We start from the raw sequence: 144,179 nt of genomic DNA on the forward strand, positions 1-144,179 counted from the left end.
TACTTGATACTAGCTATGTGACCCTGAGCAAGTCATTTAACCCCAATTGCCTCGTTCCCCCCCACAAAAAAAAATTTGGTCTCTCTGTAACTTTGAATTTGACATTCCTACTTTTAGAATATAATAACTGCAGTTGAAAATAATCCTTTTTTAATTTCAATTTTTTTCAATTATCAAGAATTTACCATTTTCTCCTTCCCACCTTCCCCCCATTGCTGTAAAATAAAATTTAAAAAAAAAAACCTTTGTGATTGTGGTAAGGTCCCTTGTGTTGTAAGACCTGTCCCCTTGGAGGCGAGGGTATCTCTGTATGGCTTGAAGGGAGGCAGAATAGATATCTCTAGCCTCTTCTCCCACCCTCCTCCAAGGGAGATTTGAGTTCCTGCCAGGAGGGGAAGCAGGATGTTGGGATAGGAACCCACTTTGCTAGAATTTATATTGTGTTATGTTATGCTACATCATATTATATTATATTATTATATAGAATCATATTATATTATATTTCTCAGCTCCCTTAAATATTTTTAGCCTAGGGAATATGATTGGGTTCAAGCTAATTTCTGATGGTTGTTTCATTATTGGGAGGAAGTAGAACCCCCAAGTTCTGTATCCAAGACTTGACTCCTTTCCCACCAAATAGCAGTTCCACGATGAACACAGATGACAATTATCAAAGAAAGCCCATTCATCCAAGTCAGTAGCAAAACAGAAATCAGAGAGGATATACATGGGGAAATACATACCAGAAAATACAGAATGAAGGAACTCTCCCATGGAGAGTAAGGTAACTCAGCTCAACCAAGAGAGAATCCTGGATCTCACCCAAGGAGAAGTTCCCCAAAGTCTCTAGCACAGCAAGCTGGGGATAGAGGCATGATGAAGACTGCCAGCTCCTCTTACATCTTCCCAGTCTTTCCCTCATCAACCTGAAAGTGGAGTTGGCCCCACCTTCTCTCTCAAAGCTGGAAGACAGAAGCGCCTGAAGTCTGAAGAGACTCAGCAACTCAAAGAAAGTTCAAAGAAGATTCAGCACAATGCCAGGATTCATCCTGCTGTCCTGATTCCAACGAGGGGAATCTTACTTTCTGGTTTATTACTCCCTTACCACACTCCTCTCCCTAGTTAAACTCTTGGGGAAAAAATCTCTACAATAAAGCTTAGTGAAACCCAGAAAGTCTTAAACTCAAAAGGTATTACCAAAGGCCAGAAACATTCATTCCTTCAGATCATCCCTGAGTGACCTATGCTTAGGGAAAGAGACACAAAGCAGAAAAGGAAGCCTTGAGATCCAGTTTCAGGCTTGACTAATTAAGTACGTGTTTTTACACCCAGGTGGCTGTAATTGCGTTGTCACTGGGTCTGGGGAGGGAGAGAAATCCCCTCCCCTGCTCCCCTTGCTGGGAAGCTTGACCCTACCCCTCACACAGGGCAAAGCATTCATCCCCACCAAAGAGGAAAGAGTTCCATGCTAATGAGCTTTGGGACTGGGGTTACATGATAAATATTAAGAATCAAGCAAAACAAATTTGCACACTGGTTGTGTCTTAAAACGTATATTTCATTCTGCATGATGTCTCTGTCAAGATGTAGGTAACATGCTTAATCATTAATCCTCTGGAATCATGGTCGGTAATTCCATTAAACAGGGTTCTTAGGTTTCTCAAAGTTTTAGTTTTATTTTTACAGTGTTCTTATTAGTCTATAAATTGTTCTTCTGGTCTGTTCACTTCATTCTGCATCAGTTCATACAAGCCTTCCCACGTTTCCCTGGAACCACCACTTTCATTTCTTATGGCACTATAGTATATGATTAATTCATTTACCATAAATTGTTTAGCCATTCTCCAAATCATGAGTATTCCCCTTAAGTTTCCATTCTTTGCTACTATGGAAAGTGTTTCTTTGAATATTTTTGCGCACGTAGGTCTCAAAAATCCATTTAAAATCTTGATCTACACCACATACTTCCTACCTTAAAGGAAAGGTAGAAGAAACCCCTGGAGGGTAGTCCAAGCAGCATCCAGAAGTGCTTTAACCAAAAAACTGTTACCCTAAGCTTACCAGGCCTGGAGTCAGGAAGACCTCATCCATCTGCCTAGTAGAAAGAGAGGCTCACTGGAACTCCTTGCAACACTTCACTCAGATGAGATCAGCTAACTCCTTCACAGGACCTCCAGCAAAGAAGAAAAAGACCATTGATATAGCACCTACTATGTGCCAGGTACCATGCTAAGTGCTTTATAAATATTATCTCATTAGTCTTCACAGCAACCCTGTAATGTGCTAACAAGTCACACAACTTTTAAGTATACTGTGCTGCCAACTGTCTCTGTACAGAGAAAAGGTGTACAACTGAAATATACACACTGGATGTAGGCAGCAAGGTGGCACAGTGCATAGAGCTCTGGGCCTGGAGTAAGAAAGACCTAAATTCAAATTTGGCCTCAGACACTTACTAGCTGTGTGACCCTGAGCAAATAAATCATTTGACTTGTGTCTGCCTCAGTTTGTTCATCTGTAAAATGGGGATAATAATAGCACCTGCATCCTAGGGATGCTGTGAGGATCAAATGAATTAATTGCAAAGTGCTTAGCACCAGTACTGGACACATAGTAAGCACTATATAAATGTTTGCTATTATTATTATTATCATTATGTAAACAGGGTATATTTTGGTTAGCTGAGTTAAAAACATTGGCAATAAACCAATAACAAAAAAACAAAACAAACAAACAAAAATTGGCAAAAGTGTTTTGTTGGGCTTTTTTTAGTGCTAGTAGAGAATATGGATTAAGAATCATTGAGAAATTTCTTTAGAGTGAGAAATTCATCTATAACACTTGACATTCAGTAAGACATTGTAATAAGTAACTAGCAAATTACTTTTGTAAGTTATTTAAAAATATAAAATCAGAGTGCATTAGCAAGTACTTTGCTTTCACAGAGAATTGCAAACAGCAGCCGTTATGTGTCCAAGGCTGGTAGAAGTAACAATTTTTTCACTGTTGTCAGAATTACTGGAAATTAAAAGCAATTTAGTGTTCATGAAAGGAGGCAGGTTGCTAGGATCACTGTAGACACAGGATTTGTAGCACAGGAGGTAGTATTATAGATTTCTGTCCCAGCATTGCCAGTGAAATTTAAACATTATTTAAACCTAATGTTTAAAATCCAATTTATTTTTCATTGATTAATGACCATTCATATTTCCTTTATTTGGGTTTGCTCTTTGGTTCCTGATCAAGAAATATGTCAACTAGGGGCAGCTAGGTGGATAGAGCACCAGGCCTGAAGTCAGGAGGACCTGAGTTCAAATCCGGCCTCAGATCAAACACTTGACACTTACTAGCTATGTGACTCTGGGCAAGTCACTTAACCCCAATTGCCTAAAAAAAAGAAATAGGTCAACTAATACAGTCCTGACTTCAGTGGAAAGAAACCATTTGAGTACTTATCTATTTTGAAAATGTCATTTTAAGAAATAGAAGATAAGTATTTGTTGTTATATAATCTACTATGTATGAAATGGTCAAGAGTATCCCCCGATCTTCTAGACTAGGGTACCTCCAATGAAGGTGGATATGTGCTCTGTCCCCTTTCTGACAGACATATTCTCTGGACCCTTGTTGAAGGATATGAATATGAACTTTGGTGTGACGTAGCATTTCCTACCCCAAGCTCAGACAAGGGTCTCGCCTCGGTGTCTTCTCCCCTGACCCCTCCCCCTCCTCCAGCATCAGGTAATCTTTCCCCTTGCTAGCCAGCTTTGCCAGTTCAGCTGGTACTCCCCAGTTCCTCGCTTACAAGAAGTGGGACTTCCTTTCTCTCTCTCTCTCTCTCTCCCTCCCTCTCTCTCTCTCTCTCTCTCTCTCTCTCTCTCTCGCAAGCCCCTGCTCCCGCAGCACCTTCAGGGCTTTTTCCTTTAAGGGAAGTACCTGCCTCTCCTAATGGGACACTTAGGATGCATGTTCCATTCTCCATTTCAGAGCTCCACCAGATTAAGGAAAGGCTGGGTCAATACTCTGAAGATCCCACTAAATTGTGTTCTCTACAATTCGAACTTTCTTGGGGTGATTTGCATGTCCTCTTCTCCACCTGTTGTAGCACTGAGGAGAGGAAGAGAATCTGGGAACAAGTCCAAAAATTTGGGGATCATTTTACTAGCAATAACCCCACAAAATACCCCCCAGCAACAGCTGCTGTTCCTGCTAGTGATCTGGGTTGGGATTATCAGAAGAGTAAGGATAGGGGAAAGAGAGACTACATGATAATTTGCCTGTTAGAAGACCTGAAAACAGCATTTTAAAAGAATAAACTTTCAGGTTAAGGGAATTACTCAGGGAGAAAAGAAAAACCCTGCCCTTTTCCAAGATAGGATAGTAGAAGCCATTAAAAAGTATACGAATTTAGATCCTGACTCTGCAGAAGGGGCCACGTTCCTTACCATGTATTTCATTAACCAATCTGCCCCAGATATTAAGAGAAAACTACAGAAATTGGCAATGGGATCCCAAACACCTCAGGCCCAGTTATTGGAGACAACCTTTGGAGTCTTTAACAACAGAGATCTAGTTGCAGCAGAGGAGAAAGAACGCAGGCAGAGGGCTAGAGACAAAGAACATGCTTGATTCCTGGCTGCTGAAATGGTCAGGAAAAGACTCGAGGTTGTTCTTGGCAACTTGGGCAGTGGGAAAACCTACTTTCAATGCCACCAGGAGGGTCACTGGTCCAAAGAGTGCCCTTCCAGGGCGCTCCCTTGGAGGAAGCCCCCAGGATGGACATCTTCAGGACCTTGCCCAAGATGTGACCAGGAGGGATATTGGAAGAAGGATTGTCCCTGAGGTAGGAGAAGTGGTAGAGCAGCCACCCAGTACCCTGTCCTCCAGTCTTCTCCAGACTGGGGAGGGCAGGGGAGCCTGGGTCCTGGCAAACACTCCCACTTTCTCCATCTCTCTCGCCAAGCCCTGGGCAGAAATTGAGGCAGAAGGTAAGGTTACCCACTTTATCATGGCTATGTTCTTTGCTTTAACCAATTACTCTGGCCCTATTTGCCGCTTGACCCATCCAGTCATGGGCATCGAAGGGAAAACTAAGGGATGTCTCCAGACATACCCCTTCCCCTGCCTATTTGAGAATCTGTTGTTTAAACTCTCCTCCCTTATGCTCTCCTCTTGCCCTGCCCCCCCTGTTGGGCAGGGACCCGATGGTGAAGTTGGGAGCCAATTTTCTCTGGTTAAGCCTCCCATCTCCCTTTTCTCTCTGTGTGCCAGACCTCCCCATGTTCCCCCAGAAGTGTGGGAGGCAGTTTGGGATCAGAGCTACTCTTGCCACCACAGCTGTTCACCTCGGACACTCTTTCCTCATCACAGTATTTGTAACCCCACCCAGAAGGCTTCTATGGCCACTGCCTCAGGAGTGCTTAATTTCTTGGAAACTCAAGGCTATAGGGTCTCTTTGAACAAAGTCCAGATAGCATGCCAGTCTGTAAAGTATCTGGGCCACGAACTCCCTGTCCCAGTCACTAAGAAACAACTTCGAACTTTTCTAGGCATGGCTAGATTTTGTAGATTCTGGATCTCTAATAGTTTTATTGTTAAGCCCTTTTATGATGATCCTCTGGACCCTAGAGGGACTCACTCGCTCTAGAGTGGGGCCCCCACCAGGCTAAAGCTTTTGTGATTTTAAAATCTAAATTGACCACCAGGCCCCTAACCCAGTCCTTAGGACCTGACCCTAGGCAGGTTGCATATTTTCCAAAATAATTAAACTTTGTAGCTGCTAGATGGCCTGCATGCCTCCAAGCAGTGACTGCTATAGTCATTCTAATTGACGAGGCCTCTAAATTTAAACTTGACCTCTGAAAGTGGGAAGATAACTCCCTAGTTAAACTGGGAAATTCATTAGACCACTCACACCCACAGGGCAACTCTCATTTCCTACCCCATGCTATCTTTGCAAAAGTCCTTTTCCCCAATACGACTTTCTCAGAAGTTTATGCCACCCCATTTATGCTTGCCACTTCTCTATGGGTCTTTCTCTCTATAGCAACACCTTGCTTCTCTGCAGGGGAATATTCCCTTACTTGGGAGACAAGCTCCAAGGCCACTAGACAAGGTAACACTCCTGTGGAGGAAGGGCTTGTAAGAGTTTCTACTGATCTTTTGACCTGTAGTACCTGTGCGGATACCACTAGTGACAAGAATTTTTGGGAAGAGGTGAAACTAAGTGCCAACACATGGCGAGACCCCAGAACTGCTATCCTGGCCCCCCAGTGTTTGACACCCTACATGGACTTTGGGGTGTGCACCCTGGAATTTTTAGCAACCCCCTTCTCCACTTTCAATGCCACACAGCCCACAGTCTCTAACTTAAAGAAGGCAAAGCATGGATTTTGGGTAAATGTCCTCTGGTCTCTTAAAAAGGGAGCAGAGTATCTCATGCCCTTGTACGGTCACCTACAACATGAACATATTCTCTCTAACCTTACAGAGACTATTCACCATTTGGAAAACGAGACAGTTTATGGTCTCTGAGAAATCCAGCAATCTTTGGATTCCTTAGCAAAACTGGTTCTAGATAATAGAATAGCCCTAGACTACTTGCTTGCTTCCAGTGGGGGTGTATGTGCTCTAGCAAACACGTCCTGTTGCATGTCCATCAACAATTCTGGGCAGGTAGAGCTCTACACTGAATGTATTCTGGAAAAGGCTAGTTGGATGCAAGATATCCAAAATATCCTCAGTGCCCCCAAATTGTCTTTTTCATGGGAATCCTGGCTTCTTTCTATACTGGCCCCTATTCTTATTCCCCTACTGATTATATTTCTCTTGTGTTTGTTTGGTCCATGTTTACTAAATATTCTTGTCAGGTTCCTTTCTTCTAGGATCAGAGCCTTCAACTTCCAGATGACTGCTCAGGCTGTATACCAGCCTCCCACAGAGTCTGAGGTCTCTAGCCCACTGAACCTGGCATCAGCCAGGTTCTGAAGTCTGATGCCTTGAAGGGGACCCAGTTAGGCAGGGACAGCTCTACGCCCCTAGCCAGCAGGAAGCAGTTTTAGAAGCTGAGAAGTTTTAGAAGTTCACGTCCCTGGCATTCTATTACCTCATAGACTACTTGGCCACTCCTAGATCCCTCCCATAGTCTTTCTGTATATAAGGTCCATCTTGTCTCCATTAAGATGCTCAGATTCTTATAATCTAGCCAATAGCTCACAGGTGCTCAGATTCCTTAAGAGTCTGGCTAATATGGTGGATCTTTAATAAATCTTGTCTTTGGCTGAAAGAAGGCTTGGGTTGAATTCTTTCAGGCAAGACCTGCGTGTGTGATTTTGGGGCCCCACCCTTTGCCCCTTGTCCCAAAAAGAATTTGGCTCCCATTTGTCTAAGGGCCCCAGAAAACCCTTATACTTCATTCAGCTGACCTTTCCTTACCTCTTATTCTTGTTCTGATCTTTCCCTATCTCTCTAAGAAGCCTGTCCTTGAAATCCTAAGGAAGGAGCCTAGTCTTTGATCCCACCTTCGATCTTATCAACCTCTTCCTTCCAGTTCTTTGTCACCCTAATAAAAGCCTAGTCCTTCAATTGTCTATTCTCAGATGACCCCATGTAGACATTCCCATTCTCCCTAAACTTCTCCCCCAGTCACCCAGATCCTCTTCCCAGCCCCTCCTCTGGTCACCCAAAATTACTTGAGTATATATAAGATCCACCCTAACCCCCATTTAAATCCTGAGACTTTCTCATGCCTGCTTGTCCTTACTGGTGTCACTAATGTTCAGATTCCTTAAGAGTCTGGTCTGTGTGGTTTATCTCTAATAAACTTTTTCTCTGGCTGAAAGAAGATCTGGGTTGAATTCATTCAGGCAGGGCCTGCGTGTCATGATCTCAGGGTCCCAGCACCCCTAAACCTCTAGACCTCATTAGTACCTCACAAGTTTAAGACTTCCTGTGTTCATGAGTTACGGCCAAGCTTTTTTGTAGAGACTTTTCCCTAAGAGTTTAACTAAGGAGAGGAAAGTTTAACTGGTAAGTATGAAACCAGAGAGTATGAAAAAGCGTGATTCCATGCTTTGGGATCAGGACACCAGGATGAATCCTGGCCCGATGGGTCTGCAGTCAGAGCACCTTGCTGGAGAGGGTACTCCCTGGCCACAAGTACTATTTTGAAGAGTACTCTAGGACTTGTAGAAATGCCTTAAAAGAACAATTAGCTTTACTCAAGCTTTAGAAAAAAAAACATAAATTTTAGTTTCAAAGCAGTACAAATTAGTAATTTCTGCTACTGACGATAGTTGGAGTCACAACAATGACTTTACATAGTCTAACCTACTACCCAAGAACATCTTTGATACAAATTAAATTTCTTGGGAAAAAATTGGTAATTTGCTCTAAATATATTTTCAGTAACACATCTGTACTATTAGAATTTTTAGATTTCAAAATACAGCTTTCTGCATATACATAACTTAAATGCATGTACTATATATGTTTAATACTTTGCCAACATTTCTTTACTTATCTATTCCCATTAATGACAGAAATTTTCTTTCTGTTTTAGACCCTTTGGGTCTATACCCCCAATTGTGGGGTTGATGAGGATGGGATCTAGACCCAAAAAAGGAAAAACCCTGGACTTTCCCACATGGCCAAATCTCTAGTGTTTGCCTGAGGCTATAATCCCATCAATTGGCCTTTCATTGTGGCTAAACCCAATCTCCCAATTCTGTTACCCTTAACATAGCCTGACCCTCCTTTGTTTTACCTCCCTATGGCCCCCAGCCATTTCCCACCCTTGATCCTAGCTAGGCTCCATTCTCCCTTGGCCAAGTGGTTCAGGTCCCTGGCATTCTATTACCTCATAGACTACTTGGCCACTCCTAGATCCCTCCCATAGTCTTTCTGTATATAAGACCCATCTTGTCTCCATTAAAATGCTCAGATTCTTATAATCTAGCCACTGCTGAGTTTTTTACAATCTAGCCAATAGCTCACAGGTGTTCAGATTCCTTAAGAGTCTGGCTAATATGGTGGATCTTTAATAAATCTTGTCTTTGGCTGAAAGAAGGCTTGGGTTGAATTCTTTCAGGCAAGACCTGCGTGTGTGATTTTGGGGTCCCAGCACCTAACCTCTAGACCTCATCAGGATCAATGGGTTAAAGAATATGAGCAATTGAGTGTCTTTTTCTCACATAAATCCAGCTTTTTTTTTCCAGAATAATTAGACTAATACATAGCTCCACCATTAATGTCTTTGTCTTTCTTCAGCTCCTTCCATCTTTGATCACCTTTGTCAAGACTGTGATAAAGCCTTGGATGACTCATTTTGAGTTTCACATATATACATACATGCATATAGTTATATATGCAGGTATACATACACATATATAATACGCACATATCACATGCACACAAACATGTATTGAGGTTTAGCGGTGCTGGGACCCCAAAATCATGACAGGCAGGTCCTGCCCAAATAAATTCAGCCCAAGCCTTCTTTCAGCCAAAGCCAAGGTTTATTAAAGATCCACCATGTTGGCCAGACTCTTAAGGAATCTAAACATTTGTGACACTCGTATTGACAAGTGGGTTTGACTTGTGGGACAAGTCTCAGCCCCTTAATGGCTAGATTTTAAGAATCTGAACATTGGCTAAACTTTAAGAATCTCAGCCCCTTAGTGGAGACAAGATGGACCTTATATACAGAAAAACTGTGGGAGAGATCCAGGAGTGGTCAAGTAGTTTGGGGTGACTGGAGGAGGGGTATAGGGAGGATCTTGATGGGCATGACTGGGAGGTAGAGAATGGGGTCTAGATAGGATCATGGGTGGGAAGTAGCTGGGGTCCATAGAGAGGTAATAGACCAGGAGGGCTGGGCTAGGTTAAGGGTAACATAATTGGGAGATTGGGCATTGGTGATAATGAAAGGACAGTTGAATGAATTATAGCCTCAGGTGAAAGCTAGAGACTTCCTTGTTCAAGTGGGAAAATTCAAGGAGAGTTCAGAGAGGGTTCATAAACAAATGGGACCCAAATTCTTTTGGGGTAAGGGGCAAAGGTCTTGGTTTGGGCCCATACCCCATCACATGCATATATATATGGCATATGTGTATATGGGGTAGCTAGGTGGCACAATGGATAGAGTGCCAGGCCTGGAGTCAGGAAGACTCATCTTCATAAGTTAAAAACTGGCCTCAAATACTTGCTAGTTGTGTGACCCCACTTAACCCTGTTTGCCTCAGTGTCCTCATGGGTATCCACAATGAATAGTCACTAAACTATAAATACCTTTGACCTAATGATACTGATGGGGTTGGAATCTAAACCCCAAAAAGGAAAAACCCTGGACTTTCCCACATGGCCAAATCTCTGGCATTTGCCTGAGGCTATAAACCCCTTTCATTGTGGCTGCACCCAATCTCCCAATTCTCTTGTTACCCTTAACCTAGTCTACCCGTAACCTAACCTGGTTCAGGTCCCCGGCTTTCTATTACCTCATAGTTCCCTCGTACTACTTGGCCACTCCTAGATCAGTCCCATAGTCTTTCTGTATGTAAGGGCCATCTTGTCTCCATTAAGGAGCTCAGATTCTTAAAATCTAGCCACTGCTCACATTCTTATTCTTATAAGCCAATAACTTACTATTGTTCAGACTCCTTAAGAATCTGCCCCAATAGAACAGATGTTCTAATAAACCTTGTCTTTGGCTGAAAGAAGGCTTGGGGGGGCAGCTAGGTGGTGCAGTGGATAGAGTACCAGCCCTGAAGTCAGGAGGACCTGAGTTCAAATCTGACCTCAGATCACACACTTGACACTTACTAACTGTGTGACCATGGGCAAGTCACTTTACCCCAATTGCCTAAAAAAAAAAGGAGGAAAGAATGCTTGGGTCAAATTCTTTTGGGCAAAACCCATGTGTTGTGATTTTTGGGGTCCCAGCCCCCTAAACCTCAACAATACCACTATTAAGCTTATGCCCCAAAGAGATCAAAGATAGAGGGAAATGACTCATTTGTACAAAAATATTTAAAGCAGCACTTTCTGTTTAGCAAAGAACTGAAAACATAGTAGTGATGAGGTTTAGGGGTTCAGGCTTGCTGGAATCCCAAAATCACAACACGCGGGCCCTGCCTGAAAGAATTCAACCCATGCCTTCTTTCAGCCAAAAACAAGGTTTATTGAAGATTCGCAATATTAGCCAGACTCTTAAGGAATCTGAGCATCTGTGGGCTATTGGCTAGATTGTGGAAATTTGAGCATCTTAATGAAGACAAGAAGGACTTTATGTACAGAAAGATTGTGGGAGGGATCTAGAAGTGGCCAAGTAGTCTATGAGGTAATAGAATTCCAGGGAAATGGAGACTAGATAAGACCAAGGGTGGGAAGTGGCCTGGGGCCATAGGGAGGCAAGACAAACGGAGGGCCAGGTTAGGTCAAGGATAATAGAATTTGGGGATTGGGTGTAGCCAAAATGGAATCGTGTTCTCAGGGGAACACCAGAGATCTCCTTGATCAAGTGGGAGAATTCAAGGACAGTCCAAAGGTTTTCTAGGGCCCATAGACAAATGGAGCCCAAATTGGGACAAAGGTCTCACTTTGGGTCCATACCCCATCATTGCTACTGGGGGAAGCTATGGCTGGTGGATAGCTTGAATTTGGGAGTTCTGAGCTTCAGTAGAGTTAAAGCTGGTTTGGTGTCTGCACTTAAGTTCAGCACCAATATGGTGAGCCCCCGAGAGTTGAGAACTATCTAAGGAGGGGTGAATCAGCCCAGGTTAGAAAGCTTCTGTGCAGATCAGTATTCAGATTGAGTCAGTGGCTAATGAATGTCCAACATGGATGAAATAGGAGACCTAGTTTCAATAAACAAACAAACATAAAATGAATAAATAAGTAAATGAATGAAAGGTATTGAAACTGTCTTTGAGATTTGATTGGACTAAAGCTCAGTTATTGATTCTTGGTCATCTGGGTTTTGTAAAACCACCAGGACATTAGGGACTGTAACCCCAACCTGAGGTTTCATACCATAGACTAGCAGCATGAATAAGACTGGGAAGCTATACTCAACTTAATCAATGTTTTGGTGGAGGAATGAATACAGCAATATACCTGGAGTCAGGAAGACCTAAGTTCAAATCTAGCCTCAGACACTTACTAGCTATGTGACTCTGGGCAACTCTCTTAACTTTTGTCTGTCTCAATTTGCTCATCTGTAAAATGGGATTAAAAATAGCACCTGCATCCTAGGGATGTTGTGAGGATCAAATGAGATAATAATTGTAAAGCTACCTGACACATTGCAAGTGCTATATAAATGTTACTTATTATTATTATCTTGAGTGATCATCCTTTCTGTACTGTAGAAAATGTGGTTGGGAATGTTGCTTCTGCATATCACTAATCAGGGTGTGGATGCCTATGTGACAGCACATTGTCAGAGCATTAAAATCAGTTTAAACTGGGTTTGAGGTCCAACATATCGCTTACAGCTAGGGGGAATTATGACCAAATAAGGTATAAAGAAATGTGGGGAATGGGAGATGTAATTAGGGGTGGAGACTCAGGTCTCTGGGAAATTAGGCACTTTGGATAGGCTGTAACCTTTATAGTACCCAGCCAATGGGGAAACAGGGGAGGGAAATTCAAATGGGGAATAGAGAATAAAAAGCTGTGTATCTGTCTAGGCAGGTTAATAAAAGTTCTTCCTGGTTCAAACAATGACTTCATGGAATTCTTGGTAAGACTTTTTGCTACTTACATGTCTTCTAAACATTTTTCCCTGCTATTGCTAAGTGAACTTCTTTTTGTTAACTATTTTGAGAATCTCATTCTTTCTAAATTCAGACTCAGACTACTAGGAAACATACCTGAGTCAGGCACAGAATACTATAATGTCATAGAATATAATTTTACCATAAGAAATAGTGTAAAGGATGAATTCAGAGAAACCTGGAAAAATTTGTATGAACTGATGGAAAGGGAAAACAATTTAAACAATGACCACCACATTATAAAGAAAAATGGGAAAGACTTGAGAACGTAATCAATGCACTGAATAATTATGACTTCAGAAGACTGATGATGAACAATGTTTTTCATCCCTTGGCAGAAAGATACTGGACTAGAGATGCATAATAAGACATCCATTTTTACACATAACCAACATGTAATTTTTTTTTTTTTTTGCTTCACTATACTTATTTGTTACAAGAGAGGGCTTTTTTTTTTTAAGGGAGGAAAGTGATTGTGACACAAAGGAAAAGAAAAAATGTCAATGAAAAAATTTAAATAACAGAAAGTAGCAGAAAGACGTTCAAAAGGGTACAACAAGCAGGGCAATGGTGAAATTATCACTTTAAATCTAATATATTATTTTAAAAACAAGCCATACACGACAGAGATTCAAGGTTTTATATGCTATCCCTTTTATTTTCTTTTCTATTTGTGTATGTAGAAATATCCGTATTGTTGATGAGCAAGCTAGGTAATACAGTGGATAGAGCTCTAGGCTTGAAGTCAAAAAGACCTGAGTTTGAATCTTACCTTAGATATTTAGTAGCTGTGTAACCCTGGGCAAGTGATCTCTCTCCTTTTAGCCTCAGTTTTCACTTCTGTAAAATGACAATGATAATAATAGCATCTAAATCACAGGGTTATTGGGAGAAGCAAAATGAAATAATATATGTGAAGCTCTTTGTAAATGTTGGCTATCATCAATTATTGATCTTAAGTTCATAATAAAAAAAGAAAATAGAAGAGTAAATTTTTGGTGTCATAAATCTAATAAAAAGGGCTCAAAACTGAAAAGGAAGAGGGAGTTAGAAAAATGCATACATATTCACCATCATTACAAGTAAATTCAGCCTTGGTGGTGAATTTTTTAACCATGGCAATCCATGAAGCAAAGAACATGAAATAGCCATCAATTATGTGTCCTTCTACAGAGACAGCAGCAGAGTGTCCTGAGAATCACACAATATTTAGACCATCTTTCAATACTAACTTAGCTGTTGTTACTCTCACAATGAGATCCTTGGCCACTAACTAATGAATAGACGTACTATGGGGAGAACTGAATGGTATAAATTTTGATATTTTTGCTCTAAATGAAAGTAAAATAAAGAAATTGCCTCTCAATGGAAGGGATGATTCATCAGTTCTCCTTAGAGAGGCAAATAATGGAGTAGGGAGAATGGGTTTTGTCATGTGGTCAAAGGTAAAGATTAACTTCTTTTCATGGGACATTTGCCATCATGCATTTCCGTGTTCATGATAAGTAGTTGCAAAAAGACCACTGTTAACAAATTGCCACTTATTATTCTCTGTTCCAGAAGATGAAGAGGTAAAGAAATTCTACAAAGAGCTTGATCAGACTTTCTAAATTAAATAGACATATTCTTTGAGACTCAGTGACTTCAATGCAAAGGTTGAAATAGGTGAGGACAGTGAAAAACAGGTTTCTCAGAAGAAAAAGGTAAAAAATCTGCAAAGATTTTTATAGCAAATTTTTTTCACCATCAAAGACAGTGGAGTTACCATATTGGGACTCTAACATCATATAATAATATTAGCTAATATTTATGTAGTGCTTACTGTGTGCCAGGGATTGTTAAGCAATTTTCTTATTCGATCCTCACAACAACCCTGGGCAATAAGTACTATTATTATCCCCATGTTACACATGAGGAAACTGAGGCAAACAGAGGTTATATGATTTGCCCAGCCGGTAAATATCTGAGGCTTGATTTGAACTCAAGGTCTTTTTGACTCTGGATCCAGCTTTCTATTCATTATGCTTCTTAGCTGCCCCAGATGCGCTTATAGAGGAAGAAGAAATGACAGAATAAAAAAGACAGGGAAAAAGATGGATTGGAACAAGAGTACAAAGAGAAGATTCATGCTTGAAGCAATACAACTGAGAAGGCTTTGATGAATGAGTTAACAAGGTACCTGAGGGAGGGGAAAATAATGAAGGCATGGAAAAGACCTTGGGTCCTATTGATACCAAAAGAAGAAAAACTCACAAACCAATGGCAGAAAGAACATGACTTCTATGCCTATTTTCACATGATATATGATTTTATACAAAGAATCTATATACACATTGAGGGTGTCTTTGATAAGGAAATTAGTAGGGAGCAGGAAGGTTTTCACAGAAGACCGCATTTTCACCATTATACAACTGATTGAAAGATGCAGAGAATATAGGATCTAATTGTACTTGTCATTTACAAATTATAATAAAGTCTTTGACCCTGTAGAACAAAATGCTACCTTAAGGATTCTCTTCCAACATTCTGTGCACCAAAATTGTTCGATATTCCCCAACTGCATATAACAATAAAGATAATCTTGTTCCATGATTCTGATTCTAAGACATAAAACGGGGCACATATGTTTGCTGAGGTTGTTTGCCAGTGTCGTGAAGGAAATGCAGCATAGAGTCCAAGTTAAAGAGTGTTGGCTGCAGAGAGCATGAAACCAGCCAAACTAAAAGCCAAAACTAAAAAGAAATTGCAAGGCTCCAAACTAAAACTAAAGGAATATTTTGAATGACTTCTATAGTTCAGAGGAGCAAGACATTACTTGCATATTGGGATATCAATACAGGCTTTGTGGAGGAGTGGTATTTGCAGTTTGACATTGACGGATATTCAGCGGAAGTTGATTTGATGAAGACAAGGAGTACATTTAATATACAGCCATTTCTCACATAAACTAAGTGGACTGTTTTTTCAGACTTTCTCTTCCCCTCATAGAACTCTGCATGGCCTCTTTGGAGGTACTTCTGTGCAACTGGGGCTCCCTTGGTTTCAGTGCCTGGAGCACATGGGGTGCTCTTAGTTTTAACTTAGTTTCTCTACCCCCACCCCCAGATTCTGGGACTTTAACCCAGACACTACCTTGATGATGGTAAAGGAAACACAGATATCCTGGATCTGACATTTGCCTATCTTATTTAAATTTCCTTTTTCATGCTTTGGTTAAACATATGGAGACCATAAAACTGCATAACATAGACATCCTGAGTCAGGGTTTAAATGTCCTCCAAAAATTGCTTGATGCAGTCAGAGTTAAAGCTTTGCCTCCATGTAGCATGTTACATGCTGCTAACGTAAGGGAATAAAACAATATGAATCACCTAGCTTGTTGTCTTTTTAACCAACTTTCACGTCGACACCCCTAAGGCTGATGGTCCATCTTAGGGTCTTTGTTCAGTTACCTCTGGATAGAGAAAGAAACCTAAAGCAGAAGAGGCAGTTGCCAAGGAGGAGAGCAGACCCTCTCCTCACCTCACAGGAAATCTAAGGGTCTCTAATATCAGAAGACATAACAGATAAATAATGACTTCAACTCAAGACAAAAAAAGAGGAGGAAAAGGGGCTGGATTACTTTCAGGAAATTGCAAGGCTCCTTTCATTAACCCCAAACTTCTTTCAGAAGCAAAGATTCTTTTTTTGATCCTACCTTTCTTTGATAATATCACTATAGTTACCATATTACTATAATTCTTTGTAGTTCTTTATTTTTAATATGCTGCAACCTGCTCACACCCACCCACCACACCCCTCTCTGTCTCCTTTTTGGATGTTTTTTCAGTTTCAATTTGTCAGAAGTTGGGTTGCTCATGTGGTGAAAGTGAGAAATACCCAGTAAACAGCTCTGTTCACTTGTTCCTAGGCTTTTCATTTCAAGGGAAATCAAGGAAGCATTGTGTGGATTCTCTGTGGCAAACTTAGGAGAGAATATGGATAAGAATTGCATAGGATGGACAGATATAAATGAGTTGCAATCTGAGTAGTTGGAGGCAATATCCAAATTGATGAGATCATAGACCCATTTGAGTATTTAAGTATATCCAACAAGCTAGAAACCATAGATAGTAGCCATTATGTTTAAAGAAGAATAGTAGGCAATACACTCAGTATGTGCACTGGAGACAAAATCCAAGAAAGGAGCTAGTAATAAGACTCACAGTCTCAGATTTCTATACACAATTGTACTAAATGTGGTTAAAAATAAATCACTGGAGATCTTATTGAAAGGAGGAAAATTTGATCTATGAGACAATGAGAGGCAGCAAGGTCCTGTAGAGAGCTGGCCTTGGAGTAAGGATAGACATGGTTTAAAGTCCTTCCTCTGACACTTTCTGATTGTTTTGAACTTTTCTGTGTCCTAGACCAGTGTTGACAAACTCATATAGAAACTGGGTCACTAATCCATACATAAGAATCCCTGACATTATTGACAGTTTTAAAATGTGATATTGAATTTTCATTTATTTTGTTAAATATTTCCAAATTATATTTTAATCTGGTTGGGTCCACTTGGGAATGTTGTAGGTTGCATGCTGCCCAAGGGCTAGGTGCTTGACACTTCTGCCCTAGGCAGCTCTCTGACTACAAATTACAAATAAAGTATGATCTGCATTGGATGGAGGAAATGTCTCTGAGCGGCCGCTAGGTGGCGCAGTAGATAGAGCACTGGCCCTGGAGTCAGGACAACCTGAGTTCAAATCTGACCCCAGACACATAACACTCACTAGCTGTGTGACTCTGGGCAAGTCACTTAACTCCAATTGCCTCACAAAAAAAAAAAAGTATCTCTGGGACTTGGGGATGTGATCCAGGATTGGATTACATCTCCATATTGAAGGTTGTGATTTATTCAAAAGGAATAGGATAGGCAAAAGGTGGGGTATAATGTCATGGTATATTAAAATGTATTACTCATATGAGGAAATGCAGGAAGCATAGTGTTGAGAATTTGGATAATAGTTAATGGAGGCATGGAAAGAAGCCATATTGTTATCAGAATATATTATCAACCATGTGGACAGAAAGAGGAAATAAATGAGCTTGAGAAACAGATCACGAGCTTGGCATAGAATCATGATATAGTAGCAATGGGAAACTTCAATTATTTTAACAGCTGCTAGAGCGCTTTCTGCTGCCAAAAGCATGGCAGCTACTAATTTCTCGACTTTCCTCAATGATAATTTCATTTTTCAAACTGTGAAGGAATCAACAAGAGAAAATTCTATTCTGAATCTGATCCTCACCCACAGGAAGGAGCTGGTTGCTAGGGTGGAAATGACAGAAACAGTGAGGGGAACTTTTTACTCCATCTTAAATTTGTGATAGAGGAGATCTGACATACATCCCAGATCTGGGGAGCTGTTAATTTCAAAGGATTCAGAAGCAGGAGAGGAAGGATTCCATGGAGTAAAGTTTTACACAGAAGTTAGCTCATGATGGTTGGGAAGTTCCCAAGAACCAAGAAGAACAGCAATTCTGATATCCTAAAAAGAGGAAAATTATTTCAAGATCACAGTGTGGATGTCACAAGGAACTCACCAACAAACTCAGATTTTAAAAAGCCATGTGTAGAAGGTAAAAACAAAGACAGATAACAGAGGTTGAATACAAAAATGCATTAGGGTCCTGCAAGAATAGTATCAGGAGTGCTTAAGCTCAGAAGGAGCTAAGAACAAAGGCAAGGAAAGCTAAGGACAACCTAAAAAGTCCTGTTTTGTTTTGTTTTGTTTTTTAGTACAGCTAGGATAATCGAGTCTCATTTTCAGAAGCTACGTAAGCCCCCCCAAAGGATTTGAGGGGGTACCATGAAGGGCTGATAGCTAAAGCTATTGATTCAAGCCCCTACCAGTTGTGCTCTACCCTACTACACTGTTAGCCAACCGTGAATGACCTCTAGTCCCAGGGCCATTACTCTTCATCTTGGCTTTTGTCTTGCCACTGGACTCCAATGATTCTGGAGGAAAGAGTGAGGCTGATGACTTTGGCAGCTCTACCTCACTTAAACACAAACCACAAGCATGTCAAGACATCACCCTCATGATGTCATTGGTTCTCTTTGAGAATAGAAAACAACAACTCTAGTCTCATTTAGCCATTTACCATCAATTAGCTTTTAGATAAGGATAAGTACTTCAAATATACAGCAGGAACAAAAGTACAAACATTCTTTTGCTTCCAGCTCCTAAGGGATATAACTTTCTCCTATGCTACTTTGGTCTCTGGGGTGAGTAGGCTGAGACTTAGCATAGTTTCTACATAATATTGGTCTCACTATCTATTCCTAGCTACCAGTGTGCTGGGCCTCAAATATCACTCTTGTCCAAATCCTTATCAATCCTTGTCCAAAGGGGCATCAGTGCTGCTTCGGCTGCAAAACGGGGATACCAGAATCCAGACATCAGGATGCAAGACATCAGGACATCTAGAGGATTGCTTTTTTGACCACTTAAAACTAAATTTAAATTAAATTAGAATTTTAATTTTAAAACTTTAAAACTGTTAGGGTCAGAATATCTAATTCCTTCATCTAAACCAGTAAAGAATAAAAGCAGAGGCCTAGGACTGAGACCTGTTCTATGGGGTCACACAGTCAGTCTCAGAAGGGAAAATACCCAAAGCCTCTTCACTTAACAGTATTTACTTTCACTGGATGCTTGTTAACCCAAACCAATAGATAGCAGCTTTTGGAAAAGGGCCAAAGCTCCCTAAGGCCTTTTTTTTTAATTTTAAATTTTTTTAATTTTTAACATATGTTTTTAAAACTTTGGGTTACAAATTTTCTCCCTTCCTCCCTCCCCACCCACCCTCATTGAAAAGGCAAGCATCTGATACAGGTTATAGATGGGTAGTCATGCAAAACACTTCCATAGTAGTCCTGCTGTGAAAAACTAAGTATATTTCCCTTCATCCTATCCCACCTCCCATTTATTCTATTCTCTCTTTTGACCCTGTCCCTCCTCAGAAGTGTTTGCTTTTGATTATCCCCTCCCCCAATCTGCCCTTCCCTCTATCAACCCCCTGCTCTCTTGCCCCCTTCCCCCTTTATTTTCCTGTAGGGTAAGATAGATTTCCATACCCCATTGTGTATGTTATTCCCTCCTTAAGCCAAATTCTATGAGAATGAGATTCACTCATTCTCTCTCACCTTCCCCCATTTCCCCTCCACTGTCAAAGTCTTTTCTTGTCTGTTTCATGTGAGATATTTTACCTCATTCTACTTCTCCCTTTCTCCTTCTCCCAGTGTAATCATCTCTCATCCCTTAATTTTATTTTCCAAATATCACCCCTTCGTCTTCAACTCACCCTGTGCCCTCTATCTATCTATCTATACACACATATAATTTTTTTCCCTCCCACTATCCTAATACTGACAAAGGACTCATGAGTTACAAATATCATCTTTCCCTGCAGGAATGTAAACAGTTCAACCTTAATAAATCTCTTATGATTTCTCTTTCCTGTTTACCTCTTCCATGTTTCACTTGAGTCTTGTATTTGAAGGTCAAATTTTCTATTCAGCTCTGGTCTTTTCCACAGGAATGCTTGAAAGTCCCCTATTTCATTGAATGACCATTTTTTACCCTGAAGGATTATACTCAGTTTTGCTGGGTAGGTGATTCTAGGTCCTAAGGCCTTTTGAAGGCATTTTGAGTTCTGGTTTTGCAACCAATCTAAAAGGCTTTTCCTCACCTAGTGTTCAGGAGACTGGAACCAGTTACCAAAGGTCTACACATACTCCAGTCTCTCCAAGGCACTTTCATTACACCATGCTCTTCCACATGGGGAAATTCAGTCAGAAGCACTCTGTACAGTTGTTCTGCACAGTCCCAGTTATATTAGCTATATTTGGGGTGTTAACAGGATTTTTACTGAGCAAGTCTCCAACTTGAGAATGCTTGGAGCTGCACAAAACAGGCCTAGAGACAGGAGTGCCAGTAATCAAGTAGCTTAATTAATCAATTTCAAAGTGAGGAATGTTCTCTTAGCTGAAGTAAAAGCACAGGTTATATACTTAAATCACAACTGAGGAAGGAAGTGGGGAAAGTGGATTGCAAATAATCATTTAGAGTTTTCCCATGAGAAACCTACAAGTCCCACAATACAACAATTCTGGAGTCAAGTCTTTGTGGGTTGTGACCACCTCCCCTAAAGTACAGAACCAGAGTTCTGTGACCGGAACAGTTTCTTTAATCTTTGATTCAATTCACTTAAGGTCTAGTAATTGTGAGCCTTGTCAGAGTTTTGATTAATCAGTTTAAGCTGCATTGTAAAGTCTGACTTCTGAGCCAGAGGGGCAGCTCTTAAGAAAACTAAATTATTAGTATATTCATTACACATATCACATTGATTAATGTGAAAATTATAAATTCCTTTCTCAGGGGGAAAGAAAAGGATCAAAGAAGGGACAGAAATACTGCTCTGGATGGATAGGATAATGATAACAAACAACAGAGAGAAAGCAGAGCTACTCAGTTTTTCTGTTTGTTTTCTTTGCCAAGGAGAATTACCTTTGGACTAGAAAGGAGGTGGTATATAACAAACAATAACAAACAAGTAGGTGATAAGTGAATTAAGAACATTGTAAAAGAACACTTAGCTTCCCTTAATGAGTTCAAATCACCTGGCTGAGGTAAATTATATTTTCAGGTACTTAAAAACTGGAAGTTGTGATTTTTGAGCCATTTCTAATGATCGTTACAATATTTTTAAAAAATGGGACAGTCGTGTCAGATTGGGGATGGGAAAATTTCATCCCAATTTTTGAAAAAGGAAAGAGAATATAACTGCAAACAGGCAGTAAGCTAATTTCAATTCCTAGTAAAATTGTAGACTGAAGATTTGGTATGTGATCATTTGGAAAAGGAAATCGATCACAAAGAACCAGAATGGCTTTATATGCCAGACTGACTTTATTTCCCATTTTGACAGTTACTAAGATGGTTGATAAGGGAAATGCTATAGTTTCTCTAAATTTAAGCAATGCATTTGATAAAGTCAGTTATTCTATTTTTGTAGAAAAGATGTATATATGTGGATTAGATGAAGGTACAACAAAATAGGCATGGGATAGTTTGGATGGTTAGGCCCAAAAAGTTCAATGTCAAGATGGAGGGAATAACCCAGGGATTTGGGCTTGACCTTATGTGGTTTAACATTAAAAAAAAAAAAATCAATGACTTAAAGACATTAATGTCATGCTTATAAATTTTCAGATAACATAAACCTGGGAAGGAAAGTCAACACACTTGGAAAACTGAGTCAGGATTCAAAAAGTTCTTGACAGGCTAGAACATTAGACCAAAGTGAGTATATGAAATTTAATAGAGATAAATGTAAAATCTAACACTGGGGTTCAAACAATCAACTTTATATCCAGTAGATATAAGAGTGGAGAAAGCTCAATGAGTCAACACTGAGTTACAGCACTCAAAATCCTAAATGCAATCTTAAGCTACATTAAAAAAGGCATTGTTGGGGGCAGGTAGGTGGCAAAATGGATAGAGCAATGGTCTGGAGGCAGGAGGACCTGAGTTCAAATCAGACCTCAGACACATAACACTCACTAGCTGTGTGACTCTGGGTAAGTCACTTAACTCCAATTGCCTCACCAAAAAACATACAAAAGAGGCATTGCTTCTGAGCACAAGGAAGTGACAGTCCTTTTGTATTCTAGTTAGGTCTTTTTTGGAGTACTGAATTAGATTCTTGGGCCTACATTTTAGAAAGAACATTGGAAAACTGGAGAATATTCAGAGGATGACAACCAGGATTTGGAAATGCCCCAAGTTCATGATATGTAAACATCAGCTAATGGAACTGAGAATGGTTAGCTAAGACAAAACTGGAGGAGGGCAGGGATAGAATATCAATTAATCAAAAAGTGTGAGGGACTGTCTGATGTTGGCAGCTGCCAGGTTGGGTGCTGTGGCATGGGTAAGGTAAGATCTGGGTATTTTGGAAGTCGAGGCAGGGACTGTGGTAGGCAGAGTCGTGTGTACTGGGATGGGCTGGATACGGAGAAGCCATGAGGCAATTGGGCAGTGCTATGAGATAAGCTGGGTGCAAGGAAGTAGCCGAGCCTGAGCTCCTGAGGCAAGGGGCGGTGCCACGTGGGAGTGGGATGGCAGAGGACTGAGTTCCCTCTGCTTAGTCCCCTCCCTATATGCAACATCATCCCCAGATGCCTCTTGTGACCTTCCTGACCTCCGGGTCCCTTTGTGCAGCACTGACCCAGTCCCCTCCTGAGTCTGACTTCCTAGGTCACATACTCTTGTCTATGCGTCAATCCCAGATGCCTCCTTCCTGTATCCAATCCTAGCCTCCTACGTCACTCCCTCCCCCTTGGTGTGCTAAACTCAGACAGCCCTTTCCGGTATCTGACCCTACAATCATTGGCTAGTAGCGGGCTGGGGAGGAGGGGCTAAGTAGGTACTTAGGAACAAGCGTGGTCACATCACACACGTGCACGCTCCCCTGGCTCCTGCCCTGTTGCTCTGCCCTTGCTGTTTGGGCTTGCTATGATGGTTTGCTGTGTTGGCCTCTGAATAAAGCTCTGGTGTTGGTGCCTCCCGATGGCTTGTCTCTGTGTGGTGATCCGGCTGAGGACCGAAGACCCAGGAGTGGGTAAGACTCTGGCAGTGCACTTCTTTTAAGAGAAGTGGGTACTGGCGCACGACTGGCAGAGGGCCAGCGTGCGGCCCGTATAAAAAAGTATGATGTCTTTCAGTATCTGAAGTACTGTACCATAGATGATTAAACATGTTCTCTTTGGCCACCACAAGATGTGTATGTGTGTTCCCCACTGGCATAGAAGTTGCAAAGAGGCAAATTTAGGCTTAATATAAGAATAAATTCCCTTATGATTAGAGCTATCCAAAGTAGAGTGGGCTGCCTCTAATGAGTTCCTTCTCTTTAGAGGTTGGAAATATTATTGAAGGAATATTTTTGGGGTTGGATTAGGTGGTCACTGATGTCCTTTCCAACTCTGAAGTTCTCTGAGTTTCTAACTTTGTCCTTCCTATATGTATGTCCTGGATAGATGCTGGAAGATGGATTATGAGTTAGTCCTCAAATCTAAGAACAGAGTGGACAATATTGTATCTGTGAAGAACAGTGCTTTCAATTTTTTTTTTAGGCAGTTGGGGTTAAGTGACTTGCCCAGGGTCACACGGCTAGTAAGTGTCAAGTGTTTGGTCTGAGGCCAGATTTGAACTCAGGTCCTCCTGACTTCAGGGCTGGTGTCCTATCTACCTAACTGCCCCTCAGTGCTTTCAATTTTTCACAAGTTGGTCCCTGATATAAAAGCCCAATATTTTCATAAAAATATTTTTTCAGTGATGGTATATTGCTGTGTCTAATGGAATACCTTGATTTCAGAACATTCAAGATATCAATAATAATAACTCATATTTACATAGTGCTTTAAGGTCTACAAAACGCTCTATATGTATTATAGCATTTGAATTTCATAACAAAAGTATGAAGGAGGTATTAATATCTTTATTTTACAAATAAAAATACCGAGGCTGAAAGACATTAAGTCCAGTGTTACATAGCTACCAAGTGTCTGAGGCAGAATCTGAAACAGGTCTTCCTGAGGGCAAATAGATCACTCTATTTACTATACCTTGCTTTCCATTGCTAGAGATTTAGAGGGAAAAAGAGAGATGAATAATATATAATAAATACTTGTTGACTGATTGAATAGTGGACATAAATCAGTCATTAAATTGTTGTTGTTTGTCTTTCCTTCTAGAAGAGGACCATGACATCAGGAAGGTGATGCCATGACTTGCAAGTGAATTGGATTTAAGTGAGGGAGGGCTGTCCAAAGTCACCAGCCTCACTTTCTCCTCCAGAGCCATCTGGGTCCAGTGGCAAGATACAGATCAAGATGACTGGAGATGGCCCTGGAAGCCATGGGAGACCTTGGCCTTTTAAAGTTAAGGTCTTTCCCCCAGGTCTCAGTTTGTCTGAGGTAACACCCATTCAGTGATTAAGGCTAGGTAAGAAATGAGGCAAAGAATGGCATCTTTTACCTAGTTTTAAAAAAATCTTTTTGGGAGGGGAAGACCCTCAGGGTTTCTGGCCAAAACAGAAACAATTGTTGGGTTGAGACCTATTATTGGCCAGTCAATGAGAGCCAGAGTGATTTGGGTTTAAGGCATAGTCCTTAAGAAAGAAATCTAGCCTACAAACTCCAAGATATCTTGCTAGGTTTCAGTAATCAAAATTTACATTCCTTTGGGCATTCAATTAATAACCCCAAGGTCTCCCTACGACCTTCAGGATGCTGTGTGCATATTATTATGAACCCACTAAACAATTTGGCATACCAGTCCTGTAGCAACATAAATACTGTTGCTGTGTTGTACTAGTATCTACAAAATAGAAGACCCAGAGCAGGGGTAGGTTGGAATCAACTTGAACAAGTTCCCAAAGCCAATAATTAAATTTTCAGTTTGAGCATTAACACCTTGGAAATCTACAAATCAGGGCTTGATTTATTATTCTCTCAATTGTCTAGACTTAAGAAAGTGATGATGAAAGTGTTAATAATGCAGATTAGTTTTTTAAACTTTTGTTAACTTAAAAACTCTAGTTATTAAACACCAGAATACCACTGAAGAGGAAAGACTTATATTGATCAGCTCCTTCATGGAGCACTTAAGGACACTTACGAAGCATAGACAAGAATGACAAAAGACAAGAAGGTACTGTTGGTCTATGATCTTCACAACTGAAAGGAATGTTCACATGGATGAAATCAAAGAACTTTTCAACTACCGAAGATGTTTAAACATCATAATAAAGGAAGAGACTACCTAGGATCAGAGGAAAAAATAGCTGCAAGGGTCTTTAAAAGTCATCTAGTCCAATTCCCTTATTTTCCAGGTATGGTAACTGAGGAGTTAAATGACTTGCCCCAGGTCACATAGATAGTAAATGGCCAAGCTGGGATTTGAATCCAGGTCTTCTCACTTTATACTCGATGCTCTTACAACTACACCACGCAATCTAGCTAGGATATAGAATATCAGCTTTATTTAGGTTCAAGGGCTCCAACAATCAGTAGCTGTGTTATCCCGGGCTAAGTCACTTAATTTCTCTGCTCCTCAGTTGTCTCTTCTGTAAAATGAGTAAAATTCTTATGCTACTTTATCTCCAAAAATAGTTGTGAAGAAAATGCTTTGCAAACTTCCAAATGTCACATAAATGTAAACTATAGTTATTAATGTATAAAAATAAGATAAGTGAATAGTAACAGCTAATTGGGATCCAGATCTCCCAGAGGCCCCACTCAGCAATTAGTCATCTTGACAATTGATACATTCCAGCGGATCTCTTCAGGATCAACAAGTCAACTAGCATTTATCATGCTTCTACTATGTGTCAGTCACAGTGCTAGGACTGGGAATACAAAGAAAACCTTGCCCCCCCCCCAAAAAAAATATCTCTGCTCTCAGTCTAATTAATGGAGGAGACCTCAAACAAATACATGCAGAATACAAATTGGAGATAATCTTAGAGGGAAGGCACTAGCATTAAGGGAGCGGGGATCAGGAAAGGCTTCTTGTAGAAGGTGGGGTTTGAGCTAGGACAAGAAGGAAGGCTCAACATGACATGAAAGGGTTGAATTTCTTTTCGTTTTTAACCTAACACGGTTTTTGAGGGGTCCTGACTCGAAGCAAAGATTGAAGGGCCTACGGGGTGAGTGCTGCTTGAAAAGCTGGACAGCTCTCGGCCTAATTTCAAATCTGCACATCTTCCCAGCTCCACTCGCTTCCCAATCACCGGCCGTGCCAGACGATGTTATTCCCACGCATGTGCAGGTGTACGACTGATGCTCCACCACCCCCTTCGAGGAGAGTGACCTGGTCCATTCTTGAGGGAAAGGAAAACAGAGGCTTTGGGAACGGAGACGGAAAGAATCGGCATCCAATTATGGCGATTTGCCACTTAATTTTTATGAAAAAAAATATTTTTTAAAAAATGGATGATGGTGACGGGCTCTAGAGTAGACCCTTGGAGATTATGCTCTGAAACATGCCGTCTTTCCTCCTGCCTCCCCCTCGTGCCGTGAATAGTGGAGGCGGTCGCGCTGACGTCACCGACATGGAAAGCCGGCTGGCTCCACCCACTTCCGCGTCTCTCAGGCCTGCCCCGCCCCCTTCTGGACATTCCTTCGTCTCCTCCCTCTCCCCTTCTTCTCCTCCTTCTCCCCTCCTTCCTCTTCCCTCCCACCCCCCTCACCCCCCCATGGCGGATTGGCTGGGACGTCAGCGCTGCCAGCGTGGAAACGGCAGCGGAGGCGCAAGAGGCGGAAGTGGGACGCGGGACCGTCCGGCTGCTCTCGGAGCCCGCGGCTCGTCCCGAGTCATGGACATCTCCCTGGAGAAGGTTCGTGGGGAGCCAGAGCCGAGGGGAGGCGGGCCCCCGGCCCCGCCGAGCGGCGACCTCGCTTCAAGCCTCCCGGGCGGCGCTCGTTGATTATCTGGGCGCTGGGACGATCTTCCCCCGGGGGCGGCGGCTGCCGGCCGGGGCTGGCGTCGGGGCCGGGGCCCGGGCCGGGCCGGGCCGGGCGGGGGGCGGGGCTGCTCCGAGGAGGGGGCTGCGGGCCGAATGGGCAGCGGGAGCTGTGTGGCCGGGGCTGGCTGGGGCTGCGCGGTTTGTTGGGATTGTGAGCCCGCGGCGTGCGTCACGGGCGGCGGCGGCGGCGGCGGGTACGAGCCCCGCCGGGCTGCCCTCCGTCTGCGGGGCTAGGGAGCGGGGGGCGGCACTTGGACGCTCGTTTGGGGCTGGCCCCCGTGTCTGCACTTAACGGGCTGTCGCGGCAGAACTGCGGGGGGGAAGCCGAGGTTTCTGTCAGTCAGGAGACATTGATAAAGCGCCTACTCTGTGTGGGCCGGGCACCTAGTCGGCTAAGCTCTGGGGAGAGAGCAAGAAAGGTCAAACACAACCCCTACCCTCAAGGAGCGCTCAGTCTGCTGGGGGAGCCAACGTGCAAAGAAGCTGTGTGGTCCAGGATAAATTGGAAATAATGACTAGAAGCAAGGGAGGAGCGGGGTGGAGGAATGCAGGGATGCGAGTTCCCCACCTCCCCCTCCTTCCTAGTTAAGGAGGAAGGGGTTTGTGAAAGGCCTGTCTGTTCCTGGGAACATGAGACACACTCTCAGGGTCACTGCTGACGTCCCAGAACTTCCCAGATTTCTCCCTCCTAAGCCCCCCCCAAAGGAAAGAGCAGCTCAGAAACCCACGTGTCAAAAAAAGAAATGATGACAAAATCCCTCCTCTTTTCCTCTTCAAATTTAAATCTCATCAAATGAAGTGGAGGCTAGGATTTGTGTCTTGGAAATGAGAACCAATTTTGGATTTTTTAAAATTTGTACCTATAGTTCTCTGTACCTACAGTAGTAAGTACCCAAGTATCGTGTACCTACAATAAATTGTACACTTGTACTACAGCAGTTACTAACGATCTTATTTCTCTCAAAGTATCCACACACCACTTTGCTGAGAGATTCTTGCCACTCCAGCCCAATACCAACCAGATTTTTATACTTGTGCGGTCTGAAGCCATCACCAATGTTCTAGTGACCTTTTCCCACTTCATTTAAATTTCAAAATTGGTTTACTTCCTTGTAAGTTCAGATACTGAAATAGTGCTTGTAGACTTGTTCTACAAGTCATAAGAGAATTGAAAGGAGTAGTTGTACAAGTAGTGCCAGTCACTAAGTGCCTACTACATACGAGGTATGCCCACACAATCATGTCTTGTCAGTTTTGAATAATCGTTGCAGAAGGAAAACAAAATTAAAATAACATCTTATTTTTAAGCTGTTTCATTTGTGAATATTGTAACATCGTGGTTCTGGCTGCACTGAAAATGTTCAGGCCATTGTTTAAAATGTATAGTACTTTCTTCAACTTTTACTGCTTATAGTTTGTTTTTTTTTAATAACCTGAGCATCACCAATAATGGAATAAAAGGATGGTGGGAAACTATTCAATGTGAAAGAATTTTCTCTTCATTATTATATTTTGCACAGGTCTTAGAGGAGAGAGAACAAACTGTGCGAGGGCTTGTATATAATTTCAGTGAGACATAAGGGAATAGGTTGATTTCAGTCTAGTATTTTTTTAGGCCAGATCTTTAAAGGAAGTAAACTCTAACCTTCCATCTCCAGCATAGGACTCAACTTCAAATATTGCTTTCTCATCATTTGATTAGTACTTAGATTAGTGTGGGTGTTTGATAAAAGTTAATTGGTCTTAATGATAGATCTTGTACTATCCATTGAGAGTTTGAAGAGGTACTAAAACTAGTATTTTACTAGACCATGTTGCCTGCAAAAAGTTTCAGATTTTTTTTTTTGTTAGGCAATGGCGTTAAGTGACTTGCCCAGAGTCACACAGCTAGTAAGTGTTATGTGTCTAAGGCCGGATTTGAACTCAGGTCCTTCTGACTCCAAGATCCACTGGGCCACCTAGCTGCCCCTCAGTATTTTTTAGAAATTCAAAATGTATGGGGAAGCCAGTTTGCGTGGGAATTACAAATATAACATCCTTGAACAGAGTACTTAATTCTCAGTATTCTGCCAACTAAAAAATAATCTTACCTGAAGTCAGCAATTCCTCATAACATAATTTTGTCGAGGGAGAAGAATGGTGTAGTGGAAAGACAGTTAGGACATCTGGGTTTGAGTCCTGGCCTTGTTAATTATAGTATATTGGACAAGTCATTTACCTTTGTGAGCCTCATTTTCTTTATCTACAAACTTTGAATCAGTTATTCAATAGTGCCTATATAGGGGGTGGAGAACTGGCTGTCAAATCAGGAATATCTGGATACAATTCCTGCCTCTGACATATACTTACATGATTATGGGCAAGTAAGTCACTTAAGCAGTCAGTGCTCCAGACAACTTTCTCAGACTTTAACTTTCTGGGGAGGTACCACCAGTGTTGATAAGGAAGTTTCCTCATTGAGGAGTTGCTATATACCAGTGAAGTTCCACAGTCCATTCTCTATCCTAGTTTACCATATTCTATTTATTAAACACCTGCTAATTTCCGGACGCTTTGTTAGGTGCTGGAGACTCAAAGACAAAACCAATTATTCTCTGCCTTCTAGGAGTTTAAGTTCTACTGAAGAGATATGACTTGTTCACAAATAAGTACAGGATGTAGACAAAACAAATATGAAGTGATGTGGCCAGTTATCATTTGGGGGAATCAGGAAAGGCCTCTTGAATAAAGTCTTGAAGAGAATGAGGGGAGGTGATGGGTATTAGAGCATTCCAGACCAGGGAAACAGCCTGTACTAAAGCACAGAAGTGAGAGATAGAGCGTGGCTTGTACCTGAAGACAGTTTGATCGGAATGTAGACTATGTAAAAGAGGCATCTTTAAGATGTAAGTCACCTGGAGGATCAAGCCAGATCATGAACGGCTTTTTTTATCCCACAGGCAATGGTGAGCCACTGTGCTTCTTGAACTGGGGAGGCATTTGATTAGGAATAGCAATTGGCCTTTTGTGTGAAGATGTTCTCTGTAAATGTGCACAATTATTAAGTGTTCAGAAAGGAGATGGAACTCCTATTCTTGACTGTTTCTGGAAGTGCAGATGTCAGCAGTGGTAGTGTGAAGATTTGAATAGCACTTTGCTTCCAACCTCCATGTTTGCTTGAGTAAACTGCTGTAAAGTGTAAATTGAGTAAATTGCTATAGGATCATAGATTTACATCATTCTTTTTTTTTTAATTAAATTTAGATAATTCTTAATGATCCTATTTTATCTGATACTTTAACAGAAAGCCTAGGGTTATTTACCTCATTCATCAATTGGCTTTTTAAAAACTTACATGAAGTCAGTTAATGTAATTTTGGAGAAAAAGAAAAGCAAATATATCAGCTCCTACAGGAAACCTTTTCTGATAACCAATTGTTAGTACTCTCTCCCTTCTCAACTTATCTTGTATTTATTTATTTGTTTACAAGTAAATTATGTGCTCCTTGAAGCCAGGAACTGTTTCCTGGGTATTTTTGGTGGTTGTTCTTAGTACCCAGTACCTAATACAGAACCTTGTTCATAGTTGTCAAATTTAATGCTTGTTGAATTGAGTTCTTAGTTTAGAAGATGCGTTGTTTTAAAGTTGTAAAACTGTACATATATATTTAATGCTACATGTAAATTTTCTTCAAGGACTGTCTATTGTGAGAGGGTGCCCTACTACTCGTTTTGTTATTCAGTTTAATTCCATTCTTGAACAACTCGTGGATATTGTTTTACTTTGCTGATTTAAAGAGGCTCGTTTTTAGTTGCTAATGTATTAAGTACCCATCTCCAAAAGAGTAATTTTAATTCTCCTGTTTAGCTGAATAATTGTTAGCAAGCTAATTTCCATTGTCTTTGGGGGAGGATATAGGGTTTGAACTCATCCTTGTTTATAGTACAATATTTCTCCTTTGGGCCTTCATTTAATATACTCTTTTCGTTGTTTGTGCTACCACCATATAAAGAGTTGTAAGCACCTGCCTGAGTGGAATGTTCCTGACAATTACCTACCAGTAGAAACTGCCTTTAAAATATCTTCCCGATATTCACTTAGAACCAAAAGCAAATTGTGAAACATTCTTGAAATCAATTAAGATGGCTTGCTTGGCTTTGTAAATCTTATCTGTTGATATAGAGTGGGAAAACTTCCTGTCCAGGATTGTGGATTGTGTAATTTTCCTGCTTCTTTAAAGACTCTCCCAGATTCCCTTTCATAATACACACCTTTCTCATGAAGGTCATGAAAAGGATATATAATGCTAAATTGAATGCTGGGCAGTGTAGAAAACTGGTGGACTGCAAATAACATGTAAAATTCTTAATGCCAAGAGTTTATTGCCTTATCTTTATGTTAAGGGACGGAAGTTGAATTTTTGTATTGCCTACTAATCATGACTCCACTGTAACTTTAAATTATAGGGTTTTAATTTGGTTTTTGTTTTTTCCTTAGCTGAAAGAGGCCTCAAAGATCATCTAGACAACAATCTTTACTTTATTGATGAGGCCCAGAGAGGTAGACCCTAAGGTCTGCTAGTTCATAGTAGAAAAAGGATTAGAACTCAGGTCTCCTGGTTTTCAGATCACTTTTCTTTCTACAGGAGAAAAAAAATTTATTTGCTTCAGCTAATTAAAAATCATCCCCAAAGTACAACAGTTTTAGCAGATCATTATTTTAGGGGGAATGGGGATAGAGCCTGCTACTTAGAAGGTGGTGTTTGATACTTGCAGAGGATAAAGTGACTCTTGCCCTCTTGGGCAGTAGTGATAGGGGAGATTAGATTAGGAATTTTGATACTAGGTGATCTGTTGTAGGTAGGTAATCTTTTCAGTACAAAACTTGGGTCCATTGCACAAAAAAAGGTTTAAGAACCCTTAGACTACAGACAGGTTGGTATAGTTGAAAGAGTACTAACATGACAATTGGAAAGACCTGACTGAAGATCAGATAATAAATATAAAATGATATATAAGCCTTTAAAGTAATTACAACTGTTAGCAAAGGAGGCAGGGCTGTGTGTGGTTTAACAGTGCAGTAGTCTTTAAAGTTTTTTGATTATATACCCTATTGGTAAAAAAAAAAAAAAATGAACATAGACTCATATACAAAAATAGAAATAAGATAAAGGAAATTTAAAAAGTATATCAATGATGTAAAACCCTTTTTTGCTTTCACTAAAATATTAATGAAATTTTTAGTAAGAGCAATATGATATGCTTCATTATTTTTTAAAATCTTGGTTTAACTCTTTTGCTACTGTAATTTGAAGGTCTAGTTCTAAGTTCAGGTTTTTTTGATAGTTGGTTTAAAAGCTGTCACAACTGAAAAAGATACCTCACAAAGATATGTAGATCCAAGTGCATTGTCAGCTGTAGTTATCAAATCACGATACAAATTTTTCAGTCCCAGATGATAATTATTCAAAAGATTTTATTGAAATTCATCCAGTAATTTTCCTTCTCTCATTCATTTTTATAAACTATTCAAAATATACTGCAGTTTTATTTTTTAACAAATGGGTTCAGAATCCAAAGAAATTAATTGGAGGATTTTTAAACAAGAAAATTCTATTTTTTATTTTTAATGTATGCAAATATGAGTATTTATAGGTGGCACACAATCCTTTTCAGTAAACTTGAGAAGAGCAAGAACATAGCAAGAGGAGAGAATGGTCGATAATGTCAGATGATCCAAAGAGGTCAAGAAGGGTGAGGATTGAGAAAAGGCCATAAGGTTTGCCAGTTGAATGATTTAACACTTTCATTTGAGTGAGGAGTTAAAGATTACTTGGAAGACTGGAAGGATGATGGTACTTTTGATGGAAATAAAGAAATTTGGAAGATGTGTGGTGGACTTGGGAGAGCAGTGAAGGTGGGGAAGGTAATATGAGATCTGTAATCCCATCCTGACCCATCCTATGCTATTTACTCGGGGGAGAACTGGAGACATTTTGCTGGCCACTATGTGAAATCACAGAGCCTGCCCAGGTCGATAATTGCAAGGCAGAGTAAGGGGAGGCAGCAGAGGGAAACTTCCAAGAAAGGTATAGTTTGAGGAATATTGACCCATAATGTGTAGGTATGCTTGTGTTGAAAACAAATCCTTGGATTAACTATGGCGGATGGGTGGAATATAACACCTCTTCTTACTCTCCATTTAATTGATCAGTTATTGAACCTAAGGCCCTCACTTTGGAGATACTGCTGGCTTTGTGGACAGCTGGAATACCTGTATTCAAGTCCCATTGTTTGTAGAACTGTGAGTTCAGTTATTCTGGAAAGTAATTTGGAACTACACCCAAAAAGCAATTAAACTGCATACTCTTTGACCCAACAATACTGCTAGTAGGTCTGTAATCCAAAGAGATAAAGGGAGGAGTTGAAAAGGACTGATATGTACAAAAATATTTATAACAACTTTTTTTGTGTGTCAAAGAATTGAAAACTGAAGGGAAGCTCATCAATTGGGAAATGACTGAACAAGTTGTGGTGTATAATTGGAATGGAATACTTTTTGTGCTTTAAGAATGGTGATGGGAGTAATTTCAGAACAGTTTCAGAAATATCTGGGAAGACTTACATGAACTGCAAAGTGAAGTGAGCAGAACCAGGAGAAAATTTATACAATAATAACAATATTGTAAAGATAATAAACTTTGAAAGACTTAGTAACTGACCAACATAATGACTAACCATATTCCAAACTCCCCATGATAAAACATGGTTTCTGCCTCCAGGTGGAGAGCTAATTGATTTAGAACATATTGAATCATTTTCTTTCTTCCTCTTCTTTCCTTCCTTCCTTCCTCTTTTCTCTCATTCTCTCTCTCTTTCTTACTGTGGGAATTTGTTTTGCATTATGTATTTGTAAATGGATTTTGTTTTTCTTGTCTTAATGGGTGAAGGGAAGAGAGGAGGGAGAGAATTTGGAACTGAAAGTAAAATAAAATTAAAAATTAAGTAAAAAAATTTTAAAAAGAAGAAAAGACATAGAGTCAGGATATTGTGTCTTGTTTGAGGAACAGCACGGAGGCCACTGTCACCAGATGATAGAGTACATGGAAGGGAGTAAAGTGCAGAAATATTGGAAAGATAGGAAGGGATCAGATTATGAAGGGCTTTAAAAGCTAACCAGAAAAGTTTGTATTTCAACCTGGAGGTAATAAGGAGTCACTGGAGTTTGAATATGGGTAGATATGACATGGGCAGACCAGCATTTTAGGAAAATCAATTTGAATGAATGAAAGATGGGTTAGAGTAGGGGAGAGATGAAGCATAGAGACCAACCCAAAGAATTTCATTAGGCCAGCATAGTTCTGTTAGTGGAGAGAAGGGGACATAAATGAGATGATAAGTTAGTTCCATTAGGGAGGCAGTTTGGTGGCACAGTGGCTAGAACACTGGGCCTGTAGTTGGAAAAATGTGAGTTCAAATCCAGCCTCTTGTCACTTATAAGCTGTGTGACTCTGGGCAAGTCACTTAACCTTTGTCTGCCTCAGTTTCCTCATCTGTAAAATAGGAATAATAATAATACATACCTTACAGGGTTGTTGTATGGGTAAAATGAAATAAAATTTGTAAAATGCTTTGTAAACCTTATTTCGTTCATTAATTCATACTGATAAGTCAAATTGCAGGCTTGAAGTACATATATAAGTCAAAGCTGATATAATAAAAGTGTTAAGGAACATGCCTTTTGGTAACATTTTCTGACATGATTTCTGTTCTTTGTGATTGCATTAATTGAGGATTGATACTTGATCACAGACTTAATTATGATTTTTAAAGATGATGTGTCATTTGCTATTTGTAGTATAGTTTTGTTGAGAATCTGGTGTGAAATATTATTAATCCTTTCCACATTTTTTTAAATTAAAAAAAAATTTTAAAAAATCTCTTGTTTTTACATTGCCTTCATTTCCCAATATATCTCAATAAAATTACAAACAAATTAAAAGACAAAATTGCAAATAAAATCCTAAACTCAGGGCTATTTTAAAATATTTTAATAAAAGAAAAATAAAATGTAACAAAATAATAACAATGACATGTTCTTGTAAAGCTTTGTTGCCTTTTTTTAAAATGGTAATTGTCAAATGTGTAGGCAGGAGTAGAGTCGGCTAGTAGGATGGATTGCCCTTGGCAAATTACACATTTCTTTTAATGACCCGAAACTTGTCCTTGGTATTTTATTTTTTCCCCAGTTACATGCAAAAAATAATTTTTAACATTCATTTTTAAAACTGTTGAGTTCCAAATTCTCTCCCTCCCTCCCACCCCCCCTTATTGAGAAAGCAAGCAATTTGATATAGGTTATATATGTGTAGTCATGCAAAACACTTTCATAATTGTCATGTTGTGAAAAACTAACAGTATTTCCTTCCATCCTATCCTATTTGTTCTATTCTCGCCTTTGGCTTCTTCCCTCCTCAAGTGTTTGCTTCTGATTACCCCTTCCCCCAATCTGCCCTTCCCCCTTACTTCCTGTAGGGTAAGATTGATTTCTGTACCCAATTGAGTGTGTATGTTATCCCTCTTTAAGCCAATTCTGATGAGAGTAAGGTTCACTGGTTCCGTCTTACCTCCCCCCTCTTTCCCTCCAGTGTATGTGTGTGTGTGTGTGTATATATATATATATATATATATATATATATACACACACACACATATGTATCTTTTTTTTCTTTGCTTTTTGCTTTTTTTGTTTTTGCTTTTTGGTGAGGCAGTCAGGGTTAAGTGACTTGCCCAGGGTCACACAGCTAGTAAGTGTCAAAGTGCCAAATGTCTGAGGCCAGATTTGAACTCAGGTCCTCCTAACTCCAAGGCCAGAGCTCTACTCACTGCTACCCCTCCCCTCCACTGTAAAAGCTTTTTCTTGCCTCTTTTATGTGAGATAATTTACCCCATTGTACTTCTCCCCTTTTCTTTCCCGGTACGTTCCTCCCTCACCCCTTAATTTTATTTTTTAGATATCATTCCTTCATACTGAAATCACCCTGTGCCCTCTGTCTATATATTCTCCTTCTAGCAACTCTAATATTGAGAAAGGTCTTATGAGTTACAAATATCATCTTTCCATGTAGGAATGTAAACTGTTTAATAAGTCCGTTATGCTTTCTCTTTCCTTTTTACCTTTTCATGCTTCTCTTGAGTCTTGTATTTGAAGGTCAGATTTTCTATTTAGCTCTGTTCTTTTCTCAAGAATACATGAAATTCCTCTATCTCATTGAATTTCAGTTTTTCCCCCTCATGGATTATACTCAGTTTTGCTGGGTAGGTGATTTTTGGTTTTAATTCTAGCTCCTTTGACCTCCAGAATATCATATTCCAAGCCCTCTGATCCTTTCATGTAGAAGCTATTAAATCTTGTGCTATCCTGATTGTGGTTCCACAATACTTGAATTGTTTCTTCCTGGCTGCTTGCAATATTTTCTCCTTGACCTGGGAACTCTGGAATTTGGCTGTAATATTCCTGAGAGTTTTCATTTTGGAATCCCTTTCAGGAGGTGATTGGTAGATTCTTTCAATTTCTATTTTACCTTTTGGTTCTAGACTATCAAGGCAGTTTTACTTGATAATTTCTTGAAAGATGATATCTTTTTTTGATATGGCTCTTTTTTTGATCATGGCTTTCAGGTAGTCCAGTAATTTTTACATCATCTCTCCTGGATCTATTTTCTAGCCAGTTGTTTTTCCAGTGAGATATTTCACACTGTCTTCTTATTTTTTTTTCATTCTTTTGGTTTTGTTTTATAATTTCTTGATTTCTCATAGAGTCACTAGCTTCCATTTGCTCCATTCTAATTTTTAAGAAATTATTTTCTTCATTGAGCTTTTGGACCTCCTTTTCCATTTGGCCAGTTCTGCTTTTTAAGGCATTCTTCTCCTCATTGGCTTTTTTGACCTCTTTTGCCATTGGGTCTAGTCTATTTTTTAAGGTGTTATTTTCTTCAGTAATTTTTTTGGGTCTGCTTTATTACGCTGTTGACTCATTTTTCATGATTTTCTTGCATCACTCTCATTTCTTTTTCCAGTTTTTCCTCTACTTCTCTTACTTGATTTTCAGAATCCACTTTGAGCTCTTCCATGGCCTGAGACCAATTCATATTTATCTTGGAGGCTTTGGATGTAGGAGCTTTGACTTTGTTGTCTTTTTCTGATTGTATGTTTTGATCTTCCTTGTTAACAAAGCAAGTTTCTATAGCCTGAGTTTTGTTGTTGTTTTTTTTTTTCTGTTGTTTGCTCATTTTCCTAGCCAGTTACTTGACTTTTAAACTCTTTGTTAAGGTAGGGCTGTGCTTCCAGTGTGGAGGGTGCACTGTCCCAAGTTTCAGAGGTTTTGTACAAATGTTTCTGGAGATACTTCTAGGGACCTGTAAGTTTTCAGTTCTTCCAAGGTAGTATGATCTAAGGAGAGGTGTTTATTCTTCTCCTGGCCTGTGCTCTGGTCTGAGTGACCACAAGCACTCTTTTCTGCCCTGGTACTGTGAGGAGGGTCCCCTCTCCACTGCTGCCACAAGCGCTGCTATACTAGTGCTCCTCCTCACCCCAGGACTGCCACCTAGGACTGTGACCCAGATCCAAGTGTGGGCAAAGCAACAGAGTCCTGCTTCAGTGCTAGCAGAGACTCCTTGTAATCTCCTTCTGACCAGTTGTTCAATCCCCTTACCATCTGTGGGCTGAGAGCTACAGAAGCAATGGCTGCTGTTGCTGATTCCTTCACTCCCAAGGTCTGCTCCTGGTTTGCTGGGGCCGGGCTGTGCTAGCATGGCATGCACTGGACTGTGCTTCTCCCTCACCCAGGTCCAACAGACCTTTCCAGCTGACCTTCCAAGTTGTCTTTGGTGTCTGATAGCCGACAAGTCTGGAAACCACCACTGCTGCTAGTGATTCAGTCCCCTGAGGCCTGCTCTGGGTTTGCTGGAGCCTAATCTGCGTTGGCACGGCTTGCACTGGACTGCGCTCCTCTCTCAGCCTGGTGCAACAGACCTTTCCTGTTGACCTTCCAGGTTGTCTTGGGCTAGAAATTTGTTTCACTCTGTCTTTTTATGGATTCTGCTGCTCTAGAATTTGTTTAGAGTTATTTTTTAAAGGTATTTGGAGGGGTTTTGGGGGAGAGCTCAGGTGACTTCCTACCTTTATTCCGCCATCTTGGCTCTGCCTCCCGAAGTAAAATTCCAATTTTTTTAAACACTATGGTTCTTCCAGTTATGTCATATAGTAACTACAGTTATAGAATATTTCATTCTCTCAAAAATTGAACTTAGCGATCTCCCAGAAGCAATGGAAAGGCATATGGTGGCTATGAACAGGCTGGTATACATTACAAATAAAGAGTTACACAAGAGGAGCCATGTAAAGGATGTCATTAGACAAATGTATGACTAGAAAAGATACTGTGATGATCATGTAGCAAGAATGAAAGACAGTAAATGTATATCCCTCATACTACATTGATATTCTCACATTATGAAGAGAATTAGAAGAACTCTAACCCTTCTTCCTGTCTCCTAGCCCCCCCCCATATTACTTTAGACCTCCTGTATAGAGATTTATAGTTGAGAATTGCACAAGATAGACAGTCAGTCATGAATGATCAATGGTGTACTTTGTTGGAGGGAATACCCACATTAATGAAATAACATCCCTTGGAATACTGGAATCAAAAATATATGTTTTTTTAAATTGTTTTCTTCAATTTGTATAGTTTAATATATCTTTCCATATTTCTTTGCTATTCTGTAAAAGACATTTATTATTTGGGACTGTTACAAGTAAAACAGCACTGAATACTTTTATACAGATTTTTTCCCTCTTTTATCATCTTTATTATAAGGTTCTAATAGTGGGATGACTAGACAAAAGCCTTTTCTAACTGTTCTGTATTGTATTGCCCACCAAAATGATCAAACCAATTTTCATTTCCATTAACAGGGTAGCAGAGCTCACCCATGATCCAAATACAGTTTAATGGTTTTTACCTATTTTTGTGTGTAAGATGCCTGTCTCAAGTCTCTCCCTACTCCAATCCAACCTCCATTCAGCTACTAAAAGTGATTTTCCTAAAGCGAATGTCCTATCCTGTCACATTCCACCTCTACCCCTCTCAATAAACTCCAGTGTTTCCCCATCACCTCCAGGATCGAATATAAAATGCTCTGTTTGGCATTTAAAGGCCTTCATAAATTAGCCCTTGTCCTACCTTTCCAGTCTTCATGTACCTTACTCCTTGACTTGTACTCTTCATTCCAGTTATGCTGGCCTTCTAGCTATTCTAGGAACAAGACAACTCTCATCTCTGAGCTCTGGGCATTTTCTCAGGCCATCCTTGTGCCTGGTATGCTCTCCCTTCTCTTCTCTGACTACTGACTTCCTTGGTTGCCTTCAGATCCCAACTAAAGTCCCACCTTCTAAAGGAAACCTTCCCCAACCCCTCTTAATTCTAGTGCCTTCCCTCTGTTAATTATGTCCTATTTATCCTGTATATAGCTTGTTTTGTGTGTATATATATATATATGTATATGTATGTATATATTTGTTTGCTTTTTGTCTTCCCCATTAGACTTTTAATTCCTTTAGGTCAGGGACTGTCTTTTGCCTCTTTTTGTATCCCCAGCATTTTGCACACTGCCTGACATATAGTAGGTGATGGTAAGATGCTCCCTGAATCAACTAACATGCATTTGTTAAACATTTACTAAGTACCAGGCACTGTGCTAACTGGAGATACAAAGACAAAGGTGAAACAGTCTCTGTTTTTAAGGGTCTTAGTAGAGAAGACAACATATACACATATTAGTATATACCAATAAAGAGCTATTATAATGGGAGGGAAACTGAAGATATAAAAGCAGAAAAGAATGACTCTAAAACATATATGAGCAATGCCTTAGAGAAAAACACAGCTTGGTCACAAACAACTGGAAGAGAAGAAGGGAAAGGGAAAAGAATAAGCATTTGTATAATCACTGTGGTAAGTGCTTTTATAAATATTTTCTCATTTGATCCTCAGAATAACCCGGAGAGGTAGGTGCTATTATTATCCCCATTTTGCATTTGAGCAAACTGAAGCAAACAGGTTACGTGACTTGTCCTGGATTACACAGCTGTTAAATGTCAGAGGCTGGATTTGAATTCAGGTTTTTCTGTCTCCAAGCCCATCTCTAGGAGATGAAGCAAGAATTTAATTTTTTAAAAAAGAGCTTAATTTTTTTTTTAATAAATGAAATGACAGTGCTTGAGAAAAAAATTGGAAAATAAATAAGAATTATGGAAAAAAAGAATTGGAAAGGAAATTAATAGTTTGCTGGCACAAGAGGTAAAAAATTTTGCCCAAGCAACAAACTCCCTGAAAATTAGAATGAACCAAATAGAAGCCAGTGATTCTGTAAGTCAACAAGAAACATTAAAACAAAGTCAAAAAAACTGAAAAAGTAGAAGAATATGTAAGGTATTTTAGCAAAAACAACTGACCTGGATAATAGATCGAGGAGAAAAACTTTAGGAATCGTTGTACTGTCTGAATGCCATGACCCAAAAAGAGCTATTTCAAAGAAATCTTAAAACTGCCCAGATCCCTTAGAACCAGAGAGCAAAGTGGAAATAAAAAGGAATCAAAGATAACCTCCTGAAAGAAACACCAAAATGAAAACTCAAAGGAACACTATAGCCAAAATCCACAGCTTCTATTACTGCAAGCATCCAGAAAGAGGGAATTCAAGTACTGAGGAGTGACAGTCAGGATCATACATGATTTAACAACTGCTACTATCAAGGAGTGGAGAACTTGGAATACAATATTCCAGAAGGCAAAGGATATGGGTTTACAACCAAGAATAACTTACCTCGCAAAACTGAGTATAATGCTTCAAGGGATGTTTAATGAAATAGAGAACTTCTAAGCATTCCTGATAAAAAGATCGGAGCTGCATAGAAATGCCAAAGTTCAAACACAGGACTGAAGAAAAACAAAAAGGTAATGAAACGTAATGAACAGTGGCAAGGAATTAAACAAGAATAAGCTGCTTACATTCAAATATGTGGAGGTAATATGTGAGATTTGAACCCTGTCATCATTAGGGTCATGGAGGGAGCCTAATTAGACAAAGTGTGGGAGTGGTTCAGTTAAGTCTTGTTCTTAAGAGAAAACTGGAAAGAGAAGGGAAGAGGAATACAATGTTTGGGGTAGAGGTGGAAAGGAAGGAAGATTAAAGAAAATTATCTCACATGATCAGGGTGCACAAATAAACATCTGTACAAATAAAGAGGAGGGAGTGGTGAGAGAAACTGGCACTTGAACCTCACTCTTATCTGAACTGGTGAAATGATGAAAGAATACACATACACATACACACACAGAGTTGAGCATAGACATACAGTTCAATCAACAGGGCAATAGGGAAAGGGGAAAAGGGAGGAGGTATTAGAGGGAGGACAAATTAATGGACTGATTGGTTCTAAGCTAAACAAACTTTATGTACAAAAATATAGCTCTTTTTGAGGTGGCAAAGAATGGGAATCTGAGGGGGTGCCTATAAATTAGGAAATGGATGAACAAGTTAGGGATTATTAAAAAATGGTGAAGGAGATAGTTTCAGAGAAACCTAGGAAGACTTGTCTAAACTGATGCAGATTGAAGTGAACAAAACCAGGAGAACAATTTAAACAATGACAACAATATGGTAAAGACAAACAACTTGGAAAGAACTGGGAACTCTGATTAGTGTAATGACTATCCATGATTCCAGAGGACTAATGATGAAATATACTACCCACCTCCTGATGGAGAGATAAAAGACCCGAAGTGCAGAATAAAAACAAATAGTTTTGGACATGGCCAATGTGAAATTTGTTTTACTTGATTATATGTGTTTCTAACAGGCTTTTTTCTTTTGTTCTTATGGTGAAGGAGGGGAGTTGGTAAGTAAAGGAAGATTTTTGCTGATTGTGGGTGTGTGTGTGTGTGTGTGTAATTTTTTTTCCCCCCAAAAAACGAAAGCTTGGTGAGAGACTCAATTAACCAAAGTCATCCACAGGGCACTTAAGGATGAGACTGTGAGGGTAACAGAGATGAAAGTTAGAAAACTTCTGCAAAGGTTTTTAAAAACAAAATCTTTATAGTGTCACAGTTAGTGGAGTGACTATAATTAGACTTTAACATCACAATTCCAGATGTACTTATAGAAGAAATGAAAACAACACTCAAGCAAACAAACACGAGAAAGACAGCTGGACTAGATTAATTGTACACAAAGACAGTCCATGCTGGAGGTGACAGGTGTGAAGATATTTGAAAGATTGAGTCTCAAGTATTTGAAGAAGATGATAAAATTATGAGGAAATAAAAAAGATCTTGAAAACTTTGTTACTACTCAAAAGAAATAGAGCATCTATTACTATTAACCCATATACCCACTTTCCTATTTGTGCAAAATTATGAAAATAATCTACATGTGAGCATCATTGATGAATATAATAGAACTGAAGAGATAGGCATCCACAAACTATTCCACAGTGGACTGCATCTTGACCATTACATAGTTAACTGAAAAATGCAGAAAATAAAAGATTCCATTATGGTTAGTATTTTTTAGCTATGAATAAACATTTGATTTGTAGACAAAAATGACATCTTAAATTCTCACCTTTCAACATGGTATTTGCTGTGCATGTTTCAGAATCATGAAGTATTCCTTGAAAGAGATAATAAATAACCTTTTCCAGTCCTCTGATCATTAATATAAATGGAATAATAAATTGGAGAGAATTATATGTTTGCTTAAGATGTTTGACACTGTCATGGAAGAGATCCAAAAAAGAATCTAAGTTGACAGGGGATTCCCTATAGGTGGTGTGGTCTTCCAGATGCTCGAATTTTCAGATAGCATCCTGCTGATTATATCAAGTCCCAGAACAATGTAAGTTATCCTAAAATGAGACCCCCCCCAGTTACTCTAAAGAGTTTGACCTAACGATCTACACAGGACAAACTAAGTGGATGGATGAGTAATGATGTGCAGAGAACTTAAAGAGCCTCTCTTCTACCTTTCCATCCATAGCCAGTTAGGTGTACTCCTCATGGCAGACTTCTGAGAGGATATGGATGAAAGACACATAGAGTGAGGTGGGCTTACATGGGTTCCATCTGCATCATTAGAAGTAATACCTACAATGTGATTACATCTCCTTTGGGATAATTGAACATTTGAGTATTTCTTAATGATACTGCATTGTAATGTCATTTTGTTTTTAAGACTTGTAATAATAATAATAATAATAATGTTAGTTGGTATTTATATCGTGCTGTAAGGTTTATTAAACACTTTAAATACATTATCTTTTATTCATACTCACAGCACCCCTTTGCAGTAGTTACTTTTGGAATTATCGCATTTTAAGGGTAGGGGAAAATACTTGATTTCCAAACTTAGATTCATTTTAATATCATGAACAATTCTTACACATGGGAACAAAGTAATATGCCAGAGGAGAACAGAAACAGGAGAGTATTATGATTTAGGCAGAAATTAATAAAATGGAAAACAAAAAAACTGAAACAGTAGGAATAAGGAATCATGGATTTGGAGCTGAAAGGGACTTTAGGGGTCATCTCGTTCTACCTTCTCTGGGGGCCATGATTTAAAAAGAGCATTGATTAGCTGGAGAATATCCAGAGAAGGCAACCAGAATGATGGAAGGCCTTTGAGTCTGTGGTATGTGAAGATTATTTGAAATTACTGAGCCTATTTATCCTGAAGAAGGGAAGAATGAGATAGGACATTGTAGTTGCAAGCACGTGAAGGGCTGTCATGTAGAGGAGGGGATTAGACTTGTTCTGATTGACCCCATAAGGCAGAACCAGGAACAGTGTGTGAAAGATGCAAAAACTTATTTTTAATAAGGAGGAGAGGAATCCTATTCCCCCAGCAGTAAAATTGAACGTACTAAAATCTTTGTATCAAATAACTGAATCTTTGATAAGGGTCTAATATCCAAGATATATTTGGAACTAAAATAACAATGTGAAGAACCACTCTCCAATGGGTAAGTGGGCAAAGAATATGAACAGATTATTTAAATCACTAATAAGAAAAAGTTTTTTTTTTTTTAAGCCAACTAAGACTTCACCACATACCCAGCAAATTGACAACGATGACAAAGGGTAGAAGTAGTCAGTTTTGTAGGCACTGGAAAAACAGACATGCTAATACATTGTTGGTGGGATTTTGAATTGGTCCAGCTATTTTGGAAAGCATTTTGAAATCATGCTAAGTCTCTAAATTATTCTTGTCTTTTGACCCAGACATCCCAGGGCTAAGCATATACTAGGTCATAAAAATAGGTCAAAGATAGAAAGGCCCATATACACCAGAATATTTATAGCAGTATTTATTGTGATATCAAGAATTGGAAACAAAGTAGATGTCCATTAATCAGAGAATGGTTAAATTATTATACATTAATGTAATGCAGACAATGAATATTAAGAATTAAGATGAGCATAGAAAGACTTACGTAAAATTATTCAGAATGAAAGAAATAGAACTAGGAAAATGCACAATGACAGAAACAATGCAAACATAATAAAAATAACAAAGATGAATTGCTAATTATAATGACCCAGAATGGCCCCAGAGAAAAATTGAGAAAATGTACTTCCTTTCTTTCACTGCAGGGGTGGTGGATTCTGGTGTAGAATACTGCATATACTGTCCAACATAACTGATGTTTTGGTCTTGCTAAACATTTTCTTTTGCTGTTTTAGATCTTTGTTAAAAGAGATAGCTCACTGGGTAAGAAGGAGGTGTATATTCAGAAGTGCATGTAATATAAAACAAAACACATCAATTTTAATAAGTTAACATAGTTCTAACTGTAAAAATCATTCCACTTTTGTTTGTGTTTTGTTTTCCCTTGGTGGTATGTGGTTATGCATATCATGGAACACTATGATCTAAGAACCAGTGGCAAGAGTGGAGATGATAAATGTGTCCTAATTTAAAAAAAAAAGAAGAGGGTGGAATACTCAAACTATAGGCTTGTGAAATTGACTGGCTACTGGCAAAATCCAGAAGAGGTTATTAAGGGAGTGGTTTTTAACTAGAAAGGGAAGTAAGAACTAGTTCAGTAAAAATTAGTATGGCTTCATCGAGAACAAATAATAAAAGACTAACGATTTCCTTTTTTGAAAGCATTACTAGACTGATAGGTTGGGGAAATACTACATACATACATTGTTCTGTGTCAGCAGAGCATTTGACAAGATCTACCTTACTGTCTTTGCACAGACACAATGGGATGATGCAGGCTGAATAATAGTACAGTTAGGTGGATTGGATCTGGTCCTATAACTGGACCCTAAGAGTAGTCATCAAGATAAATCATTGTCATCAGGGAATGGTGGTGAGAGGTCTCTGATGGTGTGTGTTAGGCATCTGTCCTTGGCACTCTATTATTTAGTATTTTTTACCAGTGACACTTTTGACATGCTTGATGTGCTAGATGACATGTATCAAATTTTCAGATAACAAAAACATCTCACATAAAGAATGATAGTACAGATCTAATGAGAGAAAATTTAATTAGAGTAAATGTAAAATCTTACACTTGCATTCTAAAAATCAACTTTTCCATTATAGGTTGGGGGAGGAGATGTCTAGGCAATAGGTCCTGGTAAAAGATTTGGGGTGGATTGCAAGCTTAATGCATGTTGGTAGTAGAACACATAAATAAGTACAAAAAGCTGATGTGATCTTAGGCTTCATTAATAGAGGCCAGGTGGCCAGAATGAGAAAGTGATAGTTTCATTGTGCTCTTCCCTGGTAAAACCACCTCTTGAGTATTGTGCTCAATTCTTGATGCCGCATTTTAAAATAACATTGGCAAACTGGCATGTATTCAGAAAAGGATGACCAGGATGGTGAGAAGATGAAGGAACTGGTGATGTTCAGCCAAGAGAAGAACTTGAGGGAGGAATGATGGATGGCTCAATAGTTATCTTTAAAGTATTTGAAAAGCCCTCATTTGGAAGAGGAAATCTGTTTTTCTTTTTTCTTTCTTTTTTTTTTTTTTTTTTAAGGCAATTGGGGTTAAGTGACTTGCCCAGGGTCACAGAGGTAGTACTTGTCAAGTGTTTGGTCTGAGGCCGAATTTGAACTCAAGTCCTGCTGACTCCAGGGCCAGTGCTCTATCCACTCTGCCACCTAGCTGCCCCAAATTCTGTTTTTCTTAACATCAGAGAGCAAAACTAAGAAATGACTGAAAAGTTTTAGCTCAATATAAGGAAAACTGCCTGAAAATTATAGCTATACAAAAGTGAAATAGGTTGTTTTGAGAGGTAGTGGGTTCCCTATTGCTACTCAGGTAGAGCATGAATGATCATTTATCAGGAATGTTGTAGACTTGATTCCTGTTCAACTATGTGATAGAACAGATAAACTTTCAAGGCTCTTCCAATCTAAGCTTCTGTGATTCTGGAAGTAGGATATACCATATTATCAACAGCAACTTGTAAGCAGAACATGGCGTAAGAGACCTCATCGAGGACATCTATAGAAAAGGAGGTGGGTTGGTCATATAGCAAGAATGAAGCATAGCAGATGAACAGATCACATACTGCACTAGTTTTCACAAATATTAAAATTGTCAGAGGAAATCTAGAGTGTTTATATTGCACAGGTAGAGAAAGTGTGGGGGAGTAACAATCTGCATTGATGGAAGGAGTGCCTAGAGCAATGATGTCATAGATCCATCAGATAAATTTAGAGTATTAATCAAACCTAGGTGGTGCTTGATTCCTCACTTCTTTCTCCAGTGACTTAGTGTACAGAACATTTTGTATCTTACTTTATATTGTAGCTTGTGTTTTGCCATATTCCTGAGATCTTTAGCATACTGTGCTAACAAGTATGGATATTCCCCTGAATATCATACATTCAGCATGCAGCAGCACTCTGTTAGATTCCAGGTATACAAAGACAAAAACAAAACAGTTCTTAACCTTAAAAGGTTCAACTACTGCTACAAATGAAGTAACATGTATACAAGTAAATAAATAATATAGCCAAAGTCATTTGGAAAGGGGAAAGTGGGGAGAAATTTCTCAGTCTGATCATAATCTTACATTGTTCCATCTCTTTTGTACTCCATTCTAAATTCTTCTGTTTGATCATAATCGTACCTTGTTCCATTTCTCCCTTACTCAATCTGTACCTTACTACTCCTAAGCTTATTCTCTGTCCTCATTGTGACCTCCAGTCCCTCTGCCCCTCACTACTTTTCCCATGCCATCTGCCCTTGGATACACTCTCTTCTCTTGCCAGTCATGATCCTGTAGCTAGCCAGTTCAACACTACACTGTCTTCTCTATAATCCCTTGCTTCCTTGTCCCACTGTTTCTGTCACCTTGCCAAGCCCCAAACTTGAATTATTCCTACTATTTGCCCCCTTCACTAATACTCACGTGCTGCTGAACTGAACTATAAGGAAGTCATGAAGTATGCTGACTAGGTCCACAATTTATATTATCTGATCTTAGTTGTTGGGCCTTCATTGCATCAAAGCAGTCTCATCTTCTATTTTTCCCTAATTGAATCCCTATTCCACTTACCACAGAGGCTGTTCCAGATTTTTTTTTTAGTTTTTTTTTTTGAAGTTTGCCTCAAACCTCCTACAATACCTCCTCTCCCTTCCTAAGGTCCTTCTAAGGACCTTGATTTATATTTCACTGAAAAAATAATAAAGGCCCTTTGCCTTGTGCTCCCTCTTTTCCTCTTTCCCATCTCTTTACTCCAGTCTCTAATGAAGAGGTGGCCATTCTCCTTGCCAAGGCCAACCCTTTTCTATGTACAATCTATCTTATCCCTTCCCATATTCATTAACAAGTAATCTCATTCATCCCTCCCTTTATCTCCAGTGTCTTCCTATCTTTGATTCCTTTCCTGCTGCCTAAAAATATGTCCCAAGTCTCCTCCATCCTTTAAAAAAACAAACTAAAAAACCAAACCCTTATTGGATCTTCACATTCCCCCACTAGGTGACATCCAATATTTCTCCTCTTCTTGACTTGAAAAAGTTGTCTGTACTTGGTGCCTTCATTTCTTCTCTTTTCATTCTCTTTTAAACCTTCTGCATTCTGGCTTCTGAACTTATCATTCATCAGAAACAGTTCTCTCCAAAGTACCACTGGTTTCTTAATTGTTAAATCTAATGGCCTTTTCTTGTTTTTTTTTCATCTTTCTTCACATCCTTGTAGCATTTGACATTGTGGACATCCTCCTCCTAGATACTTGTTCTGAGTTTTCATGATTCTGTTCATTCTTGTTTCTCTTTCTACCTATTTGATTACTTATTCTCAGCCTCCGTTTGTTTGATCTTTATCCATGTTACTCCCTCTAACTGTGGCTATACCTCAAGGCTTTGTCCAGGTCCTTTTTTTTAATCTCTGTATTTTCTCACTTATTCTTTCGTGGGTTCATTTATTATCTCTATGCATATGACTCTCAAATCTATATGTCCTACCTCTATTTCTCTCCTGACCTCCAATCCCAAATTACTAAGATTAGACTTAGACATTTCAAACTGGATGCATGTCAAGTTCAGCATGTTCTAGACAGAACTCGTTATAATCCAGCCCAATCCTATCTCTCTCCTGAATGTGTGTGTTAGTGTTGAGGGAACTACCATTCTGCTTAACAAGGTTCAAAACTTTGGTGTTATCTTCAACTCCTTCCTCATCCCACATATCAAGTCAGTTCCCAAATCTTGTCATTTCTCTCTTCACATCTGTTGTCCCCTTCTCTCCATACAACCACTGCCATGGCTCGTGGTGTAGGGAATATAGAGTGTTGGGCCTGAAGTCAGGAAGACCTGCTTTTACATCTGGCCTCAGACACTTAAAGCTATATGACCCTAGGCACGTCACTTAACCTCTGTTGACCTCAATTTATTCAACTTTAAAACAGGGAAAATAATAGCACTTACTTTTAGAGTTGTTGTGAAGATCAAATGAAGTAATAATTGCCATGTACTTAGCATAGTACCTGGTACATGTATTCAGGAGGAGGAAATGGTGAATAGTATCAAAAACTTCTGGGAGGTTAAATAGTATGAAAGCCAAGGCCATTAGAGTTAGCAATTAAGGGATAATTAGGAACTTTGAGAGAACAGTTTTAATCATCAGCTGGTGGATTTGGAAAACAGATTAAGAGTTAAGAAATCAGAACAGGTTACAGAAGCAGAATTTCTAAGTTGTTGTGAGAGAAGAACTATAGGACTTGAGGGCATGGTAGAGGCATGTAAAATGGATTTTTTGTTTTGTCTTGTTCTTAAAGGATGGGTACAGTTTATTGGAATAGGGAGCCTCACTGTCAAGTCAGTGTCAGCTTTGTGGAGTTTCAGTTAGAGAGAGGATAGTGTTGGATGCAGGGAGACCAATTAAGAGTCTATTGGCAAATATATACTATGGCTTATCAATGATTGTCACCTTATCCTTGACCCCAGATCACCAGATTAAAAAAAAAATGTTAGTGTCTTATAAGGATGTAGATTGCAGGGTTTGAAAGAATGTACTATTTATGTTTTGTATGGTATCTAAAAAGTAGTATTTATAGAGTAGTCTTAATAGGGACTTTTAAAAATAGCTCTTGTACTAGGTAGAAACATCTTTTATGGCTTACAGATTAAATACTATACATATTATATTATATATATATATATATAGCTATTTCCTAAAGTATTTCTTTGACTTAAAGTAATTTACTGATTGAAATATATTTCTAGGCGGGTAGAGGATTATTTACATGCAATTTATCTTTTTACATAATAGATGGTTGACCCTACGCTGGCTGAAATGGGAAAAAATCTTAACGAAGCAATGAAGATGCTAGAGGACAATCAGAGGTAGGCACCTGGAACAATGCTAAGCCTTGGAAATCTGTGAAACTGGCGGCCCTAGTTTCCTCCTCTTAGAACTCTCATGGTATTAGACGTGTAATGCTTAGTTTCTTCCATGTCAAAATAGCCTTTTGTAACAGGTACAAGATGCTATAATTAAGAATTTTCTTTTAAAAGTTTCATTTCCTCAGCATCTTTATTTGAATCTATAAACAACTCTTCTTCCTCTGTTTTCATTTTTTGTGTGAAACCAGCAAAAACTACCATCCTGTTAACTAAGCAAAATATATTACATGCTTTCTTTAGAAAATCAAACTATAAAAAACAAAAAAACAAACAAACAAACAAAACAAAAACGAAAAACCGAAGGGGAGAATGTTTGATTTCTTCAAAGTTAGATTTGCTTTAATAATTTGAACCGAATCCTCATAACAGTGTCACTTGTTTACATAATTAAATGTTACCAGAAAGTAAAGTTTAAAAAAATTTTTTTTTCATTAGAAAAGCAGAGGAAGAGAATGAAAAGAAGTATGCGCCAAGAGATATTCCAGGACCACTCCAGGGCAGGTAGGTAGCAATGTAGGTAGTCTCTGTTTTGTTGGATAAGCTTTTTAAAAAAAAAACCAAAGTGTTCAGATCAATGGTGTACTGATCTGAAAAAGAGTCTCAAGCAAGTTTGAATCAAGTTGTGCTATTGTCTTGACACTGGAGTAGTTATCCTGATCCTGAAAGGTCTCAGATCCCTTCTCCCTACAATGAACCATACTCATCCTTTACACTAAAAACCCAACCCACTCCATCTGACCTTGCCATTCTCTCAAGTACTCATCCTATATCTCTTCTCCCTAAATGAAACTCTTAGAAATTCCACTTCTGGACCTTCTCCTGATTTCTGGACCATTAAAAATTTGTCTTTCAACACTTCCAGTTGAATAAAGCTGTTCTTTTAAAGGTTACCAATGATCTTTTTTTTTTCCCCCCGGTTAGGCAATGGGGTTAAGTGACTTTCCCAGGGTCACACAGCTAGTAAGTGTTATGTGTCTGAGGCCGGATTTGAACTCAGATCCTCCTGACTCCAAGGCTGGAACTCTATCCACTGTGCCACCTAGCTGCCCCCCAATGATCTTTTAACTGCTATCTCTGATGGCTTTGACTTTCTGTTTTACCTCTCTACAATTTTTGATACTGTTAACCATCTCCTCTTCCGGAATACTTTTTCTTCCCTTGGCTTTCGTTATCTTGATAATTTGGATTCTGCTTTCCCTAAGCTGAGAACCTTGCCTCATCTCCCCTCCTCATTCCTTAGATGCCGTTACCACTCTCTGCTCCTTGATCCCTGTCTCAGATGAAGAGGTGGCTCTTTTCCTTGCCCAAGCAAATCTCTCTACCCGTACATACTGTCCTGTTCCATCCCACTTTCTCCAGCAGATTGCTGCCCTCTGTCGTTCCCACTTTTTCACGAATCTTCCGTATTTCCTGGTCTGCTGGCTGCTTCCCTGCTACCTCCCGACATTTCCATGTCTACCCCATCCCTCTGACTTGATCTGTCAGTCCCTCCTGGCTATCATTCTGTGTCTCTTTTGTGGCTAAACTCCTTGATAAGGCCAACTATAATTGATGACTATTTATTTACCATAACTCTCTTTTTAACTTCCTGTAGCCTGACTTTCAGCCTCATCATTCAACTGAAGTTGCTTTTTCCATAATTATCAATGATCTCATAGTTGCCAAATCTAATGGCCTGTCCTTAGTCCTCATCCTTTTTGACCTTTTTGCAGGCTTTGACATTGTTTATCACCCTCTTCTCCTTGATCCTTTTTTCTCTCAGGTTTCTGTGATACTCCTCTATCCTGGTTCTCCTCCTACATTTCTAACTTTCTCTTTCTCCTCTTTATGCATGTCCCACACTAACTCTGATTATGTCCCAAGCTTCTATTCTGCGTCTTCTTCTCCATCTATACTATTTTGTGTGGTCTTCTCTTTTCTCTATGTATAGTTTTGCTTGGTAATCTCATAGGCTCCCATGCATTTAATAGTATCATCTCTGTGCTAATGATTCTCAGATCCATTTATCCATTCCTAATCTCTTTGTTGACCTCTAGTCTCACAACTTCAACTGCCTGATGGACATTTCAAACTAAATGTCCCGTAGACATCTCAGACTCAAATTGTCCAAAACCAAACTTACTGTCTTTACCCTCAAACCCTTCCCTCTTCTAACTTCCTTAGTACTGTCCAGAGTACTACCATCTTCCCAGTCACCCAGGCTTGCTCCATGGTGTCATCTTTGATTCCTCCTTCTCACCCTACTCCCCCATATCCAGTTTGTTGATTTTACTTTAAGAACATCTCTAACATATGCCTCCTTCTGTCAGACACTACACCCTGGTGCAGGGCTTTCATCACTTCACACCTAGACTATTGCAGTAGCCTGTCTCATGTGTATCCTCCTCTCAGTTATCATAGTGGTCTTCCAAAGGCTCAGGTCTGACCATCTCTCACCCCCTTACCCCCATTTAGTAAATTCCATTGGCTCCCTATTACTTCCAATATCAACTATAGAATCTTCTGTTTGACTTTTAAAGCCCTTTATAACCTGCTCCTTTCCTACCTTTAAATCTTCTTATCCCTTCCTCCTCTGCACATACTATGCTATCTAATGACTTTGGCTTCCTTGCTGGTTTTTTTTTTGTTTGTTTGTTTGTTTTTTGCTAGGTAGTGGGATTAAGTGACTTGCCCAGGGTCACACAGCTAGTAAGTGTCAAGTGTCTGAGGCCAGATTTGAACTCGGGTCCTCCTGACTCCAAGGCTGGTGCTCTATCCACTGCGCCACCTAGCTGCCCCTTTCCTTGCTGTTCTTGCATGCAACATTCCATCTCTTGAGTGTTTTTACTTGCTGTCTCCCATGTCTGAAACATTCTTTTCTCATCTCCTTCTCCTGGCTTCCTTCAAGTCTCAGCTGAAGTCCCACCTTCTGCAAGAAGCCTTTCCCAGGCCCCCTTAATACTAGGGTCTTCTCTCTGAAACTGCCTCCATGTTTCTTGTTTGTTATAATTGTTGGTCTCCTGCATTAGACTTCGAACTCCTTGAAAGCAAAGACTGTCCTGCCTTTCTTGGTATCCCCAGTGTTTAACATACTGCCTGGCATATAGCAGATGCTTAGTAAATGCTATTGACTTATTGATTTCATAGGGATTCTTGATTGAGACCTGGAGGGAACCTTGGACCATGTAATACAGCCTCTCAGATGAGGACGGTTACATGATTTGTGCAGTATCACACGGGGTGTAGGGATCACAGACAGAACTCCTGCCCATGTGCTTTGACTCCATGGCCAGTATACTCTTTTGACTGTAGTGTGCTGTCTCCTACCAGTCTGACCACACCTCATTTTCATTGGTTGGATTAATCAGTCTCTTATCCTTTAAACTTAGGTGTCCCCCACTTCTTTGTCATGGGTTCTTTACTCTTTTCTCTTTATATTCCTTTCCTTGGTTCAGTTATCAGTTGTTTCTCTTATCTATATATTCAACCCTAAGTTCTCTTGAGCTTCAGTCTCATGGCAACTTAAATTTCTCAGATTCAACTCATTATCATTCCTCTTCTTAGACCTACACATCTTCTTCCAAATTTCTTTTTTCTCTAGAGGGCACTACCATTCTTTGAGTCACTCCTGTTGGCAACTTTTACAGTCATCCTGGACTCCTTGTTCTCTCCCCTATATCTAATCATGTGTAAAGTCTTGCCTGTTCTACCTCTGTGGCATTTCTGATAATCATCTTCTCTTCACATTCCCATATTCCCACTACCTTATTTGAGAGTAGTCATTTCTGACTTAGATTACCATATTAGCTTCCATAATTAGTCTCTAGGTTTGCAGTCTCTCCTTTCTCTAATCCATCCTCTGTACAATGGCCAAAATTATCTTTCTAAAGAAAAGGTCAGATTGTGTTACTCAGTGGTTTCTTATTATCTTTGTGATAAAATCAAACTCCTCAAAGCTGGTTTTTACAAACCTTCGTCATCTGCCTCCAACCTGTCCTTTCAGGGTTAATTCATCTTATTCCCCATCATCCACTCAGTTGTAGCCATATTAGAAATTGGTTACCATATCATGCCCTTCATATCTCTACCCTGGTTCAGGCTGTCCTCTTTTTTGGAAATCTACTGTTCTCTCATTTCTACTTCTTAAAATCTCTAGCTTCCTTCAAGATGTAATTCATAGGTCTTCTGATGTACTTGACATCCTTCCAAGACATTAGTCTTCTTTCCCTTTTCAACTTACCTTGTATCCCCTCCTTCTCCCCTTCCCCCCCCCCCCCCAATTAAGTTCATCAAGGTCTGAGACCATTTTTTTTTTTTGCTTTCTATCCTCTATCACCTAGCACATTGCCTTGCACACAGTAAGTACATAATAATTTTTTATTGAATTGAATGGAAAAGCCAATATAACCTTAAAATGAAATGACCTTTATTTACTTTGACTGAAATGTATATATTTACTTGATTGACTGGAAGGAAAGTTATTTTGAAAGATTTTTTGGAGAATATGCTTTTTCCCTCTGAAATATAGCTAATGAAATTTCTGTAATCATTTTATTGGTAGAATAAAGTCTATATCCAAAATAAGCATGTTGAGTTTTAACGCTTGGGCTAGCAAAATAAAAACCAGTAAAATAAATGGCCAACATAATGTAGTTCCTTCTATTACACAAACTTTTTACCAATAATAATTATAATAATAGCTAACATAGCACTCTTACTATGTGCCACCTTCTAAGCACTTCACAGTTATTATCTCATTTGGTCCTCAACAATGCTAGGAGGTAGGTGCTATTATTATCCTCATTTTACAGATGAGGAAACAGGTGTAAACAGAGGTCAGGTTACTTGCCTAGGTTCACATAACTAGTACTTGTATGAGGCTCGTTTTGAACTCAGATCTTCTTGACTCCACGCCTTCACTCTATCCAGTATGCCACCTAGCTGCCCTTGAAAACTGTTACCAAAAGACAAATAGTTAAAATAGCTACCTGGCTTGTTGGTGAGAAAAGCAGTCTTTTCACAGGTGTTTCATAAATCTGTTTTAAGAACAAACCCCTTTTGTCCCAAGACTGTTTGCTTGTTCTAAAACTAACTCTATTTTTCTTTTATAACCAGGAACCTGCTAATAGCAAGGTAAATAGTACAACTCCCTTAAAGAGTACTTTGATCCAAATACAAATGTGTATAAGATACACAGGAAGGGGATGAAGTATATGTAAAATGAGAAGTTAAACTAACAAATTTAATTATCTATGAAACAAACCCAGTAGTAGTAACTTTGATATTTTCTGTGTCAAACTTGGTACAGGACAGGTTGGTTGAAAGCAACTCAATTAGGAACTCTAAAGGCCTCCTCTACTCTAGACTTATTGTTAGAGAAAAAAAAAAATTTGAAATTTGTTTGTATAGATCTGACTCCTGGAGAAGATAGAGTTTTGAAAAGAATCTGATGCTCTGAAGGAGGCAGGATGATCTGTATGAAAACCATTGTCAACAAGTGTTTGTGCCTACTCAGTCATTAGCTTCTGTGTCCTATAGAGGAGATGTTTAGGAAGTTTTTTTGAAAGGAACTTTTAATTGCCCATATTATTATCTTGGTTAAGAAATCATGTATTTTTGTATATTACACATTTTCAAGTGACCTTGCTGACACTGCTCTCTTAAGTTTTAGCCTTGTTATGACTATTTAATTATTCATCCTCAATGGGAGCAAAAATCATTTGCCAGTACTCCAGGCAGGTCTTCAAGTTCTACAGCTAAAATTAAAAAAAAAAAAATAGAGGGGTTCCTCTCTGGGGGGGGTGAAAGATGGCTATAACACCGATGTGAATGAGACTTTTATAGAAGGGCCAGTTGATGCTACTGTGTCTTTTCAGCAAAACTTTGTTCATTAGTACTTGTAGCATACAAGTCTACAAAATTATATAAAATAGATTCTGTCCTTTACTGTAGTTTGCAGTTGAATAGAGTCTATCTGTAAAAACACTTGATTCAGTAATCCTGGCGTACATTTTTTTTTTTTAAACAATTCAGACTACTACTTAGCCAGGAGATTAACTGATTTTAGTTAGCTGACTTCCAGAGTCAACTAACTTTATACATTTCATGTTTGTTTTTTAAAAACGTATACTGTGTCTAAACAAAATATATTCTTTCTTCTGCAGCTACACTATTAAAAATATTATTATACTAATTTTGGAGGCTGGTGGCAGGGTGAGGAGGGAAGAGATACATATGTTTTTTCCCATCCATCTTCTGTTTCTTTTTCTCTAGTGGGCAAGATATGGTGAGCATTCTGCAATTGGTTCAGAACCTAATGCATGGAGATGAAGATGAGGAGCCCCAGTGTGCCCGGTAATGATCAACTAGTACATTTACTGTTTTCTTAACCTCAGCAATTGTTGGAGTTTGGGGTATTCTGATAATTATAAGTTATTTTATTTCTTGCAATACATCTTATTTGAAAATTCCACTTTTTCTTTTCAAAGTGACTTTTAGATAGTTTAGCTGTACTTTTTGTAAATAATTAAGACTTATTATAAAAACTAATTGTTAAATTTGGTCATTTTCATAATTTGATCTTTAGACTGGTGAATTGGATTCACAACACAGCTGATACATTAATTTTGACTACCTTTGTGATTGGTTCTGATTGCTGCTGGTGAATTGACTGAGTGGCCATCTGCATTGCCTGTGGTCCATTTTTTTTTTCTTTTTTTTTGGTGAGGCAGTTAGGGTTAAGTGACTTGCCCAGGGTCACACAGCTAGTAAGTGTTAAGTGTCTGAGGCTGGATTTGAACTCAGGCCCTCCTGACTCCAAGACCAGAGCTCTATTCACTGTGCCACCTAGCTGCCCCCCATTTTTGTTTTTAACGAAGAGATGTAATTTTCTTCTCCTTATTAATTAACTAGTTATGAAATTATTGTAAATTATGATACACAGTTACTTGCAATAAGGATTCTTCCTGACCCACTGATTCAGTTTTTTTTTTCCATTTGTTTTCAAAAAATTATGTTGTCAAACATTCCACGGTTTTAATTAGGCCAATATTTTCCAGTTTTTAAATTAAAAACAAACAAACAAACTCTATTGTTTTGCAGTTCCATTTATTCAGTAGACATTGTATGTAGTAGGAACTTAATGTGTTCAATTAATGGATAAAATGTCAAGTTGATTATAAATAAGATTATTTTAATAATGTATTTGGGTAAAAGAAAAGATACAAAATGCAGTATTGATTGGACAACATCATTTTTCAGTATTCTCTAAAGCTCTTTTCCACATATACTGATTAGTTTCTGATTTTTCTGCCTTGTATTGTGCGAGACAGATTTAACCTCTGATCCAGAAGCATTCTTGGAGAACTGTGTGGTTGAGTTGGGATCCTAATAAATGTGTTTCATTTCATATTTCTTATTTAATAGACTCCAAAATGTTGGAGAACAGGGCCATATGGCTTTGTTGGGACACAGTCTGGCAGCATATATTTCAGTACTAGATAAAGAGAAGCTGAGAAAACTTACAACTAGAATACTTTCAGATACCACATTATGGCTTTGCAGACTTTTCAGGTAAGGACATTTCCACCTATTTAAGTGTCCTGCAAATTGGTGCATTTAAAAAGAAGAAATAATAATGATCTAGATTCTAACTCTGCTTAAATTTATGCACAGGTTTTGCTTTACAAGTAAGCACAGAATCTTATGATAGTAAAACTTGTTTAACTATGAGGATGATTTTGATAAGGAATTACAGTTGCTAAAAGAAGGAATGGCCATATGACTCATATGAAATAGAGTAGTTTTATAATTTATGATTTGTCCAGGAAAAATGCCACTTTGTGTCATTACCAAACTTTTTTTTATATATGGAGAATCCCTTTTGGTTTTAAATAGCACCCCTTACCTCTTTGTGAAATACTGCTTCCTTCTTTGGGAAGGTTGGGGAAAAAAAAGGCTTAGGAAAGATTGAACCTGACATAGAAAGCAGCTAGTCCATTTGACATTTTAGTACTTCTTGAGATGTCCTATTAGTGAAACGATCTGGTTTGTACATAGGAGAGCTGCGGTTTGGTTATCTGGGCCTCTCACTTTACTGTAGAATAAGGCAGGTCTGCATAACATCAGCCCATGGGCAGCTTGCAGCCTGACAAAGGATTTCCGGCAGCCCACGAAAATGCAAATCTCTCAGCAAAACTGTATGCTAAATTCCCTTAGGGCGGGCCTGCACAACATAGGGCCACTTGTGACTGCCAAAGGATTTTTGGTAGCCTTTGAAAAATGTAGAGAATGTAAAACAGGCCTATGTAACATATGGCCCGCAGACTGCTTTGGCAAGTGACCGGGTCACCCCCAAAGGCCGTATGTTGTGCAAGCCTAGAATAAGGGGTGGAGGGTGGGGGATCATTTTCCTCAAACTTTTATGTACCTATTTGGTGCAGGAATTTCTGTTACTTTAATATTAAGGGGAAATTGCTGAACTAAGATAAAAGGTGAGAAATATCTGGGATCTTTTTCTTACAGGTATGAAAATGGCTCTGCCTATTACCACGAAGATGACCGTGAGGGCCTCTTAAAGGTCTGTAGGCTTGTTATTCATACGCGCTATGAAGACTACACAGTGGAAGGATTCAATGTATTATATAACAGACAGCCTGTTATATATATTAGTGCTGCATGTAGGCCTGGCCTGGGCCAATTCCTTTGTAATCAGGTAAGATGGATTAAGATTGAAATTTTAGGTAGATGCAAATATTACTTTTTGTGCTGGAGCTTGCTAAAATTGTAGACGAATATAGGGTTATTTTGGCTCATTTGGGAGAGACTGGCTTAGTTTCAGGCTTCATGAAGAAAATTGACTCAACAAACAAACCTCACAGAGTTGTTGTGTGGTAGATAAAGTGTGGGGGAAAATAGTAAACCTTAAAATGATATATAAAAGTGAGCTATTATTAGTAATACTATTATTATGATGAGTTCTGTTACTACTCCTGCTACTTCTTTATGCCAAATATTGGGGTTTATATAAGCCGTGACCCTGTCTTCATAGAACTTAGTAAGGTAATCTGACAGAAACACAGGCTATTATGTGATCATTCATATTATAGTTAATAGATATGAAATGTAAGGAAAGGGCCATGTGAGGTCCAAGATGAGAAGAGGCCTTTCCAAGTAGGGAACTTAAGGAAGGCTTCATAGAGGAGGTAGTATTTGAGTTAGGCTTTAAAGGATGGTGAGGGTGGGAGTAAGACATTCCAGGCAAACGGAATACTGGACAAAGTTTAAGGTTTGTCAGATTGTTTTCATTAGAGGGAAGACTGTGAAAGGGAGGAATATGAAAAAAATACAGAAAAGTAGAGTGGTACCAGGTTGTAGAAGACCTCAAATGCCAGGTTAAGTAATTTTGAACTTTACTTGACAGTTAATCATGTGTTACTGCAGGGTTTTGAGCAGAGGAATAAGATGACTTTGCATATGACTGTGCATAATTAATATGTCTGGCATTGGTGTAGAGAATGGATTCGAAGGGAAGAGACTAGAGGAGGAAAGACCTGTTAGAAAACCATTTATTCCAGGCAATGATGATGAAGGCCTGTAAAAAAAGATGGTAGCAGTATGAATGGAGAGGAGCTGATAGATTTGAAAATTTTTAATCAACAGGACTTGGTACTTGATGGAATATGAGAGGAGAGAAGAGAGAAAATCATCATGGCAAATGGTGGTGGTACCACTGATAGAAATAAGAAAGTCAGAAGAAAGTGTTGAGGGGAAAGATAAAAAGTTCATCATGTGTTGAGTTGGAGGTCCCAGTGGAACATTGAGGTGACTTGTAAACATTTGAGAATGTAGGAATGGAGATCCAGAGAAATATTGAGTCTGGAGGTAAAGATTTATGAGAGTTACTTACATAGAAGTGATAGTTGAAGCAATGAGAAGGAGTAAAATTGCATAGAATGGGTATAGAGAGAAAAAAAAGAAAAAGGCCAGGGAAAGGGTCTTGGAAAATCCAATTTATTGGATTAGGAAGAAGAACCAAAGAAAGAGTTGGTAAAGGTATAGGAAGGGAAACTGGATTGGGAATGGTCAGAGGAGGATGAGGGGTGAAAGAGAGCCAGTGAACTTAGCAAATGAAGAAGTCATTGGTGACTTTTTATAGATAGACTGCTTCCTTTTTTCTCCCTCCATGTCAGTTTATTGATGCCTTTTGTTTTTACATCATAATCCTTTATGGATATAGGTCTCCCCTCCAAATACTGATATTCCTGATACTGGCTGTGTCTGTTTATTGTTTTCCTTGCCAGTTGTGTAGCATATTTTTCCAAAAAGTTTTACTTTTGAGGGAACGAGAGAGATAGAATAACTGAATAAGGCAGAGGGGTCAAGGGAAGACTGTTCTTTTAGGATTACAAAAGACTGACATATCTATCTATGTATCTATCTATCTATCTATCTATGAAGGCATATGGGGTTAAGTGACTTGCCCAGGGTCATACAGCTAGTGAGTATCATGTGTCTGAGGCCCGATTTGAACTCAGGTCCTCCTGACTCCAAGGCTGGAGCTATATCCACCGCACCACCTAGCTGCCCCGACTGACATATTTATAAGCAAATGGGGATGAGCCATCAGAGAACGGCAGAGTTAAGATTTATGATTGAGAGGTGAAAGCTGGAGCCAGGTTCTGGAGATCTAGGAGGAGGTAGGAGCAAGTGCATAAGTAGAAGGATTAACTTCAACATAGGCTAGGGATACATCTTCCTCTGAGACGTGAGGAAAGGAGAGGTGAATGATGATGACAGTGAAAAGTTGTGAATAGTAGAGGGAAATCATGTTAGATGTTCTCATTCTTCTCACTGAAGGAGGAGGCCAGGTCATCAGCTTGAAATGTGGGAAAGGATAGTGATGAAGTCTTGAAACAGTTTCTGTAGGGTAGTCAGTAAGAGTAGAATAGAAGGGTTGTTAAGCAACATTGAATGCCTAGATGAAGTTAAGTGTCAACTTTATCCTGAGTAAAATCAGCTTGATTTTTGTGACTTTGTCCAGTGAAGGTTAACAAACAGCAGCAGAAAATGAGGTGGTGGGAGTTAGTGTTGTGACTGAAGATTCCTTGGCAGTGAACAGCAGAAGGTTGGGAGTGGAGCTGGGGTTTTTAGAGTGGTTGCAGACTGTATGAAGATGGAGCCTAGGCTGGTTATGGTAACAAGTACGTCATCTTGTTGACAATGCACCAGAGATTATGATGAGAACAAAAAGCAGGTTTAATGTGAGAAAGGCAGAGGACAGGAAGTTGTGGTAAGATAATAAAACTTCTAGAGTTTGCTATCTTTAAGGCAGACTATTTCCTTTTTTTTTTTTAAACAGAACATTTACCAAAAAAAAAAAAAAGAAAGAAACATTGCAGATGTTCATTTTTTGAGTTCCAAATTTTCACCCCATCTCACCCCTCCCCTCACCCCAAGATGGCATGCGTTCTGAATACCCCTTCCCCTAGTCAAGGCAGACTATTTCCAAGAGATGGTCAGGTTTAAAGTGTAACTGTTTCCATGTGTGACTAAAGTGAATTGTTCAGAAGGAAGATCTTAGATATGAAGTTGGGTAATTATATGGTCAGACTATTAAAGGAGACATCGAAGTTAATATTGAAACTTTTTTTGGTGGGGGGGGTTGTGTGTAAGGCATTTGGGGTTAAGTGACTTGCTCAGAGTCACACAGCTAGTGAGTGTTAGGTGTCTGAGGCCTGATTTGAACTCAGGTCCTTCTGACTCCAGGGCCAGTGCTTTATCCACTGCGCCACCTAGCTGTCCCTAATATTGAAACTTTTGAGAATGCTGACAAGGTATTTGATAGAAAGGAATGCTAGATGCCCCATCTAAGGAAGTTGATAGTAACCAGGAGGTTGGTAGATGACACCAAGAGGTGTTCCGGTTCATCTAAATCCATATTTATCGCTGCTTCTTTAAATACAGTGACACATAGGAGGCTGTTGACTTGGCATTGATTCACAAGTGATGGTTAGGAGAAATGGGAAGAACCAAAAATTATCCCAAGAAAAATTGCTCAGGGATAATTATTTTCTTTGTTTGTGAAATTTTTTATTCTCTAAATAATCAGGCAAATCTTTAAAAGTTCTTTGTTCCTTTTTAAGTTAGGTTATCTTAGGTTCCTGGATTGAGAACCTGTACCTTCTTAATCTCTCTGAGAGGTTTTTCTGTCTTTTTTCTTGGGGCAAAGGGAAAGGGGAGGAGGATTGCTTAGGACACTTCATGAGTATAAAATTTTTCAAATAGGAATTGTGACTTTTTTCAGAGCTCTAATCACTCTGTAGTCTATTTGATGGTCTCTTGAGGAAGTGATAACATGGACATTTCTGATTCAGCGTTGCCCAACTAAAAGTTTTATCCCTGCAGCTTGGCTTACCTTTATCCTGCTTGTGTCGTGTACCCTGTAATACCATGTTTGGATCCCAACATCAGATGGTAAGTTTAAATAGTTTTTAGTCAGTTAATTTTGAAGAATAGTAATGAATCTTCTTTTGAAACTGTTGGTCTACATGATGGTTTTTTTTAAACTAGGTTTTCATATTTTTTGGTTTATTAACTATGCTTTTTAAAAATATATTAATCTCTTTATTCATACCTGAAAAACTCGGCATGTGGATTGCTAAGGCTTGCTTCTCTGCATATGGATGTTCATGAATGTGGTATGAATTAGCTTAGGAACGCATGATTCCTGAGAAATCCTGCCTTTTTCTTTTTAACCGCTAAGATTCGTACTTTACTGGAACATGGGAGACCAAATTGGCATGGGCGTTTCCTTCAACAAGTCTGTGCTGTTTTAAAAAAAAAAAAAGTTGTCAATTTTGAAAGACTTAGGAACTCTTATTAATACAATGACTAACACTGTTTGAAGTAACAAATGATGATACATGCTGCTGTCCTCCAAACGTTGAGGCAAAGGATGCAGGATATAGAATGAGACATACATTTTTAGACAATTATTTTGGGAATTTTATTTTGCTTGACTTATTCATATTTGTTAAAATGGTTTTGTTTTTCTTTTTTTTTTCCATGGGTGGAGGGTAGGAGGACAGAAATAAATACTTGAAATACTTTTAAAAATAACACAATGATCAGTGAGTTAGGCATGATGACAAAGTTCTTAGTTCTGATCTTAGAAACGTATTCTCCTGTTTCTTAGAAGTGAATTCTAAAACTCTCTAGCCATTAGCTAACAACTTGTTAGAACAGACTTTTTAAAGGCAACTTTACTATTTCTCTCACTTGCATCAATGAGTCATCTCAGAGAAATTATCCTTACTACACTCCTTGGAAAATTATTCCCTTGTAGCTATATTTTATATTTATCTAGCATCTAGTATTTCTCCATTATTCAGTGTCTCCCAGAAAAAAACAAAAACGTATTTCTGTGTTAATTCTCTGATTTTCAAAAAAATATGGTATTCTTAATGGAGGAAGCATTAAGAATTTAGTCATGGTATCAGTTTTAAGAATACCATCTGTCATTTTTAGAATCTATAATTTTCTAATTCTACAACTTTTCTGTTCTCTGCCTCATTTTTGGTTTGTGTGTGTGTGTGTGTGTGTGTGTGTGTGTGTGTGACAGGATGTTGCTTTATTGGACAGATTGATTAAAGATGATATGGAGAGTGAAAAACTGCCCCTGTTGCTTGTTGCAAATGCTGGTAAGTATTTTGAACTCAAGAGGCTTCCATTTTGGGTATGTGAATAAATAAATGTTGTAGATTTTCAGGTACTGAATGATAATAGCTTTATGGAGGAGTGGTATTTGCAGTTTGACATTGAAAGATATTCAGCAAGCAGAAGTTGATTTGATGAAGACAAGGAGTACATTTAATATATAGGCATTTCTCACATAACTACTAAGTGGACTGTTTTTCAGACTTTCTTTTCCCCTCATAGAAGTCTGCATGGTCTCTTTGGAGGTACTTCTGTGCAACTAGGGCTCCCTTGGTTTCAGTGCCTGGAGTACGTGGGGTGCACTTAGTTTTAACTTAGTTTCTTTACCCTCTCCCGCCCCCAGATTCTGGGACTCAGATCAGGTGCTGGGGTCTTTCCTGCTCAAACCTGCCTCCTATCTCCCGTCAGAGTCAAATTTGCATAATATGAATTTACATAAAACCAGAATTGTATGTATAAGGAAATTTAAGGAAAGGCACAAAGGTGAGATGTATTTGAGAAATCACAGTCTAGTTTGACTGGAACATAAGAGTACATGAAGGAATGATGTGTGAGAGGGACCTACAGTAACAAATTGGAGCCCAATTTTGGAGAGCCTTGAGTGCCAAGCTGAGAAATTTGGACTAGGGCTTCAGATAAGTTCAGTGATTTGCCCAGTCATTCGCTGAAGTGTCAGAAACAATTCAAACCAAGGTATTACTGACTTCAAGTCTAACACTGGATTCACTAGAAAGTGTGCGTTTCTTTTAAAATGTTCTGGAATGCAGTCTTCACAAATTGCATAAATACTGTCCTTCCCCCTAATAAGAATTAATGGTAGCTCTTAAATAATGTTACAGTAGACCTGAAAGTCTCATGATTTTTTTCTGTTGTGTAAACATAACTTCAATTAGTGAAGTATTATTAGTCTTTCTGGAGGAAAAATTGGTTTTTGAAGTTTATATAAAATACCTGCTTTGTGTAACTTGAAATATATTAACTGCTTTGTGTTAAACTTAGACTAGCATCTTTAATATTGAAGCAATTTGAAAAAATAAGAGGATGGTATTGGTTATTAGCAGGTAGTTATTATTCCTAATTATTATTTATTAAAGATAAAGAATCAGAATCTTAACTGTGTCTTATTTCCTTCATTGTAGGTACCCCAGGAGCAGGGCACACAGACAAACTGGGACGTTTGAAAGAACTTTGTGAGCAGCATAATATGTGGCTCCATGTGGAAGGGTAAGTAGAATAAACTTCTTCAAGCCTCGCTTACTAGTTTATTCAGATGAAAGACATCCTACCTATCAATTTGTAATTACACAAAATAAAATATACAAAGGTATTCTTTCATTTCTTTTCTTTTCTTTCTTTCTTTTTTTTTTTGCTAGGCAGTGGGGTTAAGTCACTTGCCCAGGGTCACACAGCTAGTAAGTGTCCAGTGTCTGAGGCCAGATTTGAACTCGAGTCCTCCTGACTCCAGGCCTGGTGCTCTATCCACTGCACCACCTAGCTGCCCCCCTTTCATTTCTCTAGGCAAGAAAAGTAACTTGAAAGACTTTCTATAGGGGCAGCTAGGTGGTGCAATGGATAGAGCACCGGCCTTGGAGTCAGGAGGACCTGAGTTCAAATCTGGCCTCACAGACACTTAACACTTACTAGTTGTGTGACCTTGGGCAAGTGACTTAACCCTGACTGTCTCACCAAAATGAAAAAGAAAAAAAGACTTTCTATAAAGATATACTTCTAATTTTATCTATCACTTGAGAGAAGTTTTGATTAAAATTCATTTTCAAGGTTTTGTCTAAAGTATGGTTTCTTAATCTTTTTTGTGTGTCATGGCAGTGTGGTGAACCTTTGGACTCCTCAAAATAATGTTTTTATATGCATAAAATAAAACACATAGGATTACCAAGGAAACTAGTTTTATTGAAATACAGATATCAAAAGATTAAAAATCAAAACAAATTAATAAACCCTGGTGAAGAGCCCTTGGTCTAAAGCTTATAGTATAAACTAAACCACATCTTCTGTTTCTTGTACAGTTAAAAGAAATAAGCTTTGACAACATTATTTAAGCCAGACAATTGTACATTTGTACTTTAACTAATAATAAACTATATAATTAGTTGTTAAATTCCTGTTTTATTTTCCAGAGTGAATTTAGCAACTTTGGCATTAGGCTACATCTCCTCTTCAGTACTGGTATGTTGTTATTTTACTAAATAATAAAAGAACAAAAATCAGACCCCTCAAACAGAGCTGTCCTATCCCTTTAAGAAAATTGCCATAGTCTGCCTCTTGGCTTTTTCTAATGGAGAGATTTTTGAATTTTAACCTCTGACTCTGGAAAAAATAGGAGTGAATTCTTCTTTTCTTGGTAGGCTGCAACCAAATGTGACAGTATGACCCTGACCTTGGGCCCATGGCTAGGCTTACCAGCTGTTCCTGCAGTAACACTTTACAGGCATGAAGATCCTTCTCTGGTAAGCTTACTCACATGGTCAGTTTTTAAAATATTATTTAGGTGCTAGGAACTTTCAAAAATTAAAATTCAGGGAATTCCTGTTTATGGTTTGTTTAGAAACAAGAACTTGTAAAGCACGCTCCATTTAGGTACTCTTCTAACATTTAATTTTGTGTTTTATTGATAATGAGTTGAGTATTATTATTGATTCTCACTAATAGTTGATTTTTTTTTTCGTGTAGTCACTGGTTGCAGGGCTTACATCAAGTCAGCCAGTGGAGAAACTTCGTGCCTTACCGCTGTGGTTATCTTTACAGTACTTGGGACTTGATGGGATTGTGGAAAGAATCAAACATGCCTCTCAGTTGGTGAGTAGATGTCCTTAGGTTAATTAAGTCTCCCAATTTTATTTATTTATTTATTTTTTGGTTAGGCAGTGGGGTTAAGTGACTTGCCCAGGGTCACACAGCTAGTAAGTGTTATGTGTCTGAGGTCAGATTTGAACTCTGGTCCTCCTGAATCCAGGGCCAGTGCTCTGTCCACTGCACCACCTAGCTGCCCCAAGTCTTCCAATTCTTGAACTTAATGACTGCTCATATTTATGAGGCACTTTAGCTTTTTTATCAAGTTCAGTCTTCCCAACAAGCCTGTGAAGTAGGGAGTGCAGATATTATTGTCTCTGTTTTACAAGTGGGAAGTGAGGAAAAGAGAGGTGATTGCACATCTAGGAAGTGTGGAACTCAGGACTCAAACTCTGCTTCTCTTACTTCCAAGTCGCGTGCTCTTTTCACTATGCCATACTAGCAGCAATGAGAACAGTGTATTTTATTCAGATGTCTTCCATTCAGTAACTTAATTTGTGTATGGATTTACACTATAACCAACAGATTAAGGATGCTCTTGGTGTTAATTTTAAAGCGGAAAAAGTAACAAAAAGGCAACATTTAACTTGAAAGGTATGAGTATCAAAGGGAGTCCTGCTCATTCTGACTTACTGTTAGGTAGAAGTTAAGAGGATTTAATTTAACAACACATATTTAGTGCCTGTTATTTACAATGCATCTTGCTGGTCCACTAGGAATACAGAAAGGAAAACTAACATAGTTCTTCCCCTCAGAAAACTTACAATCTACTGGGGCAGTCAGTCAAGCAAATTTCCTATGCGATGGCCTTTGTGAAGAGAGCAAGATAAGATCAAAAAACAGTTAATAAGTTTAGTTTGACTGAAGTAATGCATATATAAAGGACATAGTGTAAAAAAGACTAAGGATAAAATGGAGCCAAATCATGGAGCTCCTTAAATGCCAAACTAACAAATTAATACTTACTTGTAGATAATGGGATCTTCAGAATGTTTTTTGAGCAGAATCATATGTTCAGGCCAGCATAATAAGAAGTAATTTTGATAGCTTTATGAATGATGACTTAGAGATGGGTAAGACTGAATAGATAACAAGAAGTTAGAAGACTATTACCAAAATCCAGTAATCCTAAGAAGAATTAATGAGAGCCTGAACTAGAGTTGTGATAGAGTGAGGAGAAAGGAAGGATGGTTATGAGTGACATTATGCTGACAGAATATACAGAGATTGGCAACTGGTTGGACAAAGTGGGTAAGATAGGAGTCACAGATAATTCCAAGGTTACCAGCTTTGGTAACTGGAATAATGGTGGGACCATTAATAGAAATTGGGAAATTTGAAGGACAGGCAGATTGAGGAAGGATGATGAGTTCAGTTTTAAATGTTGTTTGAGTTGCTGGCTAGTCATCCAGATGGAGATGGCCAGAACCCCATTAGAAATGTGGGGCTGGTCACCAAGAGAGAATTGAGGACTAAATATCTATATTTGAGAGCCATCTCTATAGAAGTGAGAACTGAAGTCTTTGGAATGGAAGACATCTCCAAGGAGAAAAGTGTAAAGAGATAAGGAGGCCTGATTATGTATTGAAGAGCTTCAGGGATTTTCTTAGTCCCAGGTGAAAGAGCCATCCTTTCTGGATTATTGCTCAACTGCTTTCATTATGGGACTTTCCACAGAATTAGGCCTGTGACAGGCAGCTAGGTGGTGCAGAGGATAGAGTGCCAAGCCTAGAGTCAGGAGTCAGTCAGATCTGGCCTCAGACACTTACTAACTGTGTTACCCTGGGCAAGTCACTTAACCTGTTTGCCTCAGTTTCCTCATCTGCAAAATGAGCTGGAGAAGGAAATGTCAAACCACTCCAGTATCTTTGCCAAGAAAACCCCAAATGTGTTAACAAATAGTTGAACATGACTGAACAAAAATAACAGACCTGTGAACTCATTTTCACCATGACCTAGGGATGGCTTTACTTATATCCTCCTCCATCTCCCCCAACCTTCTCTCATGGAAGTGGAATACTTGTGATGGTGAATCTAGGGTGTGATCAGGCCTCTGTATGACTGAGGTGGAGTGAAGGACCATGTGATTTTGAGGAGATGAGAAACTGAGAGAAGGTCTTTGAGGGAGCATCAACATAAATGTTGAAGTCCTCTAGAATAAAGGCAGAAGTTATGGAGAAGATAATTGAGCCAAGTACTGAACTTCCTGAAAAGTAGAGAAAAGACCTGGGGGCCACTAGACAAAATAGACCATAATCTGAGTTGAGTGGTCTGTTTTGATAGAATGAACTTCCAAAGGTTGCTGGGTGATGGCAACAAAAGGCGGGTCTGGAAGTTGCAATTGGGAGCAAGAAATTCTTCAACTTTCCACAATTTATTTAGCCAGACCCCAACAGATGGGCATCTACCTTATTTCCAATTCTTTGCTGCTACAGAAAAGTGTTACTATGAATATTTTAGTATTTGTGAGACCTTTCTATTCTTTTTGTTTTTATTAATTAATTTTTATTTTTCAACATTCACTTCCATGAGATTTTGAGTTCTAAATTTTCTCCCCCTCCCTAAGACAGTGTGCAGTTTGATATAGGCTCTACATATACATTCATATTAAATGTATTTTCACATTAGTCATGTTGTAAAGAAGAATTAGAACCAATGGGAGGAACCATGAGAAAGAAGAAACAAAACAAAAAAAAAGAAAGAGAAAATAGTATGCTTCCATCAGCTTTCAGACTCAAGTTCTCTTTCTGGATGTGGGTAGCATTTTCCGTCATGAGTCTTTTGGAGTTGTCTTAGAAGACATTGCTGAGAAGAGCTAAGTCTGTTAAAGTTAGTCATCTCATAATGTTGCTATTACTGTGTACAATGTTCTCCTAGTTCTGTTCACTTCACTCAGCATCAATTTATGTAAGTCTTTCCAGATTTTTCTGAAATCCGCCTCTTCATCATTTCTTATAGCACACTAGTATTCCTTTACATTCATATATCACAACTTGGTTCAGCCATTCCCCAGTTGAAGAGCATCCTCTCAATTTCCAATTCTTGGTCACCCCAAAAAGAGCTGCTACAAATATTTTTGTCCGTGTGGGTCCTTTCCCCATTTTTATGATCTCTTTGGGATACAAACCTAGAAGTAGTATTGGTCAAAAGGTATGCACAGTTTTTATAGCCCTTTGGGCATGGTTCCAAATTGCTCTCCGAAGTAGTTGGATCAGTTCACAACTCTACCAACAATGCGTTAGTGTTTCTAGTTTTCCCACATCTTCTCCAACATTTATCGTTTTCCTATTTTTATGTTAGCCAATTTGGTAGGTGTGATATGGTACCTCAGAATTGTTTTGATTTTCATTTCTCTAATCAATAGTGATTTAGAGCATTTTTTTCATGTGACCACAGATAGCTTTAATTTCTTCCTCTGAAAACTGTCTATTCATATCCTTCAACCATTTATCAGTAGGGTGATGATCTGTATTTTTATAAATTTGACTCAGTTCACTATATATTTTAGAAATGAGACATTTATCAGAGACATTGGCTGTAAAAATTATTTTCCAGCTTTCTGCTTCCCTTCTAATCTTGGTTGCATTGGCTTTGTGCAAAAACTTTTCAATTTAATGTAATCAGAATTATCTATTTTGCATTTCATAATGTTCTCTATCTCTCATTTGGTCATAAATTCTTCCGTTTTCCATAGATCGGACAGGTAAACTATTCCTTACTATTCTTTGCTCTCCTAGTTTGCTTATAGTATCACCTTTATACCTCAATCGTGTACCCATTTTGGCTTTATCTTGGAATACAGTGTAAGATGTTGGAGACCTTTCTATTCTAAATGTCCTTGGGAGTGTACAGCCAGCAGTGGGATCTCTGGGACAAAGGGAATGAAGGTTTTAGTCCAGGCCCTACATTTTAGGAAGGGCAATCGAGCCATCCAGAAGATGATGACTAGGATGAAACCGTGGCTAATGAGGTTGGTATGTAAGGACCTAGAAGTATTTAATGTGAAGAAGATTAGACTTAGAAGGGCTGTAATTTTGTCTCCTAGAAATTGATGTCTTGTCATGTGGAAGAGGGAGTAGATTTAGTGGGCCCAGAGGAGTAGGGGGTGGAAATTAAGAGACAGATTTCAGCTCACTGCAACGCAAACTTGTCTGCAATTAGTGTAGACCAGGAATGCTGTCATGTGCTGTTTTGGGAGATAGTGAGTTCTCTGTTACAAGTAGTCTTTGAGTAGAGGTTATACCACCACTGGGAATATTAGAGAATCTATTCCTGTTCAAGTAGAGGTTGAACTTTATGAGTTTTGTGGGTTCTACCAATACTGAAGTTCTTGATTTTGTAAGAAAGGACTTCAGTTGTTGTACAGTAGGAGAACAAAACAAAAATAAAATAGTAATTTATATTACAAAAAATGATTAATCATTAATAAGAATTGATTTTAATTGTAGGAGATACTCTAAGGAAAATACTTACAGTTTTTTTTGTTTGTTTGCTTTTTTTGGCTAGGCAATGGGGTTAAGTGACTTGCCCAGGGTCACTCAGCTATAAGTGTTATGTGTCAGAGGCCGGATTTGAACTCAGGTCCTCCTGACTCCAGGGCCAGTGCTCTATCCACTGCGCCACCAGCTGCCCTTATACTTTTTTCCTTAGCTGAAAATTTCCTAGGAAAAAACTTTAGTTGGAAACGCTGACATAAGCATTTTCCCTATTTCTACCTAGGGGAGTGGCTTTTACATAGAATATTATTTTGGAGTTTATGATAGATTATTAAGGAAGTTGTTTTCATCAAAAAACTACATCTCAGTGTTTTTCATATTGTTTTGGCAGTGGTCCTTTGTTTTGTGATGTGATAGTTTCTTCATACATCAGAGAAATAACTGCTAGACTTAACATTGGTTTAATTTTTTTAAGCCCAATGCTTAAAAAAATTTTTATTTCTCTCTGATAGTATATCAAAGTAAAACAGCTATAAATTAGAAGACCTTTTCATGTAGATCATTTACAAAGGTTGGTTAGCATATTGCCATAGTAGCTTAGTATAGGCATATCGTAGGGAGCTTTTTAATTCCCCTTGGATAAGAGGAAATGATAAAATGATGATGATGACATTAACTACCAAACCTCTCAGGTCTCCACAGTTTAGCCCATCCTTAAAAGCAAAAGCTGAGACAGAATCTGTAATGTTCATGAGATCTTGAATAATGCACTAATTGTTAATTTTAGTAAGTAATGTTAAATGCAAACACATTCAATTTGTACACAGTGAATGCTCAATGAGTGTTTGTTGAGTGAATGGAGTTAAAGAAACTTTAGGCTTAGCCCAAATGGGGTATATAGATTCCAAGCTTCATAAAGCTATTTATGAGTGAGTATGAGAAAATAAAATCCTTTACAAGGCAGAATGCCCTAATAGGTAAATGGCTAAAAGTTATGAACAAGCAATTTTCAGAAGAAGAAATCCAAGCTGTCAACAACCATGTGAAAAAATGTTCCAGATCACTGATAGAGGAATGCAAATTAAAACAACTCTGAGATTCCATCTCACATCCGATTATCAAAGCAACAAAAAGAAGGAAGCGACTGTTGGAGAGGCTGTCAGAAAGACAGGCACACTGATGAACTAACTACTGGTGGAGTTGTCAGTCAGTCTACCCTTTCTGATGCAGAGTGAAGTAAGCAGTTAAGAAAACAATATACACAATGAAGATATACTGCACACCAAAAAAATCAAAAGCAAATGTAACCAGATTATAAAGATCAGTTATAAAGACAGATGAGAGGACACCCCCAATGTACCACCTTGTGGAAGTAGGAAACCCACAGGTGTTACACATTACACATGTTTTCAATATATTGATCAGTTTGCTGACTTTTTTATTTCCTTTCTAAAAAATACTATTTGCTGTATGAGATGGATGGCTCTGTGGGAGGGGGAGTAGGGATATTTGAAGTGATTTGTGATATGGTGATTTAAGAAATTAAGGTATGGTGATTTAAGAAAAAGAAAATCAAGTTCTACACAATAGAGTTCTATAATTTCAAGAGTAATTCTATTTTTCTGTCACGTATATTTAAATGCTCTTTTTATTTGGTATTGTTAAATTCAGAATTTATTTATTTTTATTTTTATTTTTTTATTTTTAGGCAATTGGGGTTAAGTGACTTGCCCAGGGTCACAGAGCTAGTAAATGTCAAGTGTTTGGTCTGAGGCCAGATTTGAACTCAGGTCCTCCTGACTCCAGGGTTAGTGCTCTATCTACTATGCCACCTAGTCAAATTCAGAATTTAAAAAAATAATCAAAACAAACATAATAGGCGGCATAGTGGAATGGAGAAAGCACTTAGAATCAGGAGACCCAAGGCAAGAGTTTCTGGTGCTCTTACCTGGAGTGAGGAGCTCTGGGTTCAGAGCCTGAGTGGATCACTTCAAACTGTCTATTGGCAAAGCTTTCAATCTGAGCCTTGGGCTCCTCATCTGTAAACTCTAAATGATATTTGGATGGCCTTTTTTCACAGAGTTGTAAAGAAAGTGCTTAGTAAACTGTAAAGTATTCATAGCCCTGGCAGGGACTTATAGACACGTATAAGACATAATACCTGCTTTCTGTGAGTTTATAATCTAGCTGAAGAGATGAGATTTACATGAGACATTTAAAAAATAATAATAATAAAATGCCAAGAAAAAATGGTCCAAAAGTAAGTTCTGTAAGATTCAAAATAGAGAGTGTGAAGGGCTGGATGACTTTGGTAAGGTACCATTCAGGCTCACTGATTCTAGTGTAATAAAGAACATTCTAGTGTAATTAAAAAAAACATGTGAGTGCGTGCATCTGTGTGTGTGATCCTTGTCTTACTTGAACATGACAGAGGCAGTAAAGTGCAAGAAGACTGGAAGGGTGGGAAAGGAGAAGGTGGTAAAGAGCTTTAAAAGCCAAAGACTCTGTTTGGTCCTGGAGGTAATAGGGAGCCACTGGAGTTTATGGAGTAGAAGAGCAACATCTTAAGGCTAACAGGTTCTTTTCTTTTCTGAAAACACAATTTAATTGAGCTCAAAATTTTCTTTGATTCTGTTTTTTCAACAAGCCAGTTCTATTTTTCAACAACATATTCAACAAACATGTGTTGAGCACTTATTGCATATAAGGCATATTGCTTATGATTATCAGATGGTTAGTGCATGCAGGCACTAGTGTAACAGAAGGACCACTGGACTGGAAATTGGGAGAGACAGGTTCTAGTCCCGGTTACTAACTTGCTGTGAACTTTGGGCCTACTTTCCCACTTGAAGTTAGTTTCCTTATCTGTAAAATTATAGGTTGAACTACCTGTCCTCTAATAATTCTCTTGCTGTATGACTACAACTCCTCTTTAAAGAATCCCTTGAAAATGAGTTGCCTTGAGGAATAGTGGGCTTCCCTTCACTGGAAGTTTTCAAGCACAAACTGGATATTTGTTGGGTGTGTTACAAAGAAGATTCCTTTAGGTGTAGGTCAGATTGGGCATACTGAGTTTCCTTCCAGCTCTCAAATTCTGAGTATAATTATCCAAAGGTACTTCATGCTGCAGAACAAGAATTGCACTTGGAAAAATGGGAAAAAATAGCCATTAATACTATTAAAAAGTTAACAACATCAAGCAAGTACTTTTCTGTGGTGGGCATATGAAAAGTACATTTTTTCTGAGTCTATCCTACCACTTAACCAGTAGCCTTTTGGAAATCGTGCCAGTCTTTGAAAGTACAGCTCAGCTGCTTATCCCCTCCATCGAGACCAACCAGATCACGGCGGCAAAAATTATATCTATAGAGCTTGGGCTTTCTTTAGAACTCTTTTATATGGTACTTATTTGTGTGCATACCACTCATCTCTGTTATTAGACAAATAACACACCTTTACCTTTTTATTCCATCATGTCTAATACAACGTCTTGCATATTTTAGTAAATCATTGTTGAGTGAATGAGTTACTGAATGAATTTGCAGTGTTAGATATGACTGCTGACTTTTATGTCTCATTAGAAATATCTTTCTAGCTTGAGTGAATCAAGTGTCAATTTTAATCAAAATTAAGATGCATTGATGGATGGAAGTTCAGCCTCTGGGACTGATAGACTTATTTACAAATTACCAAGCATTGGGTGACTTTATGAGATTCAAAGTCTTGTTTTACTTTGACTGCATAAATAGTTCATAAACAAATGCCTCCAATTGGAGGATGAGTTGATCTGTTTGTAATGGACTTTTATGAAAAGTCACTTTTTGTATGTTATTTTAAGTTGATGAATTCATACAATCTTTTTCTTGTTTGCAGAGTCAAAGGTTGCTGGAAAGTTTGAAGAAACTGGACTTCATCAAAACTTCGGTATTAAATGAAATACTTCCACTGTTTCTATGACACAAAGTCCATAAAATACATTAAACTTCAATAACATTGGGTACTTTTTATCACTGTTTTGATGCATTTTAAAGAGACTGTGCTAATACTCACAAATCCCATCCCATGCATGTAATTTATGACATAACTAGGCAGTTATATTGAAGCCTAGCAGTTCTAACTACACTGAGTGAAGTGCTATTTTTAAAATCCTATTATGGTTTAATTCTGTTTAAAGTTTTAGTTTAGTAGTTTTAAAATAAAATTCAGCCACATAAGGAATTTATAAATACTATACCTAAAAGAAAGCATATTTTAAGACTCTCCCTAAGTAAAGAACAATATTTTCTATCAGAACTCTTTCCAAAGTCTCTTAACCTTTAAATCTTATTTCCTTCTCTCATTGTTTCCTTTTACATTAGGGTTCGGAGGATAAAAGTGAGCACTTAGTTCCTGGGTAGTTTTCCTAAAGTAGCAAAAGGTACTCTGCTGGTGGTTTTGTAAGAGGCTTTGTCCTATTTTGCCTGTTTTGCCTTTAGATTTTTTTGTCCTTAGTTTAGTTTTTTTAAATTATTTTTGAGTTTAGGTCAATGAATGCTGGTAGTAGCTCCCCATTACCCTCTGAATTAGGATCCTGGAGCTAGCTGAGTGGGTGGAAGCTTGACCATATCTCTCCACCTTTTCCACAAAATTCATGTACTTTTCCCTTTCCAGCCTGGCTCTTAACCATATCGGTCCCAACAGAGAGGTGCACTTCATTAGCTGTTTCCTATCCTTTATGTTGACATTTGCAGGGGCCAGTTCCAGCATGCCTTCTATCGCTTTTGTCTCCATGAAGCCTTTCTGAGATGCTTCCAGCCCTCTGCTTTATAGGGTTGTTGCTTCCATATTTCAGTACCATAAAGTATGGGAAGCAGTCACTTGTGATGAGTACTTCAAAGTAGTCTCATGGACTTAAAATAGTTCATGATTTGTAACATGAGTTGTTCTATGTTGTCTTAATGTAACTTTAATAAAAAATTCCATGTAATTGCAATTGCAATCTGTAAATAATGTAATTAGCTGTCCACATCAAAATGCTAATATGCTACATTCTCTTGTTCTGGTTTTGGAAACTCTGTATGTTAGACTTGGGACACACATAGCAGTTTTGATCTAAGTATCACTATTAAGTGCCAGAAGAAGAGAAGAGGACTCATTTAATTTTAAAAAGAGCCTTCTTCCAGATAAATATGTTTTTCAAAGAAGTTTAAATCAGGCATGCCTGGGTCTGTATAAATTCTAAAACTCTAAGATCGAACTCTCCCTTAAGCCTTGCCTTCTTTTTGTTCCCCATGTCTTTTGTGGCCTTTTGCTTGCCCCTTTGTTTCAGAATTGTCTTGAATTATATGGATGAATTTTTGTTTTTTATTTTGTCTTTTTGAAATTTCTTCCTGGTTTTCATTGCAGTAAAACTATAGTAAAACATTAAATTGAGATTGAGTAAACAGATTGTGAAAATTAAGAATATGTGGAAAATGTCTGGAATATTTTATTGTAAATCTTAAAAATATAGCAAAACCACCACTTTTGTTTTCCATTCATTAGATAATGAGGTAAATCAAACTTAGAACCTTTTGTTTCTCTATAAACCAAATGGATGCTTCTTCAGTCTGTTATACAAACACAATATTTCAGTCTTTAATTATGTGTAGTTTTAATATATTGCTTGATAATATCACATTTGGGTTTAAGGTGGAAGATGAACTCACCTCTCCAGTGGTGGTATTCAAATTTTCCAAGGACATTTCAAGTTTGGGTGAGTATTAGAGAGTAAGTTAGTATGAGCAACTTTGAATAATAGATGTGTAAACTAACTCATTTAAATTGTTAGTCATAATTTATGTGAGAATTTTATTATAATACTCTTCATGATGACTGTATTCCAACAGCTGTAGTATTCTGCAGTTCTTTATTGATCTAGCTGTGGTGTTAGGAGACACCTGTACCGGCCGCGCCGACCTTATGCTGGCCACGCCGACCACTCCTCCTATAAGGAGCAGGCTGCCAGAGTCATACTCACTCTTGAGTCTTCGGTCCTCAACCGGATAAACACACAGAGATGAGCCATCGGGAGGCGCCAACACCAGAGCTTTATTCAGAGGCCATCACAGCAAGGCCAAGCAGGAAGGCCAGAGCAACAGAGCAGGAGCCAAGAGAGCACGTGATCTGACCACGCTTGTTTCTTAAGTACCTACTTAGCCCCTCTTCCCCAGCCCGCTTACTAGCCAATGATTGTAGGGTCAGATACCGGAAGGGGCTGTCTGAGTTTAGCACACTAAGGGAGAGGGAGTGACGTAGGAGGCTAGGACCGGATACAGGAAGGAGGCATCTGGGATTAGTGCATAGACAGAGTACGTGACCTAGGAAGTCAGGAAGGACACAGGAAGGAGGCATCTGGGGTCAGTGCTACACAAAGGGACCCAGGAAGTCAGGAAGGTCACAGGAAGGAGGCGTCTGGGGTTGACGTTGCATATAGGGAGGGGACTAAGCAAAGGGAACTCGTCCTCTGCCGTCCCACTCCCACGTGGCATCGCCCCTTGCCTCAGGAGCACAAGTTCCGGCTACTTCCTTGCACCCAGCTTATCTCATATAGCACTGCCCACTGCCTCAGGGCTTCTCCGTACCCAGCCCATCCCAGTTCACTACAACTCTGCCTACCACAGCCCCTGCCTCAACTTCCAAATACCCAGATCTACCCCAATCTTGCCACAACGCCCACCTGGTAGTTGCCAATATCAGACAGTCCCTCACAGACACCCAGTCAATACTAGTTGTTTGGTAGATTTTAACTCTGATAACATTACACTGTAAGACTTCTCTCTGGAATTTTTTGGAAGAAAATGCCTCTATCATGTAATGTAATTATGAGAGCATCACTGATTCCTTGGCTGTCTTTACATAAGAAAGTACATGTAATATGGCCTAATGGAAAGAGCCATTGCCCTTGCAGTCCTAGTCACAGCACTCTGCCACTATTTTTTTTTGTTTAAAATTCTGTTTATACCTTTTCTTTTTTGAATAGTTTCTCAATATAATATCCCCCTGCCAATAGTACCCTTCCTTATAACAAAGAAAAAGAAGCAAAACTAATGGAAATAGCAATGATATGTTGCTATATTTGAAGTTTGGCTTTGGGAGCCACTCCTACTTACTGTGAGATGGGAAACATGTTTTATTATATGTCCTAAAACTAGTCTTGGTAATTGCATTTTTAACCTTAATTCAGTTGGCTCTGGTATTGGTTTCATTTGCATTATTATAGTCATTATGTATATTGCTTTCTTGGTTCTGCTTTCTTCCTTCTTTAACAGTTCATACAGATCTTCTCGTTTCTTTGAATTCCTTCTCTTTGTTGTTTCTTATGGCTTAATATGCAGCAAAGTGGACAGAATGCTGACTTTGGAGTTGGGAAAGCCTGAGTTCAAATCCTGCCTCAGCCACTTACTGTGTGGCCCTTCAAATCGCTTAACCTTTGCCTGCCTTGATTTCTTCACCTGTAAAATGGGGAAAATATAGCCCCTACCTCCCAAGGTTGCTCTGAGCATCCAGTGAGAGAAAGGGCTTTGCCCTCCTTACTCACTAAAGAAGTGTTAGCGATTCTTCTTGTTATTCCTTTACATTCACTATTAGCCATTCCCTTGTCACGGGGCACCCCCTGTGTTTTTACTGTTTTATTACCACAAAAAGCCTGCCACTTACTGAATGTTCTTTGTCGGATCGGTCGATTCCTGAGCCTCAGGGATCATCTTCACTCTGCAGCCTCACGGGGCGCCTGCAAGGATCAGATGAAATGACCTGTATCTGTAAAAAGCACAGTGCAAATGTGCCTATCAGGACTGTCTTTATTGTGAATGTTTGTTGATTATTGTAACTGATATAAAAATACGTAGAAACTTTAGTTATGGGAATTAACTATGGTTCATCTTTCATCTTTCAGTTTGTTGGAAACATTATGATGTTCCTGGGAATGATTGTTCTTTCTGTGTTTCAGGACCAGATAAAGCAGGGCATGAAACAGTAGGGCCTACCATGCAGCCCTCAGCAACTAGCCAGGAAAGAGACATCTGTGATACGTTTAACCAGTGGGTAAGAGGAAAATGAAGGAAGCGTTTATTAAGTGCTTACTATGTGCAAAACACTGTGCTGAGTGCTAGAGATACCATAGAAAATAAGACAGTCCTACTCTTCAAGAGCTCATATTCTCATGGTGGCGACATTGTCCGCTTTGTTTATCACTGTCCATGAGCCAATGCCTGTGTCATTTGGCAGCTTGAGGCAGCTGGTAGTTCAGTGGGTAGAGTGCTGGGCGCATGTTCAAATCTAGCCTCAGACACTCACTAGCAGTGTGACCCTGGGTAAATTGCTTAACCTCAGTATCCTTATCTGTAAAATGGGGATGATAATAATAGCATCTACTTCCTGGGATTGTTGTGAGGATCAAATGAGATAATAGTTATAAAAATACTTAGCACAGTCCTTAGCACATAGTAGGCACTATATAAATGTTTTTTCCATTCCTTTCTTCTTCCCTTGTCAGGAATTTGCATTTATAGCAGTAAACTACTTACTTCAGAGATACTGGTGTATTGTCCTTGGGTTCAGTCCTGTTTTTAACCATTGACTCTGATGTGGTTTAATCAGATCATTTCTCCCTCATTTGTCTCAGTTTTCCCATATGTCATTTGAGGTCTACCTAATAAAATTTTTAAACACAAATATGAATGTTGGTTATAGCAGTAATAATAAAATCTTTTAAAAGAAAAGATAAGCACTTCCTCAATCAGATGAGGATGATGATAATGACAAAATAGTACAGTAATCTCTAAGAAGTAGCACATGTGTCTGTTTAGCAGTGGGAGTCAAACCTCATAGGCTTAGTTATTGAGGGGCTTGATTCTGATTGCCAGCGGCAAAGTATTTCTTACACTACACTGTAGGGAGGATGAATATGCCCTTTTAAACAACAACAAACACCCCTCCCCATTCAGCATTTATTGACCCTCTTTATGCACTGATGGGGATTGGAGACCTCCTTGTCTGGGATGAGCTGGGAGGAGAGGGCTTGAGGGCCTGATGACCCCTTTCTGCTCAGCCCCTTCGCCTGCCTGTTTCCACCAGCTTGGCGAGCAGCTGGCACAGCTGGTTCCCACTAGTGGAGTTGATGTCGTGGAACTGGAAGATGAGGGCACATGTGTACGGTTCAGCCCGCTTATGACATCAGCAGGTAATTGCTGTCCCTGAATTCTGCTTGTTTAGGGGCTTTTGTCCTAATGAAATAATGAGAGTTCATGGTTAGTGTATAGGCTGTCAGAGGTTGATAAACATTCCCTTGCTCTGCACTAGTAACTAGTTTCTTTTTTTCCCCCCTTTTTCCTTTGCTTATCAGCCTTTCTTCTTGAGCAAGGCCTTTTCTTTCTCTCACCCTCAGGGCTTAACACAGTGAGTGCTCTGCTCAGAGTAGGTACTTAATCAGTGTTTGATAGTTTGAATTGTTGGAGTTTTCTTCAACTTGGTTTGAGTGGATCTGCCTTCCTGATTCACTTCTCCATTCACATTCTCTATACATACAGTACAACATTCACTTGGATTTAGATGTTTATGTGACTTAAATGTTTCATTTTCTGACAAATTCTGAAGTAATAAAAAATATTGAGGTGATGTTATGATCATTCTGAATCTTCCTCTTGAGAGGATTTGAACACTTTTTTGGGGGGGAGGAAGGGATAATTCGTACATAGACCCTTGAGGGTAAGAAAACATAATCATCCGTTTGCCCCCAAAAGAACAAGGGCAAGTCATGAAATATATTTGGTCTCACTGGGTCTTTTCCTTGTCTCTATTGGTTATCTTTTTCTTTTTCTATTGTTTATCTTAATGTACCTCCAGAAAGACAAGGTATACCAGTAACTGTAACACAAAACAATATAACTGCCAAGGTATAAAGGAAGTACTGGAAAGGGCCGTGGAGGAAGCAATCATTTCCAGCTTGTTAGAGGGAAAGAGAAATTAGAGAGGGCTAAATGTAGGAAGTGGCATTTGAACCAGTCTCTTGAAAAGATAGGACTTCAACCAGTGGAATTTAGTAGTGCATTCCAAGTGCAGGAGATAGAGTAAACAAAGGTCACACGTCTGAAAATTGTAGGATGAGTTCCTCTCACCCAGACAGAGGTTTCTATGAAGAGATCTTAAGGTTTTAGTGTTGTAAGTCAACTTTGTGACATGGCAGCAAAAAAAACCAAGCTAAAACAAGCTACATTAAGAGGCATAGTGCCCCAGACAAGTGAGGTTATAGTTCTGCTATATTCTGCCTTGGTCAGACCTCATTTGTACTACTGTGTGCATTCCTGGCCATCACATTTTGGGAAAGACAAGCTGGAGCATGTCCCGAAGAAGGTGACCAAGATGATGAGAGGATGGAAAACAAGTCATCCAAGGGGTTGACTGAAGGAAGTAGGCATTTTTAACTTGGAGGACAGAAAACTTAAGAAGACACATGATAGCTGTTCTTCAAGGATTTGAAGGCTCAGTAGTGTAGAGCAGAGGTGTCAGATGTGTGGCCCACACCCATCCACAGAGTGGCTGGAAGCAGATTAAAATGTAGTTGGGAAATGTTTAACTAAATACAAATACAACGAAACATAGATAACGTCAGTATGTGGTCCACAGAAATCCTTACATATAGATCAGTGGCCCCCATTTCTAGTTGTTTTTGATACCACTCTTGTAGAGGAATGATTAGACGTGTTCTGCTTGGCCCCAGAAGCTGAGCAGTATGTGGAAATTGCGGGTGGGCAGATGTAGATCCATTGGAAAGAAAGCTTCCTGACGATTAGAACTATTCGAAAGTAGAATGAGCTGCATTGGGAGGTAGTGGGTCCTCCTTTGTTGGAAGTCTTTAAGAAGAAGCAGGGCAACCACTGGCTGGGGATTTTGTAGAAAGTTTCCTTGGTTATGTTGCTCTAGACAGTTCATTTCTGAGGCCTTTTTCAGCTCCTAGGTGTGCTACAATTTTGGAAAGCCTGGTGGAGCTAGAGCATAGAGCTTGGGTTGTGGAGTAGTGTAAGTATATAAAGGTAAATACAAGGCAGGCTGGCAGCTAAAGAGTTTGGAGGTTAGTGATGCAATCAGAGCTACGTGTAAGATGGATTAGAGAAGAAGGTGATTGGAAACTGGGAGACTGTTTGAGTTACTGTGGTAGAGGAAACAAAGGCCTAAACTAGGGGAGTGAGTGGCCACAGCGATAAAAAATTGTGAAGGCAGAGGGGACAGGGCTTGTGGTAACTGACTGGCTATAGGGAAAGCCAAAGGCAAGCCAGGAGAGTGGTAGGATCGCTAATAGGAATAGGGACCATAGATTTAGGGCTAGAAGGGACCTCAGAGGACAACTCATCCAGTCCAAGATGAGGCAGCCCGAGGCCTAGGGAGGTTAGGTGTCTCTAGGCCAAGGTCACACAGGTGGCTCTCTTCACTTATTTTGCTGGAATTGAGGAAAAGCAGTGGGGTTAGAGGGAGAGATGATGAATTCATTTTGATCACCCTTTTCCTGAGAATAACTGTGTTAATGAGGTCTGACTTGGGTGCAGGGGACAGTTTTCTAATGCTCACTTTCTAAAATGACTTTAGACTATTCCTACTCTGCCTTCAGTAAACTTATGCATTTTTAAAATTCCCAGCTCTAGCTATTTGAATGTGCAAGGAACTTCTGTGGGGGTATTTCTGATGGTGAAAGGGGAATGTTGTTTCTCTGTATTCTGATCAATTTCTGTTGCTGTGACATTTCTGATGATAAACTGATGGGCCTTTTCAGTTCTAGGAACTCAAGCAGATGACATTGATCAGCTGGTGGCATGCTTAAAAACTCAGATTCCAATTCTGACCTGTACAATTCAACTCCGAGAAGAGTTCAAGGAAGAAGTGGGAAGAGCAGCAGGCCTCTTACATGTTGAGGACTTGGGCTGGCCTGGCTTAGGCGTAGTCAGGTACAGGCCCAGCTCTCCACCAGCTGACGTCTGGTTTGTAGCCCAGAAACCCAAGTTGGAAGATGACCTAGTGATGAATTTGTCTGTCGCCTTTGGCTGTCTTTACTTAGAGACACTGCTCTACTATTTAACCAATCAACAGGCATTTGTTAAGCACCTACTACATGCTAGACATTGTGCTGAGTACTGAGAATAGAAATACAAAGAATGAAATAATTCTTACTGCCAAAGAGCTGACAGTCTAACTTTTATACTGTACTATATCTAAACTTTTGGTATGGGGAGAACTAAAATTTCCTAAGACTGCATAGATTTATGGACTTGTGCTTCCTTTTCTACATTCCCCAAAGTGCTCAGGTTTTGAGAATCTATGAAATGGTTTTTCCATCCCTGTTGCCTGGCTTCATTTCTGTGTTAAGTAGCTCATATTTTATAACACTGTGATATATGAAGATATCATGTAGGCTGCAGTACTTTTATTTGATATGATTTTGTAGGTATGAACACATAATTGAAGAGAAGATTAATGAGAAATCAGAAGCAGAAGTAGAGAAAATCAATACTGAAATCCTGAAAAAATTAAATGAACTGGAATCTGACCTTTCATTTTCACTGGGTAACTCCTATGTTTTAAGTCAATAATTCTGACCATTAAAGCCATGAGCTGATGCAGACAATGCCAGTAGAAACTTTGGTTTGCTTCTAAGCTTTTTTAACACAGCCTTGCATCTCCCTTCCCTGTATATAGCTTGTGGACTTTCCTTCTCCCAGATGAAAGCCACTCTGGAATGCCCCAGATAATACTAATCACACGTGCAAAGTTGATTCCCAAACCTTACCCCTTGTGTTAGTCTCTTATTTGTGGGCTGGCAAAGATAGGTACCAAATGTGGGGGGCGGGGATACAGAAAAAAGCAGAACTAAAATTTGATAATGATGTGGAACTAAGGAATTTGGTTTATTTATTCCTCTGCAGGCCCTGAGTTTGGAAGACAGAAGAACTGTATTTATATCGGTATGGCAACTGAGGACCTTGATATTTCTGAGCTAGTAGAGACCATTGCAGCCACAGGCCGAGAGATAGAGGAAAACTCGAGGGTTCGTAAGATAAGCAGACCACTTTTTTTCTCCCCCTGTCCTCTTTGCAGCCTTTTGACAGTTCTGCAGGATTAAAGTTTTTCTTTTTTTTCTTTTCTTATCTTTTTTTTTTTTTTTTGCCAGACAATTGGGGTTAAATGACTTGGTCAGGGTCACATAGCTAGTAGGAGCTAGTAGGTGTCAAGTGTCTTGTCTGAGACTGGATTTGAACTTGGGTCCTCCTGACTCTAGGACCAGTGTTCTATCCACAGCGCCACTTAGCTGCCCTAGGATTAAGGTTTTTCATCCAGGGTTGGGGCAACAGGAAGAAAGGGAAGAAGAGAATTGTATCATGTAAGTCCAGCCAGCTAAAGCCATAAGGGAAGCTGCCTCCCTAAGCTGTACTTGGAAATATGTATGTCATCTTCCAGTAACCAAGTGTACTGGCTTCTCTGAAGGGTAATGGAGACAGACTAGATGATCTAAGGCACATTCTCTAAATCAGACAATTGAGTCATAGAAATATTGGAGGAGGAGAGAAAAGGTAACCATAGAAGAATAGCCAATATTTTTCAGCTTATTTAGAAAAGGTAATGGAAGCCCTTCATCATATTATTTATCGTCCTTTGCCAAAACAAGCAAACAAACCCCCTAAACTTAAAAGTGCCATTTTAGTTTATTCTTGTATGTTAATTTCTTCAGGTTATTTCTAGCCTTTTGGATGGATATATAGGAATGTAGAGGAGGCAGGGGGTGAGGATGATTTCCCTTGACCTTGGCATTGTAAGTTTAAGTATCAGTGTAAAATTTTAGGTGGTGGTCTGATCTTCTTTTCTTCCCATTAACTAGTAAATGTATCAAACAGCAAGAGTTTAGGTCTTTATACTTTTCTTTTCCTGTATAGTTTTAGTTAAAGCAAAATTAGTTTTTTACCAACCAGCTTTTGAAAAATGACCTCAGTACCCTGTCAGTAGTTGTAACCAAACAATGCCTTTTCTGGTTTTAATTAGCTACTGGAAAACATGACTGAAGTTGTTCGGAAAGGCATTCAGGAAGCGCAGGTTCAGCTGCAGAAAGCAAATGAGGAACGCCTTTTGGAAGAGGTGAGCCCACAGATGGAATTTCCCACCTCAGCCTTAAAGTTGCCAAACTAACCTGGAGGTCTTGGTTGTGTCTCGCAGGGAGTGTTGCGGCAGATCCCTGTTGTTGGATCAGTACTGAACTGGTTCTCTCCAGTTCAAGCTTCACAAAAGGGAAGAACTTTTAACTTAACAGCAGGTAGGATTGAATAGCTTCTGTCAAAATCTGTTACGTTGAGAGCTTTAGCTAAATGCTCCCGACCCCCAAAGCACATTATGTTTAGAGAAATACTTTCTATTTACCATTCTCTATCATTGTACACTATGCTCGGCTCCCTCGTAAGATGACTATACTGTTCTGTGAATGCTGAAAGAGTTGGAAACACAATTTCCTCTGACAAACAGAGCAGGCTTTTATATCCTTAAATGAAAACGGTTATTTTGGTTGCTTTTTTCCTCACAAGTATGTATTAGGAAAAGATTGTTGTAATAATTCCTGTGTCACTTGACTTTTAACCTGGAAAACTTGCAGAAATGCCACTCATTTGAATTTAGTTAGGTTGACCCTATCAAAATATGTCATTTTTGGAGTTCTGATTTCTGAAATGTGGACTACTTGTTTACTTCCAAACAGTAGTGACTGCATTGGTCAATTAACAGAAAGTTTATCCGTCAGTAGAGAAACCCAAATCCAGTGATTTCTCATTAGATAGACAATTCTTCTGTTCTGGCCTAGTCCTCCAGGGGGTGGTTAGGTTACTTTGCTAGTGTATCTGAAATCAGAGTACCATATACTCTGGGATCTCCGGGTGCCCCAGTCATGTTGTTCTTTTGGGGTCGAGTTTAAAGAAATGGACCACCATGATAAGGCTAAGAATTAAGTGAGCAAATTCTATTAACATTTAAAACATTTGTAACCTGACAAGCCTGTAGAGACCCGACTAAAGAGCAGAGTTATTAACATGTTTGCAGAAGCTTATCTCAGGGCCAAGTTAGACACAGTCTTTGCCAGGAACTTGTGATCTGCCTTGACCTCGCCACCCAGCCCGTGCTGTTTTCAACTGGCAGGTTCTTTGGAATCCACAGAGCTCACATATGCTTCTAAGGTACAAGGTACAGGAGCCACTCCACCTCCAACCCCCTTAGCCAGCCGCACCAAACAAAGACTTCCAGGTATGTCTCCTTATTTCAACTGAACAAAGGAAAACCTATACTTTTCACTAATGAAGACTAGTTTAATTAGTTCTTCAGTTTTTGTACCGAGTTACTATGAATACCCTCATGCTTGCAATTCTCCCTCTTGACTCCCATTACCTTTGCAGGGATTTCAGTTTAACTACACTCACTACTAAATAAAGCAATTTTAACTTTCTTTGTTTACTTATTTAAAGTAAAGACTTTGTTTTAATGTCTTCAGCTTTTAATGGTGTGTTTATTCAAATTTACTCCAGGTCAAAAACTTTTTAAAAGATCTTTAAGAGGCTCAGATGCTTTTAGTGAGACAAGCTCAGTGAGTCATGTTGAAGATTTAGAAAAGGTGGAACAGCAGGCCTCAGCTCACCCTGCTGGGGAAGAACAGGGGACTCCAAAGCTAGACAGCACCGAGCCGCGGATGGGGAATGCCGTCTCACCGGCAGCAAACCAAATTGAGGTAATTCCCAGGGATGGATCTCAGCACCTGGACAAGGACTGCATTCAAGTGGAAGAACAAGAAAGCTTAAGATAAAATTCTGACCGTCTAGGTTAAGACTGTATTCCCTGTGTTCCAGGGATGGTAAGGATACATATAAAATGTGAACGGTGCCACATTAGGACAGTAAGAACTACTGCAATTCATAATTAACTGGGATTCTTGCACAGAGGTGTGACTGAAAAGCAGGCTTTCTCAGTGATGGTTGATGCATTTGTTTATATACCAGTTTGTGGCGGTTGCTTCAACTCTACACATCTTTAGCAACACTAAGAAGTTGAAAAAGAATTTTTTTTTTAGTTGCTTTAAATACTTGTTATTTATGTACAAGCAACAGTTATAACTTCAGGTGTGTCACTTGAAATAATTGCCCTGATCCTTCTAACACAAGCTTAAATGATTGGGTTGCACATGGTTGCTTCTTGATAAACACTTCTCTTTTGCAAACTACTCCAAGCTGCTGCTCACTGGACTTCCATCGTGCAAGCAGATAACACGTCACTTGCTAGATACTCACTTGGCCTTCTTGGCTGCCTCTGGTTAGTTGGTGGTTTTGTTTTATGGAATTGTACCATTTTCATACCAAATTGGTCTTGTAACATATGTCTTTTGTTTGAAGGAGAATGGGTTTAAATGCTGTTGTAAATATGAATGCCTGAGCCCCACCTGTCATGCCCCTCTGCTGTGTGTCCTGGAGACTTAAGTAGGGGACTGTGTCCACTCTACCGCTGTGTTCTGACAAGACTGTCAAGCACGTTATGGACAGCACTTCAGTCTGAGACTTAATTCTCTGCCATAAATCCATTTTCTCCCCTATGCACTATTTGTAAACAGATTATTAAATGTATAGAGCAACCACAACTGAAGTCTCTTTCCCATGTATATTTTTACAGGTGGAGGTTATAAATTAACAAACTGAAACACAGATTGCTAGTGATTGTTTTCCTTTGATTAACTTAAAATCTGGTAGATATGTATGAAACCAAATCTTATGCACTATAGCACACAACCTACAATTTTTAATTTAAATATAACTTTGTCCTTTACCAGAAGTTGACTCAGAGGCCTTTTTTCAGTTTTATTTCCTTGTTGGACCTGATTTACCAGTAAAAGACAAAAGCTTTTTTAAAAATTAAAAGAAAAAAAGTTCCCCAGATGAGAGCTGGTCTACTCTTTGAGTTTAAAATGGAAACAGCCTACAATATACTACTCACCCTATTTAAAACTGCTGAATGTTTTATTTACATATTTGACTGCCCTTTTGCCTTTTTGCCTACTGGAATCAGGCAACATAGACTATTCTTAAGGTGTACCTTTACTCATATTTCATGTTAGGCTTGTTGATTTGAGTTTTGGGACCCTTAGTTCACCATATGTTTAAACCTATAATTACTTTCTGATTTAATGTGATTCCTGACATTTGGCACTTGTCTTAAAAGTAGTTTTTCACTTGAGCAGATGATTAAAAAGGCAAATGGTCTTCCTTATAAGTTTATTTGGTGCAATGAAGTATATTAACTCATAAGAATTGGGGGATAAAATTATCTATAAATAAATTAATTTTTAATGTTTTTATATTTGGAATTGTTAAAATGGTTTGTTTTTGCTGATAGAACTTCACCCTTTAGATACTATTTGAATGTTGGATTCAATAAAGGTTCTTGAAATTGTTATATATGAATTCGGTTCATATACAATAAACCTTACTGTTAAGTAAATGAGCATGATGACTGCTTCTATTCCACTGTGCCATGCCAATCCTGAATCCTGGATTCCCCCCACCATCCAGTCCCCTTCTCCATTCCTACTCTGTAACTGCCAAAAGTTCCACAGTTTTGGAACTGAGACTGCCACAAATTCATGTTCTCTAATCTCGTTTGGCATTTCTTTTAGAGTGATCCCCACGGTATCTGTCCTTGATTTTTAATTCTGGCTCCCAATGCCAACCAACACTAGGTTCCAAGATTTAAAGCTAGAAGGGACCTTAGAAATCAACAGATGACATCACTGCTCTTCTGAGAAAGCTGATGCTGTGGTAAATAAGGATTTTCATTTCCCTTCAGCCTTCATTAGCTTTTTTTTTCAAACAGGCAGACACAGTGTGAGGCATTTTCACTATGAGCTGCAGGAGATCCAGTCCCAGCAGCCTCCTTGGAAATAGTCCCTGTGATAGCTAAGCCTTTCATCCCACGTTTATTGTTTATCGTGAGCCATGTGTTGTCTTAAAAATACAGGGACGGTTTTTCTCTTGTGTGGCTCCTGCTAGTGGATCGCCACAAGTGGACACACTTTCTCAGAGCTTTGGTTTCCCCTTCTTCACTGACCACTGCGATGTCACACCAGCTTTGGGAAGCCGGCTCAGGTGGAGATGGTGCATACATTCTGAGCACTGACACTATCAACACAGTTGGTGATGGCTCCTACTAGGGTGCCCAAGGAGATGTGGAACTTTGCTCTGGAAAACCAATGCCATACTTAGTCATCTTAGATCCCAGAAGGCACAGAAGATTCCCTCCTCAGCTTTTGACACTGTTGACTATCTCCTTCTCCCTGGGACACTCTTGGTTCTCTTCCTGCCTGTCTGACTTCCTTTTTTGATTTCATCCATCCATCTCCCACCTCCTAAGATTCTGTGCTGGTCTCTCTTTTTCCGTTTGTAATCTCCATAGTAATTTCATTGTAGTAATCTCACCTTCCATAAGTTTAATTATCTTTATGCAGGTAATTCCTAATTCTTCACATCCACCAGCTCAACTCTTCCTCCAGAACTTCTCATTTCCCTTCATTACTTAGAAATTTTCCTCTCATTTAAATGGCATCACACTATACAACAGTATTTAATAAGATGTTTTTAAAGTGTTTCACCATTTTATATCTTTATATTGTTCACTGTGGAAGAGGAATAAAAAATTCTGACCAATAGTTACTCTAGATCAAAAAAGAAACAAGAGAAGACAGAAATGTAGGCCCGGAGAGAGAAAATTGGTTGCTTTTTTAGCATTCTAAAAAACTAGACATTTACTGGGTTGGTTTTTTTTTCTAGAAAACAATAATATGAACAAATACCTCTGCCAAAATAAGGTTTTATTTTGAAAAGGACTTAAAAGACACAGAGGAATGAAACATCAGACTTCATGCCGGCAGGTTTCAAAATTCATGTTCTCTCCACTCAGAGCCAGTTGCCTTTGCCAGGGTTACACTTATAAAGCTTTTTTGTATAGTTGTTAATGCCTACATTTAGCTTCCCGGTGAAGAAATCTTTTCCCATAATCCTCCTTCATTTTTTTTGTAGAGTAGAGCCCTATTTCCAGGAAACAGTGAGTCATCTGGAAATGGGTATTTTTTTAAAAACATCAATGTAGATCTGATGTGCCGGACAAAGTGGGGTGGCTCGGCAAGAGGCGAAGTGGAAAACTGCTGAAAAATAAGATATTGTGAGAGGAAAGATAAGCCTTGCTATAGTTCCTTATTTTGACAGTAATATAAATTAAAATATGCAAGTTTCCTCCAAATACTAATAAACCAAGTTTTTATGATACAGATGGGGAAACTGAAGTAAGAGTCAATAAGTGACAAGACACAATAAACAGCCTGTTTGCTTACATAATTGTTCTTGAAAGAAGATTTCACTTCTGGTACCAAACATCATTTGTTACTAAAGAGGGAAACTAAATGGGGTCTGTTCAAGGCCTACCTAAAAAATTAGTTATAATTCTTATGGAAAAGGTAGTTAGATAAGAATTTCAGGAGTGGAAAGGGACTTGGAGATCGCCTAATCTAATCTCATTTTACAGATGAGGAAACAAGTGCAAAAAAGAGAAGAGAACTGATCGAGACCACACAACTGGCCAGACGAAAAACCAAGGCTAAGGTCTAGCTCTCACCAAGTTCAGGGTTCCCTCTACTGTATCATATCTCACCTCTAATAGCTGTTTATCATCTTGTTGAAGCCAAAAATCCACACGAGGAAAGGGCCTCCAGAAATAAGGTCCAAAATGAAGTTGTTCTGTCTTTGCATCATAAATATTAATCATCTAATAAAAATTTCAAGAGAGAAGCATAAAATTTCATCTTTTAAGGAACACACCACTCATGGGAAATCACAAAATCCTAGTATTTATTTGGTTGGGGCTTCAAGAAGCTATCTAGTACAATTTATACCAGAAATGGAATTCTTACTAAAATATACCCTGAAATAGTCAAGCAGCATTTTTAACTGAAAACCTCTAATGAAAGGAAAACCATTTACTACCCAGCCTAGTTCTACTTTTGCATAGCTTTAATTATGAAATTTGTCTTTATCAATCCCAAGTTTGTTTTCTTTATGATTTCTATCCACTACTAGAATCAGATATGATTTGTTAGAAAGTCAACTCCTCGATGGCAGTGAATGTTTTCCATTTTTGTCTTTGAATTCCTAGTAACGACCACAGCTCAAGACGTGGAGTAGACACGGAGATGCGTGGTGAATTGAATTGGGGGGTGAGGGAGGTGAAGGGAAAAGAAGGCTCTAAAGATAGACTGAGAAAGTGACAACATTCATAATTGTGTCTAGAGCAAAGCTCTGCTTAATTATATTAACAGTAGTTGGTCAGAAAAGGACTTTATCAAATCTGGGAATGGATCTGGGAAAGGAAGTTGAAAGGTTGTAACTTCCACCAACTCTACTGGCAAACAGTTGATTTTAAATTGATTTATACTACATTTGATTCAGCAGCAGCAATATTATTATTATCCCCAAAAAGTGCCTGAGTTTTCAATGGGGTTGGGGAGAGGAGGAAATGAGAGAAGGGAGCATAAGGATAGGATTTGCCCTTCCCGAAAAAGAAGAGAAAAAGAAGAGTATTGAAGCAGTTTTAAAATGAAGAGAAGAGAAGGAATCAGACAAGCATTACAGCTTTGAAAGTTACATGTTGAATTTATTATATACATAAAAAGAAAAGCAAGCTGAACACAATTGGTTTCGTGTACAATCCTCTTTTTCTGTTCTACTTTGTATGTAGAAATGTCCTTTTTTATTTGGTGTTTGTGAAGTTTAGGATAAAAAAAATTTAAGAACAAAACCTCCCAAAATCCTGAAATATATAATAAACACTTCAGGATTTATTATTGATGCAAAGTTGCAACCTCATGGATAATAACCCTTTAAGATACAAAGGTAGGGTAAAGATATTTGTTGGTCATTGACCACACAATCAAGCAAAACTAATTGGCCTACGGGAAGACCAAACCCACAAACCTAAGGCTCAGTCCTGCTCTAATCTGCATCCAGGAAATGCTACTTCTTAGTTGTCAGACTGATTCCATAGACACAGTCCTGAAGGATAAGTACTGATTCTATTTAAATATGTAACCCTGTCTCACCACACCCCTCCCTCCTAGCAATTATTACGTGTTTTAAGAGCACTTAATAACTGCACACCAATTTTTTTCTCTGGGAGATAATAAGTCCCTAGATATAAAAGGAAAAAAAGCTTCTTTTCTCCCCCTCTGGCTCGATACAAGGCTCCCCTCAAGGATTCAGGAAGAAAAGTCTTGCTTGGAGAGAAAGGAAAAAACTCATGTGGGATGCACTGTGAGTTTTGTACATTATATAAACTGCAACACAGGTTTACACCAGCCTGTTTATCCTTTAGGGATCAGAAAGGGAGACGCTCTTATTATGTGAAAGTGTTTGGTTTGCTGCACCTCAGTATCTGTTTTCTTCGATGTCCTGATACCAGTTCACAACTTCACAAGGCTAGTAAACACGTGTCAGCTTTTTCTCATTTCCAAGGTTACAAATGTCTTGAAATACCTGTGGTTTGATAAATCTTGGAGTCCTGAGGCTCCAATGTAACACACTGAAACTAAGATGCATTTTAAAAATTTAAACCCTTAACATAAAAAGAAAAAAAAATCACTTTTTTCACTCACTGGTCCTCCAGTTAAAGAGCGAGCAGAGCGCAACTCTTCCTCTGGGCCTCTCTCTGGAAATGAGGCCCTGAAAATCTCTGCAGTTTTAATGTTGACAGCTGTGACAGCAAGAAGATATTTTGCAATTAAAAGGCAATTGAATAAAAAGGAACATTTTCATGTTTTGAGATCTATATCCACAAAGAAAAGACAGTATTGGGAAAATGAAGCAATGAATTTACAGTCTACCTCACGGGAAAGTATGAGCACAGCAAAATAATCGTAACAGTCTGTAGTTTTCCAGTGAAATATAGGGAGAAGGCTATCCTCCAATTCAATTTAACGATTATTAAGCAATTTACTATGAATAAGGCACTGTTCTGGTACTCAAATGGGATTTGTGACCTCATTGATTTGGGAGTTTCCTCTGACAATGCAGACCCGCCAGCCTTCCAAGCCTGTCCATCCTGTGCCATCCTTGCCTATATCTTCCCATAACTCTGCTTGGGTGGCTGATGCCACCTGCTAGTGCCCTTCCCCCATTTCTCCTGCATTAGGAGAGTGACAGCAGAGCATTCTGGCTGGCTGCCTGTCCTCTCCCACTCTCCCTATGGTGCCAGCTTCTCCTACATCTCCCCAGTGACATCCTTCATCTCTGTTCTTTCAAATTCCTCACTGGTTAGGTTACAGCTCACTCATATCCACCATATACCTCTCATTGTCTTGTTTACAATCAGTCTGAATTCCTGGGAGATTGTTGTATCACACATCTCATGTGACACAAAAATGCTGGTCGAATGTGAGCATTTTTAAAATAAGCTTTTTTTTTTTTCTTTTCCCATAGGAAGCCTGGGGTCATTAAGAGAAGCCAGGACCCTCTCTTTCTATTTAGCTCTAGGCCCAGCCCTACTGGAGCTGTCCCGGATATGCAGACTGATGGACAGATGCTATGGGACATTCCTCCTAATTCAGGTAAAACCTGGGCAGTCTCTCTGAAGATATAGAAACAAGAGTCCCCTGTCCTTGATCACACTCTCCTAGAGAACATGCACACAGACAAGTATGATGCAAGGCAGGGTGTGATGAGACAAAGATGTTCAGACAAAGTGCTCTAGGAAAATGTGAAGAGGGAGAATGCTTTTAAGAGGCTAGAAAGAACTGACAAGAATTTCTCTGAAGAGGTGGTACCTGAGTTTCACAGCCTTGAAGGAAGATGAAGTTTCTTTATTGGAAAAGCAACAATAAAGGAGGCAATAAGGAATGGCCTTCACAACTATATGGATACAGGATGTAACACATGGTGGTACTGAAGAGGCAAGAGGGGGAAAGTAAGGGAATAAGTATTTATATAGTGCCTCCTGTCTACCAGGCACTGTATGAAGCACTTTACAAATACTAACTCCTTTGATCCTTAGAACTTTTCAAGGTAGGAACTATTAGTATTCTCATTTTACAGTTGAGGAAACTGAGGCAAACAGAGACTGAGTCTAGGGTCACACAGCAGTAAGTGAGGAAAGAGCACTAGCTCTTGAGCAGAGGCCCTGGGTTGAACTCTCACCTCTGACACTTATCATCCATGCGACCTTAGACGAATCATTTAACTAGCCTCCAGGAGCCTCAATTTCTTCATCTATAAATGAAGACACTGACACAAGACGATCAAAACGGAATGTTCCAAAATGACAAAGAACATAGTTGGCTTCCCAGAAGAGACAGGAGAAAACAGTTCCTTTCTCTCTTTCTCTGCCCCTTTGCAGAATCAGGGTCCATAGGTATGGACGACTGCATATCATGTCAGACTGTCAGGTCTGTTTATTTTTTTGGTTTTTTTTTTTTGATGTGTTGCTAAGTTTTGCTCGATTTTTTTTTTTGGGGGGGTGAGGCAATTGGGGTTAAGTGACTTGCCCAGGGTCACACAGCTAGTGAGTATTATGTGTCTGAGGTCGGATTTGATCTCAGGTCCTCCTGATTCCGGGGCCGGTGCTCTATGCACTGTGCCACCTAGCTGCCCCCTTTCTTTTAAATTTTTTTTCTCTTAAAAAAAAGTGTTATAAGGGGTTGTTCTCTGGGCAGGAGGAGGAAAAGGGATATAGAGAGAATTTAGGCAATTTTTAAAACAGGCCAATGTAAATTTATTTTTTAAAAATGAAAGTGTTGGTCTAGCTGCCCTCTGAGATACCTTCTACCTCTAGATCTATGATCTCAGGCAGAACTCAGCAAACAGTAGTTTCATGTGCTGAAACAGCAGAGGATGGGAGAAAGGAGGAGAACGCGAGACAAAGCTAGAAACGTAGGCCGAAGGCATGCTGCGAAGGGCCTTCAATGTCAGGAGGAGCAGCATACATACATTATATCCCAGAGACAACGGGGACCCAGAAAGTGACATGATCGAACCTGCGCACTGGAGAGATTATACTGGTGGTCATACGATGGATAGATTTGAAAAAGAAGAGAGTGGAGGCAGGGAGACAAGTCAGGCAGCTATCATGACAGTCTTGGCAAGAGATGAAAGAACCTGGGCTAAGAAAATGGTGGTGTGAGTTGTGAGGCATGTAGAGATAAAATCATGGACACGGGGGAGGAGGAAAAAATAAAAGATGCCTCCAGAGCTTTCAATCTTTATGCAAACATTTTTAAGCTTTTGTCCCAGTTAATGAGGTTCTCCCAGTGATATTATTTGAGAATCATGAAACACCACGATCTCAAAAAAAAAAAATTTTAAGTAACTCAAAAGGCAAATGAATGACATGTGGCAGATTTAAGTAGGCTATAACCAGTAATGAATGATAAATTTGCATATAAGGTATGATTTTAGAACATTGTTAACAACATGTATGACAGGAAAATAAGATGGACTGGTCATGTAGCAAGAATACAAGATTTGAACAGTGTAAATGCTACACTGGTACCCTCAAGATTTATGGCTAGGCAAGAGGGTTAAGTAACCTGCCCAGGGTCACACAGCTAGTAAGTGTCAAGTGTCTGAGGCTGGATTTGAACTCAGGTCCTCCTGACTCCAGGGCTGGTGCTTTATCCACTATGCCACCTAGTTGCCCCACCCTCAAGATTTTAAAGGGACAAGAGCAAGACCTCCATTTTCTTGGGGAAACCAATTATGGAAGATGGATGGAAGGACACAAAGAAGGATCACAGAGGAGAAGAATGGGGATATGCATCAGTGAAGGGCATGTTCCCCCCCCCCATGGAATTCTCTGACCTGAACTAGCAAATATTTGGCATAAATTTTCAGAATTAGATTGAAATTCGCTCAAAATTATATTCTGTCCCTTAAAAAAAATGTTAATAAAACATTCACTGGACATTCACTTTTGAGTATTTTTTTCTCAAGTCTGGTGGTGACCAACTTGTAGTATGGAATAATTGTTCTTGTGACCATTGCTGTTGCACAATGGCTGAATTAAGGTGTGTGGGTCAGTTTGTCTGTCACTCTGGATTAAAGCAAAGCCAACTAGTGCCTCAGAAAGCTGCAATCCATATCCCTGATCACAGAACATTATGGTTTATAACATAAAATAATACAGTAAGCAGCAGAGACAAGGTTCAGTGGTAACTGTTTGCTGGACCAGATTTCACCCTTAGACTCCCACACTTAACCCTGATCTCTGTCTTGAAAAGACAATAATAACACCCTATATGCAGACAGAGTTTATAAAGTATTTCTGTATCTCTTTTCTTAGTTGCTACTAGTACTTACCAATCCCATAAACTACTGGAAAGTGATTTTCATTTTCTTCTCGATCATTTAATTCTATTTGGAAAAAAAAAACCCAGCAACAAAAGTAATTACAACTTTGAAAAATATAACATTGTGTGAGGGCAAGATAAAGAAAAATTTTAATTTTCTCCTGTAAAAGAGAACAAGAAAGGCACCCCATCTTTCAAAGGTGAAAACTAGAAGAACATAAATAGTATTTAAGCTTTCATGTGTTCCTGCTAAATCTCTGGGAGGTTTGAGCCATATCAGAATAAATGATGACTTTTAGCACTGTCCAAAGTGCTAGGATACAAAGACAAAAATAACGATGTTTCTGTTCTCGCAGAGCTTACTCTCTACTTGGTGGATACAACATATATACGGGTAAGAAAAAAAAATTCCATACAAAATGATTTCAAGAAAGAAAGAGTGCTGATTACTGGGGCATTAGGAAAGGCAGCATTAGAAGGTGGCATCTGAACTGTGCTCTGAAAAAAAGCTAAGGATTCTACAAAACAGAAGAGAGAAAAGGGCATTCCAGACAAGAGGGAAAACACAGAAATGTGATGTCAAGTGCAAGGAATAGCTAGCAGGCCAGTTACAATGGAATGGAGACTGTGTTGACAGGGAAATCGGATTAAATAAGACTGAAAAGGGGGTCAGACTGTGAATACTTTAAATGTCAGACTGAAAATTTTGTTTTTTATTCTAGAGGCAATAGGGAGTCCGAAGACTTGTGAGTGGGGGGTGATATAGTTAGATCTGGGTTTTAGGAATACCACTATGGCTGCTGTCAAAACCAGCTGCACAGTATACAGCAGCAGGCAGTGCTAGTCACACCACTGTGGGGATAACCCAAACCCTTCCCAATTATCTGTGCTAATTCTGACATGGGAAACAGTAAAAAGATGGGTCTTTATCAACACCATCATGCTCAACAAACATTTACTGAAAGCCTATGAAGCGCAGGACACTTTGCTAGGTACTGCTGCTTTGTAGTGGGGAGCATGTGTACTTACCTGTCACACAGAAAGTCATTAAGTGAATGTCATCTTCCTGTCTGTCAAATTCATCTACAATTAAAATTTTGAAAGAAATTAAAATGACTAAGACTGGCAGTGCATGCACTGAGCACAAGAGCAGGACGGCTGGGACAAGCCATATGACTTATCCTGCTGTCTACCTGAGGTCATTGGCCAAGCAGGCTGTCACCACCAGAGAAGCAGCATCCCGTTCCCCACCACAAATATGTAGCGGTTATTCAGTGCTTGAAACCCCACAGGAATTGGAGACATAGCTAGAACCCTTAGTGCGAGATGGTAAGGCACTCCTGCTCATAGAAGATAATGAGTAAAGAGACACCTAGGGTACTTGAAACTTAATTCTTTTCCTTTCATATGGAGAAAGGACAGAGGGAAGGAGAAAGTGAGAGAAGGGTAAGAGAAAAAGAGGGAAGAAGAATGAATTTATTAAGCATTTACCATGTGCCAGGCACTGTGCTAAGTGCTTCACAAATACTATCTCATTTGATCCTCACAACCACCCTGGGAGGTAGGTGCTGTTCTTATTCCCATTTTAGGGTTGAGGAAACTGGAGGTCACATAGCTACTAAATGTCTGAGGCTGGATTTAAACTTGTCTCCCTGATCCAGGCTCAGCATGCTAGCCACTGGGTCATCTGGCTAAAGATAAATTATTATTTCTTCCATTTTAATTGTATATCCATCAGTTGTACTTTGAGTTGGCATTTCATTTTGAGGTCAGGAAGGTGATTCTGTTTTAATCCTTTCAAAGAACATAATGTTTTAGAAAACACTTTCAAAATTTTCTCTCAGAAATCTCTTTCCATCCTGTTCATAGTCAAATGTTAAGGCACATTACCACTTTAACTTGGCAACTTGACAGTATCAACCCAGGGACCATTTCTTGGTGAAATGTTTGGACATCCCCTCCCAGACAAAATGAAGAGCTCTGGGACAGAAAGTAAGAAAAAACATGCTTCCCCTCCTCCATCCCTGCCCTCCTGCCCAAGGAAAAAAAGCAAGCAAGCAAGCAAATGCACTTACTAAGAAGCTGATTTGTAAGTTTTTGTGACAATTGCCTATCGTCATTGAAACCTCCAACTAGATGTACTTCTAACCTAACAAAAATGGAATAATAATAATAAAGAACAGTTAAAATACACCCACAAGTTGGCAGTTTTGCAATGCCATCCAAAACCCATTCTGTACTCTGTTCCCTTAATATTTTAATATTAAACTGGATAACATTTTGGGTTTCAATCAAAACAATTACCAGCCTACAGAATTACAGCACTACAAAATTTAAAATTATATAACTCCACATTTTCCATCTAAAGCAGCATAATATCCAGACATGTTTTTTAAACACTTTGGTATCAGATCTTGGGCAATTTTTTATAAGTTCTATCAAAGAACTAGCATTCTATGATCACATAATGTTTTTCTTTTCTCTTCTTTTTTTGGGGGGACAGGAAGCAATGAGGGTTAAGTGAGTTGCCCATGGTCACACAGCTAGTAAGTGTGGCCACATTGTTAGATGACTGACTTTGATAGACTTAGCTCTTCTCAGCAATGCAAGGATCTAAGACAACTCCAAAAGACTCATGATGGAAAATGCTATCCACATCCAGAGAAAGAACCATGGAGTCTGAATGCAGTTGGAAGCATACTATTTGGTTTCCTTTTCTTTTAGTGTTTTGTTTTATTTCTTCCTTCTCGTGGTTCCTCCCATTAGTTCTAATTCTTCTTTACATCATGACTAATGTTAAAATATGCTTAATATGAATGTATAAGGAGATCCTATATCAGATTACGTGCCATCTTGGGAGGGGGGGAGGAGAGAGAGAGGAAGAAAATTTTAAACTCAAAATCTTATGGAAGTGAATGGTGAGAACTAAAAAGAAATTATTCAAAAAAAAAAAAATAAAATAAAATGTACAAAAAGTATTCTAGAGGAGCTCACCTTCCATTCTGGGTAGGGTTAGATAAGGACTTTAAGGAATTCATGATCAGAGGGACCTCAGTTTTGGTGTCTGATCCATCACAATGTGTCATGCAGGTAGCTCCATTACCTGAAAAAACAAGGAAGGACTAATAATGGTATTGTGAGAAGAAATAATTGAACTAACACAAGTACATGAGGTAAGAAAGCAAGAAGTAACAAGCCTAGCTAGCTGTGTTCATTCATATCTCATTTTTTATTATGAAGACACACAAAAACCTTAATTAAAAAAAAAAAGCATGTTGCCAGGCAAACCCACTCTGACAAGGGTGAGATGCTGGTTCTTAAAACAATATGCGGACTAGAAAAAAGGAAATGTAAAACCAAGGTCAAGTCCTGAGCAGGAAATAAAGAAAGTCAATTTAGAAATAATATTGTTGTTCCCCCGCCTGCCCCCACCCCCAAAAAAACCCTAGCACTTAAGTAACTGTTTCCTTTATCTCTTTCATACCAGTGTGTCTCAGGACCACAATGTGACAAGTAGTTGCATCATCAGAACCCAGAATGGAGATGGAGCCTGTTTAGACAAGAAATATAATAAAATATCCAGCAGCATTTTACTTCATTGTCTAATTCACTGCTTCCTAACCTACCATCCTTTGGGGAGGTCACTGCAAGCTCTCTTTGCTGTACATAGAGAAGGCCCTTGGGTCCCACAAGCTGAACAGACTGACCTCTGAGAAGTTTGGCTCTTTCCTGTTTAATTGAAAAATAAGAGTTACGTAAATCAGAGAGGGCTAAATGGTGAGAGAGCTGATGAGAGCCACAGTGTACTTACTCTAAATGGGAAGAGGCATAAACATGTCTGTAGTAAATTAATAAAATGTTTGGACAAACATCTAGAATTAAAAGTCGTATAGCTAGGTGGTTATAAGAACAGTGAAAAAAATTAGCTCATTTAAATAAAACTAAATGTTTCTTAGTGAAAGAAATATATGGTAAAAACTCAGTGTTACTGTTCTTCCTTATCAGAATATAAATCTTTTCATGATCTTATAATTTCAAAAGCTCTATGAGGAGCTTCCTTAACGAATTTCCATAAGGACAGGGATGATATCTTATTCAAACTTTGTATTTCCTCCAGCACCCAAAATAGTGCTCTGAATACTGTAAGTGCTTCTTAAACGGTCTTTGAATGGAATTATTACAAAGAAATCAGATTACGAGGCTGAGGATCAGGTGGGAAGGGTGTATTTTTGGTGTATTTTTAAGGGGGTTAGGGTGGTACATTTAAGAGGCTCTGTTAATATTAGCAAACTATACCATAATATTTAAAACTTCATTATTCCCATGAAATTATGGATTGAAACCAAATCCATTACTCCCTTATCAAAAGTGACAAATTCAAGGAACATTATTAGAAGCAAAAGTTGTCAAATTTTTCTTTTCCATTTATCATACTTACCATAGCAAAAACAAGATTTCAAATAAGGACACAATAAAATGCCATTTAGAACACTTCTTTATCTAAGACTCATACACTGTTTGCCTTGGCTGTCTTCCTTGATGATTTTATATAAATGTTTAATAAAATATAAAAAAATAAGCAATATAAAGATCACTTTGATTAACCCTACAGTGTTTTTATCTTATAATAAGCTTCCACTAATTATAATCCAAGCAGTAATTAAAATTCTCCAAACCCTCAATTTAGAAAATAAATTGACTCTAAAGTCAATTTCTCAAGAAAACTACATCAGCAAAAGAGCACAGCTTTTTAAAAAAAATCACTGAGATATTTCTGTTGCTGCCTGTTTTTCTAAGCTATCACTAGATTATAATTTTCCCCATATGTTCTGCTCACTAAAATTTACCAAAACAATCTTTTAATCTCCAAAGGAACTGTGCTCTTCTAAATACAAATTGAAGAACTTAGTTTTTATGACTCTTCTACACTTAGTTTTTATGACTCTTCCGGCAGGGGTGGTGGTAAGGAAAGAAAGAGAGAGAGAGACAGAGACAGAGAGACAGAGACGGAGAGAGACACAGAGAGAGAGAGAGAGACAGAGACAGAGAGTCTATGTGTGTCTGTGTGTAAAACAGTGCAGGCATAGTTAAAGCTACAACAACAACCAAAATTCACATAAGCAAAATTTGTATTGCTCTATCACCTCTGTACCAAATGGCAAAATAGCAATCACCTGCTCTTAACATACCTTTCACTGATTCCCAAAAGAAAAAATAAAAGAAAGAAAAAAAGTTAAAGCAACATAGCTAAAACAGAATATCAAACCTTCAAATAAACCAGTAGTAGAAAAATTACATATCATTACTTATCCATCTTTTAAAACATGCAGACCTATACTGTAAAGAAATCAGAACATTTTACATCTGAAATGAGTAGACTGCACTTCTTCACTTTCTTCAATATTAATACAATTCTTTGAATTCTAATTGATACCCAACATGTTTGTATATATATGTACACACATATATGTATGTGTATATACATACACACATTATTTCCTCCATCCCCAGAACAGTTTCTCCTTATTTCCCTATTCTGTCATTTTTTCTACCATTTTTTTTTAAGTACCCAACCTTAAAATTCTCATTCCTCTTCTTAGCTCTGCAGTGAATCAGTCACCAACTTGGGTCAATTCTTCTTTTAGTCAAATATTCCTTCATGTCTCTTAAATCTGTCCTATGGGTTTTGGTTTCACCACCCCGCAGCGTCAAGGCCTTTTTACCACCTTATACCTAGATCACTTTAGTATCTTTCTGACTAGTTTCCCTGCCTCCACTTTCCATTCACTGAAATCCATTCCACGTTTTACTGCCATGTTAATAGCCTTTTTGTGGTCACATCTCTTCTCAGTGAGTTTAGATTTTATCTAAACTAATGTATTTAGATAATGTATTTAGCTAAACGAAGGACAAACCACAACAAAAGGAAACTGAGTGAGGCAGTACATTAAGGGACTGGACTTGGGATTCAAAAAGAGTTCAAATCCTGCTTCAGACACTTACAAGTTGTATTATCCTGGGCAAGTCACTTAACCTCTTTATGCCTCAGTTTCCTCATCTGTAAAATGGGGAATAATAGCACCTACCTCCCAAAGTTGCTTTAAAAGTCACGAGATAATGTCAGTAAAGCGCTTTGTAAAACCTTTAATGGCTATATAAATGTACTCATGATTACTGTCACCATCACTAAGCCCAAGGAGCCCCCTCTGTGGTCCCTTTACCGGCCCAGCAGCCCCACACTTATCATCTAATGAAATGAACCAATCAGTCACAGCGGGGGTCCGGGGGGCGGGGCCGCGCTCCGGACGCTCCCATCGCTACGGGCGCAGGGGGAGTCTCGGTCTCGGACATTCGAGACTTCGGGCGGCCCCGGAAGCTGGAGAGACGCCTCGCGACTCTCGCCGGCAGCCTTGTCCAGCCGGACCAAGGGCGGCGGCCCGAGCAGAGAGGCGGCCGGGCTTCCCTGGCTCAGAGCGTCGCGCTGCGTCGCGTCCGGCTGCCGGCCCCGGCTTCCTGGGCCCCGGCCCCGCTCACCTCCAGGGACGGGTGGGCCCGCACGATTTCACTGACGGACTGAGGCAGCTGGACTCGCCGCCCCTCGACGAAGAGCGGCATCGCGGTGGTGGCGGCCGCCGGGGAGGTGGAGGCAGTGGGAGGTGCCCGCCTGCAGGCCCCGCCCCGTTCTGGGGTGGGGGGAGGGACGCCAGGCTCCGGCTCTGGTTCCGCTCCCTCTGCGCACCGCACCCGGACGGATGGCCGCTCATTGCCCCGCAGGTCGCCGGGAAATGTAGTTGGGGTGGGAAAGAAGAGGAAGAGGGCGAGGGGGCGTGGCCAAGGGCCGCCCATGTGCCTCCTGATTCGCCGCGCTTCTCCCTCGCTCCCGCCCCTAACTCGCAACTGGATCACCTACCCAAGGCACCTGCAATCAGGGCTCCCGCCCCCTTTACTTAAGGCATCTTTCTTCCTCCCACCCCAAAGCCAAAAGGCTTACAGTTCAATACAATCATTTTTAAAAATGCTATTATGTATATGTACCGGGGTAGCGAGGTAGTGAGGCATGGACCAGTATGGAGTTAGGAAGACGAGTTCAAATTCAGCCTTAGACACTTGTAGCTGTGACCTTCTGCAGGTCACTTGGCCTCTCGGCCTGTTTCTTCATCTGCAACATGGGCGTAATAATAACATCTATCTCCTAGGGTTGTTGTGAAGATCAAACGAGGCTTGTAAAGTGCTTTGAGAACCTTAAATGAGGTATTATATAAATGCTGTGATTATGGTAAAGCCTCCCCCCCAACTTACCTCTCCCCAAATTCACCCTGTTAAAATGTATGTCTGGTCCTCATGCTAACTCAAACCCATCCCTGTTTGCTGAGATGCCTCCATCTAGCCAGCGCATCCAGAATTTAAATATAGCCCCCAAACAAAAAAAAATTGTCCCTTCTCCCAACTTCCTCCTTTCTGTTGATGACAACCACCATTCTCATATCATCGGAGTGAGAACTGGAAGAAACCTTAGAATATCATAGGCACAGAAACATTTCAGCTTTCGAGACTCACTTTGAAAGACCCCGTGAATTTGCGTTCAGTATCATAGATTATAGAGGAAAGACTGGCAGAATTGTGTTTCAAACCAGGGTCTAACTTCTCTGATTAATATTGCTATTGGCTTGGATAAATGGGTTTATTTGTTATTTACTATCTGATGATGTTTGTATAACCGACATTTGGTAGAAAGGGAGTCAAGCCTTTGGATATAGCTTGGAGCACTCTTACCCTGTTAGGGGACAGTGACCAGAACACAGCTTGAACCCCCACCCCCCCAAAAAATTCCCCTAGGCTAGCAATATTTAGGGTATAATTCTAGCCCAGATATAATTCTAGTCTGGTACGCTTTCTTTGAAGAAAGCAGAGTGGCTATCCAAAATTCAAGATGCAGAATTGTGGCACCTTGTCCTTTCATCGTGTAATTGGCACATGGTATAATTCTGTTTGTCACCTTCGTAAAAGGTAAACAGAGCAACGTATTCACCAGTGGCATATGGATATGCATTTATCTCTCTCGAATCGTGAGCCATGAGCCTAGAATTTTCAATGCATGTGCATTGTCAATGTTTCCAAAAGCCAAGTTGTGTGGTTTGTTTAGGGCGCTGCAGTACCAATGGTATTGCCACTCAACCCAATGAAGAGCCATAGGGGCAAGGGGCAAGGACCAGCAGGTGGAGTAAAGTTACATGATGCCATGAGTAAGTTACATGATGTGGTAAGACTTGCATCTTCCCATGCTGGTTAAACTGTACAGTGTCTGCCAGTGATACATTAACATGTGAAGCATTTCTTTCTGATTATGGGTAAATATAAAAACTATTCTGTGAGCTTCAAGCTGAAAGTGATTATGCTCGATGAACAGCATGGAAACAGTTTCAGAAAGACAGTTTTCAGTGAGTAAAAAGTTGGTATGAGACTGGCAGAAACTAAAAGACAAGTAATAATGGCACATTTTTAAAGCTTCATATAATGGTCACATGCCATTTTTCTTTTCAAAAATTGGCATAAAATCTTCAATGATTATGCGGTGAAATATGGTATCCTCCTACTTGTGTGGTGATAGCCTGGATCACACACACAACCCTTATCTGTGTTATCACTATCCTGAGACACACATACACCCTCTGAGATAGATAATATCTGAGTAAATCTTTTTATTAAGGGGGCTATCCTTTTATTAAGGGGATCTGTTCTGTGAAGTCTGGATTTAGTCAAAGGGCCTCACTTGAGGACCTAATGTGGCCTCCAGGCCACAGGTTCCCCACCCCTGCATAGAACATTGACAGTAGAATCAGAAGATTTGGGTCCAAATTCTACCTGTCACTTAATATCTTCAAACTTCAGTAAGTTAAACTCATTGTGCCTCAACTTATCTACAAAAAGAGGAGGTTGGCCTAGATCAGGGGTGGGGAACCTGCAGCCTTGAGGCCACATATGGTCTTCTATGGTCACATATGGTCTTTGAGTGTGGCCTACTGAGTCCAAGTTCTACAGAACAAATCCTCTTAAAGGATTTGTTCTGTGAAATTTGGATTCCGTCAAATGGCTGCACTTGAAGGTTGAACACCAGGAACACAGATTGAACCCAAAAAGTTTCCCCTAGGCTAGCAATATTTAGGGGGACAGATATAATTTTAGTCTGGTACTCCCTCTTTGAAGAAAGCAGAGTGGCTATCCAAAATTCAAGATATGAAATTCTACCTTTCATAAGCACAAGTCACCTACAGGAATAGAGTTCTTCCCTTAGGTTGAATTCCATGTTAATATATTTGAAAAGATAGATAAAACTTCAGTAAAGGACTGCAAAATTTTATGAGCAAAGAAAGCATGTTTCATTGACAAATTAAACAACAAAAACACATGTAATGCTTTTTATATCCTCATAAGAAAAAAATTATATATACACTTAAAAAACTAAGATAAAATACACAAATATTGAAAAGACATTAATTATTACATTGTGGAATTCACAATAAGGCTGAACTGCCTTATATCCAAGGGGGATTTAGTTACAGAAGTGTTCAAAAGGTTCTTTTTGTAAAAGCTGTAAGTTGTTCCATCAGCACCAACACCAAAGACAGCGTTACCTGGAAGACTTGGTATATTTAAGATGATAATAACTTCTAAGAATAAGATTTATAATTCAGTTAACAACCTCATTTTTTTCCTAACAAATCTTCACAACTAATAGGTCAAATAAAAGACATGGAAATATTTTTCTCTCAATTTTAGATGTTGAATATCAAAATGTGAACATTACCACTGCCATATGTTTATGCAAAACTAATTTGTTCTAATACTACTGTAAATTGGCAGTACCGTTTCAAAACATAACACTCCTGAAAAATGTAAGGTAAAATTCCATGTTGATAGATTTGAAAAGATATCAAAACAACTTTTGTAAATCTTAATTCCATTCAAATGGAAACCTAATACAATTTCTGTACAGTGTATCTTTTTTTTAACCTGATTGTTTGCATAAAGTAAGAAAATTCTGCCTTCCTAGCTCTACCATTTTCCCTCCCCTCAACCCACAAGATCAGATCCTGCAGTATCCCCTGACCCCTCTTCCAGCTTTTATTATCCCAGACTATTTTCAACAACCTCCCTCTTTCCCTATTATTTCCACTACACTGAGATCCAAGCATAATGGATCCTAGTAAATAAATAAGCAATGATGCTTATTTATTTACAACAGAAAATAAACACTGAAGCAAAGCAAAAATGTTCTAGTTACAAAGACTGACTTGAAATATGGATAGAGACTTGTGAAAGAATCTATTATATAGGATATTTTGTTGAAACCACATAAATAAAGCACTGAAAATGTAGGGCTATTACTAGAATATGAAAATAGCACTGACAAGCAGAAGTTTCTGTTAAAATGCTATTAAATAAAATGGGATTATATGTGTATTAGAACTTTCATAATAATTACATTATAAAAGATGTAACATATAAAAGTTTTATACATTAAATGAAAACTCTGCAAAATTACAATAATAAACTATATTATAAAATATTGCACATGATACTCATTCAACTTTTTCTAGAACTTATGCTAAAAAAAATCATCAGTCTGGAAACTATTTAAAATTTAACTTGAAACCAGGATGCCTGAGGTATGTCAATGGTTGAGTTAAATTCAACTTCCATAACCTATGAAACTTGGTATTAAAAGTCTGGGTTTCTTGTTGGTTTTTTTTTTAGGGGAAACGTCTCTTCAGTTATTCATTCTTGTCATCACAGGGGCTGGTCCAATATGTATGTGGCTTGTGGAGACCCTACACTGCTTGATGGGCTCCGAAAACTCGACTCAAAAGAACTTGGTGTAATTCCAATCATAGTGTCATTCTGTGGCACTTCACCTTTCAAAAAGTCATCATCTTCATCTTCTATTGTTCCCTGTAAAACAAAAAAACACCAATAAAACTTTTCTCTTTCCCAAAAGATGTTACAATGAAAAACAAAAAACAAAAAACAAAACCCTATCTAGGAGTTTAACACTAAGTAATCAATATAGGGCAAGGAGAAAATAAGCAATTTAGAAATTTCTCATTAAAAAGCTAATTAAATGATCTAGTGAAAGACCCTAAAAGAAAGCCAAAATTCAAAATCCTCATGATACAGTCCTTTTCAACAAATAGTTAAGTAAAGAGAGATAATAATATAAAGATATTTTGTTTCATGGGTTATATCAAGCCCAGAATACTACAGGGGCTCCTCAGTGAGATCCATTATTGCTCAAAACAAATAGATTTAACAATCTTTATAGGAAAAACTAAATGAATGAAAAATGCCTTTTGTCCAGACCATGACATACAATTGGATGACACTGTTACATGTAAATACATTTATCTGGGACAGGCACTGTAGCTGGACAGTTACTGGAGTCCAGCACTTAACAGGAGGAAGAAAATGAGCTGGATTGTAGGTTGCTTTTAACAATCCAAGTATAAAAATTCTTCAGAACACAAACATTCTCCAGAAAATGACATATGGTTCTGAATCAAAGTTGTAAATGATTCAATATGAAAAGACATATGGTGGGAACAAGTAGGCTGTAGAATATTTCCAAGGATAACTTATGCAGAAGCAGTGGCATAAGGTATGTCATCGAGGAAACATGATAGGAAAAGGAGGTGGGTCAAACGTGTGGACAGATCAGGAAACAACAAATGGAAAACCTGACTGCTGTCCTAATAACTGGAAAATAAAAAAGTCTAGAAGAGGAATGGCTCCCATGTGGAGAAACTATAGGAGAACAAGGTAAGATTTCCATTAGTACCAATGGAGCGAATACCTGTATCAACAAGATCTTATGTTCTTTGCAGCATATTATCATAATTATTAGGTATGGAAACAAGCACACCGACTCAAGTTTCATAATGTGAATGAAGACTCCAAAGAAGGCAAAAATTCTAAGGAAGGCAGAGATGGTCACTGAAACTATGAAATTGCAGAAGAATGATACAGTATAGGATGATCACCTAGTTCTGTGATGATATACTAGCTGATATGTTCTAAGACTGCCTACTGATTTATCCCTTCAAGAGATTTATTTCTAAATGACCATAAGATTAATTTACCCAACTGCTGGCACAAATGTCAACATAAAGATAACTGGATGGCAAAGGACAGTTATTGGGATTTTTACAAAAACAAAAACTATGAGAACATTTTAAATGTATCTAAATTCATGTCTTATTTAACCCTCCATTTCCCCATAATCAGGGATAAAACTGGTACACTTCATCAAACTCTAATGACAAATTTCCATTGAAAAGAATACAGTGAACTGTTAATAAGTGAACTTTGTAAAAGCAGTAATAAACTTAAAATAAATTTGGCCAAGTCTATTAATATTGATAACTAGGTTACAAGTAAATGGTAAATCAGAAAATTACCTTTTCAACAGGTTTCTTAAACTCCTGAAGTTCTTCAGCACTCAAATCTTCCCATGATTGATAAATGGGATCAATGACTTTTTTGGATCTATTAACAAAAATTATTGATTAAATCACATTTCAAAACATTTGCATCAAATATCTCTGATAGGGGTCTGTTACCCAACATGTATGGAGAACAAACACAAATATGTAAGACCAAGAACCACTCCCCCAATGGATAAATGGTCAAAGAACATGATAAACATTTCTAAAAAAAATTGCAAACTATAAATCATAAGAATGCTCCAAATCAATAATAATAAGAGAAATGAAAACAGAAACAACTTTGAGATTCACCTCATTCTTGAAAAACTGACAAAGATGGGAAGCAGTCAATGTTGGAGGGGCTATGGAAAAATATTTAATTCACTACTGGTAGTGAATTGATCCAACCATGCTGGAAAAGTAATTTGAAAATTATGCTAAGAAACTGACTAAAATATCCATGACCTTTGACCAGGAGTTTCTACTTTTAGAAATATATGCCAAAGAGGTCAAAGACAGAAAGAAAAGTTTAATATATTCTAAAATATTCATGGTAGTATTTTTGGTAACAGCAAAGAACTGAAAACAGAGTAGATGCTTATCAATTGGAAATGGCTAAACAAATCGTAGTACATGAATGTGATCAGAAAGAAACATGCAAAGACTTCCACGAAAAGATGCAGAGTAAAGTAGCAGAGACAAGAAAATATACACAACCGTAATTGGAAAGAACAACCCCTACAAGACAACCAAGAGTGAACGCTGCAAAATTACAAAGAAAAAGTATGGCATAAAAGAAGAGATATAAGCAGACACCCTAGCCACCCTTCTTTTTTAGAGGTGGGAAGGCCTTAAATGTGAAACAACTGCATATATTTTTAGACTTTTTTTGATGTATTTGATGGGTTCTAATGACTTTTTTTTTCTTATTTGTTATATAAAATGGGCTCTCTGGGAAAAGGGAGAGATACTGGGAGAAATTTAGGTGATATAAAAACAAAAGATAAGCATAAAAACTGATAATTAGGTTTTCAATCTTTCAAGATCACATTAAACACTTTTGGCAATAAGTATACCTAGTTAAAGAACAATGAAATTCTATCATTCAAAGATGCTTCTCATTTTCAAGTTAAATTGTTTCAATATTTTGGACCTAGACACAAGAGGCACAAAAAAAGCTAAATGTTAAATTGAAGAATTCTGAGTTATCCTTTTTTATGCTGCCATTGCTTGTTTAGATTATGTCGGGGGTGGGGGGAAATACAAATATGTATGTATTTTACATAAGTCTGTTATTTGATATAAATGAAATTACTAGGAATTCATTCATCTAAGATTTGGGGTCTGGGAGCCCAGAACCCAAGAGAGTTTTCCTAGATTAGATAGTAATAAGGAGCAAGTAGGTAATATGCGCTGTTTTTCATACATAAAAAAGGAAGTTACGGCTGACTTGGTGGTTTACTAGAATCAGAATATCTGAACTGTGTTTGTCCTATACAGTAACAAACAAGCAAAAGAGGGATCTAAAACAATGAATAGTATTTAAAGGAAAATAACTTATCTCCTTGGGGATTCTTCTAATATCTGGGAAAACTACTAATCTCAAATTAGGTTCTTATTAGGGTAAAAGACAGAGTTAAGGTAGAAGAACTTTGTTAATTACTTTTGGACAGTTATCAAGTGCTTCATAGGAAGGTACTATAAATAACATCATTTTAAAAGCAAAATTTGAATTTTCCTAGAGTACCACAAATAGGAAAAGGAAAAATCAACTAACTCAGGAAAATTTAATCAGAAAATGTTACAATTTCCAAAGTGCTTCCAGATGCAACATGTCATTTGATCTATAAAACAATCCTGGAAGCATTCTCCCTATTTAATGAGGAAACTGAAGTTAAGGAAGGTCAATGTGGCTCGATAAGTGAAATGGTTCAAAGTGTTAGAAGTAGGTTGTTTGTATCCAAATCCAGCGCAGTTACTACTAAATAAATAAAAAGGATATATACCACATATGGTACAGTTAATAACCAATGCAAGAACTTAATAAGGAACACTCCCTATATAAGGCTTGTCCTTTTTTACCATATGGAGGCTCACAGAAAACTACCAATAGGTCATATAAAATTCAGTGACTATCTAGACTGGGGGGTCTTCTAGCAGTAGCAGTAGGAACCCACATATCCCAATCCCTCTGAGTGAGCACTAAAAAGAAACAAACCACAGGGCAAGTAATCCCGAGATGCCAAAGGTTAGAATTTATTAAAGATCAGATCAGGTGTCAAAGTAAGGAAATGAGTCCTAAAAGTACTATGAAAGAAAAATACAATTTTTTTTTTAAACAGAAAGAGCCAGGTTCAATAGCTTTGAGGAATTTATTTCAAAGTTTCTTTAGAAACTAACAACCTAGAAGAAACACTATCTAAGAAATTAAAATTAAACAGATATTTATTAAGTGCCTACTATGTGCAAAAGTTCTGGGCGAGGTACAGGGAACACAAGACAAAAATAAAAGGATAAAAAAATAAGCATTTGCTTTGGCCTTCAAAAGGCTTATTGGCATTTAAGTTTGAGTTTTGACATCAACTAATTATGGTCCCACCGAAACGTGACAACCTCTTTAAGCTTCAGTTTCCTCTTTGGTAAAAGAACACTTTCTACCTCAAAAGTTATTAGAGCACTTTATAAATGGTGACGGCTTCATATAAATTCATAATTCACACCCACACCCATACCCTCTTCATCCAAGGTTTACGGTAGGAGGTCATTAAATATTTTTTAAAATGCAAACTTCGAAAGATGAACTTTGTCCCAAATAAGCATTTATTCCACTTAAACTTCAAATTTTAAAGCAAGCGCTTACCTCTTGAGAACACAAGGATCAAAGGGGAAGAATGTGTCAAGTGGATTGGTGCAGGTCTGTACCGAACCGCCTCCTGCAGTATTTCTAAGAACTGGCAGCATCTGCCGGTTGTTCCTCTCAATAATAGTGTAACAAAACACTAACTGGTATTTCCTTCAGAAAATCAAACAGATACATTTGTTAGCATAGTGGAATCACTCTACCTGGCCTTATAGAATTCAATGGGTAAAAATAAATACTGAATTTTGCTTACCACATAATGCTACAATATATTAACATACAGTAAAACAACAAAAAAAATTCATTTGAAAACAAGCATAAAATTAAAAGTTATTTTATACTTAAGTGTTCAGTTTCCTGTATAAGGAATTCCACCTATCTTTTCTGTGCTTTTTGTCCCTTATGCCCATAACTCTCTCCCTTCCTCCTCTTGGAGATCCTAGCTCCCTTCAAGTCTTAATGGACATCTCCCACAAGAGGCCTTTTTTTTTTGAGGCCTTTCTTAATTCACTCAGTTATTAGAACCCTTTCCCCAAATGATTTTGTGTTTATTTGTGTACACACTGTATCCTCAGTAGAAAATAAATTCCTTGAGCGCATGGACTGTTTCATTTCTGTCTTTGTAACCCCTGTGCCTAGAACATGGCAGATAATAAATGATTGATGAATTGATCTAAAATGAAAATTACATTTATATATCCTCCAATTTTAAAAAATTACGCCCAAACAACTTACCTTGTAATGGCAGCAAATAAGTTAACTACAGAAGGGAGGCAAATCTTCAAAGGATTTAGCTGAGACATAACTATGCGCTCAAAATTTAAACTCTGTAGATAAGCCAAGCCTTTGTTAACCAAAAAAAAAAAAAAAAAAGCTCAGTTAACAGTTTAAGAACATATACAAGATTCAAAGCTAGAAATAAATGATCATTTTATTTCCAATGACTAAAATTTAAATGCCAGGTGTTGGCACAACAACCCATAGAGGATAAGAACTAGATTTAGCATGTGGGAAGATCTGGGTTTGGCTCCTGAGTCATTCAGACTCCATGGGCCTCCCTCCTTTCCTCTGTAAAATGAGGTTTGAACTAGATGACTTCTAAGGTCCCTTCCAGTTCCAGATCTATTGAATATACATACAGAAAATATCTGTTTAACTGCCATTAAAAATCTAGAAATTCTTCAAATTAATGTGATAGCATGAAAAAAATTAAGTTTTTTGACTATTCTCAAAACAATTTTTCACACATAAAATGGACAGGTCTTGAGAATTTTAACTGTTTTTTATTCATTTTTATATACACGGCTTCTCCATAAATGTTTAATTTTCAGATTTTTTAAAGCTTCATTTATAGTTTAGAAAGACCACAACATAATTTGCTGTTGTTCATTCATCTTTTTTAGTCATGTCTTACTCTTCATGACCCCTATTTGAGGTTTTCTTGGCAGACACTGGAGTAGCTTGCCATTTCCTTCTCTAGCTCATTTTACAAATGAGGAAACTGAGGCAAACAGGGTTAAGTGACTTGCCCACTAAGCCAGAAATTCCTGACTTGGTAATCTATCCACTTCACTCCCTAGCTGCCCACAAAAAAGGCTCCCTTTTTGTGCCTGCCATATTACAAAGAATACAATGTCATTATCAAATGAGATACTGTATGTAAAAGTACCCTGGAAATTGTAAAGTACTATACAAATGTAAGGTGCTTTTTTTTTTTCCCCTGATAGGACCTCTGATTTCACTGGTATAGACAGATAACTGCCAATGCAAAAAACACATAGTCTTAACTGTCTGGGGACATTAAATGACTTGCCCAGAGTCACATAGCCAAGTATGTGTCAAAGTTGAGTCTTTCTGACTCTTCCCTATTCACTATACCATAATGCCTCAAGGTAATGCTGATAAGTAATTTTATAAGCCACAATTCTGTGTCACAAAATTTAAACAGTACAAAATGAGAAAAGATCATGTAACAGATTACTATGGGAACCAATGACGTGCTGAAAATTACTTGAGTGCAAAAAGTGAGTCATTGTTTAAGTAATCTATAGTATCATTAAGAATATATTCCTGAGAATGCCTTCCCTAATCTGAAGACAGAGATGTAGTGGGGAGAGGGGAGTGAGGGGTGGCCCACAGGCATAAAATAATGAATATATCATCAGTTTTCTTCCAATGTGGGGTTAATTTTGCAGATGTTTTTCCTTCTCTATTCTTTTTTTTTTTTTTTTGCAAGACAGTGATCTCTGGAAAGGGGGACATATACTGGGAAATGTCAGTGACATAAAAATAAAAAAATGTGACCCTGTGCAAATCACTTAACCTGTTTGTCTCAGTTTCCTTAATTGAAAAATGGGGGAAATAATAGTGCCTACCTCTCTGGGTTGTTGTGAGGATCAAATGAGATAATATTTGTAAACATTTAGCACAGTGCCTGTCACATGGTAGGCGTTATATAAATGCTAGCTATTATCATCAGCATTTTATTATATCAATAAAATGTGTTTTATCAAACTTTTTTTTTTAAACAATTAGCATGGCCAAAGGTCTTAGAATTCCTTCCAAATTAGCTGCTAAGCTACCACACTTCTTTTAAAAGGTAGGCTCCCTTTAGCCATCTGTCCAGGTATGTTGTATGACAAGTATTCTGATAAAATGAAAGGTAAATAAGAGAACGCCTCAGGACAAAAAAATGTACCTTTATTAGCATAATAATCTCAGCTACTCAGGAAAAGAAGCACAAATGCTCTTAATGCTGGTCAGCATCTCTAAAGCCTTGCCCTCCACAAACATAAAATTCCTTTTTTCTCCTAACTACAGAAAAACGTCCTTCAAAATTAGTGGAATCACAGCCACATGGATAAATATAATTAAATTATATTTATTAAATTATACTAGAAGTTGTTTTCATTTATAATATAGTTAACAAACAAGCTTCTCATAGATTATTTAAACTAGAAACAATTACAGAAGTCACTGAAACAAAAACAATACTGTAAATAATGATTTATTAAGTTTTCAACTGTATTTGAAGATAAAATTTGGTTAAACTGAGGGAATAACAACAAGTTTCAAATGACAATAGTAACACAAAAGACAGTAAGTGCAAGCCAATGTAATGTAATAAACATAATAAATCCCTTGTGTGCCCTAATATACTTACCTTTCCTTAAGTTTCCATCTAAAAGTTGTTTATGTCGAAAAACAAAAGTGTAAAACACAGCCTGACATGCTGAATAAAATGGTCCATGAAGAGCTATATCACAGAAAGCTTTTGTTCCTGCATCCTGGTTATCAAGGTAGACATGCAGCCAGTTAACCAAAAGGTCTAGGCATGCTTTTACAGTGCTAGAGAAAAGAAAAGTTTCAATTTAATAAGCAAATTTTATTTACTTTATAAAATGACTGACTCTAAAAAATAAGACCAATATCAGACACTTCATAACCCCCTGTTAGCACTAAATATGAAAAAAGTTAGCAGGTTTCAAGTCCTATCCATGGATACAGAAGAGCCAGAAAAGCAAGAGGCAATGGTGTAAGTGCTGCCACTCCAGGAAATGAGTTGATTATTTCTCCCCGAAAGTAAGCTGGCCTTGCCTCAGTTTCTCCCTGAGACTAAGTCTGGAGGCCTCCTTCTAGAATCCACTGTTCCTCTGTTGTGATCACTGAAACAATGTTCTAGCCCTCTATTACTAGTGAGCCTAAACCTACTGCCATGTATGTACAAGAGCACAACTTCACCAACCCACATGAGAAAAGCAACAGTGCCCTAGCCCTCTATAATCACTGATGTTCAGACCTCAAATCTCTTGCCAGCAGGGCTGGAGTATCAGATACCAAGTCCAGTGAAGAGTGGAGAATCGTTGGGAGGAAGCAAAGGAACTGGCCCAGATGTAAGTTCAGACAGGCCCTTGGGGACCCAATCCCCAAGAATTTATCGACTAAGACACTGGTCTTGTCTTTAGAATTTAATAGATAACTAACACACCACCCTCTATCTTCAGAAGACTCTAAGGGTGGGAACCCTAATCAAATGATGCACTTCTCTGTCCTGTGCCTTGCAAAATCCCACCTCTGCCTCTCTTCCTTTCATGATTCAGTTACATACTCTAAGTTGTCTCCCTTTCCTCACTTGGGCCATAATTTTGAATCCCATGTTATCTGGCTTTTGACTCAGTTGAATTAGTTCAGAAAGGGCTCTTTTCACCAAAGTCACCAGCCTTTTCCCTGTTGTTATCCATCCTAAGTTCTTCACAGCTTCTGATACAGCCCTTCTTTGGGCACTTTCTCCTTTCCTAGCATTCAGGACACTACACTCACACTCTCACACTCACTCACACACTCTCTCGCTCTTGCTGGTCAGTTTACTCCTCCTCAAGTCTCCTTCCTGGATCATCATCCATGTCCTGCCCCAAATCACAGGAATTCCAAGGCTCTCTCCTTGGCCCTCAGCTCTTCTTTGTCTAAAACCTCTCTTAGTGATTTCATTAGAGTCCATGGATTGAATTATTAGCTGTATGCAGACAACTCCCAAATCTCTGGATCAGTAATCTTGGTCTTTAAAAAGCGTAACATTAAAATGCATGCATAAAATTACTTACATGATGGGAACAAATTTAGCTCTTGCCAAGAGACTGCCAATATAATTTCCAGCAGCTTGCCTGAGGACGGCAGGATTATTTGGATTCTGCAATTTTTTCCAAAGATGTTCCAAAAACGCTTCTGCAAATCCCTACGATGAAAGTAGGTTTATCTAAGTTTCTTTTACCAAGAAGAGGTTTCAAAATTATCCCCTCATTTTCAGTTAAAGGGAAAGAAAAAAGTAAGGTTTTAAAATGGTATTTCTACTTACCAATTTAAAGCTACAGAGGTAAAACATAAAAAACTGTGTATGACAGGAGGCGTGGGTTGGCAACACCAGCTTGTCAAAAATTCCTAATAAATCTCGATACAAGTCTTTTGTTTTGTTGACATCAATCTCACCTACAAGGTAAACATAACTTTTCAGCTTCAAAAGATAATTAAAAGGAAAAATTGAGAATAAAAAATTTGAAAACAGCAAAGTACATAATTTTCAATATTAAGAAACATCCTCATCAATTAGACTACAACCAATAAGACAAATTACCTATGACTCATAACAGTCATGTCTAATAATGCCAGTTTATTTTCACCTACCAGTATTTATTCTATCTAAAAGAGAATATTCAGAAAAAGAGCTGTATATTAATATTATTAATAAATACTGAAACAAAATACTTGTTAAACTCTAGCAAAATGTATAAATTACTATGACCATATTGGATTTATGCCAAGTACAACATTAGGAAAAAATTACCATAATTAATCACATAAAAAAACCCCAAATTATGTGATTACATAAAGATATGCAGAAAAGAGGTCTTTGACAAAAACACAGTATTAGCAAACAGCACAGGTTTGTTTCATCCATATGAGGGTTTACTCTCATGTACAATTTTAGTTTAGTGATGGATGACACATCTAAGTCACGTTTATAGATTAGGGCTTTCCATGATATGTTCATCACAGCTAAGGCACTAAGTGAAGGTTATTATACTATCATGAAAAAATATCAAGCAGCTTCAAAATAATTCAAATCTCTGGATAAAAATGACCAACCTCTATGCATATGTAATACTGAGATATCTTTTTGTATTACCGTTTTTATAGCACACATCTTTTAGGTAGGAAAAGAGTAAGGACAAAAGAATATCTAAACGTTCAGCTACGGGATGTGCCATTTGATCGCTTTTTCCAGAAATATCTTTTGTTTCATCGTTAGTCTCTTCATCTTCATCCTGTTAAATGGAACGCAATTAAGTTTTCCACAAAAATCAAGAAAGAAAAAAAAACCCTATGCTAAATTAAGTAATGTATAAGATAGAAGTAATTTCCACTACAAGTCCTACTCTAATGTCTCATGATGATAGAGAGATGACATTGAGTTCTCAAAAGTTATGCAAGTAGAACGTGAGCTCCAACAGTTCAAGATGAAAAAGCTGAACACAAGCTCAGTAAGAGCCATCATATGTGGGTCAGGCTAATTAGGTACTGAGAGACTCTTCAACAAAAAGCTGACCACCAAGTGAAAAATATTTTAGACACAGTAACTAATGGAAACTAAGATATGGAAGATATTGTAGTCTGCATGGATAAAAGCATTCAAACTAAAGAAATTATACATGTTCTAAATTATGCAAAACAATAGTAAAAGCAATTTATGTGCTTTACAATTGGTCCACCATAAACTGTTACTGGTTCCAGAATAAAATCCTCTCCCAGACTGGAGCAGCAATAGTTAAATTTAAACATACAATTTTGCACTCAAATTAAAAAAAAAACATAGTTGATCTGTTAACAGGTAATAATAGCTGGCAAAAGCAGTAAGCTAGCCAGAGCCATGTTTGTATGTAATAAGGAATTGCCTGTAAAACAGACTATGCTGTTTTCATTCAAGAGACGAATGACTAAGTTTTCTCCATCAACATCACAAGAGAGAATCTATACAAATACTTTCATCTGACAGCTTATATTTTAAGTTTCATTTTAGTAATACAAACTGACCATATTAAATAATCTTTCTACTGTATCTGTCCCATTATTAGTTTGAACAGCCATTTCCTCTGCATCCTCTGCATCTTCAACATTTTGTCGTGATGCACTCACCTACATTACAAATGAAGGAAAAATAAAGTACATAAAACTTTCTTAAAATATTGCTGTATTTCAACACAAGAGCTATTTCTAAGACATATTTAAGTATTTAAGTTAGTATACTTTATAGCATTCACATTAAACACACTTATACTCCAAATCTATATAATGAACTGGGTCAGTGGAAGCTTATAATATCACTAACCATTTCTGCTATCACCTGGATACCATGCCCTATCACAAATATTTCTATAAACATTCTACATTGAGAGTTACCCAATTATGATAGAGCTAATGAAGCTAGATTCTAATTCAAATAGGATTGAGATAGTTAAAAGTCAAATGCTAAAATTAAAATTATATTTGAATTTTAAAAGTTATTATTAGAAAGGGACCCCCAATGTTGTCATATATATGAAACTAGTTACATACTTCTTACACATATCATTTTAATAAATATATATCCTATCATCTGTGTATTCCCCAAATATATTCAATAACTACCTTCTAAAATGCAGAAAAAAATAAATCAAGTGAATCCTGAATATTAACAAAAAAGAGATATGAATCAGGAAACAGAAAATAACAGCTAATCAACAAGACGCTCAGGAGTAACTTCCCAACACTAGCCTGTTTCTCTAGCAGATTGCCCCCATATCACCCTCAATCTTTCACTTATCTTTAATCTCACTTTTTCTGCTGGGTGCTTCCCTATTGCCTATCCTCAAAAAGCCCAATCTTGATCCATCCATCTCCAATAGCCACTTAACAATTTTCCCCAACCTTTTCTCTCTTTGTGGCTAAACTCCTGGAGAAGGCCTCCACTTACTTTTCTTTTATTACTCTTAACTCTAGATAGTCTGGTTTCTGACCTCATTATTCCACCAAAACTTCTCTCTCCAAAGTAATTAATGATCTCTTAACTGCCAATCTTAATGGCCTTTTCTCAATCCTCATTCTTCTTGACCTCTCTGTAGGTATTTGAGACTACTGCCTCCTGGTATTTGAGACTACTGCCTCCTGGTTTTCCCACCTATTTGACTGGTCCTTCTCAATCTCCTTTGCTTGATCTTCATCCAAGCCTGCTAACTATGGGTATTCCCTTCCCACAGGGCTTTGTCCCGGGCCCTCTTCCCATCTCCCTCTATATGATTTCACTTGGTGTTCTCATCAGCTCCTATGAATTCAATTATCACCTCTATGCATATAATTCTCAGATCTACTTGTCCAGCTCTAATCTCTCTCCCAGTCTTCGGTCTCCTATCTCCAACTGCCTAATAGATATCTTGAACTGGATGTGCCACAGAAATCTTAAATGCAACATGTCCAAAACTGAACTAACTATCTTTTCCTCAAAACCCTTTCTTCTTCTGAACTTTTTCTATTACTGTCAAGGGTACCACCACCATCTCAATCACCATTCTCTTACCTACCTTCCACATCCAATCTGTTGCCACGGCCTGTCAATTCCACTTTCCAATCATCTCTCTAATATGCCCCATTCTCTCATCTGACATTGCTACCAGTCTGGTACAAGCTCTCAAGCCTGGACTATGCAATAGCCTGCTGGTTGATCTGCCTGACACAAACTTCTCTTCACTCCAGTTCATCATCCACTCAACTGTGAAAGTAATCTTCCTATGTCACCCCCCTATTCAATAAACTCTAGGTGCTTCCCCTCACCTCCAGGATCACATACAAAATCCTCTAGCATTCAAAGACATTCTCATAACATCCTCACCCCCATTATACCAGTCTTCTTATACCTGACACCCCACCAAGTACTCTTTGATCCAATGACACTTGTCTCCTTATTATTGCTAATACATGACACCATCTCCCAAACACGGGCATTTGCACTGGCTGTCCTTTATGACTGGAATTCTCTCCCTCATCTCTGCCTCCTGGCTTCCATAGATTCCTTCAGATCCTACTTAAAATCCCACCTTCTACAGGAAGAATTGTTTTGTTTTTTTTTCAAGGGAGGGTTTGAAGTGGGATAAGGAGCAAAGGAAAGAAAAGGTATATTTGGAAATGTCTGCCACAAAAGTGCACCAACAGAACTTAAAAATTAAAGGTGTCCTTCCAAGGTTTCTGTTCACATGCTACAGAAGGAAAACCCCAGAGTTCTGACATTTTAAGGACATCTTAAATACCACAAAACAATGCCAACAGTGTTTTAAAAATGAAGACTGGAAGTGGGAATTAGTTTTGCTAGACTATACATATTTATTATAAGGGTTTTGTTTTCCTTTTCCCCTTGGGGATGGTGGGGAGAGGAGGAAAGAAAATGCCTAATTGAAGAAAAAATAAAGCCATTAAAAAATTAAAGTTGAATAAATAAAACTTATTTTAAAAAATCAGTGTTGAAAGTTACATCAGATGCAGAGTAAAGTGAGCAGAACCAGGAGAACAATTTATACAATAACAACATTGTCCTTACAATTTTGTTAAAACAAAACGAATGTAAGGAAAGACTTAGGAGCTCAATCAATGACCAACCACAATTCCAAAGTATTCATGATGAAACATACTTTCCACATCCAGATAGAGAGCTGATGGACTCATGAATGCAGATCAAAGAATATGTTCTTTTCTTTTTTCAAACACAGCTAATGCAGAAATTTGTTTTGCATGACTACACAGATTTATAATGGGCCTTGTTTTTTTTTGCCTTCTCAATGGGCAAGGACAGGGAATGGGGGAAGAGAATTTGGAACCAAAAATAAAAGTAACATTAAAGTCCAATTCTGCATACAAGTTACAATGTGTTAAAACATTTAATAATGAATAGTCGTATTAACAGTGCAATGTATAGGAAGTTGCCTCACTTTATAATTTGAATTTCAGCTTTGAATTTTAAACTTCTCATTTCTAATGAATAAATCAAACCCTTTAGTTCAGTTCAATTAATAGTAATTGAGTTCCCACAAAATAAATAGTAGTAGTAGTAGTGGTGGTAGTAGTAGTATTAACTAGTATATATAGAAGGCTTCAAGGTTTGCAAAGCATCTTACAAATATTTCATTTGAGCCTAACAACTCTGGGAAGTATTATTATCTCCATTTTACAGATGATATATCTAAGGCACACAGGTTGCGAGACTTGGCCAGGATCATGAGTAAGTGACTGTGGCCACATTTGAACTCAGGCCTTTGTGAATACTGGTCTAGTATTCTATGCACTGTGCCACCAAGACACCCAGAAGATCTGCATTCATCAGGGCAGGAACACAGACTCAGGAGATGGTGTTTGGGTTGCTGTCATATTTTGCTTCGGCCCATCAAGTCACTTCTCAGCAATCCCCTTCTACTTCCCCACCCCTGTAGATCTTTCCATTGAAAAAATGTTAAATTAAACTATCTAAATAAGGAACTGTAATGCACAGCCATGACACTTTCCATCTTTGTAGCTTAGTGTTTCAAAAAAGATGGGTTGTACATTTCTGGAGTTGATTTCCTTTACATTGTTGTTAGCACTTGTACATGATTTCTTAGTGGATCACTCCTTGGGTTCCACATTCTTCACCCTACATGAGTTCATACCAATCTTTTTACATTTCTCTAAATTCTTCATAGTTGTCACTACCTTTTCTATTCCAGACTCATGACTTAAGAGTATAAAGAACTTCCAGTAATATGTCTTCTACCAATGCAGATTAGCAATTATTTTTAAACTCTTAGAGAATTGCCTGAGGCACTGAGATGTTTAAATGACTTGCCAAGAGTGCACAGCCAGTTCTCTGTACATTATGCCACATTAGCTCTCATTTATCACTCCTTATGGAACAAGAGTTCTTCCTCTGAAAATGGCTACTCTTTTGATTAGCTACAAGGTGATGAAATTTAAGGACCTCTCTGATGCTATGTGTCTTCAACTTAGCTGAGCTGTTCCTTAGACAAAAGACATTTAGCCCTTCATCAGGCCTTCATTTGAAGCCTTTGTAGCTTGGCATGACCTGCCAAACCTTGTAGTTGTTGGATAATCTTCAAGAAACCAAGGTCTCTTTCACACCAAAGTATAACATTAGAATACAACTTCCGGGCACGTGTCACACAGCAGGATACTAGGCACTAAAATGTTCTTGGCTGGGCAAATACTTAGGGGTGATTTAATCAACCCTCTGTTTCCAATAAGGGGTATTATTATACTACACTAAAAAGTATAAGATTGCTAGCAACTAATTTTAACAATAGATTGTTTAACACTTACATCCATCTTGAGTAGTTTTTCAACAACAAGTTCCAAAATTTCAGGTCGCAAGGTGGGAAAATATACACTTATCCTTAGCAGATTATGGACATAGCATTCCTAAAAAATAAAAAGCATTAAGAAGCCTGAATAAGTAAATCTGCACTTCACATCAGTCTAATAAAACAACTAATATTCTTATTAATTTCCGGGATTTAAGAAGTGAACTATAAAAATGTAGGAAGCATACTTGTAAATATAGTAGGAGAGTACATACAAAACTTTTAAGAGACCACTAAAAACAAAAGAAAATGCCATACTGATCCCCTTAATATTTCAGAGAAAACCATTTGCAATCTTATCAGGATTTACCTATACCAGCTAACAATAAAGTTGTGTCACTTTCATGTCAAAAATCTGTTGTCTATTGCCTATTGAATTATATTCAAATTCTGCTACCTGGCAGCCAAGGTCTTTTATAATCTACCATGCTCTACCTTTCTAGCCTTATGTATTTCTCCTTTGGTCTAATTGGACTTTGACCTCTGTTATCTTGTCTCTCTGCTATATTTTAAGCTCCTTGAGGACAGAGGATATCTTACACACACATGCTATGTCCCCTAGTCCCTGACACAATACTCTCAAAGCAGTAGCCAATTAGCATATGTTCTTGTTGCTCATGTACACTAACATCAATGTGTAGCAACTTTCAATAATCAGTACCTGTAATAAACATTAGTCCTCTAAAAACATCTGAAAGATATTGACCCTGATTTAGAAGTGATAAGGAAGATGATTAAAAGTTTTATCCTTAGTCAAAATGATGCTAGGAAAGGATTGTAGGAGCCTTAGGCTAAGATTATTACCATATCAGTGTAACTAGTTTTATGCAAATAAAATATACAGAACTAAAATCTCACAAGATGCTGAGTTTCTCCACCATACTGCTATGCAAAAGATTCTTACCAAAATCCTTTCTGATTTTCGAATAAAAGGAAATTTTTCCACAAGTATTGGCATGAGAAACCATGGTGTACTGTAAGAAAACAAATAGTCAAGATTAGTAAAAAAAGTTTTTTTAATTATCATTAATTTCAGACTCCATGAGCTGGAATTTCTAGTCTTAATTCCAGGGAGCACAAGGATATAATTTCCTCTCCAAATTTAAAAATCCACACCGCCCATTTAACTGCTTTATCAAATAAAGGTTTGCAATATTCTAGAAAAAAAATTTCCACACTTAGAGGAAATGATGTAAATCAAGAAAACAAAATTGGTTCACACTACCTATAACTATAAAAATAATTCTTTATTAATAATATACTGATGGAAAAGAGAATGGGATAGAGTAGCTTACATTCTTTCATCTAAAATGCTCTCAATTCATATTGTATATTTTTATTGAGCTAAGTTTTAATCCATATTTTGTTTATCTTTGTTGAGAGGTTCATAATGAAAAACACACCTTCTCCTCCCAGCTCTGCCTGTGACTCTCTTGGCCTTTGCCACTACACCTCAGTTGTCCCTCATGCTGCAACATCTCCCAGTGCATGAGGCCTTCTCAGTCTGGAACATCCACTGGACCCAGCAATATTCTCACTCTGGAATGTCCCCCTGTCAGGCTGGTCCCTATTTCCCATTAGTGAGTTCCTACTGGGGCCTCCATTTGGGAGAGGGGCTCAACCTTCATCTCTGCTCCCAGCTCTGAGGCTCTGTTTCCCATTTTCTGGACTTTACCTCCCCCTCCACACAAACACAATTTTTTCTTCTCTCTTTCAAGTGTTTTCTCCCCCACATTAAAATGTAAGCTCTTCGAGGGCAAGGGCTGTCTTTCTTTTTATTTGTATCCCCAGTAATTAGCACAGTGCCTGCACAATAAGTACTTAATAAATGCTTACTGCCTTGCCTTAAAAATAGAAAACATGATAACTCTGGAGTCAATTAAATAAAGAGGTAAATCATTTACTTCTTAAGAGTTTTCATTTTCCTCAATGAGTTTAATTAATACTTCAGGTCAAATCAAGTTAATAAGTAGTAACACTAGAATTACCAAGCATGAAATATTAGAGAAAATTATACAAATATTTTTGAGTCCCTTATTTATAATTATCAAAAATGTGAACATTTACTCTGATAGTTAATACATTTGCTGCTTGATAGGGATAACAAGTGTGCTGAAAATAAATGGAAACAGGTGAGTATTATGAAAGTTCAGATGGAAATTCATACAATTCCTAAAAAATGCTAAAAGATTTTTTTTCTTAAATTAGCAAACAGCATCATTACACTACATAACCTTTAAATTTTTATTACTAAAACTAGTTTAGACCGAGGAACATGAAACATCACACTTCTTATATTAAGTGAAACAAAAAGGTGAAAGCAAAATTAGAACATATGCTGAGAATATAAAACTACTTACACTGAAATAAACAGTTTATTTTAGGCAATTGGGGTTAAGTGACTTGCCCAGGGTCACACAGCTAGTAAGTGTCTAGTGTTTGGTCTGAGGCTGGATTTGAACTCAGGTCCTCCTGACTTCAGGGCCAGTGCTCTATCTACTGCGCCACCTAGCTGCCCCTCCCCACCCCCCCGACTTTTTTTAATAAGCAAAGTTTAAAAGCATACTTTTGACTCAATCACTAGCTATAACAATTGTCTACTGATCTCTTAAAAAGAATAAAATGCCACAATTTTTAAAAATGAGATAAGAAAAAAATATACTCACGAGGGGACATATCTTGCTATTAATTGTAAGGCTCTATGACATGTATCAAAATTTGCAGGAAGATCTACAAAGAGTGAGAACAAAATAATATCTGTTCAGCTTAAACAAATATTTACTTATTAAGCACCTAATCTGTGTGTAACATTGTGATAGGTACTAGAAGACACAAAGGGGAATAGTGATACAATCCCTGCAAGTCCAAGGAGTTCAAATCTAATAAGGGGAATGTACTGGGCCTAAAAAATTCAAAGGAAAGATCACTGCCTAGAAGTAAGAAAAGGCTAATAGGGAGGAGGGAGTAGACTTTTCAATCAATTTATCAATCAACATTTATTAAGGTGATACAAAAAGTGGCAAAAGATAGTCGATTGCTTCAAGGAATTTACAGTCTAATGTATGTGGACAGAAACGCAAAAAAACTAGGAGAACATGGGGAGTATAAATTTTACAAGGCCTGGCCAGAACTACAGTAACACAGGACTAGAATGTTAGGACTGGAAGGGTCCTCAGAGGTCCCAGTCCAACTCCCTGACTTTTTACAGCTGAGAAAACTCAGGCGCAGGAAAGTCAAGAATCTATTTCTATTATCCTAGTACTAGGTAATGGACCAGAAATGATGAGGTCAAGTAAGAAACTAAAATTATGTGTCTGAAGCTACTATAGGATCTAGTCAAATAGGTATTTTAAACTACTTCAAAAGGGAAATCATATGTACATGAACACAACCAGTTTTCCATTCACAATACTGCAAATAAATCTCAGTTACCTCACTAATTCAAAATGTAAGTTAAATAGAATATAAGATCCTATCAGACAGATCATCAAAGCCTACTGCTTTACTTCCAGGAATAAATCAAACCTTGGAGTTTTTAATACCATTCTCATGTTACTCAGTCTAAAAGGTCTGGGTTTTGTTATTTTTTTTTAACTTCAATTGTATTTTAGGACTTACTCTCATCTTCATCATCTGAATCTGATATAGTCGTATCACCTTCCTTGATGATTACTCGAGCTGTTAGGAAGATAATTTTAAAGTGGTCTGTTATTTTTTTCTACTGCTTTGACATAGCTGTTTGGACAAGGTCATATACTACAAAATAAAATGAAAAAAGCTTTTTATAAAAGCTATTTTTCAGCTAGAACTTAAAAAAACCCTAGCATTTAGTTAAACTAATATATTGACATTTTCTCAGAGTGTAAGATAAAAGCCCTTCAAACTACTTTGTAGTTTACTATAAATTATATTAACAACAATATACAAGTAGTTAATACACAAGTAGTTCCCAACATATACGACACCTCCATTCACAAAAAACTGCTCATAACTGCATCTCTCTCTCTGTCCATTCCATGTCACTGCTGACTTGAAAGTTATTAAGGAAAAAGAAGTGAAATTTTAAGTGAATCTTAAAGTTTAGAAGAGAAGGATGGAGAGAAGATGTGAAAGGCAGCTATGTGTATGGGCACTCAAGTCCCGCCTCATTGGTGGCCTCCTACCCTTCATCTAATAACAGATAAAGATTAATAGATTCCAAGTTCTTTGGAGAGCAAGAATTTTGCCATTATTTATTTCTGTATCTTTTAGTGATTGAGCACAGTGTTTCCTTAGTAAGTACTTAGTAGTAAGTACTTAATAACTGTTTAGTTATTTAGTTATTAGTAACTTAGTAAGTTACTTAGTAAGTACTTAATAACTACATGCTGAATTGAACAAGTACTCCTGTGCTCTTTGTGAATCCTTTTATGAATTATGAAATGTCACAGAGCTTTACACAGAGCCACCAGTAGGAAGCTTAATCAAAAATATTTCTCCCACACAACTTGAAAATGTTTATGTTATTTAGACTGACAGCCAGTTAGAGATTGGACTGGCTGAAAATCCACATCTCAACGTGAATTAGTTTAATAAAACTGCTTTCCTAACATCTAGCCAACCTCAACCTCATCTAAACTGAAAGAATAGGAATTTTGATTGAGAAGAAGAGTTAAATAATTCTGGAGCATGAAAAGTTTAAAAGGTAGCACCTACCCACCCTCCCAAAGTAGGAGTGCTTAGGAAAACATGAAGACACAGTGAAGGTTGAAGGAACAACAACACATGGAGCAAGAAAAAGAAAAAGAAGTGATAAATAGTACTTTACTTGTAAACTATAACCAGGGCTAGCCATGGACTCAATAAATGGGGGAGGGAAATGCTTCTTATTCTTTCTACAACTCCTAACCCCCAGGACTCAGAAATCAGACTAGTTCTTTACTTTGGCTACATTATGACTTTTGTGGCTCACCATGGAAATGTAGCCACAATATAGAACACTGTTTCAAATAAGTGACTTAGAAACTAACTTTCGGAACAACTTTTTGTCATAAATTGGATACTACCTTTATTGCATACAGTGCTTTGTACTTCAATGTAAATTGGCAAGTCATAAGTTTACTATTATATAATTTGAACACTTTCCTTGGATTCAAATAACTTTCTGTTTCTCATACTCATTCACCATTTTACTTAAATTATTTCTGCCACACTTCAATTATTTCTTATGAAAATACCAAATAGTTTCCCTTTCATTCAAATTCATTTTGGGAAACTTTAACAGAAAGCAAATTGCATTTTCTAATATGAAATATTATGTCATTAGAGGCCACATTCTAGGTCAAGTACTTTGCATCACATAAGTTTAACAATATCACAAAAACAAAAACATAATCTATATACTTATGATTAGTCTTAAAAATGGGCATATTCTCTCACTGTTTCTACGTGTGTGTGTTTATATATACATAAAACAAAACACACAGAGAGAGTGATTACATAAGGAGCTTGACATATGTATGCATAAGAAATACAATTTTAGGGTACCATAAATATGACTCAATTTTATTACTGTTAAAACTTAGGAGGACTTTTTAGGAATGATTCGAGTGATCCAAGTTTCTTAAGGGAGATGTCCAAGAAACTTTAACCAGACACCTTTATTCCTTCAGAAATTTCCTTCCAGCCAACAGTTAGTCATTTCAATGATCTCTGAGCTACCTCAAAGTCTTTAGTTAACACTCAATATTTGTTTACTGTTGATGATGTTAACATTTTTCCAGCTAAAAATCAGTTCTAAAGGGAAAGGTTGATATTCTGCAAAGCATTTTGCAACTACAATTAAAAAATAAGCAATTACAATGTCCGCATTCTTAGAATTAGAGATCCTACTGCCAGGCATATACCCCTAAAAGGTCTAAGAGCAAAAGGTCCCATGTATACCAAAATATTCATGGCAGCATTTTTTGTAATAACAAAAGACTCCGAAACAAAACAAATGCCATTGCCTGAAGAACAAAACAAATTATGGTACACAAATATAAGAAATTTAGACAGTTCAAAAAATTTCACAGTAATGGAACTGACATGAAACACAGGCTTGTTTTTAGGGGGAGTGGGAGGGAGGGGAGAGATGGTGATAGAAGAAGAAGATATTGTGTTGTGATTTCAACTCTCAATGCAGAAATTTCCTCCCTTAATACAGTAACTATAACTGATAGTCTTAGAAAGTTGCCTGGCGCACTGAGAAGTCAAATCCGTCAACAAGCATTTATCAAATGCTAACTGGACAAAGAGGTGAGGATACAAAGAAAAGTCAGGGGTACAAATTTCTGTCCTCAAGCTCAGAAGGGGGGAAGACAAACATGAAAATAATTAGGAACATACAAAACACATACAGAGCAGATGAGAAGGAAACTTGCCCATGGTCTCATAGCTAATACATGTCTGAGAAATGATTCAATGGCTGATATTCCTGACCTTAAGGTCATCAATCTATTATGCCATAGTACCTCACTTGAGGCTAATACTCTAACCCAGTACTGTAGCCAAAATATACACTGAAATATTCAGTGGCTATTAATTTTAAAGATGTGAGTAATGTGTTAAAGTTTATCTAAGATAATTTTATAAAAAATAACAAGGCATAAAAGGAAAATTGAGATAAGGAGAAAGTATACACTTACAAGGTATAAAATGAGAAACAATCATGCTGAGACATGGTCTAAGATAAACAGTCTGTGCTGAAACAAGATTTCCAAGAAAAGCCAAATATTCCTCCAACACTTCTTGGCTCCTTTCTAGCCATGGCAATTTCTAGTTGGAAAAAGGGGAAAATGACATTTAGTTCATCCAAGGTTCACATCTCTTTTATTTAATATTTTATTTTTCCCCCAATTATATGTAAAAACAATTTTTAATATTTTGTATTTAAAATTTTTTGAGTTCCAAATTCTCTCTCTTCCCTCCCCCACTCATTGAGAATGAATTCAATTTGATATAGGTTATATGTATGAAATCATGTGAAACATATTTCTATGTTAGTCATGTTGGTTCATATCAAATTACTAGTTGTTGAAGTCAACGTCCAGATAGTACTTACCAATAAAATGCTGATGAGCTGTTCAAAGTCTTTTGTCAAGTATGTGACTGAATTTCGAAACTCTAATAACCAGTTAATAATCTGGGCATCCTGAAATTCACCAAATAAAAATTTCTCTCTAATTAAGAAAAAATACTTCTGAAACCTTAAATTCTTAAATTAGTATGAAATAACATAATAATGAAGAGTAAGGTAGGGACATAGCCATATCTTGGAGTAACAATATTCATGAATTAGGAACAAGTTCTCATTAAATTTAAAGACTGTCAAAGAGCAATGACACTAAAATTTATCAATTTATTATAAAAAGGGTAAGTTAGATTCTCAGGTAAGCATCTCTATCACAGTTATTTTTCCTATATTTGAATTTATATAATTTTTAAAAACAAATTCCTCTCAGAGTCACTGATTTTTTAACAAACAAATCAGAAAATTCAACAGCAAAGAAATCAGCAATTTAGAAATTATACAAATTTTTATTTAAACAATGAGCAACATAGCCTATTGAGGGGAAAGGGAGAAGAGAATGCAAGGTTTTCAATTTAAAAAAAAAAAAAAACCAAACCAGTACCAATAGTTTTAATTTCTAAGACAAAGTTGATTAGGCTCCTGTTTACATTTGTCCATAATCAAGTGGCAGAAAGTATCACATTTTAACTCATTAATTATTTGTTATGTGCCTACAATATGTAATGTAAAAATTGTTGCAATCTCAAATAAAAATTCTAAGAAGCAACCTGCCTACATTTTTCTCTGAATTCAAATCTGTACACAAAACACGTTAATATTAGAACCAGTTTCACAAATATTTTTCTATGCTACACTTTTAGAAACAGAGGCACATTCCAAGAAAATAGAAAGCAGGGACAATTTCTCCCCCCCAAACAATATATTTCAAAGGCGTGTACTGAGGTAGTGTAGCTACAAATATAAGCCAACTTTCATACTTTCTAAATTTGCATATAATGCATTATTAATGATAAAATGATGTTCAGAATCTTGAATCAAAGATTTAATTATGTTCCCAAAGCCTTGCGCACAGTAGGTACTCAATAAATATGTACAGACTGTTAATTCATTGTTCAAAATATTCAATACCTCTACCTCATTCTTGGAGCAGTCTAGCTAAGGTTTGGCTCTATGATTTAGGATCACAGATTTAGAACTGGAAGGAGCTTTAGAGATTATCTGTTATATTCCTGAGGAAACTAAGGCCCAAAGAGGGTTAAGTGACTTCTCTAAAACCACATATGAAGTAGCAAATTAGGATTATGTCTTAGGTCCTCTGAATGCAAATTCGGCTCTCTCTCAATGGCATTCCTCCTTCCCTACTTGATATTTCCTGTTCTAATGTTAACATCATAGGAAAGAGGATGGGAGAGGGAGGTAGACAAGTGAAGGTGGGTTAAATTATTAGGTGCTGTCAAAATAAAAAAAAGATAATAACCCATTATTTGAGCCTGCCTTCTAGATTCAAAGCAACCTTGCAACCACACACTGGGGACATGGCTAGCTGGAATTATGGAGGCTATCTGGAGAACAGAGATTCTTTGTGAACCTAACTGTCCTATATGTGAACTGAATCCATAAGTTCTGAATCCATAACATCTTATACTATATACCACAATAAGCTCAAAATAGCTACCTGACCTAAATATTAAATGTCATATGATGAAAAACATATTCAAAGGGATCCATAATAGGAGTTAGAAATTCCATCAGGAGGAAGTCAGGGAAGACTTCATGAAGGAAATGGTACTTGAACTAGGTCCTGAAGGATTGGATGGAGTTCAAAATATGGAGATAGGACATGAATGCAATTCAAGTATAGAAAGGTCAAGAAGAAAAAGGAATCCGAGCAGGAAAAAGAAAAACAAGTTTGGGGAATCTTAACCATGACGGTTTGGCTGGAGTACAAGATACATTTAGCTAATGCACTGAACGCATGAAGAGGAATGGAAGGAGATAAAATGTTTTGCTTACCTTAAAGCACTATGTAAATGTGATTATTATTGTTATGACAAAATAGATTTGAGCTCTTAAAGAACTTGAATTAGTTTAGACTATTCAAAAACAACAAAGAACCACTGAAATTTTTTAGCAAGGGAACAACACGATTAGAGTTGTGATTTATGAAGATTACTCTCATAGCAGCCTGTAGATCCAATTTGAATTGACAGAGACCAAAGGAAAGTTTTAATGGTCAGTAAACTATTGTATTACTCCAGATTTAAACAGATCTCATAAACTATCTTACCTTTATATCTGGATCTGACAATTGGTGCTTCAGCAACTCAAAATCATTTGTATCACCCTTAAATAGAAAAAAGAGAGGGAAAAATTATAGTTTCCTACCAAAGATACTGATATAATATAATAACATTCATACTATCCTCAGAATTGATTAGTTTATAAAAACACTATTATGGTCAATTCAATGCCCTATGATGAATGAAGGGGAGAATTGATTGTCCCCTACCAAAATATGGTAGACATCATATTTTAAAAGTTACACATGATCCTTCAAATACCCAGATGATATCTTTGGTTTTTAAACATTTATTTGAATATGGGTATATATTACATTGTTTATATTTACAAAATTTGCAATAAAACTACTATGTGAAGCTCTAATTCAGAAAGAGGTTAAAAATTATAGTGCTTTCCTACCCTTGCCTAGAATTCTTCTATTGCTTCTCCTTTCTGTTAAGAATGGTATCATTTTCAAACAAATTTAAAAAAAAAACCCTCACCCAAAACAAGGTAATTTATGCAATTTGTTCACATCTAAAGACCTGAAAGGGATTCTGCTGAAACACAGGTTCTTAATGCTTTTGTGTGTCATGGATACCTTTGGTAAAAACTATGAACTCCTCAAAATGTTTTTAAATTAATAAAATACCTACTATTACAAAGGAAATCAAAGGTTAAAAAAAAAGAAAAGATCTAATTTTTTACCCACCGGAGTTCACAGACTTCCTGAAATCTACCCATAGACGGCAGATTCAAAACCCTTCTGGTAAAGTAAATACTTTGTTTGCATTAATAAAGGGCTTAATTCAAGCAAAGAATTGGCCTGTTTCCTAATTTACAGCTGCCAGGTATTATCTTGATATAAAAAAAATTTTAATGAAAAAAAAAATTGATATCATAATCTAGTTTGACTACTAATATTTATAGATAGTTTAATATAAATGTTACACTAGACAGAATGTCAATTAAAAATACAGCCATCACAAAAACTGCCTGTTTGTAGCCAACGTAACCTGAAAGAAGTCCAAATTAAAATGCCACAAACTTTTTTACCTTTTTATATTTTAGCAAGATGTCTGTCACAGTCCCACCGAACCGAACAGTTTTTTTTGGTGGAGAACTGAGGAAGTCCTTCTCCAATGCAAGCATATCTGAAATTCTAAAAAGCAAAACCCCAAGACATTAAGGCACTGAAATAGAGAACAATGCAGCCCATTAAAAAGCCAAAGCATTTTCATGAATTTCTCTTCCTCATTAAATAAAACCTTTTTAGGTTATATATATATATAATCATGTTAAACGTATTTCCACATTAGTCACATTGTGAAAGAAGAATCATAACAAAGGGAAAAACCATGCAAAAGGAAAAAAATGAAAATATAATGCTTTAATCTGCATTCAGACTCTATAGCTCTTTTAGAATTTTCTTAGGTCATTGTATCGCTGAGAAGAGCTAAGTCTATCAAAGCTGGTCATTGCACAATGTTGCTGTTACTGTATACAATGTTCTGGTTCCGCTGACTTCACTCAGCATTAGTACATGTAAGTCTTTCCAGGTTTTTCTGAAACCATCCTGCTCATCATTTCTTATAGCAAAATAGTATTTCATTATATTTATATACCACTTGTTCAGCTATTCCCCAACTGATGGGCACCCCCTCAAATTCCAATTCTTTGCCACCACAAAAAGAGCTACTAAAAATATTTTTGTACATGTGGGTCCTTTTCCCTTTGTTATGATCTCTTTGGGATATAGACCTAGTAGTGGTATTTATTGGATCAAAGGGTATGCAGTTTTATACTTCCAAATTGCTAACTTTAAAAAAAAAAAAAAGAAGCAATTTAAAGAAAACAAAAAATGGAAGTCATTCAAAATTTTTAAAAATTTAATTCTTTCTGTAAGAATTCTTTTAAAGAAAAAGAAACCCTGTTGTACTTTCTGTGCAGAAAATATCTAGGTAGTCATTCAAATTCAATTAACATTTTCCTCAACATCCTTAGTGCTGAAATCATTAAGGATATAAGAGGATACAGAGTCCCAGGCTTCAAGAAGCTTATACAATTTAGTAATGGGCGGAGACACAGAACTATAATAAGTGCTGGAAAGTGATTTGAAGAAACTCTTATGGCCAAATGGATAATGAGAGAGCCCTGAAGCCAGAAGACCTGTGTTCAGGTCCTACCTCTGAAAAATACTGGCTGTGACCCTGGGCAATTCAGTTAACCTCTTACAGCTCTAAACCAACTCTGATAAGTTGCAAAGAGAGGGCAGACTGCATTAGCAGAGAGAGTTTCCTCCCTATACTAATGAAATTTCTTTCCCTATCCTTCCCAAGCCTTGTCAATTTACTCACAAGGTACCACCCTAGTTCATCACTTCTTGCCTGGAATGTTGCAATATCCACTTAACTGGTCTTCCTGCCTCAAGTCTTAATCCTCCTTTAACACATACTGGCCCCCATAAATGTGTCGAAGTAATTTTCCTGCAGTCTGACCATGTGTCTGACCATGCCACTCTCTACTCAAAAAACTCTTCATTATCTTATTATTTTGCCTCTAATCAAACACAAATATCTGTTTAGTATTTAAAATCCCTCACAACCTGGACCCAAACTTATTACATTATTCCCCTCTCCACACTTCACAGTCTAACCTAATGGGACTTCTTACTGGTTATTTTTTATGGCTGTTCCTCATAAAACATTCAGTGCCTCCATACAGGCTGTCCACTATTTTTGAAATGCATTCCTTTCACACCCATGACTCTCTATCCCTCCTTAGTTTCCTTCAAAACTCAGATCAAAAGCCACTTTCTATATGAAGTTTTTTCATGATTGCCCCCTAACCCATCCACTAGCCTTACCCCTCCCTTTTCTTCTCCCAAGTGGGGTGCGGGAATATGTTGTGAGAGATAATGTGGCACAGTGAACAAAGAGAGAGCCAGCTTTGGATGCAGGAGACTTGAGTTCCAATACTGTCTCTGAAACATACTGGCTGCGTGACCCTTTGCAAGTCACTTAACTTCTAGGCAACTCTGCAAGACTGAATTGTAGAAAAAGTACCAACCTACATTGGTGGAGAGGAAATTTCAATCAATCAATATTTATTATGCCCCTATTATATTCCAGGGACTGTGCCAAGCACTAGATTTCTCATTGGGGAAGTTCCCTATGTGGATTAAATCACAAGTACAGTTGCTATCATATGTATGTGAATACACACAAATACACAAACACATAAACAAGCTAAGATTCTCTGGCATGACAGCATATACAAGTTTACATATACATATATTTTATAGACAAGGTATATTTTATTAATAAATAGTACAACAGTTTCAGTGACAACTGTTCAAACATTAAGTTCTATTATAGAACATCAGTGAGCTTCAGGCTTAAACACTGTGCATATTAAATACTTCTTGATGTTGTTCTGTCATGTCCTACTCTTCCTGACTCCATTTGGAGTTTTCTAGGCAAAGATAGTGGAGTGATTTGCCATTTCCTTCTCCAGTTCATTTTACAGATGATGAAACTGAGGCAAACAGGGTTCAGTAACTTGCCCTGGGTCGGCTGGAAAGTGTCTGTGGCTGGATTTGAACTCCTGAGTCCAGGACTTGCACACCTCACCACCTGGCTGCCCTTTATTAAATACCATGGCACAGCAAATACAGACATAACAATATTTTCCATTTTCATGCACCAATGAAAATGTCCACATCGTGGACAACGTAATTCCTCCTTAATGCTTAATATTGACGTACATATATACATATGTGTGCATACTTGTATATGTTGTCTCGTGGAGGGAAGAGGGTCTATTTCATTTTCATCTGTATCCCCAGCGCCTAGCACAGTGACCGAGATACAGTAGGCGCTTAATCGATGCCTTTTGATTCAAGAGGGATCACTGGCCTTTTCGGGCGTCGGGCGTAGAAGCGGGGAGAACAGTCACCAGGACCGGTCAGAAGGGAAGCCACGACACCGGGCGTTAGGGGCTAGAGAAGGCCCGGACCCCCTCCCCGAGCCGTGGAAGGAGGGGGAACTCCGGAGAAGCGACTCATCGCCCCCCAGCCCCCCTCACCAATCCAAAGTCTCCCCCTCAAAGGCTCCCGTTTTACCCGCGGGTTCCGTCGGGCTCGGCCCCGCGCCCTAGACGGACCTCCCCGCCCCCCACCCCAACGCCCCCGATCCAGGCCCCTCCCACCCCCCCAAGCGGGAGGGACAGCGGCCCCAGCCGCTTACCCCGTCCTCGAAGCCCCCGGAGCCTTGACGACGGAGCCCGGGGCTGGCGCAGCGGCGGCGGAGGCCCCGTCTCGGGGAAGCCGCGTGTGGAGCAACGGGGCCGCCATGGGAACAGCTGAGCTACACGACTGTTTGCCCCGGAAGTGGTGCTCAGCTCGTCGCGGCCCGACCTCGGAAGTTGAGTCGCTAAACTCCTCCCCTTCCACGTGCTCCCGGCTAGTCCGAGGAGCCACGAGCTAGCGCCTCGGAGAGAATGCAATCTTCCGGGGAGCGAGCGTGCTGGTCGCCTGGGCGGGCCCCCGCCCCCGCGTTGTCGCGGGGCGCTTCCCTTTCTGATTGAGTCGGCGGACACGATCCCAGTGGGTGGGATGGAGGCTGAGGGCGGGGCGGCAGGTGCCGAGTGGAAGCCGCTCTTCCCTTCTGGGAGCAACTCGTACATAGCCGCTTCTCTGAACCGAGTCTAGACAGCAAAACCAGAAAAATTGCCTAGATCCAAACGAGGCCAGCGAGGCCAGCCTTCTCCTTGTTCAGTTGAGGAAACTGAGGCTCAGGTTGTTTAAGTGACTTGCCCAATGCAGTGATTACGTCAGTGGGATCTCTCTTATTCTACAGATAAGGAAACTGAGGCCCACACCCCCTCCCCAGAAACCCCCGAAATTGAACGCTGCGTACTCATAATGACCAAGCTTGGATCCACGGATGACTTGAGAAGATGTATCTCTCCCTTTTTTGCAGAGATGGGGCCGTAGGAGGATGTGAGGCGTTGCCTACTCCCTCATGATGTGTTGTTCCGTTTTTCTGGCTAGACTTTTTGCTATTTTAAAAAAAAATCTTATTACAAAGCATAGCTAGGTGGGTAGGAGGGAGAGTTAACGACGGAGAAGAGATCTATTTGGAAATAAAGGTGATTAAAAACAAAAAATGAATCCATAAACTCTGAAAAGAACAAAAAAAATTAACCCTAAACCAGAAAAGTGTCATTGCTTGTATTCTGATGTGGAAACTAAGGCACCATCAGGGCTGTCCTGAACTGGGACATTTGAGGGAGAATTACATTATTTGGGGACTCAGGCGACCAACTAGAAGGGTCCCAACCCCAGTTATTTATAATTTTTGTGCTCCATAGCAATGTGGAATCCCATGAGTGCAAAATTCTTGATAGGACTTTGGGCATGATGCTTTCAAGTAAAAGAGGAGGCGAGAGAAGGAAGGTCGGGAAAACTGTGCTCTCCTATCAGGAAGTCTCTTCTCAGCCCTTGGAATAAGCAAGCCTTTTGGGTATTAAGATTAGTAGTGGAGATCAATGCTTCTCAAACCTTTTTGGTCTCAGGACCTTTTAAAAATTGAACCCCATCCCAAAGAGCTTTTATTTATGAGGATTATATCTATTAATACTGTTTTAGAAATAAAGATGCCTTAACATTATTATGCAACTAGTTTTGACCTTGCAGAACCCCTAAAAGGGTCTGAGGGACCACCAGGGATCCTTGGACCACACTTTAGAACCATTGGCCCAGATGAAGGCTGTGGAACCTGCCAACATCAGAAACAATTTATAGTCTTAGTTACCTGGAGGAACTGAGAGAGACAGAGACAGAGACATTAAGTAACTTGCTCTGGCTCACCTAGCTACCGTGTGTCAAAAACAAGATTTGAAGGCTTCTTAACTTCAAGGTCAATTCTCTATACACTATGCTATAATGTCTCTTTGTGTAAATATTGTTCCCATTTTCCAGATGAAGAAACAGTCTCAGAGATTGTGACTTGACTAAGGTCACATAATTAGCCTGGATTCAAGCATATTTAACAGTTTATGGATTTACCATTTTACCCTTGGAACATATGACCCTTGGCACACTTGAGTAAAAGCAGTCTCCCAAATTGACTTGTGTACTGCCTTCTTTGTTGTCGTTGTTATTTCAGTAGTGTTCAATCATTTGTGACCCCATTTGGGGTATTCTTGGCAAAGACTGGCCTACCATTTCCTTCTCCAGTGGATCTATTTTGTCAGTCAATTGACAACTAGGAAGTGTTTGAAACTGGATTTGAACTCAGGTTTTCCTGACTCTAGACCCATCAGCTGCTTTTACTTCCTTCTTTAAGTCTGGGGAATGGCAGTATGTCACTATATATTAATTAGTCGGGTTGGGAGAGGATGTACAGAATATCTAAGTTTCATAGTTTCCTTCTCCTTGAATGACTTCGGGCCCAGGTTTTCGTTGTCATTTCAGTCATATCTGACTCTTCCTGAGCCTGTTTGGGGTTTTCTTGGCAGAGATACTGGAGTGTTTTGCCATTTCCTCCTTCAGCTCATTTTACAGAGGAGGAAACTGAGGCAAACAGGGTTAAGTGACTTGCCCAGGGGCACACAGCTATTAAGGGTCTGAAGCAATATTTGAACCCAGAAAGATGAGTCTTCCTGACTCCAGGCCAAATACTCTATCCATCCATCACCTACCTTCCCCACCACCTATCTGCCCAGTTATGGTGTACAATACCAAGTGTTTGTAGTATCTCCTTTTGCCACAAGAGGGAGCTCAGCCTATTATTTGTTCATTCGTCTTTTTCAGTCATGTCTAACTCTTCTGAACCCATTTGGGTTTGTTTGTTTGTTTTTTTGGGGGGGGGGAGCAAAGATACTGAAGTGGTTTGCCATTTTCTTCTCCAAATGAAGAAATTGAGGCAAAGAGTTAAGTGACTTGCCAGGGTCACACTGCTAGTAAGTATATGAGGCCAGATTTGAACTCAAAAAGATGAGCCTTCCTGACTCCAGGCTTGGCACTCTATCCACTATGCCACCTGGCTGCCTTCAGCCTACTGCCTAAACTATTCCTAGCTTTTTCCTGCACTCCCCCAGCCGCCAAGCTGCAGGTAGACTAGTTCATACTTGAGCGAGGGTATGATAAGGAATAGAGCTCAGAATATTAGAAATATGGAATCTGTAGCTAGACATGTTTCCCTTCCCTGAATATGGAATCTCCTGCTCTCAGTCAACAATCCCACAAATCCACAAGACATAGGGATTCACTGTACACAAGTTTATTGAACATAGCAAAAATAAAAGGGGGAAAATGTTAAGTGTTCCTACAGGGAGCCATTCATTTCCAGCTATCTTCCAAATACCTCCTGTTTAGCCTCCCGACACTTTCAGAGTTCAGGGGAACAGTCCCAAAACACCCCACTCAGTGATGGAGTGACCAAAGGAATAGACTGCATGTCTGGGATCTCCTCTCAGGGCGTAGAATCAAAGGAAAGGGGTGAGAAGTGGAATGAGAAACAGACCTCCCCACTTCACTCATTTTAGACTCCTCAATAGCTGCCAATCTCAGTCACTCTAGTCTAGCCTCCCCTCTAGGGTGTGACTTTCCTAAGCAGTACTGATCTCAAAAGTTTTGCCTGCAGGGGAACCTTGGTCATGATCTTGGCTCTTTCTCTATTGGTTCCAGCCACAGGCAGAATGAGACTTGACCTCAAACTGTCATAGCCTAGCAATCCCACTCCCCATACCAGGTTCTGGAACTTGCCTAGAAGGCAAGATGTTTGATTCTCAAAGTCAAGAGAAGGAAGAGGACACCAGACCCACACATACATATACAGATCTCTTACCTCCCTTCATCCTCTCATAAGATTTCACTCAGGGTCATACAACTTCCCAAAGTCTCACAAATTCTGTTTCTCTGTGTGGAAACTTCTGATGCCCTTTGGATCCTCACCAAGAAGAATCATTGCTGCAGCAACACCCAATAAATATAGGTGTCCTGACTCTAAGTCCAGCATTCTTTCAATTATATCATTTTGCCTTTCTGGTATGTTAATGTAAGATATTGTAACTTCTTGAGGACATTTCTAACTCCAACATTCTATGGAAGTGGCTAATTATGAATAACATAATTGGGCAGTGCCCTAAAAAGACAATCCTGTGCTGTGTATGTAGAGGGAGACATGATGCCTGATTGGCTGAGAGAATGCTGAATGGGAGGCTGTGTACCCGCTGTAAGGGATTTACTTGAGTTGGTTGCTAAGACACTTGGGAGGAGGGACATTTGGAGAGAGGATCTTTAGGAGGGCAGCTAAGAGACACATTTGAATAGTGAACTGGAACTATCAGAGTTGTAGACTTATATGGAAAGCTGATCTCATCATGTTCCTTAATTTCCAGAGCTTTCAACTTTAGAAACTACTGAGAGAGGACCTCCCTTGGAGGAAATGTTCTCTCTCTCTTTCTCTCTCTCTCTCTCTCTCTCTCTCTCTACCTGTCTCTCTCTCTCTTCTGACACCCAGCTGAAGAATTGAATGATGCTTCTGTATTCTAATCTGTAGGACTTTTACAATTTTGTTTGTTCATCTTAGATAAATGGGTTTACTCATTATTTACTATTTGGGGTAGAATTTGATGAAATCATTGTTTGGTGGAGAAGGGCTAAGCTGGTGAGTATAAACTAAAGGCCATACCAGCAATTAGAGAAGCAGGTTTCATTGTACCCCTAGACTAGAGGTATTTGAGAGATGACAGATAATTCTAGTCCAATACCTTTCTTGGAGACTGGAGATTAGCCACACTCTCTAAAATCCGGGCAATGGCTTGCCCCTCCTTAGATCTAGGTTGCTAGAGGGTGCAGGCACAACTGTCCTATTCTCTGCAAAGATATATCAGATCACACATCACATCTAGCCATGTCTTGAGCTACATCTTTCTGTATTTAGATAGTGCCTCATATACATATACATACCTTATATTTGGAAGTAAAATTAAATCTAAGGCTTCAATCCCAAATTTCTTCACAAACATTTATTATTCTCCTTGATACCTCACTAGCATCCCACAACACCAAAAAGAAAGTGTTCACTCATTGCCCTAGTGGATGAAATGTGAGTCAAAGAATATCACTGAATAATGGTACTTGTAGCTGCTAAATATTCACAGTAACATTAATGCAATAAATATAAGGAGGTAAAAAGAGAATTAGAGGAGATCCACAGAGGCCTATTCTTAGAAGATTTTTTTATTATAAATTGAACTTTCAGGAGATAACAGATGGATTCTTTCCATTTCTACTTTGTCCTCTGGTTCCAAGATATCTGGAGAGTTTTCTTTTAAGGTTCTTGAAATATCATATCTAGGTCTTTTTTTTTGCCCGTGGTTTTCAGGTAGTCCAATGATTCTTAAACTACCTCTCCTCAATCCATTTTCTAGGTTAGTTCCTATATTTCACACATTTTCTTCCGTTTTGGGGGGAGGAGGTATTTTGGCTTTCTTTTATTTTTTCTTGGTGTTTCATGGAGTCACTAGCTTTCAGAAGGCCAATTCTAATTTTCAAGGAGTTATTTTCTTTGAAAAGGTTTTTAACCTTTTTTTTTTCTCCAAAAAGCTATTATCCTTTTTTCATATCTTTCTTCCCTAGCTCTTGCCTCTTTTCCCAATCTTTCTTCTGCTGCTCTCAATTGGTTTTCAAAGTCATTTTTTAGCCCTTCTTTAATTCTTCTAGTAATTCTTGTTGAACTTGTCTCCCAGCTGCATTTTCCCTTGAGGCTTTGCTTATATATATTTTCAAGTCATGCTCTTCTATATTTGTTTCTTGAGCTTCCCTGTAGCTATAATAACTCTTTATGGTTGGGTTCTATTTTTGTTTGCTCATTCTTCCAGCCTACTTCTTGACTTTAGATTTTATGTTAATATTGGGCTCTGCACACTTCAGGATGAGGAGAATCTCTGGTTTGAACTTTTTCCTCATGTCTTTCTGCTGTTTTCAAAGGTCTGGCTGGATCCCCATAAGCTTCCAATGTTCCCAAAATGGAAGCATTTCCTAGGGGAAAGGTCTTTTCGCTGCCCTCCTGGTCTAAGGTGTGCAAGTTCCTGACTCAGGTTCAGGTCTATCATCCTGTCTGTGGTTGGGAGTTTCTTTTTTTTTTTTTCTTTTTGGCTAGGCAATGGGGTTAAGTGACTTGCCCAGGGTCACACAGCTAGTAAGTGTTATGTGTCTAAGGCTGGATTTGAACTCAGGTCCTCCTGAATCCAGGGCTGGAGCTCTATCCACTGCACCACCTAGCTGCCCCATTGGTTGGGAGTTTCAAGAGACTGCTGCTTGATTCAGTCACTGTTAGCCTGCTGAAATGCTCTTTGGGTTAGGAGTGTCTGAACTACTGCTTCCCTTTGTTCTAGGACTTGAGCTCCAGGGATCAGAGCCACACAACCACAGTGTGCTTCTTGGAAGCTGTTCCCAGGGCCAAAAGTCAAGACCTCTTCTCTCCACCCTGGATATAGGACACAGCCCTAAGTGGTAAGCAACAGAGTTGCAGGTGGCCCCAATTCCTGTACCTGATGCTTGCTCAGGGATCTCTTGGGATCTCTTTCTAGTACCCTATCTTGTCCCTCTCTCAGTCTCTGGGCACTGGAATGCTTCCTGCAGCCACCACTGCTGCAAGACATCCTTGGCCAGACCCCTATATGCAGACTTCTCTATTCTCTATTCCCCCACCCTCACCCCCAGTCACCCCCAAGCTATCCTGGGCTGGAAAAAGTAACTCACTGTGACTTCTTCTTGGCTTTCTTGATCAGTAGTCACTCTAGTACATTCTCTAGATCCTTGCCAAGTTGGCATGGGGGGACAGTTAGATTTTATTGCTTCCTCTCCTTCTACCATCTTGGCTCTGCACTTTGCAGAAGAGGTCTTTCTTTTGGTATTTGTACCCCCAGCGCTTAGAATAGTGCCTAGCATGTAGTAGGCACTTAAGAACCATTTTCTTTCCCATTCTTCTCTGAATTGTTCAAATTCTTCTTTTCTTATGAATCCGTGATGTGGCACAGTTTCTTTAGCCTGTCCCCAGTAGATGAGCATCTACTTTATTTCCAATTCCTTATTACCACAAAAAGTACCATTATGAATACTCTAGTGTATATTGGATCTTTCTGGTCTTTGAAAGATAGAGGGCTGAACTTTTAGTCAGGAAGATCTGGGTTTAAATTTTGCTTCAATTTACTAGTGCTATGACCATTTGTAAGTCACTTAACCTCTTTTGGCCTCAGTTTCTCATTTGTGAAATAAGAAGGTTGGACTAGATTGCTTCTAATGAAACTTCCAGCTATAAATCTATGATCTTATGGTCCTTGGGGCTTTTCAAAATATTTGGACCAGCTCCACCAACAGTGTTATCAGTGTGCTAATCTTTCTGAAGCCGCTTTGACAATGACTGTTCCGATCTTTTGTAATATTTGCCAGATTGCTGGGTAAAATCTCAGAGTTGTTTTCATTTGCATTTCTCTTATCAGTGATTAGGAGCACAGTTGCTAATAGTTTGCAATTTCCCTTTTGAAAACTGTTTTTTTTGCCATTTATCCTTTTGGGAAAGGCTCTTATTTTTCGCTATTAGTTCCTTGTATATCTCAAATCTAAGACCCTTAGTAGAGATAAGAGGGGAAAAGATTTTTTTTTCATTCTCAACAGTTTATCTTCTTATTCTAGGTGAATTATTTCCCAAGGCTATTGTAATAACCTTCTAATTAATCTCCTGCTTCAAATCTCTTCCCATTTCTCACAAAGTGATTTCCCTAAAGTACAAGCCTGACTGTGTCACTTCCATACCCAATAAATTCCAGTGAAGTCCTATTACTTTTTTTTTTTTTGGCTAGGCAGTGGGGTTAAGTGACTTGCCCAGGGTC

The 144,179-nt window shown here is 38.5% G+C and overlaps 3 protein-coding genes across 6 annotated transcripts; 1 reads left to right on the plus strand and 2 right to left on the minus strand.

Annotated features, from left to right (window-relative positions):
* Window positions 1-27,120: 27,120 nt before the first annotated feature.
* Window positions 27,121-88,706, plus strand: PDXDC1 (pyridoxal dependent decarboxylase domain containing 1). Its single transcript, XM_027839235.1, has 23 exons — window positions 27,121-27,221; window positions 50,200-50,273; window positions 50,769-50,834; window positions 56,586-56,666; window positions 57,738-57,884; window positions 58,836-59,025; window positions 62,718-62,786; window positions 63,934-64,012; window positions 65,168-65,252; window positions 66,167-66,215; window positions 66,395-66,496; window positions 66,720-66,845; window positions 75,149-75,199; window positions 76,946-77,009; window positions 79,245-79,339; window positions 80,372-80,477; window positions 83,061-83,232; window positions 83,730-83,848; window positions 84,208-84,329; window positions 85,319-85,411; window positions 85,490-85,586; window positions 86,456-86,560; window positions 86,839-88,706. Exons 1-23 carry the CDS (start codon window positions 27,201-27,203, stop codon window positions 87,111-87,113), a joined length of 2,388 nt encoding a protein of 795 aa, XP_027695036.1. The 5' UTR covers window positions 27,121-27,200; the 3' UTR covers window positions 87,114-88,706.
* Window positions 88,707-90,144: 1,438 nt separating this feature from the next.
* NTAN1 (N-terminal asparagine amidase) lies at window positions 90,145-103,327 on the minus strand. Of its 3 annotated transcripts, none has more exons than XM_027839682.1 (10): window positions 103,212-103,327; window positions 100,304-100,406; window positions 100,162-100,227; window positions 99,672-99,780; window positions 98,753-98,826; window positions 97,707-97,760; window positions 96,688-96,741; window positions 92,994-93,091; window positions 90,998-91,111; window positions 90,145-90,491 (listed from the first exon to the last, which is right to left on the minus strand). In XM_027839682.1, the coding sequence occupies exons 1-10, from the start codon at window positions 103,290-103,292 to the stop codon at window positions 90,315-90,317; spliced, it is 930 nt and encodes a 309-aa protein (XP_027695483.1). In that variant the 5' UTR covers window positions 103,293-103,327; the 3' UTR covers window positions 90,145-90,314. The 3 variants fall into 3 exon arrangements, with proteins under 3 accessions (XP_027695483.1, XP_027695482.1, XP_027695484.1); XM_027839681.1 differs by having other exon boundaries at window positions 90,145-90,494; XM_027839683.1 differs by lacking the exons at window positions 100,162-100,227; window positions 100,304-100,406 and having other exon boundaries at window positions 90,145-90,494; window positions 103,212-103,299.
* A 2,743-nt stretch (window positions 103,328-106,070) lies between these two features.
* On the minus strand, window positions 106,071-136,629 carry RRN3 (RRN3 homolog, RNA polymerase I transcription factor). Of its 2 annotated transcripts, none has more exons than XM_027838999.1 (18): window positions 136,523-136,629; window positions 133,332-133,437; window positions 132,283-132,339; window positions 130,026-130,115; window positions 129,610-129,739; window positions 126,563-126,622; window positions 125,611-125,674; window positions 123,849-123,918; window positions 122,904-123,002; window positions 118,602-118,703; window positions 117,697-117,835; window positions 116,869-116,999; window positions 116,618-116,748; window positions 115,180-115,364; window positions 112,752-112,860; window positions 112,017-112,169; window positions 109,130-109,217; window positions 106,071-107,627 (listed from the first exon to the last, which is right to left on the minus strand). In XM_027838999.1, exons 1-18 carry the CDS (start codon window positions 136,627-136,629, stop codon window positions 107,466-107,468), a joined length of 1,983 nt encoding a protein of 660 aa, XP_027694800.1. In that variant the 3' UTR covers window positions 106,071-107,465. The 2 variants fall into 2 exon arrangements, with proteins under 2 accessions (XP_027694800.1, XP_027694801.1); XM_027839000.1 differs by lacking the exon at window positions 136,523-136,629 and adding an exon at window positions 136,064-136,316.
* Window positions 136,630-144,179: the final 7,550 nt, after the last annotated feature.

Source organism: Vombatus ursinus, unplaced genomic scaffold, assembly GCF_900497805.2.
Source record: "Vombatus ursinus unplaced genomic scaffold, bare-nosed wombat genome assembly UNPS02014832.1, whole genome shotgun sequence".
Taxonomy (NCBI): Eukaryota; Metazoa; Chordata; class Mammalia; order Diprotodontia; family Vombatidae; genus Vombatus; species Vombatus ursinus.

Coding starts and splice junctions, on each gene's coding strand:
- RRN3 (XM_027838999.1), bottom strand. CDS start 136,629: ATGGCGGCCCCGTTGCTCCACACGCGGCTTCCCCGAGACGGGGCCTCC. Junction 133,438..136,522: donor CCGGGGGCTTCGAGGACGGG/GTAAGCGGCTGG, acceptor TTTGCTTTTTAG/AATTTCAGATATGCTTGCAT. Junction 109,218..112,016: donor GATCCTTGTGTTCTCAAGAG/GTAAGCGCTTGC, acceptor TTTTGTTAATAG/ATCCAAAAAAGTCATTGATC.
- NTAN1 (XM_027839681.1), bottom strand. CDS start 103,292: ATGCCGCTCTTCGTCGAGGGGCGGCGAGTCCAGCTGCCTCAGTCCGTC. Junction 98,827..99,671: donor AACCCTACCCAGAATGGAAG/GTGAGCTCCTCT, acceptor CATTTTTGTTAG/GTTAGAAGTACATCTAGTTG. Junction 90,495..90,997: donor ATGATAAACAGCTATTAGAG/GTGAGATATGAT, acceptor CTTATTTTTCAG/CAGTTTTCCACTTCGCCTCT.
- PDXDC1 (XM_027839235.1), top strand. CDS start 27,201: ATGGACATCTCCCTGGAGAAG. Junction 56,667..57,737: donor GAGGAGCCCCAGTGTGCCCG/GTAATGATCAAC, acceptor CTTATTTAATAG/ACTCCAAAATGTTGGAGAAC. Junction 77,010..79,244: donor CAAGGACATTTCAAGTTTGG/GTGAGTATTAGA, acceptor TCTGTGTTTCAG/GACCAGATAAAGCAGGGCAT.